Genomic DNA, 144,179 nt, shown 5'->3' on the forward strand with positions numbered 1-144,179 from the left:
AGGGGCTGTTTAATGGCAGCATAGATGTTTGGGCTTGGGCTGGAGTCCGGGTTTTAGGATTTGCTGAGGTGGGAAGGTCCCAGAGCTTGGGCTGCAGCCTAAGCCCAAATATCTACACTGTTATTAAACAGCCCCTTAGCCTGAGCCAGCTGGTATGGGGCAACCATGGCTGTCTTACTGCATTCTAGACATGCAGCAAGTAGATCAGAATTTTCTCAGGTTTATTCAAATTGTTTGAATTTGTTCAGCATATAGTTAGCAATCAATTCACAAAGTAAAGAGATAACAGTTTGCTGTGAATATTTATTTGGGGCTGTGTTGGCTGACTTGTTGAGCAGCGCTTTTAGGATCAAGAGGAAGTGTCTGAAAATGCTACTGAGGCTATGACTCTCTCAAGGACAGGTAACAGTTTAGGGACAGGTAACAGGTAAGTGGGAATACCTGGGGAATTTTAGGTCAATTTTTAAACTTCTTTTGTCTCTGGATCTCAGAGGCCTTGCTGGAGGTATTGTTCCTATACTAGTTAGACCTCTGTGAAATTTACTAGCTGGGTGAGGATTTTAAATATATTTTTTTCTCATCACTACTATAAAAAGTAATGCATGACTGTGTTTGGTCCTCCTTGCCAAAGTGCAGTCAGATCAATGGCTGGCTGATTTAACTGCTTCTGTTCCTCATTTAGTTTTGTCTGTTGGAACCCTTTTCCCTGCAGGGACAAGCCATGTCCAACTGTATATCAAATTTACTACTTCTAAGTACTTATGTGTGTAAATTTAAGGTTTGTTATTTACGAGCACTTGGGTGTGCAAGCTTAGAATTCATTTTCCATGTGCATCTGTGTAAAACAACTGCATTCATGTTAATGCAATATGATCAAATTACTTGGAATCTGCAAGTTCACGGCTAAGGGCCCAATGATGCAAGTGCTCCACAGGAGGCGCTCCCATAGATTTGCAGGACTGGACAATATTTTATCTGTATGTTTGTGGCTAATTCTTCAAGCCCTCCCAATTTGGAATTCCTACCAATTTGCAGGCTTGAGACAATATGGGCTCAAGTCAGTTTTTACACGTTCAGAATCTGAGCTGGATCTCTCCTCCTGGAGTTTGGAATTAAGGCCTGGTCTACACGGGGGGGGGGGGAGATCGATCTAAGATATGCAACTTCAGCTACGAGAATAGCATAGCTGAAGTTGACGTATCTTGGATTGACTTACTTTGCGTCCTCGTGGCGCGTGATCGACAGCCACCACTTCCCTGTTGACTCCGCTTCCGTCTCTTGCCCTGGTGGAGTTCGGGAATCGACGGGGAGCATGTTTGGGTATCGATGTATCACATCTAGACGAGACGCGTTACATCGATCCCCGATAGATCGATCGCTACTCGCCGATCTGGCGGGTAGTGTAGACATACCCAAAGATTTACCAACACACAAAAAACCGACTGGTGGTCAGATGCAAGTAACTGTACAGTAGAGAATCTAACATGTTTCTGTGGAAGCTAAAATGATTTGAAAACTCATATTTGATTTGCTCACCACTCTTCTCTTTGGAAAGAATATGCCTGAAAGCTCTTTTCTTTTAAAAGAAACAGAATTCTAAAAGGACTACATAGCATTCCTCATAATTACTTCTCTACTTCTGCATTTTAATGGCTAGCTCTAGCGATTCCCCTCATCAACAGTTACCTTTTATTAGTTAATACTGGGATTTCCTAACAAGCCTAATGGTGCTAGGAAACCAAATGCTGTAATATTTCAAGGGGAGATGAGCACTTACCTACCTTGGTGTCTTTTGAAAATTCCCCTTTTATATGTTATCACTGAAAGCTATTAACCCCTTATTCCTTTCGTGCACTTAATGCAGATTTTTTAAAAGAAATTTGTATTTGTTAGTATTGGAGAGTATGTGTGTGTTTACAGCTATTTAAGGTTAATTTAATTAAAAAGAACAACCACCACCACACCTTATGCTAGTCCTTGTAATACAACAAAGATCACTTTTGATAAACACTTATGCTGTTCTTCTCTCTGCCTCGTGTCTAGTCAGGAGATCCCAGTCTCATTGCAGTACACTGGCAATTTAAAATTGTGCTTTTGCGAAGTGCCTCGCTTTTCATTTGACAGTAGACTGGGTGAGGGTCTACTACAGAAACAACAAAGGGGTGACACCTCATCCAGGGACAACGTAGTGACTACTCTGAAAATTTCAGGTAATAATTTTCACAGTCACCGCATCATAATCCCAGATAATACAATTGAGCAGTGGGGTTTCTTTCCACCTTTGGGGGAGGGGTTGTCCCTGTGGACAAACAAACCCCCATCAGTCTAACACAGAAGAAGGAGCAGGTCGGATACAGCAGTTAGGTCGCCTAAAATTCTGCAGCATGGACTGGAACACATTATGCTGCCTCCCTTTAAGTTTTTTATTTGAAGACGTATCCGAGGAAATCGATTTCCGGTTCTGGGTGCTTTGTGCCCTGATCAGTTTCTCATGTTCTTGTATTTGTCTTTGTAAGTGATTTTGGATAGCGATCCCCAGTGACTCTGGGTCTAGTGAAGCACCATATACCTCCCATGTCATGCCTTGTTCATCCCACACAACATCTCGGATGTGCTTGGATTGCTGCCCCTGTACTTTTGCCTCCGTGGGCTTTTTCTTCTTTTCCCCAAGATGTGGCAGTAGTGGAGCAGAGGCAGGAACAGCTGTTGGCTCCTTCCTGATTTCACTGGCCTTGCTAATTTGATCTGGTGGAGCTGTTGGGGTCCTCAGCCTATGGGGGTCCTGGGTAGAATTCATATTCAACTCAGGTGTAAATCCAGCTTGCAGAGTCAGGCTGCTGGACTTCTTGGCCTGATTAGTTTCTTCCAACATTTTATCCCGCTCCATTTTAACTGTGCCTGGTGCATATACCTTCACAGAGCCAGCAGCAGCTCCAGTACTAGTGTTAACTCCTCCTTTAGAATCAAGCAGCATTAGCTTTTCTTCCTTCTTTGGCTTTCTCTCTGTTTTGACATTAGCCAGACTGATTTGCACTTCATCAACACTTTGGAACCGCGAAGGCTTTCTATGAGTGTTGCTACTGTCTGCGCTGCACAGGGTATCTGTCTGCTCAGTTCCATGGGGTACTCCACTGTGTCCAGGTGACTGGTTACTTTCTGAATCATTGACTTGGTGCGTAAAGTTGTTGCTGGCTTCTGGGATTGCTGCAAATGGAGACGGGTGGGGTTCACCATCTCCAGACTCCTGAGGTGCTGCAGGTTGATTACTGGTGTTAACCGTAATATGGTAAACAGGTTTTGCCCTCAGTAAGACTGCAGCATCTGATGGCAGCTGAGGAATGTCTGTGCTGTCTCTGGCGAAGCAGGCTACTTGTGTTTCTGCCCCATCAGCAGGTATTCCCTTGGTGTTCCCGGCTTCTTGTGGACACAGACAGGCAGGTGTTGTGCTACCTGACAGCACTGGACAGATGGTGTCAGGTGGGTCTCCTTGATGCTTTTGCAGTTTGGCAGGCCGTGCTTTCACTGTATCCATCACCACTGTCAGAGCACACATTTCTGGTACGATACCAAGACACAAGGCTGGCTCTTGGAGTGATGCAAAGTCATCAGCAAGTTCTGACTGGTTCTGCCCACCACCACTCTGATAAATGATATGCAATTGCTCATTTGCCTCTGAAGGAAGATTCCCCTTGAGGAATGCAGCAAGGATACTTGGGCTGGTGGAAGCGGATTTGGTCTCCATACTGGCCACTGCCTGAACCTCAGCATCACGCCATGTCCTGTTTACTGCCTCCTGAGTTAAAGATGTGCTCTCAGGCTGGACTGTCATTGTACTTGCTTCTCTGAACCTGGAGAGCTGTGACAGCACTGGTCCTGTTTTCTCTGTCTCTGCCTTGCACACGGGCAGTGTCCCCTCAAAGCTGGATGGTGGCGAAGCCTCATTGCTCTGTGCAAGTGCAGTCCTAAAAGTGGGACAGGATTTCACATCATCATTTGCAGCCCTTATCGCTGCTTCTGAATAAACCTGCGGCCTGATCCCCAGATCAGGAATAGCTTCAGAGTCCCTCACTGGAGTGGCTGTCAGAGAGAAGCCAGGGTCATTTATTTCCACTACTTTTTCGTTCTCCATGTCTATTCTTTGCAGGGTATTTGCTTGAGAAGAATGATGACAGGACTCGCTACCCTTGATAGTGTTGTCTGGGGAAGGATAATTTAACTCTTGAAGTTCTGCCGGATCATTCATCCTACAGACCTTCACTGCACAGTCATCAACTTGTGCCAGTGACTTTATCCTTGGTAGATCACTTTGTATAAGCTGGTTGGAATTGTGGGTAGCTGGCATCATATCTGTTGCATGCCCAGCTGCACAGATTCTTGCTATAATTGGTGTTTGCACTGTGGAGTCACTGCTGACCTTTTGCTCGGAGTCACTGGCCGATTCTGTACATGCAGGAGGCACTTCTTCAGCTTGGCTGAAGGACCCAGGCAAAAACATGTCTGGCTGGCTAGTATCATCCCCACAGAGACGCTCATCCCTTTGAATGTCGGAAACTACAGTACAGTTCAGGTCAAACAAGCAAACTCCAGCAGATTCAGCCTGGGTGTAAGAAATGCCATTACTGCTCCTCTCTAGGCTTGCTAGTTTGTGCTGGTGCTTAGTGGACTGCGGATCTCCCAGGCAATCTCTCTCTTCAGAAGTGGCAACCAACAAAAGTTTGGCAGACCTCAGAGGATCTGGCACTGTCCCCATGGAATTTCTCTGAGCTGTAGCTTGCAGTCAGCTTCTTCCAGCAATACTCTTGCGGAGCAGTATTTGTATCAAGGGGATTGTGGTCAGGAACAACTTTCCCTTAGAGCCAATCTGTTAAAGAAGGAAACACAGCATTAACAGCAATCAGATTCAAGCTGGGAAAATACCCAATTTAGATATTTTCAACATGTAAGGGAGATGTTCAAAGGCACAAAGGGCTGTTAGGCACCTGACTCGCACTGAGTCAATGGGAGTTGGGCCTTGGAAAATCTCCCTCCAAGTAATTTTTCACTTGCAGAATAAAAACTATTTGAATTTCAAATATTTTTCATATGATTATTTCCAAGGTAGGATCGTGAAGCAGAGGTAGTCATTAGCCACAAATGCATCGAAATCTGCCCTGCTTGTTGAATATGTTATGGAAAAGATGATCAATAAATTAGAAAAGAATAAGAATGTTGTGCACTCATTTAGTCATGTGATTGACCTGGCACCTACAGCTATTTAAAAAAAAGGGGGGGTGGGATGTGTGTTGATGCTTTGTGGAAAATATTCTGCAGTCAGAATTCGATAAATAACGTTAAGTAATGCAAAGCTAGAGATACAATAACCTGCAGAAAGGAAGTTTTGTCCCATGACTAGGGGGCTAGCCTGGGGACATGGGAAATCCAGGTTCAAATTCCTGTTATGCACCAGACTTCCTATGTGACCCTGAGCAAGTTAATAAATCACTCTCTGTGCCTTGGTTCCCCATCTGTAAAAATGGAGTTAATACTTCTCTAGCCTTACCGATGTGTGGAGGACCAATACACTAAAGATTGTGAGGTGCTTTATAGTGCAATAGAAGTATTGAAGATGGACAGGTATCTGTGGCAAGTTTCTAGAACCTTCAGACTAATATTTGTGAAGTAAAACCTGGCTGCTAAAATGAACTGCTGAATGAAATACTATGGACTAATGTTAAGAAAAACACCAGAACTGATTCTAGCTGTGCTACTGGAAGTACTATGTATACTTACGTTCATAAAGGAAAATGATTCTGCATTTATAATCTTCCAGAAGCATTCTCGACAAAATGTACTAAACTGATTTACGAACCACAGGTAGATCCTGTATACACATCTGTTTGCTCACTGCTGAAGCGTAGCCATTTGTCAGGGAAAACACAGTTAAACTCAGCACCACCAAAGAACAGGACATCAAGAAGAATACCCTTTCCAAATGAACCAGCAAGGGGGAATTTCAGACAGAGGGAGCAGAATTATCCAAATCTCAGGGTAATTCTCATTTTGAACTCGGAATACATTTTAAAATGTACTTTTAGAGTGGGATTCTCAAAAGAGCTCAGAGTTGGCCAAACTTTGCTCCCATTGAAGTCATTGGTAACGATCCTATTGACGACAATGGAAGCAGAGCTAGATCAACGGTGAGCACTTGGGAAAATCCCTGCCTTTTTCTTTTACATTGTAGGTTGTCTGTGTCTCCCAGAAGGCTTTCATTTCAAAGCCTCTCCCACTTCTCCACTGCCAGTGGAGTGCTAGGCTGGGACTCAGGAGACTGGGTTCTATATTTCCATCTCTGCCACTGGCCTGCTAGATGACCTTGGACAAGTCATATCACCACTCTGAGACTCAATTTTGCCATCTGTAAAGTGGGGATACTGATACTGATGCCAGCAATGTAAATGTGCACCAACAGACACTGCCCTTTTCAACAAAAGGTCTCATTCTCCCCTCATTTTACACCAGACTTGTGTTAGTGAAACTCTGCCACTGACCTCAGTAAAACTCCCCCTGACATGCAGTGCCTTGAGAGTGAGGGGAGAAGCAGGTCCCATGGGTTTAATGAAAACAAAATTGAAATGAATACAGCAAACCTAGTTTTGTGCATAAGAAAACATGGTGACTCATTATGAATTCATTAACTTGATGCCCTCCAGATATTCATAATGTATAGTTTGAACTCTGTATCTCTAATCTGGCGAGCCTTTGGGCTCTACCAGACCAACAGTGTCCTGGGCTAAGCCAACCCTAAAATATCATGGATATTGGTCCCATCGGCTATTAAACTTCTTAATAGGAATCTTGCTGCAGAAGCCCATACAAATTCACAAATCAAACTGCTCCAAGGACAACTTCTGATGAGCTGAGCAGGAAGTGGGAAGTTTATATAAAAAAAAGTCACAAAAACCTCCTTGTGTGAGGCCACAAGTCCTCATTTCTCAGCTGATATAAAGCCAGTAGCCATCACTGTGCATACAATGAAAGTTATCCCCGCTTTAGACAGCAGTAATCGTCCTTAGTGGCTGTGCACTAGGGAATGGGCAGGTTTGGCAACTCCTCATCCAATGTTCTGCTTCCCTCCTCCTTCCCCTTCCAAATATGAACAACATCAAGGGAGTCAGTGGCAGATAAAACAGACATCCACACAGTCCCTGAGCTCACGATGGTTGCAGGGGAGCTCCAAAACCTTTATAAAAATCTACATTTCAGGACAATAAGTTTCAGCATGAATGTCGGATGCAGATCCAGCTATGAACTGTGGGCAACATGGACATTCAAGGTTTACCTGCATGCAACATTTCCTGGCTGACCTCAGGAATAGATTTGTACGAGAATGAAAAACTACAGCCCATGACCTTTTACAGCTCTTCTCCAGCTGAGCAGGTGAAGAACTTGCCCTAACATTACACTGATGGGGGCTGAGAGAACTCCCTAGTCTTGCTAAAGGGGAGTCCCCCGGCGGTGTTCAATGCCTTGATTGCTACGGAGAGTATGTGAGTCTCGCTAGGAGAGTTAGAGACTCTGGAGAGCAGGATAGAGCCTAACCGCATATTCCAAGGCTGCAAAAAGAGGGTCACTGCTCTCTACGAATCATAATTAGCATCTCTGACTGCAGAACTCAGAGGTTACACGGAGGTTCCTCAGTCTATCAAGCAAGCAAATGTACTTGCCATCTCCTCTCGCAGACCCAGTGAAAATTAACAAAGAAAAGGCTGGATTTAAGCAGTCCTCCCTCATGATTTGATCATTAGCACACCAGACAGGCTGCATCCATTGGGCTTGATTCTCTTTTGACATCAGAGTAAATGAAGTCATAACAGAGTAAAGCTGGTGGAGTCAGAAGCAGGACCACTCCTTTCTGCTACTCAGAGATTTTGTTAGGTGACTTGCTGGTGGAAAGAAGGAGAGAGAGAGAGACAGGCAATGCCCAGATGCAAAATTTTTGGGGTATGGCATGTTATTGAAAATTAACCTGCCAAGATTCAGATCCCTAAACCTTCTCTCTAGAGCGAGACATGACTCCACAGCCATGGCTTCCAAAAGTTAGGATAAAAGTTATTTTTTTAAATTGATATAGTATCTAAAAACTGCAACCAGATATATTACATATACTCCATTTTTCTTCCTTATCAAGACTCGTGTTAGGACACTTGAGTGGAGCACAATCCCTGAAACAGGAATTCAGAGAAGAGAAGTGGATGATCAGGGATTCATAAGGAGCTTCCTGTCCCCTGTGTTGTGGAGAGAATAATCTGGTCCCTGGTGTGTTCATATGACTAAACTAAACTATTCACTTATTTTGCAGCATGTGAGAGTTTGGTCCATCCTCCCAAATGCTACTGGCAATTCACGTTTCTGCTGGTACTGATCATAAAATGGCCATAGAGACTGCCAGTGAGCTACTGAGGGATGGAACACACATATGCAGATACATATTTTTGGACACTGAAAAGTAAACTCTGTAGAATATTACATAAAATAAAATGTTAGCAGCTTGTATAAATATTTTCACTTGTTGGGTATAACTCACTTGTAGTTCTTCTGCACACTCTTCCACGTGAATTATGAACTCTTTCCTAACTTGTATAAATATTTCTCATCTCCTAACCCTTACGTATTTGCCTACCAGATGTTCACATACACACACTAGAGGAAACTTGGCAGAAGGCTCAGTTTGGTCCACCCCTGTTTTGAAGGGTATGTTGGATGCATCCCTATAATCCGTGAAAAAGCGTGAACTACTCAAAATCAAACACTTGTAGAGAAGAAAAACCTGAATGTTGCCGAGACAGCAGATTCTAATAAGCTTCTTCATGCTAAGGCAGGTCTATCAGGTTTTATGTAATAGGCTCTGTCTGGCACTCCCACAAGTGCCATTAGCTACAACTAATCAGGTAAGAGATCTTGGAGTCATCATGGATAGTTCTCTGGAGACGTCCATGCAGTGTGCAGCGGCAGTCAAAAAAGCAAACAGGATGTTAGGAATCATTAAAAAGGAGATAGAGAATAAGACGGAGAATATCTTATTGCCCTTACATAAATCCATGGCACGCCCACATCTTGAATACTGCCTACAGATGTGGTCTCATCTCAAAAAAAGATATACTGACATTAGAAAAAGTTCAGAAAAGGGCAACTAAAATGATTAGGCGTTTGGAACAGGGTCCCATATGAGGAGAGATTAAAGAGGCTAGGACTTTTCAGCTTGTAAAAGATGAGACTAAAGGAGGATATGATAGAGGTATATAAAATCATGAGTGATGTGGAGAAAGTGAATAAGGAAAAGTTATTTACTTGTTCCCATAATATAAGAACTAGGGGCCACCAAATGAAATTAATGGGCAGCAGGTTTAAAACAAACAAATAAAAGGAAAAAATCCTGTGGCACCGTATAGACTAACAGACGTTTTGGAGCATGGAGCTCATGCTCCAAAACGTCTGTTAGTCTATACGGTGCCACAGGATTCTTTGCTGCTTTTACAGATCCAAACTAACACAGCTACCCCTCTGATAAATAAAAGGAAGTTCTTCTTCACACAGCGCACAGTCAACCTGTGGAACTCCTTGCCTGAGGAGGTTGTGAAGGCTAGGACTATAACAGGGATTAAAAGAGAACTAGATAAATTCATGAAGGTTAAGTCCATTAATGGCTATTAGCCAGGATGGGTAAGGAATGGTGCCCTTAGCCTCTGTTTGTCAGAGGGTGGAGATGGACGGCAGCAGAGAGATCACTTGATCATTACCTGTTAGGTTCACTCCCTCTGGGACACCTGACATTGGCCACTGTTGGCAGACAGGATACTGGGCTGGATGGACCTTTGGACTGACCCAGTATGGCCGTTCTTATGTTTTTATGTTCAGCTGAGGACTTCCCTCCAAAAAGGTGAGATTCCTTCCTATCTTTGAAACCATCAAAGAAATTGCTTCTGAATGAAGCATACAAGCAAATTCCCAGGGATCTGCAAAGGTGAAGTGCAAATACACTAGCACCTATAAAAAACAGCATGGGAAAAATTGTTTTATTCTATTCATTCGAATGACCCCTCAAGTGATGATCACTAAAACTATACTCTACTGCCTATCCCAGGGATAGCCACTGCAGAGGGACAAGATCTTGACCTCAGTTACCTCCAGGACGCCTTGTTGACTTCAATGGGGTAAGAGAACTTAACACAGACATTTCACTTAACCTCAGAACATTAAATACATTTAATTAGGCTCAGGTTGTGGAGACTTGATTCATGTTTATGAGCACTTGGTCATGGGAATAGTTCCAGGGAAGTCAATGAGAATATTCCTGTGAGGAAGTGCCCCCCAAAATGAATGATGGCTCCACAATCTGGCCCTTTTCTAATAGGCCAGGTGGTCAAACAGTACCTTACTCCTCAAGTCGTTTTGCTGACATCTGTGGAACTGCTGAAGGAGTAGGTGAGGTGCAGAAGCAGAATCTGGCCCTCTGTGATCTGTCAAACTGGCTGCTCTCCATCTATTGTAACAAAGGCTACACAGGAACGCTGACACTCACCACAGCCTACCCAGAGTGATGATCACTTCGCTGCTCCAGCTGCTTATGGCAGGCAGTGGTATTATTTCTATAGACAGTACTGAGGAGACCTCTTGTACAACACTGTGTCTTTTCTGTTTCTAGGCACTCAAGAGCAGAAAGGAGGATCTTGAAGGGGAGCCACAATCATCTGCGAGAATGACCACAGATATCAATGAACTAATTTATAAAGAAAGACTAATTAAAACAATGGGGGAAAACTGACTCTGCTATCACCAAATGGGAACTGTTTTGCTATCTTATTTAGGCAAGGGTCAAATTCTCCACTCAGGGTACACCTATACTATGATAAATGACAAAGCTGCGGCTGGCCTAGATCAGTGGACTCAGGTTTGTGGCTTTATAGCTGCGGGGCTATAAAATTGCAGTGTAGACATTTGGGCTTGGGCTGGAGCCTGGGCTCCGAGACCCTGGCCCTTGTGCAGTCTCAGAGCTCAGGCTCCAACCTGAGCCTGAATGTCTACACTGCATTTTTTAGCCCTGTAGCTCAAGTCCTGGAAGCCCGTGTCAACTGACTTGGGCTCTGAGACTCAGGCCTGGTCTACGCTGTGGGGGAGGGGGAGGAAAATCGATCTATGTTATGCAACTTCAGCTACATGACATACTTAGATCTACTTACCATGGTGGCTTCACTGCAGTAAGTCGATGGCTGACGCTCTCCCGTCGACTGCCTGCACCTCTCGCCCCGTTGGAGTACCGGAGTCGACGGGAGAGCACACAGCAGTCCTATTTATTGCATCTAGACTAGATGCCATAAATCAACCCCTGCTGGATCGATCGCTGTCCGTCGATCCAGCAGGTAATGTGGACAAGCCCTCAGCACCGCGGGTTTTTTATTGCAGTGTTGACATACTCTCAGTTACTCTGGTGAAACCCCACTGAAGCCAATGGGCGTGCACAAGTGTAAACGAAAGCAGAATTTGAACCAAGCTATTTATATTGTCAGAGAATAACAAGCCAACAGGAACTATAGTATGACAGTTCAAAATCAGAAGCAAAGAGAAACTTTATGTAAAGGAGACCAAATGAACTGTGGCAGTTATCTCTGTTACTGCTTTGCAAGCACAGGTTGACCCTGGGATCCTTGAATAAACTATATGTAGACTGTCCGACTGGCACTGCAGTAAAAAAATTCACACTGACAAACAAAACCTATGGCAAGCAAACAGCTACTGGAGGAAATATGAAAATAAAACCCAACATTAGGAAGGAAAACTCACCAAGACAAATCAAAATCGCTATGAAATTGCTCAGGTGAAACGTGTTCAGTGTTTGACTGGGAGAAATCATCTGAAATGTAATTTTATTAGGAAGAGGTGTTAGTATCACCATAAAAGATGGAAAACAGTTCCCAGTAATAAACATGGATTTTCAACACCAACACCCTCCTCATTTCTTTCAAACGAAATCAATCCACCTGAAAATGTCATGTCATATCTTATCCCAGGGTGAAATTTTCTTGGACATCTTGAGACAAATAACAAAAAAAGTTTTGAAAGCCTGCCAGAGTCCATACATGGCCTGTATGGGCAGACAGAATCCCTGTGTGGTTTGCATGTCTTTTTTAAAAATCTAAGGGATTTCCCAGGCAAACAACTGTGTTAACTTCAAGTCAAGGTGGAAAGAATCTACCACTTCTTTCAGCATATCCCCCTTTTAAAACAATGTTAGAATTTCCTCTATTGTCAAAAAACAAAAATCCTGCAAATGTTAACAAAGCCTGAGAATTGCAAGCTAAGGCTTCACTTTACAAATAACCCCCAAACATGTGGAAGTATGCCAATGACTAGTTAACACTGTCAGCACTGCCAAACCCCAAGGTTCAAAAGTCATGAGCTAGGCCTCCAAAAAAATCATGAAATTGACTTAAAAGTAATAAGATTTAAAATAGTAAATAAAAAGAATTCAATTTTTTTATTTGTGGCCTGTTTTTTGAGTCTTTAGGGTTCACATTTTCAAGCCTTTCTTTGTAAACATGAAGGATAGAAACTTTTCAAATGAAAGCTGAGGTTCTGATCTCATCACATGACTCCAGGAGCTGGGGCTTTCAGAAAAAGCACAAACTATAACAAGACTCACAATGAAACTGCAAGGAGTTGACACAACATGTACTCTGCCCCAGTAGCAACATTAACCTTCCCTCTGGCCTTTTGATTTTGGAGAAGACACAAATGTTCTACAACTTGCTGTGGAGTACTGAAAATGAGAACCACAGAGCACCAGTTTTGATATTTAACTTCATACATACATGTCTCTGACACCAAGACTGTTTAATTTCCACTTCATTCTTTCCATGGGAGTGCTGTAATTTCATGGTCTTAGCATAGAAGCATTTGTTTTGTTTTTTTTCTCCAGGGGCTTCTATTAATAGGTTGTAGTTTATTTTCTCGTGGTATCTGAGGGACCTAGATCTGTCACTATGAATGAGAGACTGAGAGAAGTAGGGACAAATGACAGCTCACTACAAATGAGAAATTAAAATATCTTGAAAGGAATTATTTTAACTAGAGATCATCAAGACTTCTATCATCCTGCCTGGTTTGGGATACATAGTTGAAAGAAAGGAATTAAGGTGCTCAAAATGAGACACCATCCTATGCTACCATTATGGGAAGATGCTGGATGATATTATGGGATGCACTTGGCTTCCCTGTGTTTCATGTGCTTTGTAGGGAAAGTGGGTATAGCTTTCCAAAAAGATGGTGCTGTCACAGCCACATCTCTCACTTAGCAGGCTCCAGTACAAATGCAAAGCCAAACTGTAAGCAAGAATTATTTAAAGCTCCATTTCCTTTATGCACATGGGAACACAACTGTTATTAGTACTGATGTATAGACATTACTCCCTGTCCCCTGACTGCCCCCGGACTCCCACCTCTGACTGCCCCCCGCCGTCCCAGCCAACCCCTCCTCAATACCTGATGGCCTCCCCAGGACCCCTGCCCCATCCAACCACTCCTTCTCCCTGTCCCCTGACTGTCCTCCCGCCGCCTCATCCAACCTCCCCTCCTTCCTGACTGCCCCTCCCCGGACCCCTGTCCCCATTCAACTCCCCGTTCCCCGCCCTCTGACCATCCAGACCCCTATCCACCCCCTCACCTCCTGACCACCCCCCCCGAACTCCCCTGCCCTCTATCCAACCCTCCTGCTCCCTGCCCCTTACCGCGCTGCCTGGATCACTGGTGGCTGGTGGCCCGGAGCACCAGGACAGGCAGCCACGCTGCCCGGCTGGAGCCAGCGCACAACACAGAGCACCGGGTCAGGCTGCGGCTCTGTGCACTGCCTGGCAAGAGCTTGCAGCCCCACTGCCCAGAGCATTGCGCCAGCGGCACAGTGAGCTGAGGCTGTGGGGGAACAGCAGGGGAGGGGCCCGCGGGCTGTAGTTTGCCCACCTCTGGTTTAGAGCAAGCACTGTAAAAAATCTAGAAGAGGGTTAAATCGGAGATTTATCTAATTCTAATGGTTAGGCGATAAGAGTTATGATCTGAGAGGAGCATTACAGTCAGAGGAAACGTGAACGTCCTGACTTTTGTTGCTCTCTATTGACCAGATCCTCATCTGGTATAAACTGGGATAGCTCCATGGAGGTTAATGGAGCTCTGCCAAGATACACCAAGGATCCGGCCTAATAATTTTTAGTATACGAAAGACCCATCCTCATCAAATAAAACCCAACACCCTGCCCACAAACATCCAACAAAAACAAAACACCAAGCACCAGTCTAGCACTGTAAGTGCCTTTGACACAAAATTACAAAAAAAACCACCAACAGCCCCCTCACAAAACTCCTCTCTTGCTCCTCCTCCCCCAAAGTTTGAATAAAGAGCTGCACTTTGCAGCACCAAACAATTTGCTGGTGCCACTGTCATGATAGGATACTCAGACGTGCTAAAGGAGAGGAAAGGAATAAGTTATGAACCTGAGAGGAACAACTGGGGAAATTGCTACAGAAAAAATGTCAGCTTGTACTCATGCTTTCTTTGTAATGGTAGTAAGCATGTGAAAACATAGGTGAGAAACCAAGAGCAAAATGCTGGGAACAAAGCATGTGAGAACGCAATATTCCCATTTTGGCTCAAAGGGAGTGCTTACCAATCACTGAAGGCTACAGACATTTTTCCAGAGTAGCTTTAGCATTAGTGGCAGAAACATGTTTTTATGACAACTGAGTCCTCTCCCTGACTCCCACTGCCCAGGGAGACCGTAATTCTCTAAGGGGCTGAGCACTCTAGCCTCAAACCAGCAAAGCACTTATGCACATGCTTAACTTTAAGCATGGGAGTAGTCCCTTTGAAGTCTTCCCATTTCCTCAGGCTCTCTCCTGTACCCCACTATATCCCCGTGGCCAATTTCCACATGCCTGCTTTTCACATTCCTCTGCACTCACATCCCATTTCTCCTGCACAGTGTTCGCCACCTTCCTCTGGACCCCTCAACTACAGACGTTAATAATAAAGCTGCAGAAACTTGACAGATTTTAGCCAGAAGGCAATTTAAAATATTTTATATTAAAAATCTATTACACAAAACCAAACAAAAACACCATAAAAAAATTCAACACACACAAAAACTAACATTATGGGAAATTTCACATCAAGAAGAACAGGAATTTATGCTCCCCTTTAGGCCCATTTCAGAACATAACCTGAACTACAGAGCTACAGCCAGCAGCTCCCTAATAGACACAAATCATGAAATTGTGTCTCAGTGTACAAATACAATCTGAGAAAAAACTCACTTGATTCTGCCATCCTCAATACTAATGAAAGAATGGTTTAAGTGATCCCTAGCAAATCACACAATACGCTAGGGGCCTGATCCAAAGAGCAGTGAACAGAAAGACATTCTGTAACTGATTAACCCCAGTAGACCAGACACAATACAACTTTGTTTATTCAAATTCCAATTTTCCCACAGTTGTAGCAGTTCCTACAGACCATAAGCTGAGTGCTCGGAGTTTGTTTAGGTGTTAACTGCAGTACTATGGCCTCCCGCTGCAACATGCTTAGTGTTTCCTGTGTGGCATCAAGTGCCCTTGATTTGTACTGCTTTGGCTATGTCTGTTTAGAAATTGATATAGTCAAAGCTGTACAACTCCTAGTTGGGAAGCAGTAATATCTGTACAATCAGGTGCTTATGCACCTATAACTGCACTTATGTTAGAGGGTTGTACCTCTTTAACTAGATCGGTTCCTAAACTGATACAGTCATAGCAGTTCAAAAACTATGTGTAAGACCGTGGCCAGTGCCAGATGCTTCAGAAGGAATGAACAGAACAGGGAAACTGATTGAGTGATCCATCCACTGTCATCCAATCTCACCTTCTGGCAGTCAGAGATTTATGGACATCCAGAGCATGGGGTTGCATACCTGACCATCTTGGCTAATAGCCATTGATGGACCTATCCTTCGTGAACCTATCTAACTCTTTTCTGAACACTGTTATACTTTAGCCTTCACAACATCCCCAGGCAAGGAGTTCCACAGGTTGACTGTACATTGTCTGTAGAAGTGCTTCCTTATGTTGGTCTTAAATCTGTCTATTAATTTCATTGGGTGACCCCTGGTTCTTGTGTTATGTGAAGGAGTAAATACCACTTCCTTATTCCCTTTCTCCACATCATTCATAATTTCATAGATCTCTATCATATTCCCCATTAGTGGCCTCTTTTCTAACCTGAACAGTCCCAGTCTTTCAAATATCTCCTCCTACGGAAGCTGTTCCATACCCCTAATCATTTTTGTTGCTCTTCTGTACCTTTTCCAATTCTAATATACCTTTTTTGAGATGGAGTGACCAAAACTGGATGCAGTATTCAAGGTGTGGGTGTTCCATGGCTTTATATAGTGGCATTATGATATTTTCTGTCTTAGAATCATAGAATATCAGGGTTGGAAGTGACCTCAGAAGATCATCTAGGGTATGTCTACACTATGAAATTAGGTCAATTTTACAGAAGTCGATTTTTTAGAAATCAATTTTATACAGTCGATTGTGTGTGTCCCCACTAAAGTGTATTAAGTCGGCGGAATGCGTACACAGTACCGAGGCTAGCGTCGACTTTCAGAGCGTTGCACTGTGGGTAGCTATCCCACAGTTCTCACAGTCTCTGCCACCCATTGGAATTCTAGGTTGATCTCCCAATGCCTGATGGGGCAAAAACACTGTTGCGGGTGGTTTTGAGTACATGTCGTCAGGCCCCCCATCCCTCCCTCTGTGAAAGCAACAGCAAACAATCCTTTCTTGCCTTTTTTCTTGGGTTACCCATGCAGACGACATACCATGGCAAGCATGGAGCTTGCTCAGCTTACTGTCAACGTATGTCTCCTGGGTGCTGCTGGCAGACGCAGTACTGCACTGCTACACAGCAGCAGCTCCTTACCTTTGCGGCAGCAGACGGTGCATTACAACTACTAGCCGTCATCATTGTCTCCTGGGTGCTCCTGGCAGACCTCAGTGAGGTCGGTCAAAGGTGCCTGGACAGACATGGGTGCTCCTGGCTGACCTCTGTGAGGTCGGTCAGGGGCGCCTGAACATAAATGGGAGTTACTCCAGGTCATTCTCTTTAAGTTTCATCTCATGGAGATTCAGTGCTGCCTGGAATATCATGCAAGCTGGAGGTTTCTGCCTCAGGCTGCTCTTCCAGCCGGCAGCACTGCGCAGTCACACCTACCCCAGGCTACTCCTTGCTCCCACGACTCATGAAGGCTGGACACTAGTAAGTAGCAGTTCAACTATAGGCTGAGCAAGTGCAGAATGGTGGTAGAATGTGCATTTGGATGTTTAAAAGCACGCTGGTGCAGTTTACTGACTCAGTTAGACCTCAGCGAAACCAATATTCCCATTGTTATTACTGCCTGCTGTGTGCTCCACAATATCTGTGAGAGTAAGGGGGAGACGTTTATAGTGGGATGGGAGGTTGAGGCAAATTGCCTGGCCGTTGATTACACACAGCCAGACACCAGGGCGGTTAGAAGAGCACAGCAGGGCGTGCTGCGCATCAGAGAAGCTTTGAAAACCAGTTTCATGATTGGCCATGCTACGGTGTGAAAGTTCTCTTTGTTTCTCCTTGATGAAAACCTGCCCCCTTGGTTCACTCTACTTCCCTGTAAGCCAACGGCCCTCCCCTCCCCCTTTGATCACCGCTTGCAGAGGCAACAAAGTCATTTTTGTTTCAAATTCATGCATTCTTTATTAATTTGTCACACAAATAGGGGGATAACTGCCAAGGCAGCCTGGGAGCGGTGGGAAAGAAGGGAAGAACAAGGCCACACTGCACTTCAAAACTTATTGAATGACAGCTTTCTGTTGCTTGGGCAGTCTTCTGGGGTGGAATGGAGTTCTGATAGCACGGATTCCTCTCCCAATACAGCAGTCAGATCCAGTACCTCCCGTTCAGTCCATGCTGGAGCTCTTTTGCAATTCTGGGACTCCATGGTCACTTCTGCTGATGAGATCTGCACAGTCAACTCTGAGCTCGCTACACTGGCCAAACAGGAAATGAAATTCAAAAGTTTGGAGGCTTTTCCTGTCTACCTGGCCAGTGCATCTGAGTTGAGAGTGCTGTCCAGAGTGGTCACAATGGAGCACTCTGGGAGAGCTCCCGGAGACCAATGCCACTGAATTGCATCCACACTACCCCAAATTTGACCCAGCAAGGTCGATTTCAGCGCTAATCCTCTCATCGGGGAGGAGTACAGAAATCAATTTTAAGAGCCCTTTAAGTTGACAAAAATGGCTTTGTCGTGTGGACGGTTAAATCAATCTAATGCTGCTAAATTCAACCTAAACTCATAGTGTAGACCAAGGCCTAGTCCAGAGGTAGGCAACCTATGGCACACATGCCGAAGGCGGCACACGAGCTGATTTTCAGTGGCACTCACACTGTCTGGGTCCTGGCCATGGATCCGGGGGGCTCTGCATTTTAATTTAATTTTTAAATGACGCTTCTTAAACATTCAAAAAAATTATTTGCCTTACATACAACAATAGTTTAGTTATATATTATAGACTTAGAGAGAAGGACTGTCTAAAAACGTTAAAATGTATTACTGGCACACAAAACCTTAAATTAGAGTGAATAAATGAACACTCGGCACACCACTTCTGAAAGGCTGCCAACGCTTGGCCTAGTCCAACCCCTGCTCAAAGCAGGACTAATCCCCAGACAGATTTTTGCCCCAGATCCCTAAATAAGCTTCTCAAGGACTGAGCTCACAACCCTGGGTTTAGCAGGCCAATGCTCAAACCACTGAGCTATCCATCCCTTTCCTAATGGTTCCTAACATTGTTAGCGTTTTTGACTGCCACTACACATTGAGCGGATATTTTCTGAGAACTATCCACAATGACTCTAAGATCTCTTTCTTGAATGGCAACAGCTAATTTAGACCCAGGCGTTTTGTATGTATAGTTGGGATTATACTGTCCAATGTGCATTACTTTGCATTTATCAACACTGAATTTCATCTTCCATTTTGCTGCCCAGTCACTCAGTTATGTGAGATCCCTTTGGAACTTGTCACATTCAGCTTTGGACTTAACTATCTTGACTATCATCTGAAAACGTTTACCCCTTTCTGGAAAGGGGGTAAATAGGTGAGAATGAAGTCTTCTTAACTGATTTTAATTTAAAAGCTAGTGTAACTTCTGCCTTAAGACTGTATCTGCCAGCAAATTCCAATCTGTTCACTGTGTGCTATACCAGTTTTCTTTATATCAGTGGAATACAAAAAACAGTCCCTTGCAGCTCCAGCTCATATTCTCACAGTCCTCCTGAGAACTTGCTTGCTATTCAGCAGTTCTCTGAGATATACCTTTTGGGTGCAGGTAATCTGGGCCAAAGTTCACTTTCATGCAGCCAATATTATACTATAACAAATAAAATTCTCCATGGGTCAAAATCAGCTTCTCGTCACTTTGCAGCATTTTCAAATATTGCACGAGATTACAGATGACTGTACCAGTCTCACACTCAGTGCATCAGGCTACAAACTTGTGCTCCATCTTGCAAAAGGACTCATCTTTGCAGACCCTTATTCCCATGCAGTCTCCCCCATTGAAGCCAATGGGATTCCATGTGCTGGTGAAGGTCCATGTCAGCAGATCCCTTTGCAGGACTGGGGCCTAAGGCTGTGAAATGCTTGCAATGAAGTCTGAAAACTTTGAAATTAGAGGAGTTTGTATTTCATTTTAAGTTTACAAAAAGGGTTCCGATTTTGCAAAAGTTTAACGTTTTCCTTTGAAAATAGGGTCCATTTTCCACTCAAACTCCCTGCATTCCCTCATCTCTTTTTCACCCTCGTGTGCTCCCATGCTGGCAGGAGGTAGTGTCAGAAAATGCAATGCCTTTCTAATAAAGCTTTGCCTGTGGCCCGCCCACATGGGCAAGTTGTGACTTCTGCCTTTTAGTCAATCAGGTCTTGACTGGAAAGCCTCATTCCTGATGCTCTCGGTCCAAGGTTACAGTGCTTGTTAAAACAACACTTTTGCAAGGTCCGTAAAATTCCTTGCCAGAAAACAAGCTCATTACAGAACATTGCAAAAAGTTCAACAGTCATTTTCTTTCAAGGTGAAAGGAAAGGATAAGTGGTTTACAAGTCTATAAAAATAGCTAAATCAAACAATGACTAGACAAACAGCTGGTCAACTACAACAGTTACATAAGTTAAGGTTATACTTACATTCGTATCATTGCCAGCCTAGCAGGGACATGATTGGTTGGCAAAACCCTATTTGGTTTCTTTTTATTGCACACTTACATTTATCCTACTACTTATCTGCATGTTCTATTCAATTAAATCATTTCACATGAGGTTTCTCAAAGGCAGCATGGGATCACAATGTCTGTGGCTCATTTCTGGGGTAGATACTATTTGAAAGAGTGCGTGTGTGCGCACACAACAAGCCACCTATTATACAAGCTGTGACTGCACTGCCCCGTTTTTTCCCCCTCTATCTTTTAAAGATGAAAATGGTGATGACATCTAAAAGCATCACCCAACACCTTTTAAAAAAAAAATGCATGAAATTTAGTGCAGTTGAAAGGTGACAGTTGAAAGGTGACGACACTGAAAACTGAAGTCCTGTGGCTCCACAGAGCAGCTACAATAGCAGCAAGCAGCCATAAAAGCTTCCCCACCCTGCAATGACAATGTGCCTTAATCTGAATGCAGAGTGATCACCTTTGAGGTGAAATGACCATAGAATTCTTGTTCTCTCCCCTAAGGCTGTGCCAATTAGGATGGTGGCTTTTATGATGTGGACACATATCTACTGGGTTCTGGACTGAGACTAACAATACATTCATATAGACGTGAGAAGATAATTACTCTTGGTCACTACTGATCAGGGCTGGATTTGAACTGATGCCCTAAAAGTTAAAAGGTACCATCCATCTCTAAAACACTTTCAGTTCTTTAAATGTAAATTGCCTAAATTTATATTTTTTTCAGTGGCATTTATAAAAAAAATTTTTTTTAAAAAAATCAATAGTGAGTCACAAGTAAAACACCCAAGAAACCGCTGAGAGAGAAAAACAGAAATGATGGTAGCATCCTATTCAATCTGGACTATTTGCTACTGCACCTACTGAAAGCAGCCGCTACGTATTCCTGTGCAGGGCAACAGAACTCATGGAAACAGTGACAAACACAGAGTATAATTATAAAGGTACAGCTACTGTCACCAGACAGGAGCATTAACAGTATTATATTCCTAAATGTACCGCAAGCACCACACAATTCCTAACACCCCCAAAAACTTAAGGGACAGATAGAATGCAGCCTACCACACTGCATTACTGCGGCTGGCTGTTAAAGTGCTCGGCCTCCCTCAGCTGCATAGCGCCATACTGAGCTCTTCTAATAGCCCTTGTGTCTGGCCATTCAATCTCAGATAGCTGCTCCACCTCTGCCCTCCACCCCAGCAGCAACTTTTCCCCCTTTGCCTGCTATATCATGCAGGACACAGCAGGCAGCCATAACCATCCGGATGTTTTTCTCACAGAGATCCAATCTTGTGAGTAAACAATGCCAGCATCCCTTCAATCTACCAAAAGCACATTCAACTGTCGTTCTGCCCCTACTGAACTGGTAGCTGAAAGTTTCCTGGGTGCTGCCAAGGTGGCCAGTGTATGGGTTCAGGAGCCAGGGGAGCAATGGGTAGGCTGTCTCCCCCAGGATCACTACGGGCATTACAATATCACCAATGGTAATCTACCGGTTGGGAAAGAATGTCCCTGCTTGCAGCTTCCTGAACAGTCCTGTATTCTTAGGGTATGGCTACACTTGAAATTTCAGAGTGCTGCCGCAGCAGCGCTTTGAAGTGTGTGTGTGTGTGTGTGTGTGTGTGTGTGTGTGTGTGTGTGTGTGTGTGTGTGTGTGTGTGTGTGTGTGTGTGTGTGTGTGTGTGTGTGTGTGTGTGTGTGTGGTCGGAGCGCCAGCTGCATGTAAACCACATCCCTTACAGGTGTAGCTTGCAGCGCTGGGAGCGTTGGGCACTGATTACACTGAGGCTTTACAGCGCTGTATCTTGCAGCGCTCAGGGGGGTGTTTTTTCACACTCCTGAGCGCGGAAGTTGCAGCGCTGTAAAGCGCCAGTGTAGCCAAGCCCTTAGAGAGCAGCTTCATGCACCTTCCCTGACCAGCCACCACTGATGTCTGTGAAACATCCTCACTTTAATACCACCAACACTTGCCTAACCATAGAAAAATAGCCCTTTCTGTTGATGTACTCTGGGCTAGTACCAAAATAGGGATACACGAGCCAAATATTGCCCCGCCGCAATTTGTGAACCTCATTGCTGCAAAAGCATCCACTATGTCCTGCACGTTACTGAGAGTCTTGGTCCTGTGTAGCAGAAGACAATTAATGGCCCTGCACACTTGCATGACGACTGTCTCCACTGTGGATCTTCCAATTCCAAAATGTGTTGCCACTGACTGGTAGCAATTTATCATTGGAAGCTTCCACGGTGTGATCACCACTCACTTCTCCACTGTCACTGCATCTCTCATTCTGGTGTCCCCGCGTGGAAAGTCTGGGGAAAGCTCAGCACACAGATCCTGGAATGTGGCCTTTTGCATCCAAAAGTTCTGCAGCCGCTGGTCGTCATCCCAAACCTGCATTACGAGACTATATCCCCAGTCAATGCTTGTTTCTCAGGTCCAGAAGTGGAGCTCCACCATCTGCAGCTGCTCCATGACCTCCACCAACAACCTTGAATTGGTTTTAGCTATGTCCCCCAGCAATCTGTCCTCCATGAAATCGTCATGTTCCCTGCTGCTGTTCTTCCTGTGGCTCTGCAAATACCGGAGGATTGTGCATCCTGTTTTTGCAACACTCATAACAATAGCACAGAACTGTGTGGGCTCTATTCTTACATCAGAGATGGCGGACAGTGAGGAGGGCCCCATAGGCTTGTGGGATTTTTTTTTTAAAAGGTGTGGAAATTATGGGATAGGGAATGCATTACGAGATGGAGAAAGTTGCATGATGGGAACTTGACTCCTGACTCCCAGTCACCTCTGGGTGACTCGTTTCTTCCTCCTCATGCATTGCCCAAATTTCCCAAAAGACAGTGGATTGAACAATGGCGCACTGAACACTGGGATACCTACTCATGGTGCACCGTACTGTGCATCAACACAAGCACTCATGCTGAGTATGTACAAGGCCAGTGCAAGGAGCCAAATATGCATGCGCTGGAGTATCATAGTAACGGTGGCAGCTTTATGCGGACATAACTTGTGTCAAAGCGGTTCATTTTTTTATCTGAAGGAGTGCACATGCACTACAGTTTACAACCATTATCCTAATGCAGAAGAATTACCCCCAAATGGTGTGCAGAGGAGAAGGATGCAGTCTAGTCAGCCATTACAATAATGGAGATTCACAAAAGTGTGTGATTAACTCAAGAAAGCAGATCTGTGATCATGATGTCACCATATTTACCCTGGCCTGCTGGCTAGAAGAAACATCGCTAACGTTGAGAGGCTTGCAACCCAAACAGTTAAAAACACCTTTCTTCTTCTTGCCTGCCACCTAGGAAGTTGTTTCCTGTTTCTTCACATTTTCATTGTGCTTTGCTGCTATCTGTCAGTGACAATGGACACAGTACAAAGTACAATATAATCTCAGTAAATTGCCTACTCCTCAAACACTATGCCTGAAAACAAGAGAAAAAAATACAGTCAGCTAAAGCCACTTGCCATCTGATGTACTGTTGCTCTGCAGGAAACCAAATGGTTGCAGGTCAGAAGCCTTCAGTGCTGGGAGATAAAAATCAAAGCAATTTGTCGGCATCCTTACACCCCTGTAAACGCTCTTTAGAGGGCACAGAGTCCAAAGTGTGAATCTCACTAAACATCAGGACCAAACCTGCTTGCTTGAGTCACACCAGTTTACTATCCAACTGAAGGGGGAGTATTCACTTAAGGCAAGATCTGACCTGCTTATCTCAGCCTCTTTTCTCTTTCTCTTTATGTTGATAATATTTCCTTTATTTGCTCTGTTTAGAACATGTTGGGCTCAGTCCCATCAACATCTTCACATAAGATATTTTTCTCTATCTTATGCATTTCTGCCTATTTGAAAACTGACTGCACAGAGCATAAGAGCTAGGTACTCTTGAGTATTATTATTTTTTATTATTACATCTGAAATGGAGTCACTAAGATGTCAGAGGCAAATGAAAGGTTCTAACAAGATGAGACAGTGTAAAGTTCTTCCTGTCTGTGAGGCTCCTACTGTGCCGATGGAAATGATGTATGTCTGTTGCAATGATAAATGAATGCATAACAGTTACCAAGCTATACATTCACAAGAGCATCTTACATCCCAGAATGGCACCAAAGCACTTGGTTCTGAACCAAAGCCAATGAGAGTCTTTTCATTCATTTCAGTGGGCTTTGGGTCAGGGCCTAACAATATACAATGTGGCAGAGCCCTGTCTGAGCCTGAAGGCAATAGCAAATCTACCACTGATTCCCCGAAAGGGGACACTCTAGACAAATGCAGCCATGAAAATCCCTACCCTTACAGAACATGCCATTGCATCTTGAGTATCCACACAGAGCTGACAGGGTACTGGTTTCAAAAGGTCTCCCCTGAAAGACCTTACATTGACTTTGTCTGCATGTCAGCCCTCAGAAAATAAGACTGACTGGATGAAACAAACTAGTCAGATCCTTCTCTTAAAAAATAAAAGAAGTGAACTGAATACTGTATCGGTAAAAGATGCTGGATTGGCAGCCCTGGGGCAGCCCTTTAGTTATCCAGAGAACAATTACAACATAGACAGTGGCAATGAAACTTCCCCCACCCATATGCCTCAGTGCCTGACTGATGGGGCCATCCAAAATAGTTCTCTCTCCATACACATTCAATCCTTGGCCTCTCTGCTGACGAACACAGGTACTAATGATTGTGCCAGTCTGCGCTGTGAAAATATGTACACTAGCAACTGGGCCTACAATTCATTACATATACTCCATCCAAAAAGGCTTCAGATGGTAATGAACTTCAACCACCACCTGTAAAGGACTTGGACTCGTGACCTTGGTCTACAAGACTATATATCCCATTAACAACCTTCTGAACCACCCCCTCTCCTTCTGGTTACTTTCTTCTTCTAATTATCTGTTTATTTAAAATTAATGTGTTTATTTTTTAGACTAAATTTTCCCCTATTTTTTTATCCTCAGTGAAACGAGTATGATGATGGCTGACCAGGTCATGTTTATTCACAGTTTATTCACTTGCGTATTAGATCAAAGCGATTGCAAATGTGTAAGTGTTTTGGATGCTTACTCTTCATAAAATTAATAGAAGGTTACTTGTATTGTTTTAGCTTATTTATTCCTGTTACAATGTAATAGCAAACATTTACATGGTAAATACCCTTGCAATTAAAATTACCTATCAAAGAAATCTTGTGAAATGCTAATGAAGGACTTAAGGACGTTAACGGAAAATGCTCATTTCACACCAAGTGACCATAATGTATATGGTCACAGTTCAAAAGTCTAAGTGCCTTCCTCATGCATCATCATCAAAGGGAAAACCTATGTGGGTAGAGAGACTGTCACCTTGTCTTCTGTGAGAAGAAGATATAAATATGGATTCAAAGAAGAATCCTTTATCTCTGGACTGTTTGGAGTGTAACAGGGAAGAATGACTGAGAAGACAGAGATCCCCAGAGTTATTCTGGGTAGCCCTGAGAGACTTTTGGGAATCTGGCAGATTACTACATCTCTGCTACAATTTGATATTATAGACTGTAACTCACCCTGTACATATATTTTACCTGCTTTAACTTCTCAATAACTCATTTTTTTCAGCTATTAAATCTGTAATTAGTTTACTACGGAACTAGCTGCCAGCGCTGTCTTTTGTGCAAGGCTGGAGCACCAATTATAGAATCATAGATTATTAGGGTTGGAAGGGACCTCAGGAGATCATCTAGTCCAACCCCCTGCTCAAAGCAGGGCCAATCCCCAAATGGCCCCCTCAAGGATTGAACTCACAACCCTGGATTTAGCAGGCCAATACTCAAACCACTGGGCTATGATTCAGGGTAAGTGACTGATCTCCTGGGAGTGGGAGAAACCTGATGTGGTATGATTTGGGGTTTAAGTGACTTTTTATCATAAAGTTCAGTTTGTCTGGGTGACAAGATAGACTGGCGACTCTAAGGGGAATGCCTCAGCTTGGGATGTCTGCCTTGAGGTAAGCGCTTGCAGTTGTGAGCCACTCCAGACAGCATGACAGTGAGTGAAGGCAGTGAAATGCCTCTTGCTTTGTGCAACATGTGTCTTAAATCTACTTATCATCTAGGCTTGGATGATCATTACATTCTCTTTTATCACCTATCTGCTGATAAACTGGGAGGGATTGCAACTGCTTTGGAGGACAGGGTCAAAATTCAAAACAATCTGGACAAATTGGAGAAATGGTCAGAGGTAAACCGGATGAAGTTCAATAAAGACAAATGCAAAGTGCTCCACTTAGGAAGGAACAATCATTTCACATACAGAATGGGAAGAGACTGTCTAGGAAGGAGTATGGCAGAAAGAGATCTAGGGGTCATAGTAGACCACAAGCTAAATATGAGTCAACAGTGTGATACTGTTGCAAAAAAAGCAAACGTGATTCTGGGATGCATTAACAGGTGTGTTGTAAACAAGACATGAGAAGTCATTATTCCGCTCTACTCTGCGCTGGTTAGGCCTCAACTGGAGTATTGTGTCCAGTTCTGGGCACCGCATTTCAAGAAAGATGTGGAGAAATTGGAGAGGGTCCAGAGAAGAGCAACAAGAATGATTAAATGTCTTGAGAACATGACCTATGAAGGAAGGCTGAAAGAATTGGGTTTATTTAGTTTGGAAAAGAGAAGACTGAGAGGGGACATGATAGCAGTTTCAGGTAACTAAAAGGGTGTCATCAGGAGGAGGGAGAAAACTTGTTCACCTTAGCCTCCAATGATAGAACAAGAAGCAATTGGCTTAAACTGCAGGAAGGGAGATTTAGGTTGGACATTAGGAAAAAGTTCCTAACTGTCAGGGTAGTTAAACACTGGAATAAACTGCCTAGGGAGGTTGTGGAATCTCCATCTCTGGAGATATTTAAGAGTAGGTTAGATAAATGTCTGTCAGGGATGGTCTAGACAGAATTTGGTCCTGCCGTGAGGGCAGGGGACTGGACTCAATGACCTCTCGAGGTCTCTTCCAGTCCTAGAGTCCATGAATCTATGAATCTATAAATTCTCAGAATAGCTACAGTTAGATAAATTCTTGAGCACTGGCTACGACTTGGGAATTTACCTCTGCACAGACACAAAGTGAAACCAGAAGTACCTCAACCACAGAGAAAACATTAAAAAAAATAAGCATGCCAAAAAAGAAGTTACTTCACTAAAATCTCCCTCCCTCCCTTCTCCCTCCTCCCCTGGATTATTGCATCACATATCATTCTACTGCAATGGAAAAGGAGACCGAATAAGCCTGACACTACAATTGAAAGATCTCTCTCTTTTTTTCTGCCAATAAATAATGATGATTGATTATTGTACCAGCCATAGGCTGGATCCCCATCTGAAAAATACTTTCAGAAAAAGTATACAATTTTTACAGTGTAAAACGGTAGGTATAAATTCTCTCTCTCTCACTTCTGGAATTCATGGCAGATACATATTTTTAAATAGTGAATTAATGCTCATAGAGGTGAAATACTGGACTCCAGTAATTATCCACCAACAGGCACCAGCAACCTAAGATTTCCCAACACTGGCCAAACAGTAGGCCTCAATTCTAAACTGGTGCGACCACCCTTCAGGGAGCACCTAAAAGTATTTCCCCTGGTAAAATATTTTAAGGAATACAGTTAGCATCAGTGGGGATGCTGGGTTAGATGACATGCACTCCAGTCACCGATTTACTGCAGATGATTCCGTTACACTATTTGTCTACATTACCCTGGACTGCATTTCAAATTGGTGACCTACAGATGAAAAGTTGTACGCTGTCATCAGTCCACTGAGTCAGCCCCACAACCAGAGTCAGCCCCTCTCCAGATATAGTCTCAAACTACCATGAAATTCTTTAGTCCTCTGAGGGCCAAATGAGCCCCCAAACGTGCAAAAAGTGAGACTAATATGGCCTCAAAGTTATATTTAGTTTGTCAGCTAACATCCAGCAATTGCTTGTCAATCTAGACCACCCCCCCAACCCCGCTTTCAAGTAGTGTTAGCGATCCCCACTCCAATAGCTCTTCCATTTAGTCTGTAAATCTTAAGAGGGACCTGAGGTCATGCTGTATCTTGCTAGAGCACAGCTGCGAATAAGCAAGGCTGTGTGAAATTTCTTTTCCTTGTTTCCAAGTCTGCTGGAATAGAACCTGGCAGAGAGTGAAAACAGACAATCTACAGCTTAGAGCTCAATTACTGGCCTCAGATGAAAAGCTGCAGACACACGGACAAATGCTCACCTGAGGTAGTGAGAAAAATATATGGCACTCTACAGCCATTATGAACAGCCAGATACTGTGATTTATTTTCAGAGAGTAACCTCCTTGCAGACTATCACCAAATGCTTCACACATCCCTTGCCAGTTACAGAGAAAAGGAAGAGCTTAAAACGAGGTTTAGAGAGGAGAAAACTCAGGGGCCCGGATAGAGAGGGGCAGCACAGGTCAATGAATGATCCCGGACTCTCACTATGGAGGATTAGGAAAGGGTTGGCAACCCCATTTCTTTTAACTGATGCACTTTTTAAAATGGGCAACTTTTTATTACTATAGAAGTCCAATACACATATCACCAAAATTTTCCACCCAAGTCACTAAAAGAAGGCTTGTGTGTTTACATTCAGGCTCCTAAATCAAAGTGGTCTGATATTCCAAAATGCTAAACTCATAAATCCCACTGAAACAAGTGGGAGTTTCTGGGTGCTCAGCACTTTTGAAAATCAGGCCATGTTATTACTATTTGTATTAGAGTAGAGCCTACGGGCTTCAACCAAGATCAGGGTCCTCTTGTGCTGGGAACCGTACACACACACACACACACACACACACACACACACTTGCTGCTCACAGTCTAAACATGCAAAGAGTAGGCAGTATTATGAAGTCTACTCTACAGACAGGGAACAGAGACCCAGTGACTTGCCCAGTATCACATAGGAAGTCTGTAAAACAACTTGGAATTGAACTCAGATCTCCTGAGTTCCAGTCCAGTACCTTACTAAGACCAACCTTCCTCTCATTTATGCCACTTTCTTAGGTGCCTAAATGTGGACTTAGGAATCTGCATTTACGCACTCATTTTTTTAAAAGGTTTCCAATATATGAAGACCTAGAGGGGTTTCCTGCAGCTAGATTGCTGCAGTAAGGAATGACTTGGATCAGTGCTGGGCCAGTCAGACAGCTGCCTCTGCAATGCTACAGGGTGGGTTGAAGCTGAAGCTGAGAAAACGAATGGGTAGCTTACAGAGAAAGTTGACACAAAGGGGCTTGCTGACCTGCTACTGACGCTCTTAAGAATGGCAGTGCATGAAAGAAGCTACCCTCGTAACTAGATGCCATGGACCAGGAACCATTGCTGGCCTGGGGGAAGTGCTTGCTGCTACTGTAGCTTTATAACTGGTCCCAATGGGGAGGGAGGGGACAAGAGGTAAGCAGGCAGCCCTGAGAATGGCCCTATTTATGCTGCTGCACAATACTATCCCCTCTTGGCTGCTGGATATAGGGAGGCTGGGGATCAAGAATGACAGTATCACCAGAGAGATGACATCCAATGTTCACTAAACATCGGGTGTCATGACTCTGAGTTAGTGACCAGACACGTGTATTTTTGGTACAGATAACATTTAGTTTTTACAAGATATGGACAGCTCAATGTTTGGGTTTGGTTTCTAAATGGATTGTTTGTACATTCACAGGCAGCTGGCAGGAGCGGAGGGGACAGAAAGGAGACCAAGAATGGATGGAGGACATGAGCAGACACAGGGGTAAGTGGCTCAGAAAGTTATGGCTCAGTAAGCCCAGGCTGGAGACCTGGAAAAACTAGGAGAAACTTTATTATTATTATTTGTATTGCTGTAGCACCCAGCAGCCCTGGCCATCAATCAGACCCCTATTGTGCTAGGTGCTGTACAAACAGAACAAAAAGATGGTCCTGTCCCAAAGTGGTTAGTTGCCACTAAACTCAAGAGCCTGATTTGCACTATCCCCAGGGTTCTTATCTACCCATTAATCAATCAAGATAATTACTCTAACCTGACTCAAGCTGGTCCCACAGAATCACTCTGCTCCCTGGTTTTCTAAAAATTGCAGATGTCAGGCTTGGGTGGCTGTGGGAAAACTCCTACTGCGCATCGAGTTACTGGGAAAACAAAACATCTCTGTGAATACAGACAGGCTATGGAAGTGGCTAGAAAGAGTCAGCTGTTTAGCTAGCACAGCAGATGGACAGGAATATCCCATGGCACCATTTCAACCCTCTCACCCATTTCTCTTTCCCAGCAGAACATGTATCTGATTCTTTCCCCTGATAATTGTGGGGAATTTGCCCTCTAGGTTAAGGATAAGGTTGAGGCTTATAGAAATTCATTAGCCCTAATGTCTCCCGTGGGGCCTAACAGCCAAGCAAGGCATCTAGCTAAGTTCCATGGTTATCCGATATTCATCCTATTTCAAAGTCAGAGCAGGAAACTTGTCCTGAAATGTTTGTTCTCTCGATCCCTGGAACACTATAATTCTCCAGTACTGGGCCAATGAACTCTGCCCCATTTATCACACATGTATATTTTGTACAAATTGTGAATGAATTTGTGGTTGGTAAGCAGGCAGGAGGGCAGCGTGAAAACAAAGACAGCTGAAAGAGAAAGAGGGACCGAAGAAGAAAGTAAACTATCTCCTTTGGCACAAAAATGTGTTGGCCTTCTGGCCCTGGGATTGAGTGCTCTTCCAGCACTGATTCCTTATCTGCCATTTACTCCACTTTCCTTGCCAGGCTATTCCACAGCTTAACATATCTCAAGGCCAAGAGGCTATTCATGATGTTCAGTATAAATGGACAATTTTTTGTAGTTTCAGCCCATTATTTTTTTAATTATCCCACCTTGTACCCTCCAATCTTAGTTTTAACACCCTTCAAATACTTGCCACTGTCATACAGATAAGCTCTACATATTTTGCTCTTCAAATCTTTCTAGCATTCCTGAGTCCTTCTGAGCCCCATATCATTGTTGGTTTTTTCCTCCTCTGAACTCCCTCTAATCTATCAGTATCTGTCTGGTGATGTGCTACCAGAACTAAATGCAATAATCCAGACGTAGCTGTCCTCCAGCCATATGGAAAGGGATTCTCTGTTCTGCGACGTGAAAGACCACAAGGAAAAGGAAGGAGATGTAACAGGTAGAAGAGAAAAGCAGGAAGAAAGAAATGAAGGAAGAGGAATTCCATCTCTGCAAAGCCCGCTCTCTTGTCAATCACAGACAGGAAATACTTTCTATTCAGTAAGGACTGATTCAGTCATTGGCAACTGACAGGAGAAACTGATTAATTTGGCCTACAGCAGGAAAGTCAAATTGAAACAGGGAAGAATAAATAAATAATAATAAAAAAAATCACTGCTGATAAAGTATGTGAAGGACATGAAGATTGCCCAAAAGGTAAACAATAATGATGACAGGGCAGTCATACACACCTGCCTGGATCGCTTAAATAGACTGGGCTCATTCAAACAAAATGCATTTTAATGACAGCCAAATACACATGAATACACTTAGAACCAGAGAATACGGGCCATACCTACATAATCCTGGAAAGCAGTGACTGAAAAATATTTAGGGCTCAGAGCAGATAGCTCAACACAGGCTCCCAGTATGATGTTGCTGCAAAAAGAGCTAATGTGACGTATAAACTGGGGAGCAGTGAGGAGATTTCACCTGTGTACATGCCATTGGCGAGACTGATGCTGGAATACAATTATGGTGTCCAGATTTTTAAAAGGACATGGAAGAAACTGAACAGGGTGTACAAAAAAGTCTTGAAATTATTTGAGGGGGAAGGAGGAGGGAGTCTTGTAGTGAGACACTTAGAGCTCAACATGTTTAGTTTATCAAAGAGACGGTGACTTGACTGCAGCATATACATACCTTCACCAGGAGAAAATACCATGTACTAGAGGGTGCTTTAATCTAACGGAGAAAGGTGTAATAAGAACCAGAGGCTGGAAGCTGAAGAATATGAATTCAAATTAGAAATATGCAAACATTAATAGTGAGGGTGACTAACCACTGGAACAAACTATCAAGAGAAGTGATGCATTCAAATCAAGACCAGATGTTTTTCTGGAAGATGTACTTCAGTCGAACACAAATCATGGGGCTCAGTAGGGGGAAAACTGGTGAAATTCTATGGCCAGACTAGATGATCGAATGGTCCCTTCTGGCCTCAGAATCTGTGAAAAGGGGGAACGAGAGAGAGAGAGAGAGAACAGTAGCAAATTAATGGGACATTACAATGTTTTCCCATTTTTAAAAGTTTTCCAAAAGCAAACCAAAAGATCCCCACAAACCAGATATAGCCTCCATCAAACTGAGCTTATTCCCTCCCCCCCTTTTTTTTTTCCAGGTCCTCCTTGATAGACTTGCCAGAGCAGAGTGAGGCGGCGGGGGGGGGGGGGGGGGGGAGGGGAAGGACTTTTCACTGACTGGTTTTAGTCCAAGATGTGGCCAGGAGAAGCTCATTCAATAACTAATCAGAAAAAAAAATCCAGTGAGGTGTCAGGAAAACTGCTCCCTACAGCCAAATCAAGAGTGAGAAGAGGGCAAAACTCAACTTTCCTTCTCCAGGCTTTTTTCCTCTCTGGTGCTGTCTACGCTTCGTGAGATGATGTTGTGACAAACCACTGTTTGGAATACTTTGAGCCTGGAATGTCCATGCAACACACTGAATCCATACACAACTGCCAGGCTTTACAAACACTGGTCATATCATTTTGTTGCAAAACATGGGATGAAGTCTTTAGTGCAGGTTCCTCAAAACCAGTGCAGTCTACGATGTTTTCTCTGCACTGTGGACAGAAGACAAAAGCAACATAGCTACACTTATTCAACTGGTCCTCAACTCCATCCCATAATATACTGCTTTGCATTTGGAAGGTCTAAAAAATTTCATTCAATGATAATGGGATGGGTTCTTCAGGACACCCAGAACACACTGATACAACCAAATCTCTTAGATGTGAGCACCCCAAAATGGTTCTATCAAAATCAGCATTTGAGCATGAACTCATTAAAGCCCTGATCCTGCAAGCTGTCCTGGGTGAGCAGATCCCTATGCCCTTGTGGACCCCACTGAAGTCAATGAAGTCTACCCCTGTGGAGTGAGTTGCAGGATTAGGGCATAAATTGTTGTCAAGTGTGATGGGATGTCTACCCAACACAGGTGGCAGAGGGTGGGCCAGGACTGGGTAGAAACAAAGCCCAGCTGGAGGAGAGCAGGTTTATCTCCATGAAGAGCTGGGTGAGTCTGGTTGGAGAGGAGACTCAGAGGAGAGAAGGTTGGAAGTGACCATGCATGCACATGCTCTCTCGCTCTCACCCCCTGAAAAGAAGGCTGAGAGAAAGAAAGACTAGACAGACTTCTCCAGAGGCGAGGTGGAAGCCTGACTAAGATGGGGACACTGATGAGCTGGAGCCTGCCAAAAACTGAGTAAGGGAAGGAGCGTGCCAGCCCCTGGACTGGGACAGAGGTATGCTCTGCCGAGGACTCCCCGCTGAGCCCAGGCGGAAAGTTTGCTTTGTATACATTTTTTGGTGCACTCTGGAGCCCAGGGAGAGGCTGGACTCTGAAGTGGTCAGCCAGGGGGCCAGGAAACCCCTGTACCAGAATAGGTGAAAAGTGTTGCAACACCACATCCAGCCAGGAGAGGGCATTTGGGGGGCCCGCAACTTGTCTACACAAGGACAAATGATACAACAAGCACTATCCCTACTACTGTTTACACTCTTCAGTGTTCACCTCGAACTTGCTACTCCACTACGTGCAGATATATGGAGATATCTATTTTCCCTATAAATTCCAGGAACCCTTTTAGGATCATCTGGCTGTACAATAGAGGATAGGGATTTAAAATGACATCCTACACACTAGATATAGTGTAGAGTCCAGCCATCCCAACAAATCATCTCTACCTCATCTGCCCTCTCTTCATTCTGAATCAGCTACCTACATACAGCTGACTGCCAGGACAATGCAGGTTGACATCATGTGTCAGGATTGTAGGAACTGAACCTACAGTGCTTTGGATACATATGTTAATATTTCTGCCTCTAAACCTATGTTAACAGGGCAAATTTAACCATGAGCTAGTGCAGGGGTAGGCAACCTATGGCATGGGTGCCGAAGGCGGCACACAAACTGATTTTCAGTGGCACTCACACTGCCTCGGTCCTGGCCACCAGTTCGGGGGGGCTCTGCATTTTAATTTAATTTCAAATCAAGCTTCTTAAACATTTTAAAAACCTTATTTACTTTACATACAACAGTAGTTTAGTTATATATTATAGACTTATAGAAAGAGATCTTCTAAAAACGTTAAAATTTATACCTGGCACGCGGAACCATAAATTAGAGTGAATAAATGAAGACTCAGCACACCACTTCTGAAAGGTTGCTGACCCCTGAGCCAGTGCAACTCCATTGATTTCAGTCCGATTGCACCCTTTTATACCGGGTCAAATGTCACCCACTGAATTTATGCTAGGCAGTGTCTTGCTTGCTAGTTACTGTTCTCAGCATAACCTGCTTTAAAATAATTGGGGCTGCCTTGGTTGCCAGCTAATTGAACTCCTGTGGTCAAATAACTTGTCACTAGAGGCTAATCTGATTGTTAAACAAAGCTTAGACCACTCACGATGACTACAACTAAGTTTAAACACAGTTACAGGAAATGTAGGGTAAAATGTTAAGTAGGTGAGATTCACTACTCATTAGAAGGTGGCAGATTGTCTTAGTGGGGAGCACATGATAACTGGGTTATCCTGGCATGCGAGTCCAGGATGCAGTTAATTATTAAAGGTAACTGACTCTGATTGTTAAAAATATGATGAGAAATGCAATATAAAATAGTTGACTTGGCATTGCCTTGCTTGTTAGCTACTTAAAAATATTACCTCTGTCCCCCTTTCAGCATTTTTTCCTCCTGGGCAATTCTGATGTGTGGCTACAGTAGACATGGTTTGGACTCTTTCCTTTCGTCTGTCTATTTGGGTTGGCTCCCAACAGCAACTTCTGCTCCGATTCTCACAAGCCTGATGTTATGGATCTTGCAGATACCCACAAACACACTGTGTACAGGAATCCTGCTGAGGAAACCTTGTGTGCTAAATCAAGACATCCAGTATATTTGTCTTGTTTTGGGGGACAAAGTGGGAGTGTACTTAATGGCCATTTCTTTGGCAAGGCGGCCTTCCTGCCTTGCCCAGCTAGGAAGAGTATAGTTCTACAATGAACCAATTTATAATAAAAAATACATTTTCCAGAGGATATTCCCCAGAGCCCACTTGAGTCAGATACATACTACTTAGCAATTTCCCAGTATCATGCCAATGTGTATTTCTGATATTACCAGGCATGGCTCATTTTGGAAGTAAATTCCAAACAGACAATTTTACACAGGAATTTTCCAAGGGAAGGCTTCCCAGGCCTCTTTTTTTATGGCCTGGTTGTACAATTTGACATCTTGATCACTATGGATGGTGCAAAACTGGAGGGATTGTGCCTCACCTCCTCCTTGTCCCTTTTAAAGTGTTTTGCATCCATGGTGGGGATGGAGGGTGGGGGGAAGAGGAGGGAACTGTTCCTATCCTTTCCAGATCTGAGACTATTATTGTCAGATCTTCATGTCTGGGATGCTCAAGGAGGAGGGGGAGAAGACTGCTTGTGCCCTCCCCTTCTTGGGCATCTGCGCAAGGCCAGACGCAATCTGGCCCTTACTGCTTAATTCCTGTGTGGAAAAGGGCATGGACGGCTAAACCAATCTGATCAATCCCACCGAACCCCCTATTTATGAAACCTTGCCAATGATCACCCCCGATCCAACTTGTCCAACTCTCCTGCAGACTAAGGACCAGGTTTTGTTCTCAGGCCCGGCGGAGTAACCTCACTACCTAGAGAAGAATGAACCAGCATGGCTGAAACTAAAGGCTGAATTTAGTCCTAAAAACCTTCTGTGCACGGAACAGGTGCAATAGGACGAGTGCAAATGCCTTAAAACTCCTATGGGCCTCAATTCTGACCTGGAGCGTTCAGCTTCACAGGGTGGGACTCTCTCTGCCCATTCAATCCTTGGCTGAAATTGCTGATAACAAGAGTGCCAATTAGTGCCAGTTGTGGGAGGCAGCATATTCCCTGCTCTGCCACTGACTTCTTTGGTGACCTCAGGAAAGTCACAATCTCTCTGTGCCTTGATTTCACGATCTGTAAGAATGCTTTGAGATCTGTAGATTAGACGTGCTAATTCTTCATCAATTCCAAGGCCAGAAGGGACCATTGTGATCATCTAGTCTGACCTGTATAATAACAGAGCACAGAACTTCCCCAAAATAATTCCTAGAGCACGTTCTTTAGAAAATATCTGATCTTGATTTAAAAAATGGTCAGAGATGGAGAATCCACCACGACTGATAGTAAATTGTTTCAATGATTAATCACTCTCACCATTAAAAATTTACACCATATTTCCAGTCTCAATTTGTCCAGCTTCAGCTTCCAGCCATTTAATTATGTGTTACCTTTTTCTGCTAGACTGAAGAGCCCATTATTAAATATTTGGTCCCCAGATACTTACAGACTATAATCAAGTCACCCCTTACCTTGCTCTTTGTTCAGCAAAATAGGTTGAGCTCCTGAAGTCTATCACTATAAAGCAGGTTTTCTAATCCTTCAGTCACGGTCATGGCTCTTCTCTGAAGCTTCTCCTATTTATAAACATCCTTCTTGAACTGTGGGCATCAGAACTGGAAATGGTGTTCCAGCAGCACATGCAGTACACCAGCTCCAAATATAGAGGTAAAATAATCTCTCTGCTCATACTAGAGATTACCCTGTTTAAGCATTCCAGGATCGTATTAACATTTTTTAGACACAGTTTCACGCTGGGAGCTTGTGTGCAGCTGATTTTCTACTCCTTATCTCTCAGTATCTTTTTCAGTCACTGCTTCCCAGATTAGAGTGCCTCATCCTGTAAGTATGGCCTACGTTCTTTGTTCTTGGATATATACATTTACCTATATTAAAAAACACAGTGTTTGCTTTTGCCCAGTTTACTAAGCATCCCAAATCACTCTGTTATCAGTGATCTGGCATCTTCGTTATTTACCACTATCCCAATTTGTGTCTCATTTGCAAACTTTATCAGTGGTAATTTTACATCTAAGTCATTGATAAACTGAACTAGAGTAGGGCCAAGAATTGATCCCTGCAGGAACCCACAGGAAATAGACCTGCTCAAGGACGATTCTCTCAATTACATATACGAGACCAATTAGTTAGCCACTTTTTTTTAATCCATTTAATGAGTGCCATATTAATTTTATAATATTCTAAGTTTTTAATCAAAATGTTGCATGATATCAAATCAAATGCTTTACAGAAGTGTATGAATATTACATCAACACTATTAATCTTTATCAACCAAATTTATAATCTCAACAACAACAAAAGATATCATGCTAGTTTGACAGGATCTATTTTTCATAATCCCATGTTGATTTGCATTAATTACAATACCCTCCTGTAATTTTTTATTACTTGAGTCCCGGATCAGCAGCTCCATTATCTTGCCCAGAATCAATGTCAGGGTGACAGGCCTATAATTATCTGGGTCATCCTGTTTAACATCTTTAAAATCTGGCATAATTTTAGCTTTCTTCCAGCCTTCTGGAACAAGAGTTATTGAAAAAAAAAAACATTAACAGTCCAGGGAGCTCCTCAGCCAGCTCTTTTAAAACTCTTGGATGCAAGTTATCTGGACCTGCTTATTTGAAAATGTATAACTTTCATAGCTTCTGTTTAGAATCTTCCACAGACACTAATGGAACGGAAAGAGTGTTTTCACCATATGATACTGTTTTGATGTGTGTGGTGGGGGAGATGAAATAGTAATAGTCATTGAACACATCTGCATTTTCTGCATTATTATTGATAACTAATATTTTCATGTAGTAATGGTCCATTCCTGAAAATGGTCCAATACCACTATTATAACTTTTTTTTTTTAATCCTCAGGAACTAGATCAGGGGTTCTCAGACTTTTGTATTGGTGACTCCTTTCACAAACCAAACCTCTGAGGGTGACCCCCCTTATATATTAAAAACACCTTTTTATAGATTTAACACCATTATAAATGCTGGAGGTGAAGCAGGGTTTGGGGTGGAGGCTGACAGCTCACAACCCCCCACATAATAACTTTGTGAACCTCTGAGGGGTCCTGACCCTCAGTTTGAGAACCCCTCAACTAGATGGAAATCAGCAACTCATTTTACTGTGTAGTGAAAGTGACTGACCATGATTACTCAGGGGAGCTTTAAAAATGGTGGCAGTAGGGGGTTAAGCTTGGATGAAAATGTGGGTTTCTCATAATCCTGTGCTGAATTTAATCCTGTTCACTAATTATCAACCCTGCAGGATGGATTAGCATTTTGTTTTAACAATACTGAGATGCCTCAGCATTACAGAGTGTTATAAAACTAAACTACTGTTAGAAGATACTAGATTTCCAGGGTGGTATAATTCTGTCATCATGTTTCCATACAATTTTGCTCAGTGTATCCTTCTCCTGATAAATGTTTTATCACACTTGTTCTGCCTCCTCCAGTGCCACTCTGCATATACTTATGTTTTATCATTTTCCTAATGACTAATCTTTGAGGCTGAGCCAACCACGACATTTCTTATGAAACTGGTGCTTAAAAGTGACAAAATTGACAGTAATTAGTGTGGTCTTTGGGGAGAGTAAGGTTAAGATGTTAAATACTAAGGCCAGTTTCCTCCCACAAACTGTGTAGATTCAGAGCCAGATCCTCAATTTTGCCAGTACGGTTTCTAGCACAGCTGGGAAGGGAGAACTCATTTACACTAATCTTTAAGCCCTTGACATTCTGACAGCAGGATTGGATATGGTCCAATTTGTCCCCAGTACAATTTAGAGTAGCTCTTAAAGCTGCTCTAAAATTGTGGTCAGATACAATGCTCCCCCTCACACCCCACAAGGAGCCCTTCTGACAGCCAGGGATTACCAGGCTGCAGCAGCACCTCAACTACACCGTTGTTCCCTTCGCCACACGCCCTTACACTAGTGGAGTCGCCACATAGCCAGGTACATTGGATTTTCAGAAGATGTAGCCCTCTGGTTCTTATATTCACACTAAGGTAGGGGTGTGTGTGTGACTGAGTGAGAGAGAGAGAAAATTTCATTCATCTAGCTCCAACCCTCTATTGTCTGACTTAAAAAACTAACTTTAAATACAGGTCTCTGGAGTAGGATACTGTACACCTTTCTCTTGCAAGAGAATGGACTCATTGATTTTAAACAAGTCTTCCTTTATCTGCAACATCTATAATCATACCAAGCAATATTTTAGTATCCATTCCAACAGCTCTTATAATGGCGGTTTCTCTTTCATACCAGAACATTCCTTAATTTGTGCCAAATTGCTGCTAGGTTGTATTATAATATAACTTGGCAAAAACTGCCAATAAATACAGGAGTACCCAATAACATGTAAAGACTGAACAATTACTGTGTGAAGACTGTTTTCCTCTCATATTGACTTGAGTGAGGTTTCCTACAACCTAATGTAATTATATTAAAGCAGACACAAAAGTTATAGGGGTGCTATAACTTGGATTTGGAAGCTGAGGTTATTCTTAGGAACAGACAGTAAACAGAAGTTTTTGCCTTCTTAGGAAAATATTCAGGTTCCAGGTCCTCAGCTAGTATAAACCAGTGTAGCAGCATAAACCTGCCTTTGGAAACATACCATGGGCCAGATCTTGCAGCCCTAATGCAGAAAGGCTCTATTATTGGCTTATTTGGAAAAGCTACCACTTTTTGGACTAAGATCTCCCTGGTTTGAATCTGGCAGAGTAAGTGTAAAGAGGATGTAACACACAAGCCTTCTGAGTTGGGAGTGTTTTATAATCACTTTATGAAGGTGTAAATGACCACAGAAGATAAAAAGCACAGGGAAATCAGGCTCAGTGCATTTAGTTAAGGGTTTAATTGGTTAATTCTTGCTCCATTGTTCAAATGCCAAACCTAACATTTCCCTAACCCCACAAAACTACAGTTTGGCTCTATCCTGCTCGGACGTAAATTAGCTCCTTTTGGTTGGAACACCTCTCATCCCTTCCCGCAGGCGTTCGTAGATTGGATTGTGAAGTCAGATCAGTGTTCTAGGCAGTCTGGGTCTAAACAATACTTTCACAAAGCTTTTTTTCCTCCTCCAAGTGAAATTCCCCTCTCACTTAACTTGTTTTTACATGTTATCTTCAATGTAGCTATTCCTGAATTACACAGGTATCAGAGAACAGTCAGGCCCTTTGAGTATCCCCTTCACAGGAAATGCTATTATAATCATTCACTTGGTTTCTATGTCTCTGTTGGCTTCTAATAGACAACCAGTAACCTCAGGGAGCAGCTGATCACTGGGCTTTGTTGCTGTGTTCCCAAACCTACTAGATTAGACGGAATTTACTGCAACTAGCTGAAAATTTCCAACTGGAATCTTCGCTGGGGACTTGTCTTCTCACTTCTTGCAGCTCCTTGTACCTCATGGAGAAGACACACTGGATTGAGCTCTTACACCACAGAACTCCAGAATGGTGCCGGACTTTCAGCCAACACATCACCCATCCGCATTTAAGAGGGATTATTAATGCCACACTAGCCCTGGAGGAGTTAACGTAGGCAAGAGAGGCCAATTAGCTGTAGGCTGTACCCAGAGGAGAGCCAAGATGCAGTGAGGCTTAACTGGGGATGAAACTCACTGGGCAGAAAACAGGCAGGGTTTCTTTAAAGCCAAGGAGCTGGCAGCAGGGAGGGAGGACTGCAGTGAGGAAGCCTGCGGTCACAGTCCCTCATACAAGGGGGGAAGTAGGGAGCAGTCCAGGGAAGGAGCAGTAAGGGCCAGGGGAATTAAGACCTGAACTTTTGTTTTGAACGTGGTGTAGAGTGCAGACCCAGGTTCCCCTACAAGCCACTGCGGCAGTGGTGGCATTCCAGAGGCAACCTATTTGGGAACTGCTGAGGATAATACCTTGGAAGGGGGACAGGGGATGGGACTTCAATGTGACTTGGCCATAAGGCTAAGCCACGAAGAGGAATGTGCTGAAGCTCCAGGGGCACGAGAGAGGCCTTAGAGTAGTGGTCTCCAACCTTATTAAGCACAAGATCACTTTTTGAATTTAAGTGCAACCCAGGAACTACGCTGCCCTTTTTCTGAGGCCCCGGCGCTTCACTCACTTCATTCCGCCCCCCCATCACTCACTCTTCCCCCCGCCACTTACTGTCACTGGGCTGGGGCAAGGGGTTGTGGTAAGGGAGGGGGTGCGGGCTCTGAGCTGAGGCTGAGGGGTTAGAGCTCTGGGAGGGGACTCTGGGCTGGGGCAGGGGTTATGGGGTGCTGGCTCCAGGAGGGGGCTCAGGGCTGAGGTTGGGGTATGGGATGCTGGCTCTGGGAGCGGTCTCAGGGCTAGGGGTGCAGGCTCCCGCCAGGCAGCACTTACCTTGGATAGCAGCGCAGCAGGGCGAAGGCAGGTTCCCTGCCTGCCCCAGCCCCACACTGCTCCCAGAAGCTGCCGGCACGTCCCTGTGCCATGGCTCCTGGTGTGGGGGGGCAGCATATGCCTTTGCATGCTGCTTATCCCTGCAGGCACCGCCTCTGCAGCTCCCATTGGCCATAGTTCCCCATTCCCAGCCAATGGGAGCTGCGGAGGTGGTGTTTGCAGGCAGTCGCAGCACACGGAGACCCCCTAGTAACTCTCCCATTACAGGGATGTGCCGGCCACTCCTGAGAGCGATGCAGGCACAGGGCAGGCAGGGAGCCTGCCTTAGCCCCATTGCGGCACCAGACTTTTGGTGGATGGAGATTGTGATCAACTGGCAGAAGCTCCATGATTGACCAGTCGATCACCATCTACCGGTTGGTGACCACTGTGGTAGAGCAAGTGAGTGGGACAACAGGCTGAGCCACCCCAGGAAAGGGTGCCAGACTCTTTGGTGAACTAATTCCCAGATGGACCACTAGGAGGCACCAGAGAGAGTCAGAAGCAAGCAGCCTCTCCATTACACATTCCAAGAAAGGACTTAAAAATACAATTCCTTGCCAATACGATCAAACAAAACCTACAGGGTCTGATAGCCTGTGACCAACTCCTACTAAAATTCATTATATGTAATGTATTCCTGTAGCTTCTCCATTTTTTAACTGCTTCACTGCTCTTTCTGTTTCATCTTCTGAGGGTAATTCAGTGATGACATCCATTTTACCTTGCAAGGTGCCCTGTTCATTTCACGTGTCTAGAATACTTGCATCTGGAAGGGTTCAGTAATTTGCCATGATGATCCTTCCATACTTCCAGCACTTCTTGTCATTTGTTGTCAGTTCATTTGTTGCCTCTCTCACCACTTGCTTCGCTGGCCTTAGTGGGTTTCCATACAACTTAATCTTTCTGTATATCATTTTCAAACGGTTGGTCTTTAACTGAATTGTCATGTTTCCCATTAGTTCATGATCACTACCACACTCAGCATTTCTATAGACTCTAAAAGCTAGTGGGACAAGTGCTCTCAAAGCATTGAAAGAATGGGAGAAAGAAGAGGTAGCAGATGACTGGCTAATGGCTATAGTTGTACCAATCCTGAAGAAAGGAGAGTCACCTGATATGAATAATTATAAAACTATAAGTTTAACATCAGTGGGAACAATTATGATGAAAGTACTGCAATTTGTCAACACATTAAGGCCAGTTTTAGAGGAAGTAGTAGGCAAGAAACCGTGGCTTCAGACCAGGCTGAGTTGCACAGGGTGATCTAGAGTTAAGCTCTCTAGCTTGTGCTGATGACCTCATACAATTTACAGACGCATCTGAATTATGCCCCGTCTACACTGGCAAGTTTGTGTGCAGTAAAGCAGCTCTGAGTGCTGTAACTCCCGAGGGGTACACACTGCCAAGCCACTTAGCATGCAGAAACTGCGCAGATGCAGCGCTCTAAAAACAAAAACAAAAACAAAAATAACCCACCCCGACAAGAGGTGTAGAGCTTTCTGTGCCAGGGCTACAGCACTGCCGAAGGTTCCCCAGCAGAGCTGCTTTGTTTCTTGCTCCATTAACAGTAACTTTCCTGCGCCACTGCGCCACCATGGGAGGGTGGGAGGGACCACTGCTGCACACAGGCTAGCTGCATAGGGGCCAGGGCGGAAGCTGAAGGCTTGGAGAAGACCCTCCTTGATTCTCTGCTCATCCTCAGCAGCGAGATAGCTTCCATAATGATCCCCTCCTGTGGAAAGTGTGGGGACAGGAATGATTATCAGGCCCATTCTGCAGTGCTAACTCTCTCCAAGAGCCACATGCCCAGTGTACAGGATCCAGGAACAGTGATTTACCCTGCCCCTTTGGCTACTCAAACATTATGGAGTGTATAGCACACAGCTATAAGCACAGGAATATTGTCATCGGCTATGTCCAGCATCCCATACAGGCCTCGTCAGCAGGCTTTTACACAGACAAATGCACACTCCACAGTCATTCTGCACTTGCTCAGCCTGTGATTGAACTGCTCCTTGCTGCTGTCAAGTTGTCCCGTGTATGGCTTCAGGACCACCGCATTAAGGGTAGGCAGGGTCTCCCAGAATCACAATGGACATTTCGTCTTCCCTATGGTGATCTTCTGGTTCAGGAAGAAAGTCCATGATTGCAGCTTCTTGACCAGGCAAACGTTCTGAAAGATGCGTGCATCATGCACCTTTCCAGGCCAGCCTGCGTTAATATCTGTGAAACGCCCATGATGATCCACAAGCACCTACAGAACCATTGAGAAATACCCCTTGCGATTAATGAACTCGCTGGCTAGGTGGTCTGGTGCCAGAACTGGCATGTGCCTGCCATCTATCGCCCCTCCACAGTTAGGAAAGCCCATCTGTGCAAAGCCATCCACAATCTCAAGCACGTTGCCCAGAGTAATGATCTTTCAGAGCAGGATGCAATTAATGGCCCTGAACACTTCCATCAACATGACTCCAGTGGTCGACTTTCCCACTCTGACCTGGTTAGTGACTGATCAGCAGCAGTCTGGAGTAGCCAGCTTCCACAGTGCAATCGCTACGTGCTTCTCCAGTGACAGGGCAGCTCTCATTCTCATGTCCTTGCACCGCAGGACTGGGGTGAGCTCATCATACAGTCCCGTGAATGTGGCTTTTCTCATGTGAAAGTTCTGCAGCCACCGCTCATCATCCCAGACATGCATCATGAGGTGATTCCCACCACTCAGTGCTTGTTTCTCGATCCCAAAAGCGGCGTTCCACTGTGGTCAGCACCTCCGTGATGCCATAAGCAGTCTCGCGTCATAGCTAGTACGTGTGGCGAGATCAATGTCGCGCTTCTCTTGCCTTTGTAGTTTAAGCAATAATTCCACTGCCACTTGTGACATGTTCGTCAGCGCAAGCAGCATTCTGGTCAACAGCTTGGAATCCATTCTTGCAGCCAGAAAGAGGCAGGGCAGGATGCGCAGTACACAAACCATTGAAAGATGGCACCAAATGCGGACGGAAGCACGGGGATTACTGGGATACGAAGCAATGCATCATGGGGCATAGGTACAGGGCCCACGATGCCCTGCGACCCCTTCCGCTTTCCCACAAGTCTTAGTAGCAGAAGAGGAAGAGATGCTCTGTGAGATAGCTGCCAAGAGTGCACCGCTCCAAACAGCGCCACAAGTGTGTGCATGCTATTGTGCAGGCAGCTGTCAGTGTGAACACACAACAACGGTTTTCTTTCGGCGCTCTCTGAGCGGCGCTGTAACTGCTGGCACTGTAACTTTGCAAGTGTAGACGTGCCCTTAATGATGATACTCTTGGTTAGTCCACTTGGGCTTAAAATAAATGCCAAGAAGATGAAGTGTTTGCTTTTTGGAAAAGGGACTATAGATCAACTGTTGAAATGCAGCAGCTAAGTGGTACAACAAGGAAAATCTTAGGTACACCGAGCAAGCTTGATCAGTGCTGATGATTACATCGACGATGAGTTACAAGAAGATATGCTTTAGCTACAAGTGCTGCACAGAAGTCGATGAAATTATGGGCAGATACAAACATTAAATTTGGTACCCATGTGAAAACTTATCAAACCAGTGTACTAACAGTATTACTCTATGGTTTGGAACCAACCGAGTTAAATGAAACAGACATCAGAAGGCTGGAAGCAGTAGGAATGAATTCTTTGGAAGATGGCAGGTGTAAAGTGGAATGATTTTTAAGACAAAATACATTAGGAGAGTAGGATGTGAAATCAGGGTATGGGACTGGCTGCAAATGAAAAGATTATGGTGATGGGGACATAGCAGAAGACAAACAGATGATAGGATCCAAAAAAGGAACTCTAACCAGTCTGTCAGAACTAGAAACTATATGGTGGGAGGTCATCCGCAGGTATATAACCAGCTGGGTTTAACGGAGGAACAAGCCATGGATAGGAATAAAGGGTGATGCCATACTATTCTCTGTGCCTCTAAAGCTCCTTTGGGATGAGAAGAAGGTGAAGCAAGTAACATGGATCAAAAGCAAGATAATTCACAGGGTCAGATCCCCAGCCCTGCTAAATCCCCTTTGTGTTGCTCTAACAGAGCTGTCCTACCTGTGCAACAAAAGATTTCCTCCCTCTCTACCCTAATCTCAGTCCACCCCAGAGTTCTTTTTTGTATCCTCTGGCTGTTTAGGGTTAGTTATTTTTATGGGCCTCTAAGGGTATATCAGATTCTAGCAAGAAAACAAGGTCTCTACCCCATGGCATTTGAAGGGCCCACTCCTGCAAACACATTCATGTGAGCAGCCCTTACTTGTGCAAGTTCTCCCACTAAGTCTTACCCTGATGAGCATGAATTCATAGGACCAGGACTCAATCCTGATACATACGATACAAATCAAATAACTGGGGTGAATAATGGGTGGAGACAGAACTAGAGATCAGCTTCATGTGCAAGTAGTGGGTTTTAAGGGGGAATTGCAGGAAAACTTGTAGGCCAAGGCAAGAGGCCCAGTCATAGTTCCAAATGCCTGCCTCTTCCATTGACCATGGGTGCTCAGCACCTCTGAACCTCAGGCCACTGACTTAGGTGTCTAAATAGAAATTTAGTTGCCTAATTTTAGGCACACAAAGTTGAAGACTATGATTGTATTTTCTCTGCCTTGTTTTCCTTACAGGGGGTAGTTGTGAGAGTTCAGTTTGTAAAATTCTCTGAACTGTATTACAAATCCCATTGAGGTCAATGGGAATCTTTCCATTGACTTCAACGGATGCTAGATCAGGCCCTACAAATGTTTGCTATCAAAATTTGAGAGGAAGCTATTTTCTTTTACAATCCCCTTTATGGTTAGTCATCTTCTCTAGCTGTACCAGTTTACCGCATGCAGTCCCCAGGCAGCAGTTAGCCTTAGTGTTCCCTACTCAAACCAGCAGTCCTTTTGCACAAAGGAAAGCTTTTAGCAGCAAAACTGACTGCGTAACACCTTGCACAGGTTGTTTGTTTTATTTTTTTGGCTTCTCTTTGTTTGCTGTCACATTCACGTCACTGGAAATGATGAACCAAAAGATCTTCGTCACTAGAAGGCAATCTGGGATCCCGATCACGCTAACTAATATTTGTCTGTCATGTTCTCTTAAGAAACCCCCCCTCCACATACATATAAAACCAGCCAATTTTTTTCTGGATCACAATAACAGCTAATGTTATAGCATGACCTTGATGCCTCGCCAAGAAACGGCTGTGACATTTATTAAGGTGGGTCAGTTATAGCAGGATATAATTTAATTCATATCAATATCTAGCTCCCTCTCTCTATATATATTCAAGCGAAAGTTAATCACTTTCGCAGAGAATTAAATTCCAGGGAATTCCTACTCCCTTTAGCAGAGAGAAGACCTGCTCCCTTAGTGCTGAATGCTTTATAGGTGCTTTTTGCCTGTCATATGCTCAGAGTTTGTGGTTTTTTTCCTGACCGTAGAGATGGCGTACTGCTTATCTCAGCCTTCATTTCAAGCAGGTCACTATAAACTATATGCTTCTCTCTCTCCCCCTACATTTGAAAGAACAGCTACATAACTGTAGCTAACAATAATCCTGAAATATGTCTCTTCCAGCCTTTCCACTAGACAGACTGCTACTTCTTTAGAAATGCAAGCCTTCCCACGGTAGATTACATACACAGAGACTTCATTCTTCACTACCTATTTGGAGAACTCTAATAATAAACCCGCTCTGATTTATAGGATGACATTAAAAAAAAGAAAGGATCAATATGGTGTGTAATAGTGTTACTAGCCAATGATCTATGGGCATAGTTCATTAGAAATTTGTTCTCTGCAGCTACTGACTGCTCTGCAGGCTTCTGCTGCTTGGCCACACTCTCTGCCAAATCATGATGCATGAGTTCCACATCACTGACCTCGCAGACAATTTATAAAAATAAATTAAATATATTGGGGCAGATTGGCCTGAATTGATTTACTTTGAAAGATCACTGCTAGCAGGCAAGTAGCATTCAAAAAACAAAACCCAAACTCTAAAAGCCAGGCACTTAAAAGGTTCATGTCATCTGTTAACTAGCAGGTTAGAAGGGGGCTCTGCACCAGAACTGGATGGTGTGTTGTAGTGCAAGAGTTGGACTGAAATTCGAGATCTGGATCTATATTTCTGGCTCTCCAGTACCCTTCTTACATGAACTTGATTTTCTCTCTCTCCTGCCTTAGTTCTAATACTTCTGTACTTCCACCTTCTGTCTTGTCTACATAGGCCCCAATCCTGCCAGCAGTTGTGTCCATGTGCACCCCTGTGTCTAAGTACAGTCAGTTACATGACTGAAGCCATAGATTTGGGGAAATCTCACCAAAAAAACCCAACATCTTGTTGAACTCTGAGACCGGAACTGTACATACAGATAGCAACAAACAACTATCTATGTACAATTCCTAGCGCAGTGGGACCCTATCTTGATTGAAGCCTCTAGGTGTTATCATAGATCATCACAATTTGTAGTGTCTTCTTAGCTAGGAAGTTAGATCATAATATTACAAAGCTTTTGGGTTGAAGCAGATCTACTGAGAAAGCTGAGATGGAACCTTCCTTCCAGGATAGCACAATTGGCAGAGGGTATTGTGGGCTGGGTTTTGTCTCTCTCTTAAGCATCTCTCACCGGCACCACTAGGAGCAGGATAGTAGTTCAGATGGACCCACTTGTTTCATTCACCACAATTAACTTTGTGCTAATGGTCTCATTTACCTGGGGCTGAGGAAGCTATTCAATTAGATGTCCATAAAATACCATCCTATCAGGCTTTCCACAACTCAGACCTGAGCAATAGTTAAAAATATCCCACGTTTCTCTCAGCTCAGCATGTCAGCCAGGTCGAGCGGCAAAACACAGTGGAAAAGCTGCCAATCTTTTCTGATTAATTCCAACTGTTAAAACACTGCAAGAAACTGCTCTATCATTACCTACATAAACTTTCTGAATAAAGCAGTGATAAAATAGATACAAATCACATGACTATGTGGCACTTATTGCAGTAAACTTCAGTTGGTGAACATTAGTACCAGTAAGTAATGGTGTTACTATGCATAAAATCAGTTAACAATATTTGAATCTATAATGGGTTCTATTTTGTCAAATGCACCAAGTCTCCAATGCCACCCTTTCAGCCTGTGTTGATTAGCTCTGCTATACAAGATAATTAATCCCTTATAGGATAGGATCAGTGGAAGTGGAAAAAGAGAACCAAGTTTCAAGAGGGACTCAGACTGGTTAGGAATCAGATTCTCAAGAATTCAAGGGTGGGGCTGGCTGTTCTGAGAAACAAACAGCAGAGCATGTAAAACAGGAGTTTCTCAAACTTTTGTACTGGTGACCCCTTTCACACAGCAAGCTTGAGTGCGACCACCCCCCTTATAAATTAAATACACTTTTTTATATTTAACTCTATTTTAAAGGCTGGAGGCGAAGCAGGGTTTGAGGTGGAGGCTGAAGCTCACGACCCCCCATGTAATAACCTCATGACCTCCTCAGGGGTCCCGACCCCCAGTTTGAGAACCCCTGAAATGACCTATTTTATAAAGCTCTGTTTCTGACAGCTCTGCTTGCCTGCTGTACCACTTAGCACTAATTAAACAATTAGCTCTTTCAAAAACTGTGATGACATGAGGTGGTTAAAAGAAGACAGAGCAGGGGCCAGGGCTTCTGCGGTAAGTGTAGGCTCAGCATCGATGCTGGCAAACCTTTTACCAAACATGCTGAACAGACCAGTGCCTGGGGATGTGAAGAGAATGAGGAAAAAATACCAGGAAGAAGACACTGAAATAAACAGAAAGCCATGGCAGGATTCCAATCACCTGAATTTTTTAATGTCACTTAAGGGAACCCCATTTTGTTTGTTTTGTGTCTGACACTCAGGAATCTAGGCCTGAACCAAAGGGAAAAAGAACTCCTGAAAAAATCTGTTTCCCCCTGAAAGGAGTATGCTATAGAGCATGGCAACAAGCAAGGAGGGGTGGGATCTCTCACTGAGAGGGAACCTCTCCGCTGTCACTTTTGACTTATAGAAGATTTGAAACCTGGTCTCTGGCATAAAAGGCTAGTCCATTGACCAAACTGCACCACCTCCTCTTTAGACTCCCAATTCAACTCCAGTCTAAAATTATCCTTCGCTTCTACCAGAGCAGCCATATCATCCTCCCTTCCCCTCACCCCCTTTTTTTAAGCTTCTATCCTTCATCTTCAAGACAGTGCTGCCACTGCCAAAGTTTTCTTCCTACGTTCTTCCTCATGCCCCCCTCAATCCTCTCTCCGTAGAGCTCCTTAGGTTTCCTCCTATCGAAAAACAATTATTTTCATAGAATATTAGGGTTGGAAGGGACTCAAGAGGTCATCTAGTCCAACCCCCTGCTCAAAGTAGGACCAATCCCCAGACAGATTTTTGCCCCCAATGGCCCTCTCAAGGATTGAACTCACAACCCTGGGTTTAGCAGGCCAATGCTCAAACCACAGAGTTATCCCTCTCCTCTATACAGTCTTACACCCAACCATCTTGTGGCTTATAATCTTGATATCCACATGCCTTTATCCAGTAGGTACCCTCTGAACGCAGCCACTGCCACTTATAGCAGCACAGACAAATGGTATTTATGAAAATAAAACCACCACCCATGTGTGTTCTTTGCCAACTATTCCAACCAGCAACTTGGTAGGTTGCAAACTATGGTGTGCTCCTTAGACCTTCAACTGAGGCTATGTCTACACTATTGTGGTAAGTCAACCTACGCTACGCTAAGTTAATAACCATAGCTGGAGTCAATGTACCTTAGGTCGAGTTACCGCGGGGTCTAATCTGTGGGGAGTCAACAGGAGAAAATCTCCCATCAATTTATCTTACTCTTCTCGTTGGGGGTAGAGTACAGGAGTCAACTGGAGAGTGATCTGCAGTCAACTTGGTGGGTGTTTACTAGACCCGCTAAGTCAACCGCCAGTGGATCGATCTCACAACGTTGATCCCTATGTTTACCACATTACTGTGCTGTATTTACTCTTTTTTGGGGTGGGGAGGAGAGGAGGGAACGTGTGTGTCTGTTGCTGCCTAGCTGTATACTTCTGCTCCTAAAGGAGTTGTATGGTTGACTGGTCAGTTCATAACTCTGTGTTTGTAACTCTGAGGTTCTGCTATATCTCTGTAAATTCTCCACTACATTAATTTACCAAAAGCAAGGTCTAACAAATGCTGTCTCTTAGGTAAGCATGTAGTGTTGTATTTCATACTTTGAAGAGTTGCCATGTACATTGGCCAAACCGGACAGTCTCTACACAAAAGACTAAATGGACATAAATCTGACATCAGGAATTTTAACATTCAAAAACCAGTAGGCGAACATTTCAGTCTCCCTGGTCACTAAATAACAGACTTAAAAGTGGAAATTCTTCAACAAAAAAAACCTTTAAAAAACAGACTCCAGACTGCTGAATTGGAATTAATTTGCAAATTGGACACCATTAAATTAGGTTTGAATAAGGACTGGGAGCGGATGGGCCAGTACATAAAGTAAAACTATTTCCCCATGCTTATTCTCCCTCATCCCCAGTTCCTCACATCTTCTTGTCAATTGCTGGAAATGGGCCATTTTCATTACCACTACAATCTTTTTCTCTTCTGCTGATAATAGCTCACCTTAACTGATCACTCTCCTTATAGTGTGTATGGTAATACCCATTGTTTCATGTTCTCTGTGTATATGTATATCTTCCTAGTGTATTTTCCACTGCATGCATCCAGTGAAGTGGGCTGAAGCCCACGAAAGCTTATGCTCTAATAAACGTTAGTCTCTAAGGTGCCACAAGTACTCCTGTTCTTTTTGCGGATACAGACTAACATGGCTGCTACTCTGAAAAGACTCCAATGAAAAACTGCAGAACTGGAATTAATTTGTAAGCTGGACACGATCAAATTAGGCCTGAATAAAGACTGGGAGTGGATGGGTCACTACAAAAACTAAATCAATTTGTTAGTCTCTAAGGTGCCACAAGTACTCCTCGGTTGTTTTTACAAAAATTACTTTCCCCTTGCTAAATATTCACACCTTCTTGTGAACTGTTTGAAACTTGTTTATACTGGCCTCATTAACACTACAAAAGTGATTTCCACTGCTTCTTGTCAACTGTTCAGAATTGCTTACTTCCAACTTAATTGAATTGGCTCGCTAGCACTGACCCACACTTGGTAAAGCAACTCCCATCTTTTCATATGCTGTGTATTTATACACCCCTACTGCATGCTCCACTCCCTGCATCTGATGAAGTAGGTTTTAGCCCACGAAAGCTTATGCCCAAATAAATGTGTTAAGTCTCTGAAGTGCCACAAGGATTCCTCATTGTTTTTGAAGAGCTGAACTCTCATTATCTTGTCATCAAAATTGTCATGGTAAGAGAGACCACCTTGGGAAAGCAAAATCGAATAAGTGGAACTAAACATCCCATGATGCTACTATTAGTGTACAGTAAAGTGAACAGAGAAAGCAACTGGGGTACTACTATCTACAGTCCAGACAGACATCATGTTGGAAAAAAAGAGACCTGCAGCTGGATCCTTCTTAAAATAGTAGAATCTGTGTCTTTTTGAATGTGAACTACTCATTGTACTTGGGAAACTTGGTAATAGCAACATATCAGATTTCTTTTTTCCATCATTTACTTTTTATATCTGAGGATCATATTAGTCCAGGGTGGAAAACACTTATGAAAGTTGGTCTCTCCAAGAGGCTAGGCTATAGTACATAAGTAGGGAGACGATAACTGGTGAAATAATTCATGGGGAGCAATACCTGTTGTGCATTTTGGCATTTCCCTCTCCTTCACCTCAATTAAATAGTTATACCCAAGTAAGTGTGTCCATTCCTCAGCAGAGGACAGATCATAGCGTGAAACGGTACTACACTGCCTCTTAGCCACAGAGCGCTCTCTCTCTCTCTAACTAACAGATTGAATAGGGTCGTGAGTGTTGTTGATTACACTTTTTCCATGTTTACACAGCAGGGTACCGACATCTCTGCCCTTTCATATTTGCCACAAATGCGCAAACTCAAACATTTGGCCACCAACTCTAAACAAGTAAGTTGCTCAACTTTAATAAGTAACCGAATCTCTACGATTCAAATATCAAATCATTGCACGTCTTTGTTGCTATAGAACAGTTTCCAAGTTCAAAGTCCACGTGTACAACAGGATGGAAAACACACACATACACCTGGTTTTATTTTGTTAGAAACGAATGTAAAACATTTATTCAGAGACACTATCTAAAGCATTTTCTTTATGGGGGGAGGGGTAGATTAATTTTCTTTGACTCAGAAAGTACCAGGAATTATTGTATTTCAGTAAAACACCCTTTACTACCATTGTTCTGCACCTTGGCCTGTCATAAAGTCTCCTGTATGAAGGTGGGGTGTAATTCACGAAGCAACTGAGGTGACTCGGCTATGCTGTCCTGGGGTGTGGCACCACTGTGATCCACAAAACTCCCGCTCAGCTGCCGCCTCGCCCTGCAGGTGCCTAAACTCACTCGGTGCCTAACTTTCTGCGGGTGGCCTCTGAGCACGCCTACAGGAACAGATCCCATTCAAAATCTGGCTGGAGGAGGAGGAGGTAGTAATGTTGCCCACCTTATAGCTTTTAGCTCAGTGGTTACAGCATTTTCCCAGGATATGGGAGACTGAAATTCAATTCTCTCTGCCAGAGAGGGAAAAAGGATTTGAACAGGGGTCTCCCATCTCTCAGGACAGGGCTCAGATAGACTATAATGATGTGGAGCTCCCTTTCTCTCCTGCTGAAGCTGCTCCACTGTGGATCAACAGAGATTGGAATAGGGGGACTGGTTTAAGAGTCTCCCACCTCCCTAGTAGGGACCCTAACCACTGGGCTACAGAGTTATTGCCATTCTCTCCCTCTTTCAATGATTATTTAAGTACTCATCCATAGTGGAACAGTCACTGGGCCAGAGAGAGCATGTGGTCATAAAACAAAGAAATAAAATGAAACAAAGAACACAATGCAATGCGATAAAAGACTGTTTTCGATGATTTGCAAGTCACCAGTAAAAATTCACTCTAGGTTCCTATCTATTTTATCCCAACTAGTTTCACTCTCAGTCCATATCTGTAATTCTGAAAGTAGCAGCTTGCTTTTGCCTTTTGCACCAGTGAGGAAACCCACAAGTAGTATTTGGTCCTTTAATATTAATGATCTGTTGCCTCCTTAGCTTTGATTATTGTTATATAGGGTATTTTGTTGGTTAACTAGTAAAATAAATAACAAATAAAAACAATGACAATAGCAAGGTTTTTATGCCTCAGATTAGACCTACTTTACCATTCCCATAATGTACTAATATAATCCACCTGCTTCTAAGCTATCTCCAAAGGGAAGACTTGCATGATGAGTAAGTTCAGGTCTGGGCCTTTAATGTTTGCAAACGAAGCAATCTTTTGTAGTTCGAAAGAGAAAGAGAAGAGAAGATGGTTAGCCCAGTAATTATTTTTTACTCTTACAATTTAAAATAGTAATTGATATTCTTCAAATTGAGAAAAAAAATATTACTCCCAGATTGAACCTAGACATTATGGTGATGAGTGTTATGTAACAATCTAGACAGGACCCCTAGAGTGATTTTTTACTGTTGACTTACAAATAGCTGAAAACACAGGTTTGTAATGGAAATGCTTGCTGGTCCTGCCTACCTAGTGAAAACAGTAACTATATTGGGATAGCATAGCAATACAGGCTCAGATAGAAGGAATTTCTATAACCCCATGCCTGTGCTCTGAAGAAGGCAGGGAAAGCCTCATTTTCCACTGCCAAAGCAGCAGCATAGCCCTGCCCTGCAGAACTTTTCCAGACCATAAATCACTATGCAAGTACAGACTTTTTCCATTCAGATCCAGGCAACTGTTTCTCCACTCCCAAGCTTTCACCCATGGAGTCCCACAAGGCTAGTCCTCTCCCACCCATTATTCAACACCAGTGGCACAGCGACACATGGACAACATACAGCTCTGTATCTCTTCTACACCACCATCTCCCAGCTCTCTCTTGGCCTAGGTGGGAGGAGGAGCAGCTGGCTAAAGCTGAGCACAAGCAAGGCTGAGTGAGGGCAATAAAGCCAAAAGTGCTTCAAAAGGACTTATCAGTTCTGTAATGTCCCTCAGGCTGGAAGACATCTGCCCTCAGATTGTTAACAAAGTCCAAAGCATTTCAGTCCTGTTACATTGTTAAATGTCACTGGTTGCTCACAGAGCCAGTGTCAAAAAAAATACCCACTTCCCTCTGCAAGAAAGTTGAACCCCATCACATCAGACTCAGTGCTGTTCACATTGATTCATATGTGTTTGACCTCCTGGCGCGCAACTTAGAACACGTAAGAATGAGACCACACATCCCAAATAAAGCACCAATGGGTACAAAGCAGGAGCCCAACCACTTAGCAACACAGGTCATTGTGAATGCATCATCTGGGCTCCATCCTTGGCCCTGGCTTTCCATTGAACAGAGTTCTCTTAAAAGTCTCTGTCTTGGTATTGAAAGAACGCATGGGATTGCACTTAAATGCCTGAGAGAGCATTTCTCCCACCATGACCATGGCAGACATGATTCACTGGAAGGGTGAAAGTGTCGGCCAGTGATGCTGGAACAATTTTTATAGTGGGGGTCCTGAAGGTGGAAACCATGTATTTGGGTTATTACTCCTTCAAGTCGGCGGCAGCACCTCCCCACACCTATGCGGTCAGCCAACACAGGGATGCTGAAGAGTGAAAGAGAAAGAACTTTCACAGCAGCTGGACATGGATCACAGAACTCACTCCTGCAAGAGACAGACTAACGGCACCAACTAAAAGGAAAAATTCATTGCCTCCCCTCCCCAAGCAAAGTGTGCGCCTGCACCTTGCAGTAACAAGTTCTTCATGGGCGCAGGCGCACACACAAAACTACACAGCAATCTAGCCATTGCCTCTTACAAGATATAAAAATCACACATTTAATAAATTGTCAAAGAAACATTAGTGTAGTACTAACTTTATAATTCCACCAAGAATAGGTTTGACGTACCATTTCCTATTTTTAAATACTTGGGAGGCAGTCAGTCACTGTAGTAATGAGGGGCTGATAGACAGATATACTGAATATCTATGCTCACACCTATGCTGTTTAAGAGGTAACCCAAAGCAAGTGCCACAGTGGTCTCAGACATCACTACATACATATTGGACTTGTAGTATTTTTAAGAGAGACAGCAAAGCAAGTTCCTTTTTCTAAAGACCAGCAAAATAAGCAGGATTTTTTTAAACAGAGCTACATGTCCTTATGCTTGAATTGGTTCATTATAGCCATCTACGTTTATAGTTACACACATATAATTTAGCAATCATGCCCATACTCTATCCTTTTTTTTTAGTTAAGGAAAGTCTGTTCCTTGGTGCAATCTTTATTTGAGAAGTAAGAAAATTTTGACCTTTACTAATTTCTAGTTAGCTTTAAAGAGCATGAAACAATGGACTTTTATCTAGTCCTTCAATGGACTGCTTTATGCACCACCATTAAAAGAACCTGCCATCCTAAAGTAACATATCGGGTCGGGACAAGTATTTATTATAATGAATTGCCCAATTAATGACAATCTGAAAGTCTAAACTCTTTACATAATAATACAATACTTGAGTGCGAGGTAAATTGTTCATTCTTAGCTTGACCAACAGTATGGATTACCATTCACACTGGTTCAAGAGGCAAAGCTTTGAAATGTCAGACAGAAGCAGCACAAGAAGAGACACACAAGCAAAAAATATTATACTACACTGGCAGGGAATATGACTAAATTGCTTGTTAAGTGTTTTCCATCTCTGACTTCTATGATCCCATGATCCACAATAATACATGACAGGCCATAGGAAGGCCTGCATCTTCCACATGGAAAGGACAAGAATCTCAACCATTCAACAAAAAAGAAAAAGTAGTGGTAGCAGATGAAAGTTCTAAACCTTTTCTGCTCCTCTAGTTCTTTACCCCTCAAAAACAGAAAGCATGGAGAAGCACCATTCATGTTTCGCTGGACTAGCAACAAAGCACAATACTGCTCATAATCCAGCTTTCCCCAGGTTCACAGAGCCACTGTACAGATAGTCCATCCCAGAGGGGACAGGTAGTGCAATCTTCATTGTCCCCTTCTCTCCTTTCAGGTGACTGCTCCTGGCTACGTCAGCTTGGCAGTCAACACACACAAATTGAAACTATCCATCTCCTCCCACCTGGAACTTGAGATACTTCATCTCCCTGCCATCCCTCCTGAAATCCCACTGGAGGGAGGTTCCCCCAAGTCATTTTGGAGTGCTGTTAAGACACCAGGAAATGCTCTATCACCAACCCTGTGCCATATTTTGGGGAAGAGAAGCAGCTTCCTCCCGTCTTCATGGAGAAGTAGAGTGCTCTGGGATTTAGAGTTTGATATAATGTACACAAGTGAATAGAGGGAAGGCAGAAGCAAATGCAGCAATGTAGCAGCAGAATCAAACACAGACTGCTGGAGTAATGCTTCCTCAGTGACTCCCGTAGTCTTAAAACTCACCAGAGCTTCCCTGCTACCCACCAGAGCTCCTAAGCTCTGTAGGCTTCCCCTGGCCTTGACAGATCCTGCGGTACTCCTAGTTCCCAGCCAACCTACTCTGAAACATGTACCCTTACACCTCGTCTACCTCTACTCACACATGATCCATACCTTAATTTCTTCTCCTGCGCCAAGATGGCTTCCCTTCTAATGTTTTAAAGTCTGCTGGCATGAATGTAGACCTGAGTAGAACATGGACATAAGCACCATGGCTCTAATCCAGCCATCCATAACAAAACACTATCTTCAGTTATTCCAAACACTAGAGGGGCTTAATTTTAGTAGTTGGGATGACTGTGCTTCTCTTTACAGAGTTCACCAATGCTCCGCCCTATACGTTACAGACCCCCTGTTTAGACACTAACATACTGAAGGCAGTAATTCTCCATTCTTCATTAAAATCCAATGTGCCACTACTCATTCACGTGTCAATAAACATCTGTTATAGATACAAACTTCCTCAGAGCAGAATATGAAATTACAGCACTTGCAAGAAAAGAGTGAAGCTCGGTGTAATGCGGAAGCACCATACCAAGAATTGGAGACACGTATGAATGAAATCAATTACAAAATCAATGCTCTGTGGTACACATTATCCATATCCAACCCCCCCATTTCTTCTCCAGATGCAAGATGTCTGCAGTCATACAACCTTGAAGTCCATATGAAACAAATATTACAAGGAGAAGATGGGAGGATGATGTTGACAATGAAGTCACTGGCTAACTCTACCTGACTTCTGGAGAAAGAAACAGTGGTGCCCTGTTATTACTCAATTGCAGACCCCCAGTGAAAGAAGAGATGGGGAGAGAACAGATCACTTTACTATTGGCAAATGCAAAGCTGTACATCTCGATAGAATGAAAGCAGGTCACACTTACAGACTATGAGGCTATTCTGGAAAGCAGCAACTCTGAAAAGGACATGAGGTCATTGTAGATAACCGACTAAACAGGAACTCCCACTGTGTTGCTGTGGGGAAAAAAAGAGTTACCACAGTCCTTGGATGAACAAACAGGTGAATATTGAGCAGGATCGAGGAAGAGTTTTTAATCTGTAAGACCATTAGTGGAATACCGAATAGACTTTATAAAGGAGATTGGAAAAAGTGGAGAGGTTCCAAGAACAGCTACAGAACATGTGTGTTCTGGAAAACTTACCTTCCAGGGAAGACTAAGGGAGTTTGATCTGTTTAACTTAAAGAGATGGTTAAGAGGCAATTCAATTACTGTATATAAGCAAGTGCCAAGAGAGAAAATATCTGATACCAGATGGCTATTTAAGATGACAGACAAAGGCATTACAAGATCCAGTGGCTGGAAGCTGAAGTCAGAAATTTCAGACCGGAAAGAATAGGCAAATTTTTAAACAGTGAGGGTAATTAACTACTGGTGCAAATTCTCAAGGAATGTGGTAAGCTCTCTATCACTTGGAGTCTTTAAATCGAGATAGATACCTATCTAAGAAATATACTTTAGCTGAACACTAAGTTGTTGGGCTAGATGCAGGAATCCCCAGGAAATATTCTATGGCCTGTGTTATGCAGGAGATGAGACTAGATGATCATAATGATCCCTTTGGGTTTTAAGACCTGTGAAATCCATTGGCAGAGTTAGTTATCCCTTCCCGAGATAAGAAGAAAAATGTGGGAAAGGCAAAGAAGATGGAATTAAAAAATGCAGATTCACTTGTGAAGAACTGCGATTCCCCCACTGTAATAATCAATCTGCGATTTTGAGGTCAACTGGAGTTTTGCCACTGACTTCAGTGGGAGCAGGGGCAGGGTTTTGGAAGATTTATGAACAGTGAGGTATGGAATGGCAGTAATGCTCAAAGCCAGGAATCTCAACATTATTTACATGTGGACGACATCTCATTAGAGCGCTTATCCTCTGCACTCCCCCTCCCCCCATTGCTATATGGACAAACCTCATCTCCCTCTGGCAATTACTTTACTACAGTGTGGTAACGACATCACTGGTTTACAGGAAAAATAACATTAGGAAAGTATTTAATGTTATGTCAATTTCTTTTAATTCATTTTAGCAGCTGGAAACAAAGAGAACTAACATCATGTGACCAGCCAGCTCTCAGCAGACTTCCGCTGAATGTACAGGTTGGGAATCTCTGGTTTAGGAAATTCAAGGGGAAGGGTAGGGTAACATGTATTTTCTTTCCTGGAAAAAGTACATCCCAAGGACAGAGATTGGGAAGGGGATACAAAGTATTGCTCACTGGCTTTTTTCTAGTCTCTTTTAGGATGGTTGCTGTGAAGCCGCATTCTGTCATCCACCTCACTCTTATTTCACCCAACCCTTCCTTTAAAAACAAATATCGGTTCAAAAATCAAAGGTTTTGAAAGAAATGACACTGCAAAAAGAGATGGACTGTTTTGTTGCTCCTCACTTGAGTCTGGGCAAGTATTTGTACTGTGCAACAGTGCTGTTGCTAGGGTAATTACTCTCCACTGTTGAATAGCAAAGCAACGCTGCAGCAAAACTATTAACTCATTTTTACCCTTCAAATGCCTGTCTTTTACGGATGGAAACATAGCACCTTGTTTCCCTCCTCTCTTCCTTTAACATCTGACTATTCTGTTTATTTCATTTTGAAAACCAAAACCCCATAACATCTTCCCAGAGACAAACCACGGAAGTAAAAGCAAATACAAAATAATTCTGAAAGCAACAAACAACTGAGCAATTATCTTTTCAAGACTCGTATGGGCCTCTTTGCCTAGATCTACCATGGAGAGGTGACCATTACAAACATGAGAAGTTAAAAACAAACAAACAAACCATGCAGCATTTGTGACTGGAAAACAATAAATAGGTTGGCCCCACTGCTGCACTCCTTACTCAGGCAAAACTCCCATTGAAGCCATTGAGAAGACAATTCTGCCTCTCCAGTGAAGGGTTTGCCTAATTATTTTGTTATTGGTTTTATCACAGCATTGCATGGCAGCCCTAACTGAATTTGCTAGACAATGCACAGACATATAGTAAGACACACTCCCTGTAAAGACTTCGGGATTTGACCCTGAGCTGGGATCTGGGAAAACAATGCAATGTATTTTCTTTGTAAAATATGCAACAACAATTCCCTCCACCTTCTATAAATGGGGTGTAAATATGTTATGAATCTGGACCTGCATCCCATGGGTTCTGTTTATCTTCCAGCTGTAAACATTTCTTCCAGCTCCACCCCCGACCCAGATTCCTTGGAGGGGGAAATAACCCCAAAGGCATACCAGCTTTCAGCAAACAATGTTCAAGTGTTGTGGATGGCAATGGGCTCTTCCCCAGTGCTGCATTAGAACAGAGACGAGGACCCAGACTGCGGTCCCCCATCCAAGTGCACTTGTCACCCTCCTCCTTTCCACACTTCAGCCGCTTAAGAATTCACAGCGACAACCTTGGGCTGCAGACATCCAGGTCACAGACGCATCCCCCACGCCGGCCCCACCAAGCTCCCCTTCCCCAGACCGGTTTTGCTGCTTATTCCTCGCGCATGCAGCAAAACAATTTGTGTGTGGTGGTGGGGGGTGTTGTGTATTCACCCCATTTAACAGCCCCGATTTCTACTGCCAGCCAAGCCACCCCCTGCAGTGCCTCGTTGGTATTATGCCCATTCCCAGCCCTCTGCAATGGTAATGCCTTGGGGTTGATTTGCCCTGATCAAACTTGCTGGCAGAGTTCGCCTCCAGGTGCAAGGTGGTTTCTTTCCCTCCGCGGCAAAGAAAGCCATGTTGCATTGAGGCGACGGGTGGAGCAGGAGGAGTAATGACCCCATGATTGTGTGACTGACACCCATCCCACCCCAAACACCGGCCACGAACAATCGAAATACACCAGCTGACGGGCTGCCGCGACAGCAAGCCACCGGCCCTGGGCTCCCTCCCTTACCTTCAGTGCCGCCGCCGCCGCGCAGCCGAAGGCAGAGATGACCTTGCAGAGACATTCATCCTCTGTGCAGCAAAGGAAGCGCTGCCTCCGGGGGCGGCCGCAGCGATCCCCAGGGCAAGAGGCGAGCCGCGCCGCGCCGCGAGCCCCGCCAGTGACCGCGCCGGCCGGCGGAGCGGGGCAGCGCCCCTGCGCGGGGCCGGGCTGCAGGTGCTGGGCGGGGGCTCCACGGCCAGCTGCGCCAGGGACCGGGGCGCTCGCACCGCGACTGGCCGCCCGGGATGGTCAGGCTCGCCCACAGCCGCACCCCAGGGCAGAGCTGGCCTTTTAAATTCAACAGGGGGCGGGGGGAGGCTCTTCCCCCTGCTGCACGTGCACCCCCCCCGCCCACTGTTTGGGGAAGAAAACTGAGCCCCCCCCACGCCATCTCCCCCTGCTGCCTCTCCCGCCAGCGCCCCGAGGGGGGCGGCGCAAGCCCCTCTGCCCCCAACCCCCGGGGGGCATGAGCCCCTCTGCCCCCACCTCTGCCATCTGCCCCCGAGGATGGGGGAGAACCTCTGCCATCTGCCCCCAGGAGAGGAGGGAACTGAGCCCCTCTGCCATCGCCCCCGGGGGGGGCAGCATGAACCCCTCTGCTCCCATCTCTGCCATTGCTCCCAGGAGAGTAGGGGACCGAGCCCCTCTGTCCACTAGCCAGCAAGCCCCTTTGCCCTACGTTTTGCTCTGTCTTGCTTCCCCCTATTGCTTCCCCTGTCCTTTGGGCAGGCAGGTAATGCCAGGGACGTGTTTGGAGGTGCTGCCTAGTTTCTCCCACTCAGCCAGCTTGCCCACAGCACGTGCCAGCCCTACTTCTCCCCAGGGCTCCACCGGCCATTATGGCCTCTCCCAACCATGGAAAAGGAGGCTTCAGGGTGTCCTGGTGGTAGTGGGGAAGGGATTAGTGACAAGAAATGTCAGACAGCTGCATAGAGCAGCAGGTGGGCTGGGTCTGCTGAGAGTGCTCAGGCAGGGCTGCTTTGCATCATCTATTATGTCTGAGCACTATTTGTTCTCTCTAGCCCCTACAGTGAAACACTCTGTATTATAAACACAGGTGGACACAGGCCACCATTTTTATATGGGAAGAGGGAGACCTATGCATATGAAATCCATTAAAACCATAACCATTTTCCAGAGCTACTTGAGCATATTAGGATAGTGAGTCTGCAAACAGCTATTTATTTAGCTATCTAACTAGAAACTTCCTAGCACAGCTACACCACTTACTTCTAGAATTGCGGCAAATGTGTATGTGAAGAAAGGTACAATTTCTGCTGTGACTTCTTCATACACAAATCTGGTCTCTGCTTTGAAAATTCTGTCCAACGTGCCAGTTGTGAACCAGAAAAAACAGGTAAGCTTTCGGTAGTAGTGGCAAGCCTACCTGTAGACTTTCTATGTTTAAAATTGTCTAAAAATTGTAGATAGAATTTCACACTAATAGGAAGAAGGAAATACTCTCTCTGTTTATTTACTGCAAACTGGAGACAATGATCCTGCACTGCCAGAGAACAAAATGAATCATGGGTTCTCTAAAGGGTCCGTGATCATCCTCCCTTTCTTTATGGCTAAATGAGAGTAGGGTCCCAAAAGCTATATGGTTAAAGGCAGGAAGGATTCTGTTATAACATGGGGTTTACAGTATGGAAACATTTGAACAACACTGGAGCAGATGATCTGGCCAGTCTTTTCTATCTCTAATTGACGGGAACAATAAATCACATTTCCCTGATCCATATTAATGCAAGTGTTTGCATTGAACACACACAACAAAAGCTTCCACCACAGTTCTGCAGAAAACCCCTGAGGGCCTGGTATTGATTCTCCCCGTCTCATGAGTTGAGTAGTCATGTATGAGTCAGAAAAAATGGAACATTTATTACACCCCCTCCAATTGCATATTCTATTTATATCCCACCCATGGCCATAAACATCAGCACATATTTATGTAGTAGGATTTATTCCAAACTTTGGCTTCCTGGGTTTATATAACAGTGTGAAATCCAAGATATATTTTTGATGATTACTATCAAGTCTTTACACTTGTGCCAAAAGCCAACAGCCATTATTTTAACTATCCAATCTTCCAACTACTAAACTTCATTCCCTGGAGGCAGGGGCAAGTGTACAACAATAACCGAGGGGAAACTTTTAAAGAGCAAGGAGTAAAATTTTCTAATGTAATTTAGGAGCCTGTCTCTCACGGAAAGCCAATGAAACACAGGCTCCTAAGTCACATAGGCCCAGATTTTTACGGTGTTTAGGGGTTGCTGTGCTGAGCACAGCAATACCTAATAGATTTAGAAGCCTAAATCTTATTTTCAAAAGGAATTTAGGCATTTAGGAGCCAATGGGTATTTCAGTTTCAGTGCCTAAATCACTTTTGAAAATATGATTTCAGTGCTGCAATGCTGAGTGCAGCAATGCCTAAATAGCTTTAAAAATGTGGGTCTTAGGCACATGTAAAAATTTCACCCTGGTTTTCATACCATTAGACACAGATAAATATGGCCAGATTTGCAGGTGCTGACCACTCAGCCTCTCTTATTTGCTCCTTATTTGCATAACCCCTCCCTATTTTTCTGCTAAATGCCCAGTCTTATTTATACAGAACAAATTGCTTAAAATGTATCCTGCTGCTACTGACTGTACTTCAGTAAAGCTTCCCCTTCTTGTCAAAGAAGAAAGGTTGGATGATGCAATTTCCCTTTGTCAGCAATTGCATTTGTTAAAGAAGGGCCAGCCTTCAGCACTTGTAAACCTTGCAATTACAAGTGGTCTCCCAATTCTCAGTTGCACAGCAGTAGTGGTAGACCTCAAAGTTGGTGCAGCTTTCATAATTTTTTTGATGTTGCAAGATTCCCTGTTTGGATTTTTAACAGAGGCCCATATACCCTTGGACCAACATTTTTGTTAATAACACATGGAATGCCCTTGGCATTAAATTCACTTTTACTCTTGACTCAGCTACTCTCTACAGCAGTGGTTCTCAACCAGGGGTACGTGTTCTGCGGGTATGTGGAGGTCTTCCCAGAGGTACATTAACTCATTTAGATATTTGCCTAGTTTTATAACACGCTACATAAAAAGTGCTAACGAAGTCAGTACAAACAACTTTTATACAAACAATGACTTGTTTGTTCTGCTTTATATACACTATACACTGAAATACAAGTACAATATTTATATTCCAATTGATTTATTTTATAATTATGTGGTAAAAATGAGAAAGTAAGCAATTTTTCAGTAATAGTTTGCAGAGACACTTTTGTATTTTTATTTGAATTTGTAAGCAAGTAGTTTAAATGGGTTTAAAATTGGGGGTACACAAGTCATCAGTCTCCTGAAAGGGGTAGAGTAGTCTAGAAAGGTTGAGAACCACTGCTCTACTGGGCTTTCAGCTGCTACGTTGTGATTGTGATCCCCAGTCTTCTACTGCAGACTCTCCATCACCCCTTTGCCATCATTCAAAACTAGTTGGAAAACCGTTCCCAGAGAGTAGTTACCAGTGGTGCACAGTCAAGCTGGAAGGGCGTAACGAGGGGTCCCACAGGGATCGATTGTGAGTCAGGTTCTGTTCAATACCTTCATCAATGATTTAGATAATGGCATAGAGAGTACACTTATAAAGTTTGCAGTGATACCAAGCTGGGAGGGGTTGCAAGTGCCTTGGAGGATAGGATTAAAATTCGAAATGGTTTGCCAACTAGACACCATTAAATTAGGCTTGCATAAAGACTGGGAGTGGATGGGTCATTACACAAAGTAAAACTGTTTTCCCATGCTAATTTTTCCCCCTACTGTTACTCACACCTTCTTGTCAATGGTTGGAAATGGGCCATCCTGATTATCACTACAAAAGTTTTTTTTCTTCTACTGATAATAGCTCACCTTAATTAATTACCCTTGTTACAGTTGGTATGGCAACACCCATTTTTTCATGTTCTCTGTGTATATATATTTTCCTGTATCTTCCACCGCAGGCATCTGATGAAGTGGGTTTTAGCCCACGAAAGCTTATGCTCAAATAAATTTGTTAATCTCTAAGGTGCCACAAGTACTCCTGTTCTTTTTGCTGATATAGACTAACATGGGTTACCACTCTGAAACCTTCCAGTCCTATGATTCCTTTGTGCTGACTGGGCTTTTCTCTCCCACCCATCTTGAACTCAAATTTAAAATCTTCGTTAAAATTCCCTCCTACAGCTATGTTCAGTGCACAGCAGGAAATCACATACCATGTTAAGATGGAAGGGCAGCCCTTATCTCAACTCCGGCATTTTTTGGAAACAGAAATTTCTCATCTCTGTGTATTTATAGCTGACTCTTAACTCATTTTTGGAATCCAACCTTAAGTCTGATTGGAAAAGAAATGTATACAAAAGTACGTGGTAGGGATCTTAATCCAAACCTCAACATACAAGGACATGTGTGGACATGTGCCTTCCTAATTATGGGTTTGAGCCCCAAAGCCCACTAAAGACAATGGAAAGGCTCACACTGACTTCAGTGGGCTTGGATCAGGTCCTACTGGACTGCATTTTACCCTTCTTTGAAATAGGTTAAGGATAATTTTGAAAAGAAAAAACTAGTATACAGAGATAGTCTACATGTACCATACATACAATGCAGGAAGACTTCTTTAGGAAGTCTTGAGCTATCTATCCTCGGGGTCATTGAAGTGCAATATTCTTGAAGTGCTTTTTCTCACTACATCCATCCTAATACGTCAGAGAAAAGGGAGATTGAGGGATACTGTATAATGCAAATTATCATGGGGCACTCAAAAGGGGTATGTGGGGGACATTCCTTGTTCCCTCACTCGGCAAAGACATACACATGCTCAAGTGCCTGTCACGGTCCAGCCCATGTGTTTTCATAAGTTGAAATAGCCCCTTAAACTTTAAGCACATGCTTAAGAGCTGTCCCATATCGGAATGGACTTAAGGGCATGTTTACAAGCTTGCTCTGCATTGGGATCTTCAGACGGAAAGTTTTTGTGGTCAGGGACTGTCTTCTAATATGTATTCGCACAGTACCCAGTGCAATAGGGACCTAATAGTAGAATCAGAAAAGTTTAAGGCCAGAAGGACCCACTAAATCATCTTGGCTGACTTCCTGCATAGCAAAAGTCAACACCACCCACTAAACCCAAATTGAAAAAAGACCAAAGGATTATGAGAGCCCATAGAAGACGAGGGTATTACACGCCACAGGCAGAGAATAAGAGGGACCAAGGTGCACCAGTGCTCCAGGCCTCTGCAATGACAGGGAAATGATTAAGTGATATATACACAGATAATCCTGGCAAATGACCTGCACCCACATGCTGCAGAAGAAGGCTAAACCTACCTAAGATCAGTGCCAATCTGACCTGGGGGGAAATTCTTTCCTGATCCCACATATGGCAACCAGTTAGACCCTGTGCATCTGAGTAAGAAATCCTGATTGGTCTTCTGCAAACTACTATAATACATGTAATAATGCATTGTTACGACAGAGTGTCTATAGTGTTTTGAAGGCTAATATAGGATATTGAACAAGGAAGGTATCACAGTTCAGGGATCCTGCATCTGTGATTCCCCTAGTCCACCTAGGGCACCCACTTTTAGGCTTCTGGTTCCTGAGTCATCACCTGTTTTGGCTGTGTTTCCCGACTGCACAGTTCCAGGCCTACACTGTGAGTTCCCCAGCAAGTCAGACTGCCTAAACAGACCTGCTTTGCTTCCTCCTCTGAGACGATAAACAGTGTAATTGCCACAGTTAGAAGTTACCCCATAGCCATTGCTGATGAGAGGGGAGGAAAGGGTAGATAACTGTACCTGTAATGTCCGTGTAAATTAAGTGAAATGGGAGGGAGTTGTGGCCTCGGTGAACATGATGTATTGGAGCTCCAGATTTCTCTCAACAGGCCTGTGCACAGCCATTTTTAAGCAAGAACATTTATTCTTAAGGTGAAAGCATTATAGAGAAAACTTATTCAAAACAATAAAATATTACATCCATGCTAATAAACTTACCAGAGATCAACCCAACTCCAGGAAGGGCTCTGGCAGGTGGGTCAAACCTTAAACCTCACTAAGAGGTTTTTCTGTGCTTACAAATTCATAACACTTTTGGCTCAGAACAGGAACCCCCATGAATCTGAAAGTCACTACTTTATCCAATTTGGGCCTTTGATCTTAGGAGCCTGGGAACAGGTAATCAGCTGACAATGGGTTTCTCTCCTCCTCCCAAATATTTCCTAGGAAACCCACTCAACTAAAAGTTCATTCTTGTTTGGTACATTGTTTAAGAGAGTCCTTTGAAGCTTATAGCAATTTCCAGGGTTACATTAGTCATGTCTCCCCGCTAGAGATGTTACATACTGTCCCACAATAACACGAGTATTTTCACTTTTAATACAATGAACTCCTAAGATACTTACACTTAATTCAATAAGGTTGTCTAGGATATTGCAGGAAATTGCCATATCTGTCATAAAGGGGTAGCAGTAATATGAGGTATAAAGTGTATCGCCAAGCTCTGAACGAAATGAAAGGGATTTATGGTAATTGAAAAATAGGATATAGTATAATTGAGAATTTTTCTAATTTAAAAGTGGTTTAACAGTCTGGGTAATGAAACTATACCGGTTTACACCAGCTGAAGATCTGGTCCATTGTTTGTAACAGTGTTTATATAATAGTTCTTTGTGCAGTTTTTCCTAAGATACCTAACAATGAATACGGTCTTATAATTATATCCAAGTATGTTTTATACAGCACCTCGTGTGTTCAAGAAAATGAATACAAATATTTTGAAAAGTAAATGAAAGTAGCCCAAAGGCACACACTGTATGCCTGATCCTGCATTCCTTAATCAGGCAAAATTCCCCTTGAAGATTGTGCTGAAAAGCACCATATACACAATGTTGGCAATTGTAAAGTTTAATGATCGTATGTAGGTTCTGAGATCTCCTTCCTAAAAACAATGCACACATGAATAAAGAAATGTATTCCCTTTAGAGTGGGAAGATGGTAGTGTTCTCTGATATGAAACAGCTGTATTGTGCGATGCGATAACCGTACCATTAGAACCAAGTGCATCAAGAAAGAAAACAATACGTGGAGTGGTGTGGTATGTGTACCTTCTCTGATCATGCACTCTCCACATAACCCAGAGCGTGCAGTAAATATTCATTCCACGTGTTGCACAGCACCTCACGCTCCTTTCCCCTCTCCCATACTTAATGGTCTGTACCAGACATCTCACAAATGGATGCACAGTTCAGCCACAATAACAGCACTCTTATATCATTAGACTGTGGGAGAGATAATGCAGCTTATGGCTGGGGAGTGTGGGTACTGACGACAACATTTTCTTCACCATTTTCTGAATTCCTCCCCTTAAACCTTCTGGGCTATAAAAAAGAGAAAGAGAAATCACATGAAAGGAGAACCTAATGTGAGCACAGTCTTCAATTATTCAACTCCACTGTGTTATATTAACTCACTGCAAATCCTTATATCAGTGACTGCAGCAGCTTGGAAATACTTGAAGAAACAAAGTGCTAAAGCACCAAGGAGTTCTCAGGGAACCTCAGCATAAGTTTCCTGACAACTTCTGATGCTGGTTGGGCTGCAGTTTCTCTGGTATGATGGGAACCTTCTGGTCATTCTGTCATGACACTTATGTTGCCACTGTAGCTAGTTGTGGAGTGTATTTACATATGATTAATTCTACAGTCTGCTGTTTCCTTTACACACATATTTTTCATATTAAATATTGTTAAACATGAAATGCCAGGCCATACAAAACAATCCCCTGTTGCATGAATGGCTTAAAACAATCATGTGATGAGTCAGTAATTTATAATGTTTACTTGTGATTGTGTTAACAAAATTGAGTTCCATTATGTAGTGATTTATTACGCACCCATCACATAGTATGTTGGTACATATATAGCAGTACCAAGGTCAAATAATAGGGCCTCAATACCTACCTGCTTATGCAACCACCTTGCTGCATGAACCCAGAAAGAGTTGGAATATACAAGTGTATTTCCACAGATCACAACTGTAAATCTTTCCTGATGTTCTCATTAAAGCTGAACAACAATTTTTTCCAGAGCTATAAGTTCACCTTCCCTTTAAAATGTTAGTTTTAAATCAAAAACCTGTCATACTTTAAAAATTCACGGCCATAATGGGGAGATTTCCAGATATTTCTGATGGAGTCACTCAGTGTGTATGTAACACTGCATACATTGACTTCCTGCTTTGTCAAAGACTAAAATTTTATTTTCATCCCTCGAGTCAATCGAGTGCAACATTTATTTGAACAGAAGTCAATATTGGCATATTATCACTGAAACCCTTTTAGACCAATTGCCCAGCTAGACAGTAACAACCACATCTCTCTTTAGAATGCCTTGCGATTGAATTAATTATTGCCACTACTGCACAGGAATCAACTGGTATTGAATGGAATCTGATGACATATTGCTGCCATCAATATAAAAATCTCTGATTGATTGATGCATGCCTCTTGTACACTTCCATTCTGCTTATCTGCTGAATGGAAATGAAAATGAGATGCCATCAGTGTATTGATAACCTGGTTTTTAATTTTACTTTTAAAGTTTTAATAGAAAAAAATCAGAGGATGATAAAGAACCATAATTATAGAGAACATTTCACTTTTAGGCCAACACTGTATACACCTTCCTGATGTGTCACCTTGTACTATACCCTTGAAATATAAAAACATAGTGTCAGTGCCTAATTTTACCCTCAGTCTTTACACTGGTTTTACAGCAGTGTAACTCAGGATATGTCTACACTGCAATAATTGGAGTTGTGGTTGCGGCTCGTATAGACATAGCTGCTGCAACTATGTGCCCTCAATTTAAATAATGGAATTATAATATTTTCAGTAATATTTTCTCTCTTTATACATCCTAAAAATTTTTTAAGAGCTGTTATGGTGAATCAGGCAGACGCTTTCATTGAGTGGTCCACAGTGATAATTAGGACATTTTGCAGGGTGCTTAGTTAATTTAGAACCCAGCAATCTGTATGAGTACTTCAAATTATTCCTTCCGATGTGCATTACTTTGCATTAGTCAACAATTTATTTTATCTACTATGCATCTAACTTTGTTAGGCACCCTCTGGTGTTCTTTGCAGTTCATGCTACTTTGACCAAAACTTTATCATTTTGTGTCATCTGCAAACACCACTCTGTATATCCCCTTTTCTAGAATGTTAACGCATATGATAACACTGATGAAACAGATACTGATTACATTAAACGTCAACACATATCTGCTATTTTATCTGTATTTTGTTTCAATTAAATAAAAGTATATATTTTCTAACTGTCTAGTTTTTAACTTTACAGTGGGCCAGGTACTATTTTTTGGGCAGCTACCAAAATTCTACTTTCTTTAGAGTTTTATACCACGTCAATCGCTGCAGTTTGAGTATCTGACAAAATCGGATGACCTGTAGGTATGCTAAATCCTTTAAGTAAGCATGGCAAGTTAATATAACATAGTACAAGAAGAATGGTCATGTCTTAGGCTAGATTCTGGCTGTGCATTGAGTGGGGAGGGAGTAAAGAGCCTGAACACCTTTGCATGGCTTACCCAAGGCAGGCCTGGATTGCATCCTTTCTTTCTGGGGGAGTGCAGAGCTGTTTCCAAAGTGTGTTGGGGTTTGTGCAATCTCTCACACACTAGGGAGCTGTGGGAAGTATTTTGCCCTACTGAGATGGTACATCTGTGGTGCATCTCTGCACCATCCCAAATGCAGGGCTGTGCCAAACACAATCAATTTAGCCCTGCATTCAAAGATGACACAATTATCATGTATTCTGCCTGCTTTTCTTTAGAGTGCTGTTTTTGTGGAATGCAGGACATCCCTGCAGAGTAGGCTCACTGAGCTTGTGGTAGGCTTGCTAGATAACTCACAGCTGCACAGCCCCTAATCACTTTCTGTGGGCCCAATCCAACTCCCATTCACATCAATAGGAGTCTTTCTGCTGACTTCACTGGAAGCTGGATCAAGCCAGACATCAAAGCAAACAAATTCTATTTCCATTTTAGTAGTGAAGATGCCAGGTGAACAGAACTCTGTGTGCAGAGCAGGACACTTTGGGGAATATTGGAAGCCAGAGTCCCTTGCAATAATGTTAGTACAGTTTGATCTCATCTCTGAGGTAAAAAGTCACTAGACCAGGGGTCAGCAACCTTTGAGAAGTGATGTGGCAAGTCTTCATTAATTTAAGGTTTTGCATGCCAGTAATACATTTTACATTTACAGGGGCTAGCGGACGGAACCCCAGACCAGCAGTGTGGATGGCAGACAGAACCCCAGACCAGCAGCATGGGTGGCAGACAGAACCCCAGAGTGGCAGCGGGTTGAGCTGCTCAGCCCGCTGTTGGTCTTGGGTTCCGTCCGCTGGCCACTGCCAGCTGGGGTCCCAGCCACTGACTCCGCTCAGCCTGCAGCCAGCCCGGGGTTCCGTCCATCCAGGCAGGCAGCGGGCTGAGCAGGGCCAGCGGCTGGGATCCTGGCTGGCAGCAGAGTGCCACTAAAAATCAGCTCACATACGGCCTTTGGCACATGTGCCACAGGTTGCGGACCCCTGCGCTAAACCCTAGTTGACCACACAAAGGAAGATTTGGGATTAGGTTCAGTTACTGTCACCAATCTTTTATTCTCTTATATACGGATAACAGTTTGAATGCATCTCAGCACAGGAAAGATAACTCATTTCCTCAGGCACCTTTAATGGAAGTTTACTGTCACAGGCTTTAAGTGAGTCAATAGTCAATTAACGCAGCATCTCTTCCTTTGGCCCAGTGCTAAGTGGCTGTTTGTTTGAACCTTTGTGGTGTTTTTTGTTCTTTTTAACTAGGGTGACCAGATGTCCCGATTTTACAGGGACAGTCCCGATTTTTGGGTCTTTTTCTTATATATGCTCCTATTACCCTGCACCCCCTGTCCTGATTTTTCACACTTCTTGTCTGGTCACCCTATTTTTAACACTCTCCTTGAGAATCTAGAATCAAAGAGGAGCCTCTTACTGGAATAAGCTAACACTCTGCAAGTCACCTACAGCTGCTAAATTTTAGGATGCTGCAGCAAGTGAAGCTTTGGGACCTGCAGTCCGAAGAAGAAAAGGAACTCAGACAAATGGTAAAATGAAGAGCAAACACACATGCGTGATTAAGTCAGCTCCCCACCACAAGCTAAGTCACACTCCTCTAATACTCTTCACACATACAGAATGTCTTTGCAGGAGATAAGATGCTGTAGGATAACACTTTGCTGGTCTGGTGCGAAGGTATTATTATTATTTCCAAGGGGCTAATCAGGATGGATTTGAATGTTACTGTAGTTAGGGCCACGCAAAGTGAAAGAAAAATAAACCACAAACTTGGAGGTTGAAATAAATGGAGCAAAGAGGAGCCATCCTCATTGCACTCTCAAAGTGAAGTCAAAACTAGCTTCTCACAGCAGGATTAATTTACAGTTTATGCCAAACACAGGAACACACTCTTAAGAGGACCCTCTTCTTATAATGCCTTCTAAATGTGTAATTTACCTGACCTGAGCTCAGCTACCTTCTCCCTCCCTACCTCCTATCAGAGTGGGGGAATTTCTCAGTTTCTTCAGGGACAGAACAATCTATATTTTTTACTCTGCTGGGGAAGAGAATGTTACGCCTTTTCCAGCTAGGCACTAGATGGAACCCAGTCACCCAATCATAATAGATACCGTGAGCATACAGGAAATAAAAGCCTTGTAAGTATTACAAAATACCCATCTTTTGTACAAAATATCCACCTTTGCCCCAGAAGTGAAAAGTTCCCCAAGCTCTCTAGCTGTCACAACTTCCCTCCCATCCTAAGAGATGAAGCTGAAAAATCTGGGGGTGGCCTTGCTTCCCTTTTCGTCATCAGACAATGTCCACTTCATGAAACTAGAGACAACATGAAACTGGCCATCGGCGGGCGGGCTGGCCCCCCTCTGGCCTTGTGGCCATCTGAAATGTTCTCTGTAATTATGGTTCTTTATCCCCTGAGAACAGTGGCTGCAATTCTGGCTAGCATTTATCTGGCCCATTCAAAAGGCTGGGAAGTCGGTCTCCTGCAACTCTCGGCATGCAGCTATTTAAGCAACATATTGAATAATGAAGCCATCATCATCATCATCATCTGTAGAGTGAGAGTTCCTCAGGGCAAGAACCTTGCCCTTTCTACCTTCTCTACAAAATGTAAACACAGTGTCAACACTTAACGCATAAATAAGCAAACAAAAATGTTAATGACTGAGTTCCAGACTACTCAGTATCAGAAGTGTTCTGTTTAGATGGATAGCATTGGTAACTGAGGTCAGGACTGCTCTTACTCCTGTTGAGGTGAATGGGAGTTTGCCATTCATGTGAATGGGGGTAGGTCCAGGCCCCCAGAATCTTTATGGTTTGCCCACGTATAGATAGATATCAACCCACACTCAGATCGTTCCATCACAAAAAAACAACAAAAAAAACCCCATTAAAATCCTCTGGTTTTATTTGGGGAGCAGCGCGCACCACTCAAAAACCACCCCGCATATGATCCAGTCTATATTTGTTGGGAAATTTGCAAAGCTTTTGAGCAAAAGTTGAAGTTTGAGTTGAGCTGAAGTTCTAGTAGTGACACAGCACTAAGAAAATAAAGTTTGTTGAGCCTGATTCTTGTTTACACTAAGGCCCCTTTACACTCTGGCATGTAAGGCACATTGTAGCTGTCTAAAGGGACCTTAGGCCTGGTCTGCACATAGTTTTTGTACTAGAATAACTATTTTGGTGAAGGGTGTAACTTTTTACCATAGTTGTACTGGTACATCCCTAGTGTAGACAGTCATAGTGGTATAAAAGGATCTTATACTGGTATAGCTTATTCCACTTCCTGTATGGGAAGAGCCTTTATGCTAGTATAACTGCATCCACGCTAGGTGGGTTGTGCCACTTTAACCACACCAACATAGCTAAAGCCATAGAAACGATGCAAATGAGAATCAGCCCCTTCATTTAAACTTTGAAATATATTTCTGCCTGGTCAGTCATGTTTTCTTTGCCCCACCTTGTTTCCTCCCCCATGTTTGATTCCCTCTGTTTGCTTTTTATTGTGTCATTGTAAGTGCATGCAAGGTTTTAAAAACAAAATTCTTCTCACAGTAGTACTGAGTGTGTTTTAGCTGTTGTACAGCACTCAATGTGTCTTCTCTGGGACACTCCAAAAATAAAGGGCCAGATCTTAAGCTGGTGTAAATTGGCATTGTTCCATTTATCAACTCAGCTTCCTCTGCTGATTTATGCCAACTGAGGTTCTGACTCAATTTTTTGACAACAGTATTTTCCACATCTTGCTGTGCATGCATAACAGGAAGCAAACTGTGAGAAATCTGAAGTCCTAAGAGCTAGCACGGTCCAAGTAAGATGAAGGAAACAGTCATCTTCCTCTCAGTCTGGCTTTTTTTCTTTTTTTTTTTTTTTTTGAGGATGGCTTTATGAAGCATCTCTTCCACCACATTAAAGGAAGATACAGGATACACTTCTAGCCACTGGTGCCTCTTTAACTTCTTCTGCCCACAGCACTGCACACAACCACTAGCTAAATAATTCAGTAAGATATTGGCAAGATTCAATTAGTTTTCTGCAAAATGGATATTACTGTGGTATGCATGTATATACGTAGTTACTTTAATACGTAGCAGGAAAATTGTTCCTAGCTCTGCCAAAGGTCGTGGGTGCTATTTATGCCTCTCACAGAGCATATGCTTTGCAGCTGGAAGAATTCACTGGGTATTAAGGATGAACTTACTCTTCTAAAATAGGAATGGGGGAAAAACAAGGCAGCAACCAAAACCTCAATTGCATTAAAAAATAATCTCCTCAAAGGCTTTTTATTAAAATCTGTAAACAAAACTGGGCTCAATTGTGACCTGACCCTAGTTTTACACTGGTGCACTGCAGTGGAGCTACTCCTGATTTACACAGTCAGGGCCAAATTCTGCTCTTGGTTTCCTCTATTTAAATCAGTGGTAACTCCATGGATGAACACCAGTCTAATGGAGAGAGAACCAAGCCCTCTCTGCTCTCTTACCAATATTGACTCAAAAAAGCCAGGTTGATGAAAGCGTTATTCTGTCTCCCAGTCATCTGTATTGCATTATTGCACAGATTAAGCTTGCTGCCCATAGGTGATCCTTCCAGTTCAGGGCTGAGAGACTGTGTATGCTTTACCTCATCTGCAGATAGATGTGTAAGATATCCGTGCATGGGCTCCAAACACACTACAGTGCTGAGAAATGGAGGACTTCATTCTCCAGGTCTTTCCATTAGGCACCTTTCACCTTCACTAAATTCACATTACATTTTTTTTTTTAAAGACACTCATCACAGCCAGATGATCATTTATGGCCTGGTCTAGTCCCATTTATGTCATTTGGAAATCTAGCTTTTTACTTCAGTAGGGGCAGGCCCAGGGCCAGCGGCAGGTCCTTAGTATCAAATATGTAGCCACTTATTTCCAAGTACTTGAGATTCCCTGGACCTGATTATTCAAAGCACTGACAACTCCAAATGGAATCAGTGGCTACAGCAGATGTTCGGCACCTCTGAAAATCAGGGCCTAGAGAGGGGTCTCAGGCTGGGACTATCCCATAGGCATAATTAACCCTTGCAAGATTGGGTCTCTATTTGGCCTTCTTTGAAATAGCCTAAATCTTTACATTTAGATAAAGATGTATACCCTGAATGTACCTTCCAGACAGTGCTAATCCACAGAGCACTGAGAATGGAACCAGAGCCCCAGTGAGAATCTCTCTCTCTCCCTCATTTTATTTCTCTCTACCTCTCCCATGTTCCAATCACTTGAAACTAAATGGAAATCCCTGTCCTGTTCATTTCCATAAGGGTTTTGTGAGTGTTACCTTTGATGGTGAACACCCCAGCTGATCTGAGGCTTTCCCAGTACTTGCAGGGTCATGTTACCTGTGACACGTGTGCATATGTGTTACTGCTAGCACCCTTTTAATTCTCCATGCTGGTGAGTTTCCTAAGAGTGCATGTAGTGATGCCAAGGGAGGAACAATGCAGCGCTGGGGCTCAAGTTGCAGGCTTCACTCAGAGAAGTCGCTTGAGGGCCTCACTGTGTTATTCAGCCAATGTGCTGGGCAGAAGGGAATTCTGAATCACATCACCTCATGGGGATCTGCACAGGCCATACCTCCATTAAGGAAGGTGCTACCTAATTCTCTTATGTGGCCAGGCTGCTCTGTGGGTCAGTGTTGAAGGAGGTGTATGACCATGAATTTGCTTCCTCCTTGCCCCTCTGGCGAGATGCGTGGCCCTCAGGGAACTCTGAGGGAACTGTCCCTGGGATCCATTGTGTGCAGTGGCCACAATTGTGAAGAACCTGTCCATGGGCTGTAAAGCCTGGCTGAAAAGCTCCTTACATGGTTCTTTCTCCTTGCACTGGTGTAAGAGCTTGCCACAGTCTAGCCTTGTGTGAGTAAAGGTTATCGAAGAGACTAAAATGACCAGACTGAATCCCAAGTTGGAAAGAGAGAGTATAGGCCCTGCTCCTGTTCCCATCGAGTCCAATGGGAGAAGATTTGGATCCATGATAAAAACCAACTACTAGGAAAGTCTCACGATAGTGCTAGAGCACAAGTTAGTTCCCCATAACAATTCTGTAGCTTCCTCATGACAGCTACAATTTACACTAAAGCAATCTCTCTACAACACCCATGTACTGATAAACAAATACTTCCTTTACCAAAAAAAGAGAAAGAAGCAGCAGTTTTTCCTGGAAAATACTGAATTTCCAAACATAGTCCTACTAAATATCCATATCTGTAACTGACTCAGCTTAGACGAAAAAAACAACATCTTTCTGTAGAAGGGTGGGATGGGTAATGGTTATGTGGACAATTCTATAAAAGCTCCTGTTCACTGGATATGCTGAAGTTTGCTAGAATAGCTTTAACTGATTCTACCCAGACATTAATTCATGTTAAGACTGTGAAGGGAGTTGGGATAAACGTGTTAATTTGAAGTTTCCCATACGGAAAAGTGATACAGTGTATTTGTCGTGTAATCAGCACATTGCTTTTCCATACGGGTCAGCAATGGGAATCTTTCTAGCACAGCGTGTGGTGTTTGCCAACTTGTTTTAATCTCGTTTCCCTAGGAGGCAGAAGTATGATTTCTTTCCATAGCGAGTGACCTTGAACCTGCCCCAACCATTACCTTCCAGGACTCAGATTCATATATGGGAGGGGGGCGGAGAGAGAAAGGAGAAAAAAAAAAAAGGAAAACACAGAGTGTGTGCTCACCTAGGCTGTGTGGTCCTGGGATGAATACAACCGGCTTAATCACAAACAGAAAGGTGCAGAGAAGGAAAGGCAGCTTCTTGACAGGCTTCCCCTTTCTGTGTCTCGTCTGGCCTATGCAAAAAAAGGGGAAGTGGCTAGGACCCAGCATCCTTCCCTGTCTATGTGAACTAATGTCTCTATGACAAAAGACTAGTTAATTCTGAACACAGAGCAGAATCACTCCCAATGTGCACTAATGTATAGGAGACTAGAATCTGGCCCTAAAAGCCCCTGAAGCCAGGTTCCAATACCTTTACTTCTGGGAAATTGTACCTTACACTAGGAGTGGATGTCCTTGAAGTCTTTGTCGTATCTTGTGGGTGTAAGGTATTACTAACTGTGAGAAAAGGTATCACAGTCTGGCCCTAAGAAAAGGTATGAACTGCTTCCATTCATCTCACTGGGATGTGACCTAAACAGCTTAATGATGAAAATTAAAACATCCGTTTTGTTAACAATCCATTCCTTATGGGGCTGGATTATTCCTCACCATGTAGTAATTTCCAGTACTTTGGCCACTTGGAAGTAGCTGAAGTTTTGGGGCATCCATTACTTCCCTTGGGAGACTATTCTGCAGATGCCACTGATACGGAAGTGTCCTGGTATTGCTAGCCTAAATGTTCCCTTTATCACTCCTAGTTATACCCTAGAGTTTGAAGTGAAACAGAACTGGGCCAAGATGGCAGAAATGTAGGCTCCAAATAACTTTTTGACCAAAACTTTAGGCACAGAGTGAATTTAGGGATCTATGGGTTTGGATGGCAGTGGAGGGGGAGTTGTGTGGATAAGAGTGGCAACTCAATCTGGGCTTTATGTACAAAGGGCCTTTTGTTGATGTGGCCTGTTACCACTTCCCAGGCCCTGCAGAGTTCTCTCCTGCTCTCATATACACAGATGTCTCTCAGAGCTTTCTCCCTAGAAGCCTGGATCCTTGTCTGGGGGTCCATGTCTCTCTCCTGACCCTTTGCTAGAGCTCCATGCTTGGGAGAGGGTCCCAGCTCCTACTCTCCCCAACCATCTTCCTTCTGCTGTCTGAAGCCCCTTCTGTATGAGTTGCCTGATCTGGCACCAGCTCTGTCTAATACCCCTGCAACTTAGCTGCACTAATTACTCTCTGGCTATAATTAACCCTTTCACTGCCAGCATGAGGGTACATACCCCATCACAGCCTGATTCACCACTGTCAAGTCAATAGCATCATACTGGCATAAAACTGGGGTAATGAAGTGGTTTATTAAGCCCAATAAATATAATGATGCAAATTATTCTCTTGTATAACACCACTGCAGTCAGTGGAATGACTCTAGGATCAGGGGTAAATGGGGCCCAATGTATAACAGCTGTTTAATGTACAAAAATATGAATTGGCTTTAGCAAATATGTGATAACCTGTGTAATAAAAATCTGCTGCAATGTTTATTAACTGTGTTATTCAGAAACTGTAAGTGAAGCCTGGAGCCACATGAATGGATTTGAGAGAGCACGGTTTGCTTTTCAACTGCAAGGCTGTAACACTGCCCAGAAATTTGATTTATGAAGCCAACTTTCCATGACTGCTCTGGTCCCTGTTCTGAATTTAGCAACATGGAATAGGGCCCTGATTGGCTGCCTCTGAGGCATCCCAGTGATTGTTGCTCTAGTGTAGGACTCTTTCTTCAAGGGTGTGAATGCATGTTGTGTTGCATACAAATAGAATGGGATAAGGCAAAAGCCTTTTTTAACAGCTGCCTGGTTTTATGGTGATCAGTGATAACACTGTCTGCTGGCATCCCTCAAATCTCTCCTTAAAACACGCTCATTTCAATTAGCCTGTCAGCTGCTGTCTCCTTTGCCTCCATCTACACTCTCCCTAGAACCTTATTCTTGGTAATATATCCCTCCAAAGAAGATTGCAAGCTCGGCATCCGGGACCACGGGTCTGAGCTTGGCCTTCCGATTTAAATGCTAACAAAAAGAGGCGATTATATAAGATGGTGTAAGATATGTATCTATCTATATCTATACCTATATATCAATATGTGGATGTAAGTAGGACTAACAGAATCTTAGTTGCTGTAACATTTCATACAAAATAACTGGAAGAGAGGCATGTAACGCAAAAGTCACCTAACAGGAAGACTGTAAGTGTACGTCCAGACTACCTGCAGTCTCGGCGGGTAGCAATCGATTTTTCGGGGATCGATATATGGATCCCCAAACGCGCTCCCATCGACTCTGGAACTCCACTGGAGCGAGCGGCGGTAGCGGAGTCGACAGGGAGAGTCGCGAACGTCGATCCCGCGCCGTGAGGACCTGAGGTAAATCAATCTAAGATATTTTGACTTCAGCTATGCTAGTCACGTACCTGAAGTTGTGCGTCTTAGATTGATACCCCCCCAGTGTAGACCAGCCCTGAGACTTGCCCCTTAAGTTTGGCTTTCTTTTCACGGGTTCCCCCTGAGTTTGAAGAATCAGTTGCAGTACTTTCATTTACATCTTCTGCTAACCACTTGGGGGCATATTCTGTTCTCAGTCACACAAGTGTAAAGCAGAAGTAACTGCACTCACTCCAATGAAGTCAATGGAAAATTTAACCCATGTTGAGGGTGGGTGGAACCCGGCCGAGTGCCTTCCATTTCTGGTGCAATGTGGGAAAACTTGCCTGTCCCGAGGCCCGAGAAAGTCAGTGCATAGGATTGGGGAATACTTTTGGTAGACTCCTAAAGCATGAGCTGAGCTGTGTCTACACTGCAAAGCAATAGGGCCTGAACCCTCCACACCTGTGGGTCCAGGAACCCTGGATCTGAGCCCTGAGTTAGCACTATTTGTGTGTTGATAGAAGGGATGAGTGTTAGGTTTGAGAAAGAACGTGCAGGCTTACACTGCAGCAGAGATAACCTCAGAGGCCTGTTGAATTTTGTGATTGCAATGCACTATACACATTTAACTAATTTATGTCTCAGCAACAGCTGAATGGAATTGCATGGAAAGTTTAGAAGGCACATCTATAGCCTGAGTGTTTCCCCTGCAAGATATTCAAGGCCTGCTGCAAACAGGGCCGCCCAGAGGATTCAGGGGGCCTGGGACAAAGCAATTTCAGGGGCCCCTTCCATTAAAAAAAAGTTGCAATACTATAGAATACTATATTCTTGTGAGGGTACCTGTGGGGCCCTGGGCCTGGGGCAAATCACCCCACTTGCCACCCCCCCCCCCACTCCCCCAGGCAGCCCTGGCTGCAAACAATGGAACTATGAGAGCTTCTTGAAGGTCACAAGAGTCATTTAGAATGATCAAAAGGAGCTTGCCAGTTTCAGTGTTATGACAGTGGTTCTCAACCAGGGGTACACCTACCCTTGGGGGTATGCAGAGGTCTTCCAGAGGGTAGAACAGCTCATTTAGATATTTGCCTCGTTTTACAACAGCCTACATAAAAAAGCACTTGTGAAGTCAGTAAAACTCAAATTTCATATAGATAAAGTCTTTAGACACTACACTGAAATGTAAGTACAATATTTATATTCCAACTGATTTTTATAATGATATGGTAAAAATGAATCAGCAATTTTTCAGTAATAGTGTGCTGTGACACTTATGTATTTGTAATGTCTGATTTTGAAAGAAATTAAGTGAATGAAACTTGGGGGTACGCAAGACAAATCAGACTCCTGAAAGGGGGACAGTGGTCTGGAAAGGTTGAGAGCCACTGTTATAAGGGACTCCTCGGATGCAATATGTTGCCTAGCTTTTATTTAGCATTAGGTTCCTCCATGACCTTTTCTAATCCAAAAGGACCAAATCAGTCACTTGAGAGTTTTGAAAAGAATAAGGTGGAGAGAAGAGGTTTTCACTGAAGTGACCTAGTTAAGCCATGATGTTATGGAGGGGTATGAAAAAGAAAAATGTCTTTTCTGCTGCATCGTGCAAAGGTCTGTGCAAGTTCTGTCAGAGTTGCCTTGGACAACAAGGGAAAATTTCTGATGCTCTGCCACCCCCATGGTGCTTCCTGTCTGATGTAAGCATGGCAATTATCAGAATACAGGCACAGAGAGGTTATGACAGCTGCTTCTTGTGTGTCAGTTTTATCAGTCTGTTGCAAGACAACAATTAGCCTTGCCCAGCTCTCAGAATGGAAGCAGGGGAGGGGTCTGATGCAGGAAAATAGAAAGAATCAAAGCAACAGTGTTTAATTATTATTTGTATTACAGTAGCATTCAGGGGCTCTAACTGACATCATGGCCCCATTGTGCTAGGTGCTGCACATACACATAGTAAGAGACAGAAAACCCCTGCCCTGAAAAACTTCAAAGCTAAATATACAAGAGGGACAAAGGGCGGGGGGGGGAGAATTGATTTTTGGTCCAACTAACCAGCAAATGTGAATTCATAGTCTAATCAGAGCCCTGCTAGTGAAGAATAGCTACTGCAGAAAGACCATGTAGTTCAGACTAGCCACATCAAAACCACACACAAAGTGGAAAAAGGCCCAAGGATTGTTATTTAAAACTAGGGATCAGACTTCTGACCCATTCCCTTTCAAAGCTCTTTAGAAGGGATGTTATATGCTTGTTCCATGTACACACCGTAGATAGCGTTATTCCCCTTTTAGCTAGTGTATTGGAGCAGGATTGTCAGGCATGTGTGCTTGTGGCAATATGGTAGAGGACTTCACAGAGCTATGGAGAGTCCCTGGAGGTATGTCTACACTGCAGCTGGAGCACTATCTATGCTTGAGCAAGCATGCTAAAAACAGTGTGGATGTTGTGGCAGGGGCAGCAGTTCAGGCTAACTGCCTAATTCCAAGCCTGTCAGACCCTCTGAGTCTAGCCTGCTGCAATTATGACACTGCTAATTTTTAGTGTACACATATAACCTCCAACTAGACAGTGATCTGTGGTTTCAAAATGTGATTGCTGCCCCAACACACCACATTTGACAGAAACAGTTGGTCTCTTGGCTGCTATAGTACAAGACAACTGCCTATGTAGGAGGCTAGTCCCATTCCCACTCACATGTTGACTGGACTTGGGAATAGAGGCGGTAAAATTCCACCCTGCTGGTCTCACTTTCCTGTCTTTAAGATGAGACGTGAAATGGAGGTCCTGACTTCCACAGGTCTTTATAGGTCCCTGTTATAACCTTAGTCCCAGATTTGGACCTTAGCATCCAAAATATGGGGGTTAGCATGAAAACCTCCAAGCTTAGTTACCTGCTTGGACCTGGTACCTGCTGCCACCACCCAAAAAATTAGAGTGTTTTGGGGCACTCTGGTCCCCCTGAAAAACCTTCCCTGGGGACCCCAAGACCCAAATCCCTTGAGTCTCACAACAAAGGGAAATAATCCTTTTTCCCTTCCCCCCTCCAGGTGCTCCTGGAGAGATACACAGACACAAGCTCTGTGAAACTACACAGAGAGACTCTCCCTCTCTGTTCCCAATCCTGGAAACAAAAAGTACTTTCCTATTCCCCCAGAGGGAATGCAAAATCAGGCTAGCAATCCAACACAGAGATCTCCCCGATTCCTTCCTCCCACCAATTCCCTGGTGAGTACAGACTCAATTTCCCTGAAGTAAAGAAAAACTTCAACAGGTCTTAAAAGAAAGCTTTATATAAAAAGAAAGAAAAATACATACAAATGTTCTCTCTGTATTAAGATGATACAACACAGGGTCAATTGCTTAAAAGAATATTGAATAACCAGCCTTATTCAAAAAGAATACAAATCAAAGCACTCCAGCACTTATATTCATGCAAATACCAAAGAAAAGAAAACCATAGAACTTACTATCTGATCTCTTTGTCCTTACACTTAGAAACAGAAGACTAGAAGGTAGAAAGTACTTCTCCAAAGCTCAGAGAAAGCAGGCAGGCAGACAAAAGACCTCAGACACACAATTCCCTCCACCCAAAGTTGAAAAAATCTGGTTTCCTGATTGGTCCTCTGGTCAGGTGCTTCAGGTGAAAGAGACATTAACCCTTAGCTATCTGTTTATGACACGCCCCCCAAATTGCAGACAGTGGGGAAGCTCACTGGCGGCGATTTCCTTCTAGAACTTGAAAATAAACAGATTAATACAACACATACACCTTTACATATACTCCTAAGTATATAACTAACAGACTTCTACATTTTAAGAACACTTTTTAACTACTGAATTCTGGGAAACTCTCACGGGAGAGTGCATCAGCTACTTTGTTAGAAGCTCCTGTGATGTGTTGAATCTCAAAATCAAAATCTTGGAGAGCTAAACTCCAACGAAGAAGTTTCTTGTTGTTCCCCTTGGCAGTATAAAGCCACTTTAGTGCAGCATGGTCAGTTTGTAGTTGGAACCGCCGTCCCCAAACATATGGGCGTAGCTTTTCCAGGGCGTACACAATGGCATAGCATTCCTTTTCACTGACTGACCAGTGACTTTCCCTCTCAGACAGTTTCTTGCTGAGAAACACGACAGGATGGAAGTTGTGATCTGTTGCTTCCTGCATGAGCACTGCTCCTATACCACGCTTAGATGCATCCGTGGTTACTAGGAATGGCTTGTCAAAGTCCGGGGCCCTGAGCACAGGGTCAGACATGAGCGTTGCCTTAAGTTGGGTAAAGGCCTTTTGACACTCATCAGTCCACTTAACTGCATTTGGCTGGGTCTTTTTGGTCAGGTCGGTCAGTGGGGCAGCGATTTGGCTGTAGTGTGGTACAAATCGCCTGTAGTATCCGGCCAAGCCTAAGAAGGATTGGACCTGCTTCTTGGACCGTGGGACAGGCCACTTTTGGATAGCATCCACCTTGGCCTGTAGGGGGTTTATGGTTCCTCGACCCACCTGGTGCCCCAGGTAAGTCACTCTGTTTTGGCCTATTTGACACTTTTTGGCCTTAACAGTTAGTCCTGCCTGCCTGATGCGCTCAAAGACCTTTTCCAGGTGTAGTAGGTGTTCGGGCCAGGAGTCTGAAAAAATGGCCACATCATCGAGGTAGGCAACTGCAAATTCTCCCAGTCCAGCTAGTAGACCATCTACCAGCCTCTGGAAGGTGGCGGGTGCATTTCGAAGGCCGAAAGGAAGGACATTGAATTCATACACCCCCGCATGGGTGACGAATGCTGACCTCTCCTTGGCAGGTTCATCTAGCGGTACTTGCCAGTACCCCTTGGTTAAGTCTATTGTAGAGATGAACTGGGCACGTCCCAACTTTTCCAATAGCTCATCGGTACGTGGCATTGGATAGTTGTCCGGACGAGTTACAGCATTTAGCTTACGGTAGTCCACGCAAAAGCGTATTTCCCCATCTGGTTTGGGTACCAGAACCACTGGAGATGCCCATGCACTGGTAGATGGGCGGATTATACCCATCTGTAGCATGTTCTGGATCTCCCGTTCTATAGCAGCTTGGGCATGAGGAGACACTCGGTAGGGTGGGGTTCTGATTGGGTGAGCATTACCTGTATCAATGGAGTGGTATGCCCGTTCAGTCCGTCCTGGGGTGGCTGAGAACAATGGGGCGAAGCTAGTGCACAGCTCCTTGATTTGTTGCCGCTGCAGACGTTCTAGGGTGGTTGAGAGGTTCACCTCTTCCACGCCACCGTCTTTTTTCCCGTCGTAGTAGACACCGTCAGGCCACTCAGCATCATCTCCCTGGACTGTAAACTGACAAACCTGTAAGTCTCTGGAATAGAAAGGCTTGAGAGAATTAACATGGTACACTTTAGGCTTTAGGGAGGAATTGGGAAATGCTATGAGGTAGTTTACAGCTCCCAGGCGCTCTTGGACCGTGAATGGCCCTTCCCATGATGCTTCCATCTTATGGGCCTGTTGCGCCTTCAAGACCATAACCTGGTCTCCTACCTTGAAGGAACGTTCTCTGACATGTGTGTCATACCAGGCCTTTTGCTCTTCCTGAGCATTCTTTAGGTTCTCTCTAGCAAGGGCTAAAGAGTGTCGGAGGGTGCTTTGTAGGTTGCTTACAAAGTCCAGAATGTTAGTTCCTGGAGAAGGCGTAAACCCCTCCCATTGCTGCTTCACCAACTGGAATGGCCCCTTAACCTCGTGACCATACACAAGTTCAAATGGTGAAAACCCTAAACTGGGATGTGGTACAGCCCTGTAGGCAAACAGCAACTGCTGCAACACTAGGTCCCAATTATTGGAGAATTCGTTGATGAATTTTCGTATCATGGCCCCCAAAGTTCCATTGAACCTTTCCACCAGGCCATTGGTTTGATGGTGGTACGGGGTGGCAACCAAGTGATTCACCCCATGAGTTTCCCACAGTTTTTCCATGGTCCCTGCCAGGAAATTAGACCCTGAATCTGTAAGGATGTCAGAGGGCCAACCTACCCTGGCAAAGATGTCTGTTAGGGCCAGGCACACAGTGTTAGCCCTGGCGTTGCCTAGAGCGACTGCTTCTGGCCATCGGGTAGCAAAGTCCACTAAAGTCAGTACGTACTGCTTTCCTCTGGGCGTCTTTTTTGGGAAAGGGCCCAGAATATCCACAGCTACTCGCTGAAATGGGACCTCAATTATGGGGAGTGGCTGGAGAGGGGCCTTGACCTGGTCTTGAGGCTTACCCACTCTTTGGCATACCTCACAAGACCGGACATACTTGGCAACGTCCTTGCCCATCCCCTCCCAGTGGAAGGACTTCCCCAACCGGTCCTTGGTTCTGTTCACCCCAGCATGGCCACTGGGATGATCATGGGCTAAGCTTAAGAGCTTCTCCCGGTACTTAGTTGGAACCACCAACTGTTTTTGCGGCTGCCATTCTTCCCGGTGTCCACCAGAAAGAATTTCCTTGTATAAAAGTCCTTTGTCTATAACAAACCGGGATCGATTAGAAGAGCTGAGAGGCGGCGGGGTGCTCCGTGCCGCCGCCCAAGCTTTCTGAAGGCTGTCATCCGCTTCCTGCTCAGTCTGGAACTGTTCCCTTGAGGCTGGGGTCACCAGTTCTTCCTCAGACTGTGGACTTGGGCTTGGTCCCTCTGGAAGCGATGTAGGTGATGGGGTTGTTTCCGTTGCTGGTGAACCGCTCTCCGCTGGTGCACCTGAGGGTATTTCAGGCTCTGGCTGAGCCTTTTGGGTATGGCTGTCTTTTGCTTCTGCTAGTTGTGGCTCGCTGGCGCCCTCTGGCGTTGAGTTTGAAGATGTGGTTGCACTTGCTGGTGCTGGTTGCTGTTCCAGTTCCGGGCCTGGGACTGGAGATGCTGTGGCTGTTTCAGTGGTAGGCATGGAATCCGGGTCCACTACCTCTGTCTGGGTCTCTGGTAACACAGACGGGGCGTCTGTGGACGGCTCAGGAACAGGAATGGGTCTGGAAGCTTGCCTGGTTTGGCTACGTGTAACCATTCCCACTCTCTTGGCCCGCCTCACCTGGTTGGCCAAGTCTTCCCCCAGTAGCATGGGGATAGGATAATTGTCATAGACTGCAAAAGTCCACATTCCTGACCAGCCTTTGTACTGGACAGGCAGTTGAGCTGTAGGCAAGTCTACAGCTTGTGACATGAAGGGGTAAATTGTAACTTTGGCCTTTGGGTTGATGAATTTGGGGTCAACGAAGGATTGGTGGATAGCTGACACTTGTGCCCCCGTGTCTCTCCACGCAGTAACCTTCTTTCCGCCCACTCTCAAATTTTCCCTTCGCTCCAAGGGTATTTGAGAGGCATCCGGGCCTGGGGATCTTTGGTGTGATGGTGGTGTAATGAATTGCACTCGCATGGTGTTCTTGGGACAGTTGGCCTTGATATGTCCCAGTTCATTACACTTAAAGCATCTTCCATCTGATGGGTCACTGGGCCGAGGTGAGTTACTGGAGACTGGTGAGGTGGAAGGGTAGGGTGTCTGTGGCTTAACTTGGGTGGTATGTGGGGTCTTTGGCTGTCCTCGGTTGTAGGGTTTATGGTCTGTGTGCCCTCTGGGATATTCGTTCCCCTTGACAGTAGCTTTCTTGCTTTCTGCCAGTTCCATCCATTTGGCTCCAATTTCCCCCGCCTCAGCGATATCTTTGGGATTTCCATCTTGTATGTACCGTGTGATGTCTTCAGGAACACCATCCAAGAACTGCTCCATTTGTATGAGGAGGTTCAGTTCTTCCAAGGTTTGAATGTTGTTTCCTGTTATCCAGGCCTCATAGTTTTTTGCAATGTAGTAGGCGTGCTTGGGAAATGACACCTCGGGTTTCCACTTTTGGGTTCTGAAGCGCCGACGGGCATGATCTGGGGTTATCCCCATTCGGTATCTGGCCTTGGTTTGAAAAAGTTTATAGTCATTCATTTGCAGCTTAGGCATTTCAGCTGCCACCTCTGCTAAAGGTCCACTGAGCTGTGACCTCAATTCTACCATGTACTGGTCTTCGGGGATGTTGTACCCAAGACAGGCTCTTTCAAAATTTTCCAAGAAGGCCTCGGTGTCATCACCTGCCTTGTAGGTGGGAAATTTCCTGTGCTGTGGAGCAATATTTGGCGCCGGGTTGTTAGGGTTGGCTGGCACATGCAGCCCAGCTTTTGCCAACTCCAGTTCATGTTTTCTCTGTTTTTCCTTCTCTTCATTCTCTTTTTGTTGTTTTTCCATTTCTTTTTGGTGCTTTTCCATTTCGCGGCGGTGGGCCAACTCTTCTTCTTCTTGTTTCCTTCAGTGGGCGAACTCTTCTTCTTCTAGTTTTCTTTTGTGTGCTGCCTGTTTGATTTGTTCTTCTCTTTCTTTCATCTCCATCTCTTTTTGTTTTATTTCCAGTTGTCGCCTGTGTTCAGCTTCTTTGATTTGTTCTTCAGCCTCAATTTTTGCCTTAGAAGTCATGGTTCCTGTTTTCTTGGGTTGGGGTGCCCTCCGGTGTTTATCTTCTGAACTGCAGGCTCTGTTCCCTCCTGGAGTCTGCCTAGCAACAGTGCTTTTTTCCCTTTCTCTCTCTAGCTAATGTTCAATGAAGGGAAACCAGAAAAACCACTTTATTTGCATGCATATAAGTGCTGGTACTTGCCTCCTAATGGGAGGGCTATTGCATGACAAAAGACCCTCAACAGTCTCTTAATGGCTTCTCGCTTAACATGCAAGCCACAAACTGCCAGAGAGAGCAGAAAAAAAAATTCTCTCTGGTTCCCTTTTAAAACCAACTGTTTCTCTCTCTGCTAAAAAGCCCTTAGCAGAGAAAAGAAAAATATAATATTCCTACTGGCTTCTGGATTCTGTCTATATCCCACCCACTGCCACCATGTTATAACCTTAGTCCCAGATTTGGACCTTAGCGTCCAAAATATGGGGGTTAGCATGAAAACCTCCAAGCTTAGTTACCTGCTTGGACCTGGTACCTGCTGCCACCACCCAAAAAATTAGAGTGTTTTGGGGCACTCTGGTCCCCCTGAAAAACCTTCCCTGGGGACCCCAAGACCCAAATCCCTTGAGTCTCACAACAAAGGGAAATAATCCTTTTTCCCTTCCCCCCTCCAGGTGCTCCTGGAGAGATACACAGACACAAGCTCTGTGAAACTACACAGAGAGACTCTCCCTCTCTGTTCCCAATCCTGGAAACAAAAAGTACTTTCCTATTCCCCCAGAGGGAATGCAAAATCAGGCTAGCAATCCAACACAGAGATCTCCCCGATTCCTTCCTCCCACCAATTCCCTGGTGAGTACAGACTCAATTTCCCTGAAGTAAAGAAAAACTTCAACAGGTCTTAAAAGAAAGCTTTATATAAAAGAAAGAAAAATACATACAAATGTTCTCTCTGTATTAAGATGATACAACACAGGGTCAATTGCTTAAAAGAATATTGAATAACCAGCCTTATTCAAAAAGAATACAAATCAAAGCACTCCAGCACTTATATTCATGCAAATACCAAAGAAAAGAAAACCATAGAACTTACTATCTGATCTCTTTGTCCTTACACTTAGAAACAGAAGACTAGAAGGTAGAAAGTACTTCTCCAAAGCTCAGAGAAAGCAGGCAGGCAGACAAAAGACCTCAGACACACAATTCCCTCCACCCAAAGTTGAAAAAATCTGGTTTCCTGATTGGTCCTCTGGTCAGGTGCTTCAGGTGAAAGAGACATTAACCCTTAGCTATCTGTTTATGACAGTCCCCTGCCCTTTTTACAAGAGCAAAGAGTCAAAGTGAGACTTCAGTTGGGATTTTTTTTAAAACTAGGAAGCTATACAACTTGGGTGAAATCCTGGCTGTACATGGCTCTTCCCCCCACCATCCATGCTCTTGCATGACTGCTATTGTTAGAAGTCCATTGTCTCTTTCAAACTCCCATCAGCTGTATTTTGGCTATGAACTCTGCTAGGCCTGCCAAGACATGCAATGCCTTGGTTCACATTTATTTCTGACCAGAATGCCTGATCTTGGTACCACTTGCCTTTCATTTATTTCCTCTTCCTGTGCAGTGACAGGCACACATTGTATTTGATTGGAGAGCTGCAGGTAAGGTTAATGCTGAGATGGTCAAAACTGCCCAAGGGATTTGGATTCCCAGGATCCATTAAAATTAATGGGAACTGAGTGTCAAGATCTCCTAAGAGTTTTGAAAATCCCTATGCTACTGCCTGCACCTAGTCAGTCAGTTAAACTTTTCACTTCTACACTTTCCCACAAGCAGCCTTAAGAGCAATTTGAAATGGCACTGTGGCCTGAGAATATTTACACAGTTCAAACTTAATCACTGTGACATTCAGAATTTGTTGCAAGGAATGTAGTGCAATTTTTTTAAAAAAAGGTTGATTTCTTACTCCCTAAATCTTAACACAATTTTTGAATTTAAAAACTCCCCCGCCCCCATCTGACTTTGAGCAAAACCATCTTCACTCACAATATGGACATCTTTTGGGTCCAAAAATGTATTACTGGTTCAAATTGGTACTATTTCAGTCAAAATTTTGAGTTCTGGTGGAAAGAGGAACAAGAGACTACAAAACTGTTTTGCTAGAAATATTTCCTACTTTTGACTGGCTGCAGCATTGGTTAAAATTTCAATTAAATATTTGTGGGGTTTTTTTGTGCTATTTTGACCATGTAACATTTACTGCAGCAAAATATTTGTGATGACTTTGATCTTGTGAAGGCTAAGAGCCTGTGAACGCTTACATGGGTGCTTATTTTTAAACCATGTGATTAGTTCTATGTGAGTTTAAACCAATTCCTAATTGATCTGAGGGATCTGAAATAAAGTAGATTCAAACCAGCGGTGTGCGCACAGCTGTTTGCACTTCTAGCTAAATCAGTTTAAAATCACACTGTTTCACAAGTGTAAACAAACCCATACTTAAGCCCATGCAAATCTGTACTCTCCTCCTAAGAGTAAGTAGGAAAACTACTAGCATAGAGCATTCTAATCAGCCATGTCCTTCCTTGGCTAGGATCAGATGACTTGGATTCTCCTCTTCCTAGCAGTGTAAAGCTACTGAAAATGAGTCGGGAACTAGGCTCAGTGTTCAGACTGAGTTCAGATGTAACACACACATGGAAGCTGTCTGCTGTTTTGTGCAGGGGGATTAAAGAAGGGGATTGAATTATTCCAGCTGAACAGTTTCACTTTTGTTTCCAGCTTTTGGTTCTTGTGCACTAGGAAAATGATCCTGGTTTGCTGCAGGTGAATGTGGTAGTGAGATGTTTCTTTGCAATTAAAGAAGAAAATCAAAATCTTTCTGGTCATCTTACAGGTTTTGTAAGACTTTTAACAGAACAAATCTAGTTGGCAGTATCCCTTTAGCAGACTTAAGTGCAGGGAAATAGATTGCTGCTGGCATGCACCTGCTGTAAGCCTGGTACACTGACAAGCAATCCATCAACTAGTAAAGCCTTGATTCCAAAGATCAGTCCAAAGCAGTGAATGCTGAAGATTTAAAAGTTGCACATTTTCTGTAGGGAAGGTGATCCAGCCTTGAGATAAATCAGCTTTCAAAAATTAAAGCAGAACTGCCAGCTTCCATCCTACCTATAGACAGAATGAAGGATGCAAAGACACAGGCATTTTAGTTTCATAACAGCCTCATCAGATATAAAGGCTTGAAGTTTGGCTTTACATCCGCTCCCGCATACTTTTTTGGTTTTACATCAACTTCTAATAAAAACAGAAGGCGAGAAAACCTGTCAGTTTATAAGATTCACAAACAAGAGGGGCTTAGTTTGGTCCCATTTTTCTTAAGATTAATTGTATGTTTAGTTATAGTAGGCAGAGTGCCAAGAAGCAAAACAGCTTCTACTGTGATCTTGGCTTGGATCCAGCAGTTGTATCTAAAGCCACATTGTTCTTATTGCTCCTGGGAGTATGAGTCCCTCACAACTTAGCTCTGAGTCTCTGATCAGCTGTAAGAGACAGGGATTAATCGAGGAGCCTTCATAACCAGTGTATCCCGAAGTGCATTACAAAGGCAATGCATTAGGCAGGTTTAATGCAGTGGCTGCACAGACAAACATGGCAGGTATCATGGGCGTGGCAGTAACTCTCACCATATACAGCCTTGAACATTAGTGCCTGTTTTAGAGAGAGAGGCAATGTTAGGCAGAAAAGTGGGATTATCCCTTGAGCTTTTGGGGAAGTGCCATAGCACTGTAAACTTCTACTGGACATGCAGGAGAGACTGCAGTGTAGTCGCTCATCATAAGTATGGCACTTCTGTCATGCAGCCTTCCCTTCCTTAGGGCTGCAATGCTCTGTCAGCATCTTGTAGGAACCCCAGTCTCTGGTGATGAGAAGTCAAGACTTAGTTATTTTCACAATGTGGATGCTCACCCTCCCTCTCCAGTACGTACCATTAGTGTCAATTGTTCTGCTCAGGAAGATGCTCGGGTTAATAACCATGTATATATGGGAGTAGCTCCCCATAAAAAACTCCCCACCTGCTACATTATGCTCCTTCAAAACTCTCCTTTAAAAATCCCCTTTGCCAGGATACCTGTGTCATAAACAGATAGTTAAGGGTTAATGTCTCTTACCTGTAAAGGGTTAACAAACAGTGACCTGCAACACCTGACCAGAGGACCAATCAGGAAACAAGATACTTTCAAATCTCTGTGGAGGGAAGCCTTTGTTTGTGTTTTTTGGGTTTTGCTTTGTTCTCTCTGGGCTCTGAGGGTGACCACATGTACCTACAGGCTCTCTACTCTTCTATTCCAGTTTTGTAAGTATAAAGGTAGAAAGGCGGTATAGTCTTTTTATTTGTTTCCTTTATTTGCAAATGTGTATTTGGCTGGAAGTATTTTAAACTGTATTTCTATTGGAGGAGGCTGTTTCTCCAATTTCTTAAGCTGACAGACCCTGTAACTTTTTACCATCTAAATTGCAGAGATAGACCTTTTACTTTTTTCTTTCTTTTTTTAAACCTTCCCTGGGAACTCCCAAGACCCAGACCACCTGGATCTTAACACAAGGAAAGTAAACCCCTTTCCTCAACGTTGCCTTTCTCAGCCTTCCCCTCCCTGGGTTACCCTGGAAGATTATTGTGATTCAAACCTCTTGAATCACAACACAGAGAAATTAGGTCTCCTGGAGAGAGAGACAGATTCACGCTCCGTGAATCTAAAACAAAGGGATTCCACCCTTCCCCTCCCTTCTCCTTCCCTGTTAAGTACAGACTCAATTCCCTTGAGCCTCGACAAGGGGAAAAAATCAGACAGGTAGCCTACAAAAGAGAACAAGCAACCAACCTGTCCCACACAACAATGGTAAGACAGCTAGTGTGCCAGGGCTGTCAGTTATTCAACTGATCATAGCAATATCACTGTTGCCTTTTGGTTCCCTCATCCATTGGTTGTAACCACCTATTGTCTCCTCTTATACATCTATTGTAAGCTTTTTGACCAGGACCACCTTTTCGTTATGGCCATACAGTGCCTAGGACAATAGGTCTCTGATGTCTGCTGAGGGCCTTGTAGGTGCTACCACAATACAAATAACCAGTTCTCTACTGTCATAAAAAGAGATTAATAGCATAAATGAGCCCCTTACTTGGCTTGATCTTGAGAGAGGAGCTGGGAGAAGGGCAGGGTCATAAGCCATTCCAAGAGAAGAGCTTGTGAAGTGTGGAACTGTACATGTTTGAAAGACAGACTCAGGTAGCTATAGTTCCCCCCAGGATAAGATATGGGATATGCCAGTATTCTAATGAGTCGTGAAGGACAGAGTCATTGCTTTTAGAGAAAGATGAGTGGTAGAGAGGATTTTCTCTGCAGCTGGGTTAGTCACTTCATACAGTGTCCTTGTATTACCAGCCTGATATAACCCACATATTACCGTAGGTTCCAGTTTAGGTCTCACAGCTGGATTGGTAACAGTGAAGTTCATTGAATAATTTAAGAGGTAAAAGAAATGGAGGTTGTAATGGAGGAGGTTGTAATGGACTGTAGGAGCTTTCATCACTATGTCACTTGTTAAAAGTACAACCAAGATCAATAAGTCATTGATGGCTGTTTAATTGCCTTTATTAAATGCATTAGTGGTTTCAGTCTCCTCGGAAGCCAAGACACATCTACATCACAAAAATCATTGTAATGGGTTGTTGGGGCCCAAATCCTACAAGCCCTTCATATACAGGGCTCACTGATATCAGGAGTCAGGCCATTGTCAGCTGTCTTAGCCGAGGAGCCTAGGGTAAACTAGGCAAGGAGACTGTGGGACCTTATCTGTACAGATGGTCCCTCCTGATGAAGTGTGGGGAACTTAGAGTTTGTCTACACTAGCACTTTGGGGGCAAAACTATTGTCATTCAGGGGTGTTACAAACCTACACACCCCGAACAACAAAAGCTTTCCCGATGAAAAGCACCGGTGTGAGCAGCACTTTGCCAGCAGGAGCGCTCTCCTGTCGACAAAGCCGCTGCTGCTCATGGGGGCTGGAAGTTTTTTGTTGGCGAGCGAGCTCTCTCCTGCTGACAAACAGCAGCTACACGGCACAGCTGTTAGAAGCACAGCTGTAGTGGTGCAGCTGTGTCGCTAAAAGCCTTGTAGTGTAGCCATAGCCTCAGTCAGAGCAATGGTAAGCAAGCTTGTGCTGCTCCCACCCAGGCCAAGATGACTCTATGGAGAAGTAGTTGTTCATTTCAAGGCACTTTTCACAATCACTGAAAACTCATATGGGAAGGGAAACCGAGTCCAAAGGGAGCAGTGTGGTAGTGCCTCCCTCTTTTCAGACTGATTTGATGCCTCAACTGGTGTCAACAATGCTGCCCTAAACTAGGGTGACCAGACAGCAAGTGTGAAAAATCAGGACTGGGGGTGGAGGGTAATAGGCACCTATAGAAGAAATTGCCCCAAATATCAGGACTGTCCCTATAAAATAGAGACGTCTGGTCACTCTACCCTGAACTGCACTGTTCTTTGCTCTCCATGAAGAGATAACGAGGAGAGAGGATGACCCATCAGTGCTGCTCATTTGAGTTTTACCTGTAGAAAAACCACCACCAGAAGTGCTCTGTCACTAGCTAGCAGATTATTCCACCAGGATAAAATTCAACCCTGTGCAGAGGGTCAGCATGAGGTTTACACAGCATCTAAGCCTGGAAGAGAGGGCTTAGGTGGGAGGTATGTTACGCACTGGCCCTCTGGGGGTCCTTTTCCACACAGAAGGTGAATTTCACCTCAGATGTGCACAGGCCACAACCTTCTGCTCATTCATGCTTATTTATGTGCCTGAGTGCTTTTTCGGATTGAAGTCAGAGCACTCAACATGTGGCAGGATCCTGCCATACAGAACTGGCCTGGGTCCGTCCTTAATATTTGACAGGGCACTAGCCCTTCAAAGAATTGGAATAGTTTCTCAGTTACTTGTTGTTCAGTTGTTCTCCACCACTCTGTCTCAAGGGTATGCCTTCCAATTTGTTTACTCAACTATAAGGGTGAGCTGGGGGGCAGGGGGTGGAGAAGATCAAGCAGGGGTGGCTCCTGCACTGTTAGGAAGTTTCTGCCGCCCCAGTCTGGGAACTGGAAGGCCTGGGATGATGTCCCTGCTCCACCACAATCTCTGTTACCTTCAGCAAGTCACAGGCTCTATGCTGTACAATGAGGACAACAGCAATGCCCTACCACACTGGGGTTTTGTGAGGATAATTGCATTAAAGATTGCAAGGTGCCCACATACTATAGTAACGAAGGCAATATAAGTACCTAAGTTAGATGCACATTACATGGTTATGGCCTCAAAAGTCAAGATGATGTTGTGGAAGGCTGCTTTTTAAATATTAATATTGTGCATATGTAAAATGTATTACGTCCTAAATCACATACTAGTTCTCACATATAAATAAGACTTTTTTGCAACATTAGATACCAAGATGCTAAGTGTTTTTTTTCCCCATTCTGATCTACTTACATTATTTCATGGTCAGAATGGTCCAGCATAATTATTTACTTTTATTAAAAGTTCTCTTCTTAACATCTTCATTTTAATAATTTAATCAGCCACTACATATTGTATAATTTCTTCAGATCCGGCAGTACAACCTTCTTTAGGGGAACATAGCTCTGTAGCTAGTTGCTTCGTGGACTAAGTTAAGGTATGTCTGCACCACAATTAAAAACCCACAGTTGGCTTGTGTCAGATGATTGAGGGTCAGGGCTGTAAAACTGCCGTGTAGATATTTGGGCTCAGGGACCCTCTGTGTCCCACAACCCAAGCCACATAGCCAGAGTCAGCTGACATGGGCCAGCCCCATCTATTGCAGTGTAGACATACCCTTAGCTGACAACTGGAGAACTGAGATGTTTGTTCCTGTTTCTTACTACTACAACATTAAGCAGCTGTGACTGGGTTTATTTTTTCCAAAGTAACTGAGTTTAGGAGAAAATACAGTTAAGAGAGATTGTTTAAAGACTCAGAGGAAGAAATACTAATAAGACAAGAATTACAAATTAAGCTTTGGACAAACATTCACTTATTCCCTTTTTCTTTTAGAAAGTCTTAAAGCGGCTTCCTTTTTCCTCTCTCGCTCTTTTTGTTTTTTTAAAAGGAAACTATAACCGAGTTATTGCTAAGAAAGTGTGTTTGATAGAATTTGCCCTTTTTTCTGCCCAGGGATGGCCTTTGATTTTTACAAAGGTGTTATTCTACATTGCACAGCACCCACTTTATTCAAATACATTTTGGCTTCCAGTTCACTGGCGTTTTGGTTCATGTGCATTTCTAAATATTTCATCTTGTCATTACCTCCATCAACTGTTAACGTTATTGTTATAGTATTGTACACATACTACAAAGAGCCAGAGGTATTCAGTGTAATATCAGTTTGAATTATGGAGGCCACATTGGAGACTTTGTCTTGGGGGGGGAAAAAAGCCTGTTCATCTAAAGTGCCATTGAATCCATAAGTGTCTGCATAAAGGTTGCACAGCAAATAGAAAATGGATGCAAATTTCTCTAAATGCTAGTTTAGTTGGAGACAATGACATATTTGCATTCATGCCAAAAATATGTATTACCTCAGGCAAGAATCTTGTTTTATTGTGGTATTAGTTGGCAGTGATATTATGAGGATGTTTCCTTCTAGGAGTCTCTGTGGGCTGAATCATACAGATCCTCTTAATTCATTCTTCACCTTTATAGGTAAGGGTAGTAGAATGGCCCTGTGACTAAGACATTGGGCTAGGCCTCAGGAGAACTTGGTTAAAGTTCTAGGTTCTACTAAACGCCACCTGTGTGACTGTGGGAAAGTTGCAGGATGTGTGCCACATCATCTGTAAAAGGGGGTTAATACTTGCTTTCTCCCATCGTCTGTTGTTATTGTACACTTCGAGGCAGGGACTGTATTATGGGTTTGTATAGCACAGTGGGACCCTGATTTTGGTGTGTCATCTACACACTGTGGTAATGCAAGCCATGACCACCACCACGCTCTGGGATGCAACGTATCCCAAAAAGTGTGGGGAGAGGAGGGAGACCAGGGTCCTGTCCCCTTCTAACTAGCTATCAGAGCTGGCTAGTTATGCAGAGAGGAGCATGTTGCACTGGCCTAAGTGACAGTGCAGTGAGCATTCTCATGGGAGCTCCATGAGAGATTGTGCTCACCCTCTGAGCATTGCAGTTCCACATTGCTCTCACTGCATAACTGAACCCATAGCTATTTGAGGTTCTGAGGGAGAAATACATGGAAAGGAGTTGGAGTGACACACAGCTGGTACAAGTCCTTTATGTGTGTATTAACTTGCAAAGGTCTCATTGTAAGTTAATTGAAGGTGGAACCCATATGGCACTACCATGTTGTTTCAGCATTGTCAATAAATTTGTCCAATACCGTCTCAGATCACAATCTGCATTATTTGGTTTTGGGGGCAAGTTAGATCAGAGTGGACATGCAGAACTATTTTCAGTTAAAGCAAGGCAGAGAGGAAGCAATGTGAAGTTTTTCAGGGAACAAGGACTAATGACATTCACTGGCATATTGTTGCCAAATACAAGTGCTGTGATGATAGTCAGAAACACCACAACACTAGGAACAAAGAAAATCTGTTTTCATTGCATTGCTTCTTGCTTGATCCAATTTTGCTGCTGGTATGAAATTTCCATTCCTTTTCTTAGAAAAGGAGGTCAGACCAAGCCATAAAAATAAAACCCTCACAACAATGTTGGTTCTGCTTTCATGCAGAGAATAAGGAAATGAAAGTTCAAGGGTGTGCCAAAGGAAGCTAAAATATCATCTGAATAGGTGACCCACCTAAGGCAGCATTTATTAGTGATCTTGCAAATGATTAGGCAAGTTTGTTGTGTTATTGAAATGTATTCTCATAATCAAATTTTAGTTGGTGTTACTTGTCTCTTCCCCTCTGACTGTGAGCTGCTAGTTTCTTATGAGCCATCTGGTGATTATGAGACAGGACTTTCTGTTGCTAGCCATGAACAGTTTCTGCATTACTCTGCTCATAGTCTGTACAACTGATGCAGGCTTGGAAGAGTTTGCAGAGTGCCGGGAGACCAGCTGGTAGGGACAGACGAAAGCTAATGGAAGGTCCACGAGTGCAGAGTAGATGAAGAACTGGAATAGAGGACCGAGAGTAGTATGTTTCCCTTGTAGTAAGAGTATAGGGAAAGGTCTAAGATTCACATTTAACATGATTCAGGTAACACAAGGTCTATAGTAAACCATGTTTTATGAGAACAAAGAATGTAGTTTTAATATGTTTATTACAGGAGTGCCTAGGCACCAACCAAGAGGGGGCCTATTGTGTTAGGCATCGTTACATACAGTAGCAGGCAGTCCCTGCCCCAACATACTTACATTCTAAAGTTACATCTACACTTGTGGCAGCATGTGGAGTACAGACACTGCATGCTCAGCTAACAGGGATAAATAGCGTAGACAGAGATGAACTGCTTAGATGAGAATAGATGTTCCTGACACGGCTCTCTACATGCCCAAGCAGTGCCTCCCCAGTCTACTCCGCTATATTTAGAAGTGTGATGCCCCACTGCATCCCTGCTCCCAGAGCCTTTCCCCACTGCCAGAGGCCTTTCTCAGTGGCATGGAGCTACAGGTGTACAAGGCCTAAATAGAGAAGACAGATAGGGCTGAGGAAAGGAGTAGGACATGCAAACAGACTGAGCTCCTGACCAAGGCCTGATCATTACCTTATCCCAGGGAGAGAGCTCACCCCACAGGACTCCTGCCCCCATGCAGAAGGAATGCTGGGGAAGTCATCTGCCTCTGAGGCACAAGTACCCTCCCTCAACCGTATACAGGGAGGGCTGCAGGCCATGGTTCATACTCCCACTATATGAGAATGGTACCAAAATGTGATATATACATAAGCAAGCCAAATGTAAGTCACCTATTCCTACAGATTAGCTGGTGATTACACATTTTAAGTCCAAAATTCATTCCCATAAAATCCCAGTCCTAGTTCAAACAACTTTCTACAGTGCATGCACTCCTTGGGGCTCTGCATACATCAGTGGTGCTCTGCAAAACAAGCAGTAGAGATATTTCTACAAAGAGAAAAAACAATGTCCTAGTCTGACATGCCACTTAGCCCAGTGGGATGTAGAGATCAAGCTTAACATGTTTGAAGTAGCTAGCCTGCCATATCAGGCAATGCTGCCTCAGTATTTTATCTGCATAGATCACTGAAACAGTTAACATGGTTTATCTTATGTAAGCGAAGACACTTGAAAAAGCACCCTCTAGCCAGAGATGTTTGTCCTATAAACAGAACCATGTAAATCCTTTATCACTAGTCTTGTAAAAGAGCAAAAGTTGCCTGGGTGCAGGGTGTCATTAGGAATGCAAAGTTCATTCCAGCATCACAAAGCTTTCAGAACTCTGGATGATTTATTGTCTCGAGTTGAAATCATGTGCAATTACTCAACTTCAGCTGAGTTACGCATTGGGGTGAAATCCTAGCCCCCACTGAAGTCAAGGGGAGTTTTGCTGTAACTGCAATAGAGCCAGAATGTCACCCATGGTGGTGTGTATTTGTTGGAAGTAGATGCTCAATATTGAACTCCTGGGATGAGAACCACAGTGATGGTTTGCATAATCCCTGTGATGCAAAAATACAGATTTGCGCTGGTGATGGGCCAGCTCTAAATCCCAGATTCAAGCAGTCTCCATCCTTGGGGGAAGTTTGGCTCTTGATCCAGGCATTTTTGCTCATGCTCAGTTTGCTTTTTGTGCAAAAAAGTACCACATCGTATACAAGCGCATATGCTCTCTCAAGTCTAAAAGCTTGTGCTGACTTTGGGAGAGCAGGGAAAAAAAAAAAAAACAACTGAGAAACAAAAAACTTCAGACAGGTATTTAAAGAGAATCTCAGTTCTGTCATCAGTCTCAGTCAAGAAAATTATGCTTTTATGTGCAGTTTTGGGTCAAAGTTTTCCCACTCTATCTTCCTGTGTATTTAAAAGCACACAGTTTGACAGGCAGCTGAGTGCCTATAAATGACTATTTGTTATTTATGGTGACTAAGTATCCATGTTTTCAACTGTATTACGTCTGTAGTGATGCAAGGCTTCTATTTTAAAAGATAATATTTATTTATCACACCAGAAGCAGCTAATGTCTGGAAAGGTTATATCCATAGAGCAAACAAAGCTCTCCCAAACAAAGTATACCTTAAATGGTCTGTTTCCATTCAGTTTTGGATTTTTAATCCCATTTCCCCATTTTGTTATGAACAGTAATGGGGAAAAACTAATACAGGATCCATAGGAAAAGAGTCCAAAACACTGTGTACAAGAACTACTACTCTCTAGTCACTTGTACTTGGTTGCTACCAACACTATTGACAAGGAACAAGTAGTTGTCGTCAATAGTGAAAAGACTGAGTTTCTTTCCTGTGCCAGGGATAAACCCTGCAGTACATTTACCCTCCACCACTTTTACCCCTTGATAAAGAGGAGTTCTGAATGTCTTGTTTAGGTCAACTGTTATGTAATGGATATGCCAGTTCCCCCACCTGTACTGGCTGCTTAGAGGTAGTGGGTTGACATCTTAGAACCCCTTAAAGTAGTGTTCCCAGGCAGGTCTGCCATATTGGGATGCAGCCACCACAGATGGGAGCACACTCCACCCCCAACTCCTTTACAGTTATGGTCCTGAAGATCAAGGGGAGGCAGAGCTGGAAAAGCCAGGGAATGTGTAGGAAGTGGGGTAGCATCAGGCCTGGAAGGAGTGGCACTTGCTTAACTGCACTATATCATGCTGTTTGGAAATAATCTGCATGGAATAAAGAGTCATTACACAGCAATGAGATCTGTTCAAGCCTGTTAGGTCCTACTGTTGGAAGGGGATAGTGGGTAGAAGTAGTTTACTCCCCTGTTGGTATCCTGGGGATTGGGATGCAAAGTCAGATTTAACTTGCCAGACCTGTGGAGAATAGATCTGGGGTATGGCTCCTTGAAGAAGGTTTCCCCTCATCCCCAACAACATAGAAAGGAGATGCAGATCATAGTTACCTCAGAAAACAGCCTAATCTGAATCCTCTCCTCTTAAAGGCCAGAGAGGACCTGTATGCTCATTTACTCTCACTTCCTTCATAACATGGGCAATAGAACATTACCCAATAATTCCCATCTCAAGCCTATAACTTGGGGATGGAGCTACAGTGTCCTTTATAAAGGGTCTTGATTTAAGGACTCCGATTAACTACCACATCCCTTCAAAGATTGCTCCCTCGCTCTTTAATTCTTGACCTCATTTCCAGTTTGAAAGTGCCAGCCATTCTATCTTGCTATGTCTTTATCTGCTAAATTAAATAACCCTTTGGTATCAGATATTTCCCTCCTGGCTTTAAGTACTCAGCCTGTAACCAAGGCATCTCTTAAATAGATTTTCTGTGAGACAAAGTAACAGTTATGCTTTCCAGACCTCAACTCATTCTTGTGGCACTGCTCTAAACCCTCTCCATTCACATCCTTTTAAAGATTAGACACCACACATGGGTGCAGTATTCCAGCAGTGGCCTCAGTGTTGTACAGAAATATCCTCACCTTCCTAGTTCTACTGGGCTCTTTATGGCCTTGCCTGGGTCAATGGGAAAGCAGTAAAACAGTATCCTAGAGAGGATTTGTCCAAGGTGATTGTTTCTGGACCAAAACCCAGTGCAACTCAATTTTTGCATATTTCCCATATCAACCAAGTGTCACTTGTCAGTTTGCATGGAGTCTCACTTTGAATTTCTCATATGACTCTGAAACTCAGAGAGGTGCAAGATAAGACCCAACACCAAAGATCTGCTAAACCTTTTGCAAAGCAAAACCACAAGGTTTCAAACCTCTCTCCTGATATGGCCTTAAGTGATTCCTTTTTACAGTCAGTCCCCTCTGTTTTAACTACAGTCCAACAGCCAGCCCTGTAAACATTTTTATAAACAGTGAAAGCAGTGCAAAGTGAAGAACCAGGCAGATCAGAACAGACTATTGATTTTGTGATAAAGGCTCCACGGAGACCAGCTGTTAGTTACCTTTCTAGAGGACAATCTTGTTTAGCCTGGAGCCAGTTCCCCCCTATCTCCCCAGGTACATCAGAGCCCTGCTGCTGGCATTAGTATAGGATTCAGCCCTAATTCTGCTCCCATTTTGGATGGTGGGAGACCTCCAATTAGCTTCAATGGGAACAGAGGGAGGCCAATGCTGTGAGCTTTTGAAAAACCTCAACTGAGGTTTCTCTCTACTACTCATGTTAACTACATTGTGGCTCAATCCTGCCAGGCGCTGAGCATGCCTCAACTCCCTCACTTCAGGAGCTGGACACTCAGTACTGTACAGAAGTGCTCAGCACCTTACAGAACTGAGGTATAAGGTCTAGACCCTGCTTTCTGGCTGAGCTGTGCAAGACAAGCACACATGTGGCTTGGAAATCATCTCTCTGCTCACCTGATCCTGGGGCTGGCTGGGGACCAGCCCAGTTCATGGCATAGCTGCTGTAACTTCTGCTGGATCCCCCGTGCTTCCTACATTAAAGCAATTCTAGTTATTTGCGATGACAAGTACAGAGTTTGGCAGAAGTCTGATTTTTATTAAAGCTGACAGTGTCTTTAATAACCAGCTAGAATGTGGTTCTCAAAACCCCACCCCCAACCCCAAACTGTACACACAAAACAGGCAGTTGTGTGCAAAGCAAAGAGTTTCACAGGGTTCCCAGAACTGCCAGGAACATTGCAAAGAAAGTAGGGCTACATATGCAAGTAGAATGACTGACACTATCAAGCCTTGACTGACTGACACTTGTGTTTCTCTGGAAGAGACTGATCATCATTGCTGAGCCCAGTGCTGCTTCACTCATGGTAGTGAGGACAGAAGTGCTGGTGTAGAGATCTGCTGGCTTTTCAACCAGTTGAGGAGACTTTCAAGTACACAAAGGACCAGGGCCAGATTAACTTTTTGTGGGCACCGTGGGAATGATTGTAAAAGGGGCTGGGGGCAAAAGCACAGTGGGGCATTGTCATAAACAGATAGCTAAGGGTTAATGTCTCTTACACCTGGAAAGAAGTAATCTGAAACACCTGAACAGAGGACCAATCAGGAAACAAGACTTTTTCAAATCTGGGTGGAGGGTTTTTTGTGTGTGAGTCCTTTGTTCTTGGGTCTTCTGCCTGCACTCTCTCGGCTATGAGAAGTGATTTCTGTTTCCTGCTTTCTAATCTTCTGTTTCCAAGTTGTAAGTACAATATAGTAAGGCAGTAAGGTTTCTATTGTTTTTCTTTTTGTATTTACATGGATATAGTTGCTGGAGTGCTTTGAATTGTATTCTTTTTGAATAAGGCTGTTTATTCAATATTCTTTTAAGCAATTGACCCTGTATTTGTCACCTTGATACAGAGAGACCATTTTTATGTATTTTTCTTTCTTTTTATATAAAGCTTTCTTTTAAGACCTGTTGGAGTTTTTCTTTAGTGGGGAACTCCAGGGAATTGAGTCTGCAGCTCACCAGGGAATTGGTGGGAAGAAGTAGTCAGGGGGAAATCTGTGTGTGTTAGATTTACTAGCCTGACTTCGCATTCCCTCTGGATGAAGAGGGAAGTACTGGTGTTTCCAGGACTGGAAATAAAGAGGGTGGAATCCCTCTGTTTAGATCCACGGAGCTTGCTTCTGTGTGTCTCTCCAGGAACACCTGGAGGGGGGAAGGGAAAAGGTTTATTTCCCTTTGTTGTAAGACTCAAGGTATTTGGGTCTTGGGGTCCCGAGGGAAGGTTTGGGGGGACCAGAGTGCCCCAAAACACTCTAATTTTTTGGGTGGTGGCAGCTTTACCAGGTCCAAGCTGGTAACTAAGCTTGGAGATTTTCATGCTAACCCCCATATTTTGGATGCTAAGGTCCAAATCTGGGACTAGGTTATGATAGGCATGAGCTAGGGTTGGTCCCTGGAGCAACAAAGGGGCCAGGGGTAAACTGCAAGCACAGCAGGGCTGGGGAGGGGGTAAACAGGATCCCCTCCTGCCCCTGCCCACATAGAGTGGGTACCTACCTGGTTCTAGCCCATTCTCTTAGTCTCTCTCTGCACAGAGCTGCCCCTCCTCCCACAGCAGCAGGACAGGTTCTCTTCCAGCTCTCTGGGGTGGGTGTTCGGAGTGGGAGGAGCAGAGGCTAATGTGGTTATTTCTATAACCGGACATTTAGTTTCCAGTCAGCACTGCTGACCTGACACTCGGGTCCTGTTTTCTACTGGAGTTTCCAGTCTAAAACTGGATACCTGGAAACAGCACTGCCGGAAAAGCCTGGGGAGTATGGCGGCAAGCAATCATTTTTAAGCTGGGAGGGAGGGGGAAGCAAGTAGTGGGTGGGCTAGGGAGTGGAGAGGAACTAGCGGGCAGGGCCATGTCTGCTGTACTGCCCAGGTAGGTTGGAGACTGGGGATCAGCTGACACAGTATCCCCAGCCCAGCTGATGTGACAGCCAGTGGTGGATTTAGAGATAGTAGGGGGCCCCCCAGCCCTGTGCTCAGCTTCATTTTTAGGGCCCCTCCTTGGGACCCAGCCGTGAAAAAGAACATTCTTTTTTCTTTATCCTACTCCTATAAGTAATGCAAGTAAATGAAAAGTGAAGTACCTTGATTGTTTTTGAGTCTAACATTTTTCCACAGACCACTTGAAAATCATGGAGGGTCTTGAGGGACCACTTAAAGATCTTTCCAAATATTGTTTGTACCATTAGCTAACTATTGTAAAGCCCTTCAGATAAGAACACTTTATATATTAAAAAAAGTTGGGGTGCAGGGTCTGGCCAGGAGCTAGGGTGAGGGAGGGGGCTCAGGGTTGGGGCAGGAGGTTGGGGTGTGGAGCGCTTACCTGGGGCAGCTCCTGTTTGGTGCGAGGGGTTCAGATGGGAATGGGGGGTGCAGGAGCTCCCATTTGGTGCTCAGGGTGGGGATGTGAGGGTGCAGGAGTCAGGGCAGGGGTCTGGGTGTATGTGAGGGAGGTGCAGGGGGCTAGGATGCAGGAGTCATTTTGGGCAGGGGGCATGCCCTGATTCCAGCTCTTCCCCCTCCTCCTCCCTGGAGCAATGAAAGCATGATGAGGCTCTGCTCTTCCCCCTCCCTCCTGCTCGCAAACAGCTGATCGGCAGCAGGGAATGGGGGAGGGGAGGGAAGGGAATGTAGTACCCTTGGGGAAGAGGCAGGGGAGTGGGGAGCTTGGTTGCTGGTAGATCCAGCCCTGCTGCAGCAGGAGCCAGCAGCATCAAGCTTCTGCCCCCACAGGAGAGAGCAGGGTGTGTGTGTGGAGAAGAGCAGGCTGGGCTATGGGCCCAGGGCCATGGTAAATCTGGTACCACAAAGGACAGTTAGGCATTTCAGAGTCTACTGAAAGTGAGTGAGAGCTGGGTGCCTAACTGGCTTGGAAATTTTCTCCTTGCCGCAGCTAGACTTTGCTCTGATGCCATAGCAGTTAGGACACCATCAGCTTCTGGATGCCTTGTATCCACCAGCTCTGCAATCAATGTAGGGGAAGAGGCGATTGCAAATACAGTCTGAGACCTGCTAGGGGCTGCCAGGGTGGTGACAAAAATAAAGTTCTCTGGTGTAGACAAGGTCTTATAGACCCCCAGAGTATTCAGCCCCTCCCCCCTCCAGTTAATCTAGATGTGCTGCACTAGTTTAAATAGGCTTGAGAGCTAAGGAACATCCCCCCCAACCAGAAAGCCAGTCCCCCCCTCCTCCCCTCCCATAGACTAGACACAATCAATAGTCACCTCGGTTCAGAGTCTCCAGTATAACAAGCTTTGACTCAGATTAAGTCAACACCAGTCACAAATTAATGATCCCCCCCTTCTCATTCCAAATTCATAGTGCCTTGAAAAACATTAAATCTTAAAATACTGTTGTGTTCAATACACATTTGGTACAGTGCTGTAAGTAGAGAAATGGCCTAAGTAGAGAAAATTTGGCCAGTTCTATTTATAGAAACAGCCAAGCAGATTTCAGTGGAGAGTTTGGGGGTGTAAGGAGTGCTGAGATCTGGGCCTACAACTTGCTGTGCATGTCACAATTTGCATATTCATTATCTTTGATGTACAATCTATGGTAAAAGGAAATGCTGAATATTTTAGAAGTCTCTCATACTGTATGTCAGTTTAGTTGCAGTTTATAATAGTTTTGTCTATTTCATAGAATTGCCGAAATCCAGACCCAACCTAGTTGCGGCAGTCAGCTAAAAACACTTAGGTCTTGGCTACACTGGCGCTTTATAGCGCTGCAACTTTCTCGCTCAGGGGTGTGAAAAAAACACCTCCCTGAGTGCTGCAAGATACAGCGCTGTAAAGCGCCAGTGTAAACAGTCTCCCAGCGCTGGGATCGCGGCTACAAGCTAATCCTCCTGGGGAGGTGGAGTACCTGCAGCGCTGGGAGAGCTCTCTCCCAGCGCTGGCCCCGCAACCATACCTGCACTTCAAAAAGCGCTGCTGCAGGAGCGCTCCCGCTGCAGCGCTGTACAACTGCAAGTGTAGCCATACCCTTAGCTGTTAAATCAGGAATGTATTCCAGCACCATCTCAGCTGAGATAAAAATATAGCGACTGAGATCTTGAAAAATGTTGAGATACAAAAAAGTCCTAGAATTCCAGACTAAGAGTCAGGTTCTCTGGTGGCATAAATTAATGTAGCTCCATTGAATTCAGTGGGTGATACTAATTTTCACCTGCTTAAGATCTGCTCCCAAAAACGTAGCGAGGAGGAAAAACTTGGAGGGAGATTGCCCAAGCCACAACAACTAAATTTGGGCCCTGACCTGAGCCTATTACAGGTCATGTTACTCAAAGGTAAAACTACTAATTAGTTTTTTTCCTGGGGCTATCAAGTTCAGGAATGATTTAGAATACAGCTGGGTAGTGCGTGGCTAGCTCTCTCATCGCTACCAGCAGAGGAAAGTAGTGCCACCTAGTGGCTTTACAAAATGTTTTCCCCGATGAAGATCCAAGGCTGAGAGAGATGCTGGTCAGCATTAGAGACAGCAGGGGATTTGAGAGAAGAAGTGCTCAGGATGTGGCAAGGAGTTAATTATAATTCAAACTTGAGTGGGGGCAGGGGAGAAGAGAAAAACAAAATCAGCAAACCCTGGAATAAGAATGAACAAATACTGCTGAGATGTATTGTCTTCCTCCATCCCAACTATGGCACAGCTTACTTCTTAACTAATGGCCCATACTTACAGCCTGATACAAAGCCTGCTGAAAAATGGAATATCCTTCCCTTCCTCACTGACTTCAATGGGTTTTGGATCATGGGCTTTGCAAAGGACCAAAACATGCTGACATAATAAAACCACTTAGTAAAGAGTGTTGGGGCAAGGGCTGAAATTAAAATCCAATTATTTGGAAAGAAGATAATTCAGGGGGAATTAGCAAGGGCTAGGACTTCATCCACAGCTGATATTCTACTGAGGGTTTTCCCCTCCTAAAAGCTGTCAGGACAATTTAAGCCTTATCAGCCTCTGAGGCGTTTTGCAAACGTTTCCCCCCTCTTCTTAATGCATGTTGATGTTCCTGGCACCAGTACCGCTGAGAGAGCCCCACTGTGCAGAGACTGATGCTTCTGATTTAAGCACGAGGTTGATTATATCTTCTCTAAGCAGAATCAGGTGACCCTCTGCTTAAGGCACTTGTGGGAGCCAACTTGTCCACCCTATAGCTCTGATCCAACAGAACTGTTAGGCCTTCTCAATACACAAATTGGCACCAGTTTACCAGATGTGGTTTTAAAAAATAAGTTTAAAAAGGAAAATGTTCTAATTACAACTGTCAACCACTGTAGTTTATATCGTACACATCCTGATGTGTGGCAGCCAACTCCATTTTATCAAGGGGAAGATGTAGCACTTCAGTGAGAACAGACTGTTGCTAAAAGAGATCAGTTCACACACAAAGGGCCTGATCCTCTCACCTTGCACCTGCCATAGTCACACATGTGCAACAGAAATGTAAAGAACCACCCAGAAAGAATGACATTGCTTTGCACTTGCGGAAGTGACTACATAGGCTGCGTGGCAGTGTGGAGTCATGCCCAGCCTTCTTGGTGATTGGTAATTAGACTGACACACTAATAGTAGCTCTGGTGTGGCCATTAGTTAGACTGACACAGAGATGACAGACTCACCATTCTCCTGCACTGAGTTAGTTTGTGCCACAGCTGATCCGATACTATAGATATTGGATAATAAGGGAGAGCCAATTGGCTCACATCCATTTAGTTTAAGGTAGTAAAGAATCAACTTAAATTGGCTTACAGCTGTCTTGTATTGATTTAACTTAACTGCATGTCCACAGAAACTGTTTGCAAGAATGTTCAGGGGAAGGTGAAAGTATAGTGAACAGGTGCAGATAAGCATTCACAGGGTTGTCAGACTTACTTGTGCACATAAAACAATACCATGTGACCAATTAAAGTTAATAGCATATTAAGACCATCAGATATTTGAAGCCATTTTTGCAGTGAATGTCAGTTTGGTTGTAATTGATAGCCAACACAATTTTTCCATAATTATACATTTATTATTTGGCATGTGGGACAACTTGTTGAAAGCCAATCTCAGCGCCTACTGGGGCTGTCAGCTAAACACTGAGCTGTTAAATCAGGAGCAGTCCATATGCTGAGCCATGTTCATAAGCCTTTACCAAATAATTTCAGAAAAATTGTTAAACCTCCAAAGTCTGCTTGCAGTTAAAGGAAGAAATGCTCAGTTCAGTCAAGAACTCTGAATATTTTGCCCAGCTCTAGGTAGGATCATCTATTGTAACCACTCACACAAGCACCTATATTATAGATTGAGTGCTCCCTTCTAACTGAAGAATTGCTGCTAGAGCTCCCAGATGGCTGTAGATGTGATCAAGCTGGTGTTCTTTCAAAGTGCCAGCAGCATTTCACCATGTGAAGAAGGTGATAACACCAGATATGTGAGACTGATTCCTCATTGTCTTGCATTTTATGTAGTCTTTTTCAGCAATGCTGAGTATAGATTGGCACTAAATCAGCATGCTTTGCTTTGCACTCACTTCACACTCCTGCAAAAGAATTTGAATTAAGAACCTGATTTTTTTCATTGGTTTAAGATCCAAGGGTTTGGATGTGTATTCACCAGGACAAGTGGTGAGGGGATATTCTCAAACCTTCCCAGGGAAAGGGTGGGGGGTAGGGGCTTGGAAAGGCTTATTCTCAAGCCTGCCCAGGAAAGTGGGGTTAGGGACTTGGGAGATATTTGGGGAAAGGCAGAGTTCCAAGCTGTTCTCCCTAAATATCTGATAACTCTCACTAGTGAGAGTGTAACTAACTGTTTCCCTAAGCTTGGCGGGGGTGGGGGGGTGTCTTTCATGCAGGTCCCCACATCTGTACCCTAAAGTTCAGAATGGGGAGGGAACCTTGACAGCTTGTTATACAAGAAGCTGCCCTGATTGACAAAGTGCACCAGGTTCAGCCCCATTACAGTGAGTGAAGGGGTTAATGACAGAAGCAGCAAGGAAGAGAATTTGAGAACTGTGCATAAAATAAAAGCAAACAATAGGAGGTGAGAAAAGAAAGCAATACCTTTTATATAATAGTGACAGCATTTGCAGATCTCCAAAATGCTCTACAAACATGAATAAATTTAGTTTTACAGCAATGGTGTAAGCTAAGCATTATCCCCATTTGACAGAAACAGAGGCACGAGGGGATTAGGTAACTTGCCCAAGTTCACATGAAAAACCTTTGTCAGTGAGATTTGACCCTAGGCCTCCTGACTCAGCCCTGTGCCTTCTTCTCAGAATTACCTTCTCTCCCTCCACACTTAGTTCAGAGTTGATTCACTTCTGATTAGGCAGCAAAATCACAGTACCCCTCCCCCCCAACCCTAGAAGTGTCTTTATAAAATAAACTTGCTGTATCTTATTTTCAATCATTATTTCAAAGTTAGATTCTCTATGGTTGTTTGTCCTTCCTCTCTTCCTGTGTAATATTGATAGGCTGATCAACAGGGAAGTGGCATCCAGCAAGAGGTCTGTCTTCTCCTGCAGGAGGTGATCGTTACCAAGTAACAATCAACAAGGGAGGTTTGTTATCTGAGTCATCACCTTGCACAGTTTGTAATTGAGATACAATAAAAGAGTGCAAAGGAAGCAATTCTAATGGATTATTTCTTGACTTCATTTGGTGCTTTAAAATTAGCCTGTGTTCAGAAAGCCCCATTGAGCTTCTGTTTTCTAAGAGGTCAAAAGTCTAGACACTTCTAGCTGGACTTGAACTGGAGTGAGACAGTTTGTTCTGACAGAATAGTAAGTGACCTAAAACTTCATCTGTCACTTGCAATAGTGTCATGGTATAATTCCCCACTCTGAACCTTAGCGTCCAAAAGATGGGGTACCAGCACGAATTCCTCTAAGCTCAATTACCAGCTTAGTACTTGTAGCGCTGCCACCAACCAGGAATTCCAGTGCCTGGTACACTCTGGTCCCCACAAAACCCAGACCCTCTGGATCTTAACACAAGGAAAGTAAACCCTTTCCCTCACCGTTGCCTCTCCCAGGCTTCCCCTCCCTGGGTTACCCTGGAAGAGCACTGTGATTCAAAATCCTTGAATCTTAAAACAGAGAGGAAAATTCACCTTCCCCCCTTCTTCTCAATCTCCCTCCCAGAGTCTCCCTGAGAGAGAAAGTAATCCTGACACAGAGAGAAAATAACCTCTCTCTCCCCCTTCCCTCCTTTCTCCCCACCAAATTCCCTGGTGGATCCAGACCCAGTCCCCTGGGGTCTCACCAGAATAAAAAAAAAATCAGGTTCTTAAACAAGAAAAGCTTTTAATTAAAGAAAGAAAAAACAGTAAAAATTCTTTGTAAATTTAAAATGGAATAGGTACAGGGTCTTTCAGCTATAGACACTGGGAATACCCTCCCAGCCTAAGTATTCAAGTACAAATTAAAATCCTTTCACCAAAATACACATTTTAACTCCTCCCAGCCAAATACACATTTGCAAATAAAGAAAACAAACATAAGCCTAACTCACCTTATCACCTAGTACTTACTGTTTTGAATCTATAAGAACCTGTATCAGAGAGATTGGAGAGAAACCTGGTTGCACGTCTGGTCACTCTCAGAACCCAGAGAGAACAACAACCAAACACTAACAGCACATACAAACTTCCCTCCCTCAAGATTTGAAAGTATCCTCTCCTCTGATTGGTCCTCTGGTCAGGTGACAGCCAGGCTCACTGATCTTGTTAACCCTTTACAGGCAGAAGAGATATGAAGTACTTTTGTTCTATTAACTCTTACTTATCTGTTTATGACAAATAGACTTTACTGGAGGTTTAAAAAAAATTTAACCCCTCCCTGTTATTACATGCTTGCTCAGCTCTGAAATTCCTGACTCTGGCCAAGGCAAGTGCCAAAACACAGAGTTTGGACAAACTTCCTTTCCAACTGATTTTTGGTAAGTATCTTCCAGGAGTGGAGTCCACAGAGTTAAATACAGTAACTCCTCACTCAATATTCTTGTTATGTTCCTGAAAAATGCAACTTTAAGCAAAACGTTAAACAAATCCAATTTTTCCCCCCTATAAGAAGGAATGTAAATGAGGGGTTAGGTTCCAGGGAAGTTTTTCACCAGGTAAGACTAAGTTTTAAAACAAACAAACAATTTAATACTGGTAGACAGTGATGAGGATTGTGAACTCGTTTGAGGCAGAGGAGTCAGAGGGTAGGATATTTCCCTTACTGCTAAATGATGAACTAGCAGATGGCTGAGCCCTCAAGGGTTAACTCTCACTCTGCAAGGCAGCAGGAATGGAGGAAGATATGCATATTTTCCTTGAGCATACTGCTTTGTTAATTAGATCAACTTGCTGAGACTGCAGCTGCTGCAAGCTCCCTCCTTCCTGAGGCATGCTCTATGGAAGATGGGATAAGTGGGGTGCAGGAGCAGGGAAGAGTTGGACACCCTGACACTAGCCCCACTCTGGCACAACAAGCAAGCATCTCAGGGAGCAGCTCCAAGGCAGAGGGCAGGAGCAGCACATGGTAGTGGGGGTGGGGTGGGGGAGAAGAGGGCCACAGCTGAACTGCAGGCAGCTGCTGCACAGGGAACTTAGGGGGCTGCCAGTCCACACTGGCTCCAAGCCCCCTCCACCAGCTAGCTGCAATGAGCTGCTCTTCCTGCAAACAGTAGACAAAGCAGACAGCTGCCAAATGACATTAGAAGAAATCATTACACAATGTTAATGAGCATGTTCCCTAATTGATCAGCAACATAACAAGGAAACAACAACATTAACCCGGACAACTTTAAGGGAAGAGTTACTGTACCTAAGGGTGTGTTTTAAAAGCCAGCTCTAGATCCCACAAGAAAAATCCAGCATGCTGCTTTGCATGGAGATGGAATTCACCTCTCACCCTCCCATGGTACAGGAGGGTAGCAACCACAACAGTAATATTGGTACCACAGTCCATAGACAATGCAAGCACCCGAGGTCCTTTCCCACCCCGCCTCTGAGGGAGGGTGTAAATGGCTTCACTAGAGGTATGCAGATTTATACCAGCTGATCAGGCCTGATGTTATAGTGATTATCTACATTTCTCTAGATTAACTGCAGGGCCGTCCTTAGGATTTATGGGGCCCTAAGCAGTATTATTAAACTGGTGCCCCTATGCCGGATGGCATCCCAAGCTCACAGCCTGGTGGGGGAGGGGGAGGAGGGACTTGACAGCAAAGGATAATGAGATGCCCAGCCGGCCTCATGGTGGCAGAGAGTCACAGTTCCTCACAGAGACTTCCATGCACTCTCCCTCATGCAGAATGGACATGAAGAAAGTACCTAATTAAAAGCACTAAAATTTGGGAATAAAAAATGTCAGTCACAGGTTTTTTGATATGCCCTGAAGTTTGTCAGAGATTTATTTGCAAAAACTTCATAGTAAGGGTGAGTCAGCTGTCCTGCTGAATACAACATTACATATAATGGAATACATGATGCAGTTCTTCTCTGTTTTACATTTTCTTCATCAGTATTTCTAAGCTGAATTTATATTTTAAATGTACTCAAATCTTAAGCCAGCATTCCAGATTACTACATATTTAACTCACTGAAACAAAGACATTCTTTTAAATTAATCAGAGAGGTTTAGTGTGTTCATAACAATGTTCATTGCTTTTAGAAAAAGGGAACAGTAATTTACTTTGTGTGATCTCCATAACAAGAGACATGGTTATGAAATTTCACCAACTTTAAAAAAATATGTTTCCAAAGATTTTAGGTATAACAAGGATTTTGTCTTACTAAGGTACTGATTTTGCTGGAGGGTTCTTTTAAAACTAGTTTGTCGGATAGTCAGAAGTAAAGAAAGGGAACTCTTTGCCCGCTATCTGGAAGGGAAGGACTGTTGTCCCTTTAAGGGCTCTCTTCAGTGGGGAGTGGTGGTGAAGGGATGGACAGAAAGGACAGGAAGACTTGGAAGCACTTTTTTTTTTTTAACTATAGTAATTAAAATGTGTATTTTAGATAAAGGAGGTCTTTTGAAGGATTTATTTAAAAATCTATGTCTGAAGATCCACACATTTAAGGCTAAAGATGATTGTGCATCTAAAACTCTATGCAAGCATTTTTTAGAAATGTGATTTTATAATCTTCACCAGCTCACTAATGAAATATTTTTAAAGCAAATTTTAAACTAAGGTCCTGTAGACTGACATGTTCTGTGTAAATATTACATTAATGCACAACTGTTTTTGTCAGTAAAGTCAGAAACTGACAGTATAAAAATTTATTTGGGCATAAGCTTTCGTGGACATCTGATGAAATGGGTTCTAGTCCACAAAAGCTTATGCCCAAATAATTTGTTAGTCTTTGAGGTGACACAAGGACTCGTCCTTGTTTTTGCTGATACAGACTAACAGGACTACCACTCTGAAACCTGTCAGGCCATGTCTACATCTAAAATTTTGCAGCGCTGGTTGTTACAGCTGTATTAGTACAGCTGTATAGGGCCAGCGCTGCAGAGTGGCCACACTTACAGCAACCAGCGCTGCAAGTGGTGTTAGATGTGGCCACACTGCAGCGCTGTTGGGCGGCTTCAAGGGGTTTCGGGGAACGCGAGAGCAAACCGGGAAAGGAGACCAGCTTCGCCGCGGTTTGCTCTCGCGTTCCGCGAACCACCCTGCAAACCGCAGGGAAGGAGACCTGCTTGCTCGGGTTCGGGGAACGCGAGAGCAAACCGGGAAAGGAGACCAGCTTCGCCGCGGTTTGCTCTCGCGTTCCGCGAACCACCGTGCAAACCGCAGGGAAGGAGACCTGCTTGGTCGGGGTTCGGGGAACGCGAGAGCAAACCGCGGCGAAGCTGGTCTCCTTCCCCGGTTTGCTCTCGCGTTCCCCGAACCGCCGAGCAAGCAGGTCTCCTTCCCTGCGGTTTGCAGGGTGGTTCGCGGAACGCGAGAGCAAACCGCGGCGAAGCTGGTCTCCTTCCCCGGTTTGCTCTCGCGTTCCCGGAACCACCCTGCAAACCGCAGGGAAGGAGACCTGCTTGCTCGGGGTTCGGGGAACGCGAGAGCAAGCCGGGGAAGGAGACCAGCTTGATTACCAGAGGCTTCCTCAGGTATTCTGGGATACCTGCTTATTCCACGGAGGTCAAGAAAAGCGCTGGTAAGTGTCTATACTTGATTACCAGCGCTGGATCCTCTACACCCGAGACAAAACGGGAGTACGGCCAGCGCTGCAAACAGGGAGTTGCAGCGCTGGTGGTGCCCTGCAGATGTGTACACCTCCTAAGTTGCAGCGCTGTAACTCCCTCACCAGCGCTGCAACTTTCTGATGTAGACAAGCCCTCAGTATATACCTTGGGGTTGGCAAATGCCTGTTAAATGGCTTTATTACCCCTTGAATGTCTCTTTAACAGTTTCAATGTTGTGCTAATAGGTCTGGCAGGCTGGAGGTTTTTTCACTTTTAACTACTAGATTCCCTCCCAAGGAAGACTCACCAGGCTAGAGCAGCCATCTGTGGGAGCCTGCAGGAAGGGTCAGAACAGGGATAGGAAAACAAGCGGTGGACACTAAGACCCAGTGGTGCCCCAAATTTTCAGGGGCCCTACGCAGCTGCCTATGTTGCCTATGCCTAAGGACGGCCCTGATTAACTGTTTGCCATTGATTTCTTATCAAGACTGCTCCCATAGGGCATAGGTGAGGTGAAGTTTCCCCAATATCCATCTGTTTTTTCCTTCTGATTCAGGAAAGCAAGTAGCTGGGAAAAGAGCCTTTTGTTGGCATTCATGGAAGGAGAACACAGCTGCATGATACATTACTGGTCTTAGAAGTTTTCATTGTGGATTGAGTAATAAGGCAGAGACCATGACACAAAACACTTTCCTCCTCCCATCCTCCGGATTCCTTTTAGCTCAGTTGCAAAGTTGTTTCATTTTATGGACAAGCTGGGCACCATGCTCTGAGACCACTGCCATCCACTAGATAGGGGCCCTTCACTCTGCATCCCTCTCTTCAGATCTGTGAGAAGCCTCATTTGCAAAGCTACCTCAGCAGCTGGATTTAAAGGAACCCAACCTGAGCTCAGCCAAGAGTCCTTGGGGAAGGGATTCCACGTGCAAAATAATGCAGACAGGAGAGTTATTTCTTCCATGCCACTGTTGGGTCTAAACTTTTGGTGAACTTTGGGGAGCCAAAACACACCCAGACTGGCTGTCTCTGCATAATCCTTCCTGAACCCTTTTGAACAAAGCACTGACCTGCAAACTACTCATGACACCCCCTTTTCTCAAATAGCCATTAGCCTTTATCTCTATGCATTTACTTGTTAACTTGCTTTTCCTGTAAAATCTTGATTGATTATGCATGACCATTATCTTTTGTTAATCACTTTGTTTACTTCTGTGTATAAATATTGATGCTCACCCCTAATAAAGGGGCCACACTTAATCTAAAGCTTTTAGAGCTAAGGATAGTGTGAGCCCGTTGATCAACGCATTGGTGTCTGGTCTCTGACAGAATTGTGTGCCCCATACCAACTCCGCACGAACTCGGGTGCTGGAGAGGTGAGTGAGGACTTGCTTTATTTACCTAACACCACCTCACCTCCAGTGAGGTGGAACTTTCAGTGTCATTGATTAGCAGCCATGATGGAGTGATTGCTTGCTGCTAGTAGATACCAAGCTACCTTTCCCATTTCCAGATGCAATCGTAACTGAACAGGACCAATGAATTAGGGGGTTCCTGTAGTGTAGGGAAATATACTCACCCCAAAAGATTGATAGCACAAGAGGGTGTCATCCTGATGGGCCCAGAATTAAGGCTGCATGGTGTGTGTGTGAAAGAAAGAAGCACTTGAACTGAGCAGTTTGATTTTCAAACATCAGAATTGGAGGTTGTGGGGTCTAGTAGCCAGGGCAGTGAACTGAGGGTCAGGAAACCTAGGTGCTATGCCTCCTAATCAGCTGCTGTGACACCTCAGGCAAGTCATTTCATTTCTTTTGAGGCATGTTCCTTGCTACTTGCCTATTTAGATCATAAGCTTTGAAGCAGGGACTCCCACATTGTGGGAGTGTCAGGCACCCAGCAAAATGAGACATTTAAGTGCTACCATGAAATCGTAGCAACTCCCTTTAATAGGCGAGTTAGATACATATAGCAATTGTGTACAGAATATTCTCTACTTCTCCCATAGTTGAGAACAGAAATGATTCTAGGAAGTGAACAACGCAAAGAGAGGTGCTGCTTAAGAACCAAATCTCTTCACATTAGGCACACAAGCCCAGGCTTGCAAAAAAACCACTGTAGAGCACATCTTGGAGCTCCTGAACTGAAGGTTAAGGACTATCATTTTATTGACTTAAATGCTGTTGATTCCAAGGCCAGAAGGAACCATTGTGCTCTAGGCTGATGTCTTGTACTACACAGGCCATAAAGCTTCCTACAAAAATCCCTAAAGGATCTTTTGTGGGGGGAACCCCAACACAACCTAATCTTGATTTTAAAATTGCCAGTGATAGAATCTACCATGACCCTGGAAATTCTCCCAGTAGATAGTTACCCACCTGTGGCAGTGTGATGACTCACTGGCATGGTGCCTCCTGCTGGCTGTCCAGGGAATTAGCTCTTTTCCAGCTCTGGACCACCCTCTGCTGGCTGATGTCTTGTCTGCTACTAGCCCCATGTCTATCCTGGACCCTGATGCCTTTTGCCCAGGGGTTCTGCTCACTACAGTACCCCCTCACTCTGGGTCTCCCCTCCCAGGGGAACCCCCAACCCCCACCTTGCCTCACTAACTACTGCCAGTCATTGTCTAGCTCCCACTCACTGGGGCAGACCGCAGTCTAATGGCCACTCATCAGCAAGGGGTTTAGGACCTGCTGCCTTTGCCTGTCTCTGGGCTGCCTCTCTGCAACTCCAGTACCTTTTTGGCAAGGCCACAGTCAGAAGTTTTAATTAGGCTAGAGCTCCTCAGCTCCCTCTGCCTTTCCTCAGCACTGCTTCACCTCAAGTACCCTTCTCAGCAGCCAGGTTCTTCTGTCAGACAATGAGAGACACTACCTTTAAGTACCTGGCTCACAACCCTTTTATTGGGCCAGCTGTGGCTTGATTGGGGCATGGCCTCAGCTGTGGTTCCTTCCCCAATCAGCCTTTCCCCAGCCTTCTCCCAGGGCTGTTTTAAGCCCTTCAGGGCAGGAGCAGGAGCAGGAGCATCACCATCACCGTCACTGTCACCCCACTATACTACCTTGTTAAAAAATGTACTTTATTTTCAGTTTGAATTTCTCTAGCTTCAGCTTCCAGTCACTGGATTGTTTTACACTTCTCTGCTAGACAGAAAACCTGTTATTAAGGTAAATAGACTCAAGAACCTCAGTCTGTCACTCGAAGGCAGGTTTTCTAATCCTTTAACCGTTCTTGTAGTTCTTCTCTGAACCCCCTCCAATTTGTTAATATCCTTCTTGAATTGTTGGTACCAGAACTGGACACAGCATTCCTGAAGCAGTCACACCAGTGCCAAATATGGAAGCAAAATAACTTGTGCTCCTACTGAGGATTCCCCTATTTATGCATCCCAGGATCACATTAGCTCTTTTGGCTACAGTGTAGCATTCAGAGCTCACATTCAGCTAACAATCCACCAAAAGCATTCCAAGTCTGTAGCAATGTCTCTGCTACAAGAAGGGGGATTCTATCCCGGGTAAGCATGGTCTACAATCGTCATTCCTACATTTGCTTGCACCATTTCACCAAGCAATCCAGCTCACCTTCTGTCAGGGGCCTGTCCTCTTCATTATTTACCACTCCAATCTGCGGGTCATCTGCAAAACTTTCAGTGATTTGTGTGTTGTTCCACATAATTGATAAACATGGTAAGTGGCATAGGGCCAAGAACCAGTTCCTGTGGGTCCCACTAGAAACACCTGTTCAATGATGATTCCCTGTTTGCAGTTAGATTTAATTACCAACCTTTAATCCATTTAATGTTTCCTTCATTTTAGATTTTTTTTCCAAAAAAATCTCATGTTGTACCAAGTACAGAAGTTTAACTATTACATCAACACCTTTACCTTTATAACAAAAGATATCAAGTTAAACAGGATTTATTTTTGTATAAACCCCATGTTGGCTGGCATTAATTATATTAACCTCCTTTAAATTCTTTAGTAAAAGAATCCCCTATCAGCCATTCCATTATCTTGTTTGCGCTGACAAGCCTATAATTACTAGGTTGTCCCATTTTCCTTTTTTTAAAAATTGAAACATTAGCTTTCTTCCAGTCTTCTGGAAATTCCCTGGTGCTCCAAGACTCATTAAAAACCCCACAGTATTAATTGTTCAGCAAGCTCCCTGTTGTCAGAGGTGTGTTGTCAGATGCTACCGGTGTGGTGCTCTGCTCTCTCTGTTGGTATCACTTGGCTGTGTGCGTGAGCTCACCCTGTGTGCTGCCTCAGCTCTGCAGATAGCTGATACAGCAGACCCGACGAGAACCCCCAATGACCACAGACTCTAGTAAGGTGCAAAGTCACGTCTGCTAGGTTTATTGCGATCTTGGACACAATGGCAGTTCCCTGTAGGTTTCTTAGCCTAATTCAGGGCATACTACGAGAAAGTGCCTCTTGGCAATGGACCCGGCTCAGTCAGTGGCGGGACTTTTCACTGCCCCCTCGGCCGGACAAAGACATCGCCCCAGGGATACATTTTTATACACAGGTACAAACAAGTTACACATCACTCCTGACGTATTGAGGTGCAGCCCCTCTACGTAGTAAGGTACAACCCCTCTACGTAGTAAAGTGCCGCCTCTCACCTTGTACATGTTGGTTCGATCAAAACAACTCTATCCATCATATTACCCTTTTGCCCCTGTCATTGGGATGGGTCGGCCTGTTCCTTGTTATCTGTGTGGAATGTGCAAGTATGTGAATGTTCTGATCTCTAGTGTTCAGTACCTTTTAGGTACGTATCTTCTTGCAGCATCAACCCTTTCCTTGCCAGCTTCTGTGAGCAGGGCCTGCCTCTGGCTCACAGCTTCACTTTGCTTTATGTTAGCAAAGTCTTGGCCATTATTTTAGTTCAGGCCTCAGGCCTCATACTGGGCCTTTATCAGGGCCTTCATCAGGGCCTTCACTTACTACACTCCCCACCTAGCTCTTTTAAAACTCTTGAATGCAAATTATCTGGCCCTGCTGGTTTAAAAATGCCTTTCTAATGGCTGCTGTTTAACATCCACCTGAGATGCTAGCACAATGGAAAAAGTTTATCATGAGGTCACCATACCATTTGTCCCCCCTCCCCAAATACTATACAGAAATATTTATTGAAAGCATCTATTTTTTCAGCATTATTGATAATGCTACTGTGATGGGTTGGACCCCTCTTCTGTGATGCCACCTGATGTATTGGGATTTCACTGAGCCTCTCCTGCTCCACCAGCCTGGGATGCATGCACACACGACTGAAGTTGGCTCTGTGTGTGAGGACTCCGTCAGCACTCACATGCACACCCCTTATGGGAGAAACTCCAAATAATACTGTCGTACACTGTATAGAAAAATGTGCGCAGTGCAAGCTCATAAAAACTGCCCTCTTCCTCAATGTGAAGAGAGATGTGCATGACTTCTTGCCCCCCCTGCACAGTTAGAAATTACATAAACTGGGTTTACTAATAAACAAAATAAGTTTAGCTACAAAAGGTAGATTTTAGGTGGTTCAAGGGACAGCAAACAGAACAAAGCAGATTTTAGTAAATAAACAAAACACACAATGGATAGGTAGGATACAAATTAGCAGATTCTCACCCTGAGTGATAAATAGGCTGGCAGATTCTTAAGGCACAAGTTGCCTTAGCTTTCCCAGGTTTTCCAAACACAAGCTGAAGATCTTAGCCTGGGCTCATTACTTCTCCCAGTTCAGTCTTTGTTCCTCAGGTGTGTTGTAGGGAGAGAGCCCCTCATGTTGTCATTTCCCCTCTTATATTCTCCCCTCCCCCCCGCAACTGCCACTTGCTGAGAAGCTTTTTGCTGTGACCTGGGTCAAACAGTTCCCATTTTATAGCGTTATCTCAGAGTTTTCTTGGGGTGATCCCTATGTTTGTGTGCATTCCTTCAATAAGCCACTAACCTTGTTTGGCCTCATCCAACGTAGCACACTTGAAATACAGAGACATGGTCAATATTCCCAGCTTTATATAGAAAAATGATACATGCGTATAAACACATTCAGTAAATTATAATCTTTCCAATATCTCACAAGATCCATCTTAGTTATACCATATTCATATCTCACCATATTTCTATGAAGAATAGGGGTTGTAACGTCACAGCTAACATTCCCATCTAGTAACTGAACAATGACATTTACTCCCTCCCCCTCATTCCAAGGACAAGCCTCATTAAGTCTCAACTTTGCAAGATCCATGAAAACTTCATTCTGTTGAGTCAGCCTGCAAACTTCTACAATATCTGCTTTCACCAAGGCATAAATTTCAGAATCAGAGGGTCTATTGTCTGTGCTCTAGCTGTGCTGCTACAGTCAGCCCTGAAAAAAGTTGCAGTCGTTTAGTTTATTCTGCTGGGAAAAGCAGCAGCAGGCATCACGCCATTGTTTATTTACAGGAGTGTCTTGATAATGAAAGTTCTAATGGTATTGTCATACCAAACACTGATTGTTTTGACTCACTATGCTAAAGCAAAAAACCAAACAAAAAGCCCAGTAAAAGCCGTGTAAAAGGAGCCCCTCCTTTCTCTAGCATGCTGTCTAAGAATAAATCTTTGGGCCAGGAACCAAGTCTGTCTCTACTTTGTACAGTGCTTGGCACAATAGGATTCCCACATATTACTGTAACACAAACAGCAATTATGAGCAGAAATAAGACCAAATAGAAGGAAACACTTTCTTAAGAATGAGGGAGGAAAATCTGGCTAAATATTAGTTCTGCAAAATAAAATAAATCTCTGAAGAGAAAGTTCTTGGGTTGCCCTGGAATAAATAGAAAGTTTACCTGCACGGATATGTCTGTCAAGTACATTGTCCTTTGCCATGATCATGTTGATAACCAAGCTAATGATATACTACTAGCCCAACAAAAAAACACCCCACACAACTTACTGGCCAAAGACAAGCATGCAAGTTAAATTTTGCAAGTATAACATTAGCAGGACTTCCAGAGAGACAGGATGGAATTATGGTTAGACATGGACTGGAACTCAGGAGATCTTCTACTGGCTTCCTGTGTGAGCCAGGGCAAGCCACTTCTCTCTGTATCTCAGTTCCCTGCTGTAAAATGGATTAATAAATTCCCTACCCCTCAGGAGTGAGGCAAGAGAGAGATGCTCAGCTGTTATGGTGATAGGGGCACTGTGGATAGTTAAATAGAAATCAGATGGAACTCTTTCAGATTGCATTCAGAATCTGCAAGTCTAAGATCTTGAAGAAATGCTTATTAATAGTAATGCAATTTTTCCAAGTGAGGAATTCTCATAACTGTTAGTTACCCAAGGAATTCCTTGCTTTAGCTGAGGCTCTGAGCCTGATGTAAGATTTGTCTGAAGATACCGTGTTAAGTGCCCTTCTGTTCAGCTTGGCCCACCGTGAGGATTCTTGCTGTTGGATTCTAGTCTGACTATACTACTTGTTCTTCCTTCTCTCCCCACCACTAGTTTTAGAGGACTGTTTAGTAAAGCAATGTTTTTAGAACTATTAAAAAAAAAGTTTCCAATTTAAAGCAAACCTTTATTAGTACTCTTGCTAGCCCTGCCTTAGCACAGAAACAAATTAATGCCTAGCTCATAAACTGTTGCCCCCCTGGGCTTGACATAAACAGGGCTGCATTTCTCATCTCTTCCAGTTATGCACATGCCCCTTGACTTGTACATCACATTGGCTGTGTGGCTCAAGGAGTGAGTTACACTCAGTATTTGGAGTTGGCCAGATGCACTGTACACTGAAGTGACTGGACTGGACTTTAAATTCTCTACCATTTGACGTTTGCTGAGCAAGACGTGCTGTTGTATTATTCAGAGCCTCATCTGGCAAGGTGCCCAGCATCCTCCACTGCCACTGATTTACCATAGATTTACCATAGCTGGCCCAGCTCTTCGCTCATGACAACCTCAGCATGTAGGAAATAGAGTCACTTTCTGAACCAGACAGTTCATATTAACCCATTTCTTAGCAAGCCCCATTGGGGTCTATACACCTCATCGCATCTATTTTACAAAGCAAGTAATATTTTGGCTGCTTTTGGCTATCCTGATAAGCATGAACTAACTGCCACTGTTAAAGTGTCATCTTGCTCGCAACTACCCTCCAGCAAATCTGGGATACTACAGTTCTGTATCATTTTAAGTAGAGGTGGCAGGGAGGGATTGTGGTATCTCAGATACTACTGTATCTAGTACTGTAAACAAATGTTAACTCTTTAGTGTTGCCATCATCTTTTAACTGGTTGTTAGACACTGTCATAACTATAAAGGGAAGGGTAACAACCGTCCTATGTACAATACTATCAAATCCCTCCTGGCCAGAGGCACCAAAAATCATTTTATTTGTAAACGGTTAAGAAGCTCAAGTAACCTGGCTGATACCTGACCCAAAGGACCAATACAGGGACAGGATACTTTCAAATCCGGGGGGGGAGGGGGAGAGGAGGAGAAGGTTTTTGTTTGTGCTTTGTTTTGGGGTTGTTCGCTCTTGGGACTAAGAGGGACCAGACATCAATCCATGTTCTCCAAATCTTTCTGCACAAGTCTCTCATATTTCAAACTTGTAAGTAACATCCAGACAAGGCGTGTAAGTTTTATCTTTGTTTCCTCAACTTGTAAATGTTCCTTTGCTAGAGGGAGGTTTATCACTGTTTTGCTGCAACTTTGAAACTAAGGCTAGAGGAGATTCCTCTGGGTTCTTTGAATCTGATTACCCTGTGAAGTTATTTTCATACTGATTTTACAGAAATAAACTTCACCTTTTCTTTTAATAAAATCCTTCTTTTAAGAACCTGATTGACTTTTAATTGTTTTATGATCCAAGAGTTTTGGATCCATGTTCACCAGGACTAATTGGTGAGTGTATACTCTCAAGCCTACTCAGGAAAAGGGAGGTAAGGACTTGAGGGTGGGGGGGAGGAATTAGTTTCAAATCTGCCCAGGAAAGGGAGGGGGGGGTTAGGGACTTGGAACTCTGCCCTCCCCCAAATATTTCCCAAGTGGCTACCTAAGATTTGGAACACGCTTGGTGGTGGTAGCTTACTGTTAACCTAAGCTTATTTATCCGCTTAGAGGGTCTTTCATGCAGGTCCCCACATCTGTACCCTAAAGTTCAGAGTGGGAAAGGAACCCTGACAGATAGTAACACACCTTGTTTAATTGTGAGAAGGTGGATGAGGTAATATCTTATTAGACCAACTTCGGTTGGTGAGAGACAAACTTTCACGCTTACATGGAGCTCTTCTTCAGACCTGGGAAAGGAACTCCCAGCCTCACACCACTGCTGTCCTGTGTCTTCACTTTGTCTTTTCTCTCAGATTTTTTTTTTTTGCATTATGAAAGCACCTAAAAGCCCCAATAGATGAGGAGATCCTCATTCTGTGAGACACTTGTACCAACACCTTAGAGAGATTGTCCTAAAGAGTTGATCTTCTAAATAGACAAGGCAAACAAAGGGTGGAAGGGGGAAAAACACAAGCACAGAAAATTGACTTAACCAACATCATACAACAGGTCAGCCACAGAGCCAAGAATAGCAATCAAGTCTCCCAAGTCCCAGTATCTACCCACTGAACTACACTGCCTCTGCATGTATGGTACCGTTTCTCTAGAGAAACTTGAGCAATCAGATCATGCAAGTTCTAGATGTTGTTGTCTTCTAACTAGGAAAAGTCAGCTGAAAATCTAAGCTAGCTTCTGCTTCATGTCCTGATCCATCTAACAGAGGACTCTAGGTTTTGCCTTTACTTTTAACCTTTCAGAGACTCATGCATGGTGATCACAAGATCCTTTATGCTTCAGTTCTGGGCCCACCTTATCAGGTAATACCCAAATATTCCTTGCTACAGAGGTTTGGTATTTCAGTCACATACTATGGATCATTCAGACTTTGTCCTGGCACAGCTTAACCTAGGGTGACCAGATGTCCGATTTTATAGGGACAGTCCCAATATTTGGGACTTTTTCTTATACAGGCACCTATTACCCATCCACCTCGATTTTTCACATTTGCTATCTGGTCACCCTAGTTTAATCACATTTCTACACTCACTTGCCCCTTCAGACTACTGAATACTAACTAGAACTGGAAGAAATTATGGTCAAAACTATTTCAGCGGAGAAAAAAAAAAGCAGATTCAGGTTGACCAAAATCTTTTGTGAATTTGTGTCAATTTCAGTTACTTGTTTGGGCTAACCTCCCTTAAAAATCCAAAAGGATTGATTCAAGACAGCTTCTTCAGAAATCTCCTTTGATTTAAAAAAATTCTCAAAATCTAAACAATGTTTTGAGTCAAATGACATTTCATTTGAAAAGTTTGACAGAAATATAATTATCTGCTAAAAATTCAGAATAGTTTTTCTTTTGAGTTGACACAAAACAACCTTTGTATTTTCCAGAACTGACAGCAACCTCCCAAATCCATTATTCTCACAGCTCAAATGCTAGCAGAGTTATATGCACAGCTGAAGAGACTAGGGACCTAATCCTTCTCTAGTGATCTTTTGGAAAAGACAGAGTACTGGATGTGGTTTTCTAATAATTTCTCTAGGTATAACCCATCCTTCTATTTCATAGATTAGAAGATGGTGTTCTTGAGTGACTTGCTACATTTACTATGGGCTGCATAGAAAGAAATCTTGGTTAGGAGAAAGATGTGTTTGTAGCACACTCAACACTGGTATCCTGAACACATTGCCTTGGATTCTTCAAAGGACAGTATTTTGACCCTTCCTAGGCACAGGTCAAGACAGAGACACAGGTTTCAACTCAGTGCGATGTGTGAAATCCATGGTGTTATTCTGATTTTAATCAAGTTACATCCATCTAAATTCAAAGTAACTCAAATGCTGAATTAGGCCCACGATCCCAGAACAAGACTTCGAAGAGGGTGTGTGTCTTTCCCACAAATATACGTATCTAAATAGGTCACTGGAGATTAGAGCTTGATATGTGGGCACAGCCCAGCATAGGGGGAAGAGCTGAGCCTCACTGCACCAAGGTGAGCACTGAGAGGCACTCTGCACTCATTCTGGCATGTGGCCTACTCCCCCTTACTCACTTGGAAGTCAGGAGCAAGGTACTACTCAGCATGCATAAGGGGGTCAGCATGCATAAGGGGGTCAAATCTGGCACATAATAGATTTCATTTCATGATTAAACCATTTTTGGCTACAGGCCTGGAATACATTGACCACTAACATTTATATGAAATAAAGTCTTCATTTCCACAAATGACAGCAGGAAGAAAGGGGTGCAAACATGACATGAAACGCCATTGGTTTTAGATGCTGCAAGATGTCCACAGATGCCCCAGTAATCACCCAACTCTAGTAATTATCATCATTATTGCCGTTGTCAAGATGAGAAGATCGAGACACAGAAGTTAAGTAACTTCATGATTTCATAAGGTTCTTTTGAGGCCAGAAGACTCACACAGCCTGACCTCCTGCATAACACATGGCATGGGATTTCACCATGTGATGCCTGCATCTAGTTCAACAGCTTGTGGTTGAACTAGACCATAGTATTCATAAAGACATCTTGTCTTGGTTTAGGGCTTCCAAGTGATGGTGATTTTATCAAATCCCTTACGATCTTTTCCAGTGGTTAATTCTCCTCATTGCTTAACATTTGCATCTTACGTGGTAATAGTCTACATTAGCCTTTTAAAAAAAACAAAAACAAAAAAAAACCCTATCAAATTATTTTTACCACAGTAGCACCTATAGATCCCAAGTGAGATCAGGTCCTGCTCCTCACAGTCACTCCCTAGTGGTCATAAGAGAGCATGACAGGCACTTTTCTGTCCTTGGTACTCCCTACTGATAGCTGCTCTAGCCCTACAGTAGTCTGTCCCCTTCTGTGACTCCATCCTCCAGCTGGCCCACAAGTTGTGTCCACTCTTTTCAGGATACATGAAGAGTCCCACAAAAGACTAGTGCTACTGCCCAGCAAGATGCTTCAGGTTTCACCCTGCTCAAGTCCCACAGTCAGGACTTTCTGGGATATGTAGTCTTCCCAGTCCTGAGTCTCTGATATCAAGGATGGACTTTTTGCTTCCAGCCTCATCAGGGGATAGGTTGGAGAACCCCACCGGATTCCAGCCCAGGGCCCAAAGATAGATCACTGAGTCCTGCACCCTCGAGTGCCATGCAGCTGCCTGCCTTGGTCTTTTCCTACAACCCTTCCCACACAAGAAGGGAATGCAAAGACACAACCACAATAAATCCAAGAAGAAATCTCTAACCTTGTGAGCAGCCAGAGTCCTTTTTCCTCAGCAGGTAAACCACGAATAATCACTAACTCCGGGAGCTAGGCCTCCCACAGACCTGTAGAGCACAGACCTACTCACCTATGCTGGTTATCTCTAAGAGTGCGTCTACACTACAGGATTATTCCGATTTTACATAAACCTGCTTTGTAAAACAGATTGTATAAAGTCGAGTGCACGCGGCCACACAAAGCACAATAATTTGGTGGTGTGCGTCTATGTACCAAGGCTAACATCGATTTCTGGAGCGTTGCACTGTGGGTAGCTATCCCGTAGCTATCCCATAGTTCCCGCAGTCTTCCCCGCCCATTGGAATTCTGGGTTAAGATCCCAATGCATGATGGTGCAAAAACAGTGTTGCGGGTGATGCTGGGTAAATGTCGTCACTCAGTCCTTCCTCCGTGAAAGCAACGGCAGACAATCATTTCGCGCCTTTTTTCCCTGGATTGCCCTGGGAGACGCCATAGCATGGCAACCATGAAGCCCGTTTTGCCTTTTATCACTGTCACCATATGTGTACTGGATGCTGCTGACAGAGGCGGTACTGCAGTGCTACACAGCAGCATTCATTTGCCTTTGCAAGGTAGCAGAGATGGTTACCATCCCTATTGTACCGTCTACCATGCCATTGTAAATTGGCAATGAGATGACAGTTATCAGTTGTTCTGTACTGTCTGCTGTTATCATGGGTGCTCCTGGCTGGCCTTTGCTGAGGTCAGTGCAAAGACAAAAATGGGAATGACTCCCCGGGTCATTCCCTCTTTTATGTTTTATCTAAAAATAGAGTCAGTCCTGCCTAGAATATGGGGCAAGTGTACTAGAGAACCAGTGTACTAAAGAACCAGAGAGCATAGCCGCTCCATGTCAGATCCCGCAGAAATGATGAGCTGCATGCCATTCTAGGGGGTTCCCCTGCAACAACTCCATCCGTTGCTTTCCTCCTTCCCCAACCCTTCTGGGCTACCATGGCAGTGTCCCACCATTTGTGTGATGAAGTAATAAAGAATGCAGGAATAAGAAACACTGACTTTTTAGTAAGATTAAATGAGGGGGAGGCCGCTTCCAGCTGCTATGATAGTCCAGGCAGGACATTAAACGGTGGCGGGGGAGAGGAGCCCAGCCTCCCGCTGCTATGATAGTCCAGGCAGTACAGAATCTTTTCTTTAGACATGAAAGGGGGGGCTGATGGAGCTCAGCCCCCAGTTGCTATGATGAAGACAGTTACCAGCCGTTCTGTACCATCTGCCGGGAATGACTGGGAGTCATTCCTATTTTTATCCAGGTGCCCCCGGCTGACCTCACTGAGGCCAGTCAGGAGCACTCACAGGATGATGAGGAGGACTGCTATCAGTCATTTTGTACTGTACTGTCCGCCACCGGGGAGTGGAGGGGAGAGGATGCTGCTGTTCAGTGCCGCAGAACCACGTCAACCAGCAGCATGCAGTAGACATACGGTGACATAGAAAAAAGTCAAGAAATGATTTTTTTCCCTTTTCTTTCACGGGGGAGAGTGGGGGTAAATTGACGAGATATACCCTGAACCACCCCGGACAATGTGTTTGACCCTACAGGCACTGGGAGCTCAGCCAAGAATGCTAATGCTTTTCAGAGACTGCGGGGACTGTGGGATAGCTGGAGTCCTCAGTACCCCCTTCCTCCCTCCCTCCATGAGCGTCCATTTGATTCTTTGGCTTTCCATTACGCTTGTCACACAGCACTGTGCTGTGGCCTCTGTCTATCATAGCCTGGAGATTTTTTCAAATGCTTTGGCATTTCATCTTCTGTAACGGAGCTGTGATAGAACAGATTTGTCTCTCCATACAGCGATCAGATCCAGTATCTCCCGTATGGTCCATGCTGGAGCTCTCTTTGGATTTGGGACTGCATCGCCACCCATGCTGATCAGAGCTCCACGCTGGGCAAACAGGAAATTAAATTAAAAAGTTTGTGGGAATTTTCCTGTCTACCTGGCCAGTGCATCCGAGTTCAGATTGCTTTCCAGAGTGGTCACAATGGTGCACTGTGGGATACCGCCCGGAGGCCAATACCATCGATTTGCGGCCACACTAACTCTAATCCGACATGGTAATACTTATTTCAGCGCTACTCCTCTCGTCGAGGAGGAGTACAGAAACGGGTTTAAAGAGCCCTTTATATCAACATAAAGGGCCTCGTTGTGTGGACGGGTGCAAGGTTAAATCAGTTTAACGCTGGTAAATTCGGTTTAAATGCATAGTGTAGACCAGGCCTCAGTGAACTACTCCATTCCCCTTTTATGCTCCTCCTCCAGCCTGTGTATGCATTGCAGGTGTGGCAGGGCAGAGGTGTCTGGGTCTAAAGTCGCTCCTTAACCTCTTTCTCTTCAGTGGGGGTTTGCACAGTCCAACACAGGGGCCCATTGAGTGAGGCACTGTGCAGGCACAGTTTGAGAACCCCTGCTCTAGGCCAACCCCTCTAATTTTAAACTCACCAAAGCACAGGCAGCACAATACTACATGTCTGCTAACAGCTGCTTCTTATTATAGAATACCCTCATATGTTCTGATCAGAGTCGTATGGGACACCCTATCAACATGAAGTACCTTTGTTACCTCCTTAGGATATAAAGGGTGAAAATTGATTTCTGTGGGGCCAGGATTTTACCCAAAGACTTGGTAATGACTGGGATTTGTAAGAATTGATCAAATGTTATATTGGTTCATTATCCACCTTCACAGCTTATTGCAGCTCATACTAATGTAAAATGTGAAAATCTCCACGTGAATTCATAGGTTAAAGGCATATAATTATATAACTGGCAACATGGATAATTTTCATAAGTTGTTGGCAGCTAGTGTCTGAAGTGAATGGCTCATTTAGTGATACTTTTCTCTTATTACTGTAGGTGTCACTATAAAATTGAAGATCTGTAAGTACCAGATGCTGTTACAGATATTTTGCTGGGGGAAGGTACACACTGGGATTTAATGTGAACTGACTATAAAAAAAAAATCCCTTTGAGAATTGTTTGTTCTGATTATACAATGCAGAAATTATGCTCTATTATAATTCTAACCCTGCTGCTCTGTTTGTATTTGGAGGTTGTAAATCTATTAAAGAAGAACAATTGTTGCGATGGCAGCTTTTATCCCCTAAGCTGCATTTTTGTTTGTGATACAAATTCATAACATCTTTGAGCCTGAAATTCAAAGTATCAGTTATCACTATTTTAAGGGCAGGCAAAATACACCAGAGCTGTAACACAATTTGGTAACATAGTGACACAATTTGCTTCTATCTTCAGATGGATAAATTGGAATCATGGTTTCCACAGGAGTCAGTCATTCTGGGCAGAAGGATGTATTCATTATAGTACGTGGGCTAGGGCTACAAAGTTATTAGGGCAATATACTACAGTCCGGCTTCTGACTGGGAAGAGTGGGAGGTTTACACAAAAATTTAGAATATGGCCTGTATATCAGTTAGAAAAGTTACTATTATATTAGAGAAGAAGGCTAGTTGGGTGTTTAAATTGCTGGCTGAGGAGTTTGAAGGCCTGGGTTCATGCTCCGCCACAAATTCCCTCAATAACCATGGGCATGTCAGCTTATCTTTATGCCTCAATTCTTCATCTATAAAATGGGGATAATAGCACTGCCCCACCACACTGGGGAGGATAATTATATTAAAGATTGTGAGGTGTCAAGATAGTATAGTAATAGGGGCCACATAAATATCAAAGACAGATATTCAGAAAAATGAGACAGGACGCTTGTAGGGCCACCCCTTTCTCTGCCCTGTGTATTTTGGCCAATTGCACATGCAGTGATCAGATCTGAGGACAAATTTTACACCATCTGAGAGTCTGGCCTCTAATGTTGTAGAGCTACTTTAAAATAGCTTGCTTTTGGGGTTTGATCTTGGAAAGGACAATATTGAATTGATCATGTAAATTCAGGTGAATCTAACCCAGTGGTTCCCAAACTTTAACAACCTGTGAACCCCTTTCACTAAAATGTCAAGTCTCATGAACCCCCCTCCTAGAAATGAATATTTCCAGGGATTTTCTCCTTTACCTGAGTATAAATTATAAAAGCAGTGATCTTGGAAATATAAATTTTATTTTTTGACATGTTTATTACACACTATTATTAATTATTTATCATTTCAGTAGTTTTATTACATTATGAAAATGGCAACACTCTTCCAAGATCTCACTTTCATAGCTTGTATCACTTTGAATAAGCCTGTTATAAGACAAGGCTCCTATGTTTCATCAAGGAGTATCAGATGTGAAACAGCAGGAAGGTATTTTAGAAGCCAACTCAAAGAGTTCTTCCCACACAAGCATTCAGGTCTTGAGCAGTCCAGGCAAATAATGCACAGTACAACAAAGCTTAAACTTGTTCGTCATAATAATTTGAAAAACAACACTAGCTACCTATTTAATTTTAAAAACAGCAAAAAATATCCACCTCCCTTTCCATTTCTTGTAAGGGGCTTGAAGTTTAAATCTCCTAAGTAAAAGGAACAGGAGTACTTGTGGCACCATGAAAGCTTATGCTCAAATAAATTTGTTAGTCTCTAAGGTGCCACAAGTACTCCTGTTCTTTTTGCGGATACAGCCTAACACGGTTGCTACTCTGAAACCTCCTCAGTGTGGTAGATATGCTTGCTTTGATCTGCTTAGCTCTTGGAAGTCCAGTGGCTCCAGGCTGCTGGCCCTGTGCTGCCTGGGGTCCCTAGGGACAGCTCTGTCCACCATTAGGGAACTTTTTTCCCAAGAATCCCCTGTTACATTTTGTGAACCCCCAGGGGTTCATGTACCCCAGTTTGGGAACCACTGGTCTAATCCTATAGTAACGCTGGAGATTTCAGTGAGCCAGCCAGACATCTCACTGTCACCCTTGTAAATGAATATCATGAACCTGACTCACCACTATGGTACTCTAGCTTTACCCTGGAGTAGCTCCATTCATTTTAATAGAGTTACACAGGTATAAAACAGGAGTATTGCCATGGTGCATTAGGTCCCATGTCTTCCTTCCAGAGAGACTCGACCTTCCTTTTGCCCTAATCAGAAACTCCTGCATTTTCTTCAGATCTTCTCACTTCATTTCCTGCTTCTACCCAGTGTTCCAGATGTTGATATACACCATGAGGACTGCTACCTGTCAATCACAATGGAAGCCAGGCATGTTACTAAATCAAACCATCTAGTATTTACTGCTCGCTCACAGCTTCTAGTAGTGTTGACAGGCTCAGGTCCTGCTGAAATATTGCACAGAAATCAGAAATGAAGGAAAGTGAGTTGGCCTTCCTAACCGAATTCTCGATGAATAACTGTGTCCAACACATCACTTCCTCTTTCCCAAAAAGGGAGCTTAAATCTCTTCTACCCATTATCACCTAGTCACGTCTTGCTATCTGGTCCTGGAGTGCCCTATGTCACTCTTCTCCTTCCTTAGTGTTAATGCCACTCAAATACTCGTAGACAATTACCATAACTACGCCCTGCCCCCTTTTCATCACTTATGCACGTTGTAAATGTTTAGCTCCTTTTATCTTTCCTCACAAGTCAGTCCATCCAGGCCTTTAATCATTTTTGTTGCCTTTTTCTGAATATCAATTTTCTACGTCTTTTGGTGTTGAAGTACTCATATCGTAATCTATGATCTCTCTCACTGAGTTATGTAGAGCATAGAGGTCCATGTTTGTCATGGTAGGCCTCTGTGTTTGAAGGCCAAATTCACATTTGATGTTTGTCCAGATGCGTTGCAAGCATATTGTATCTAATTTGCTGGCTGTCAACCCTATGTTTTTAGTAGCATTCCTGTTTCTCATATGCCTGTCCCTGAAAGTTGAGGGCACTTGGTGCCATGCAGGATCGAATTCCAGATCTGTAGCTGATGTAAACTGACATAACTTCTTCAAAGTCAGTTATTGCAAGCATGGATTTATACAAGCTGAGGGTCTGCTTCCATGTGTTTCCATTCATCTGTGTAATATCTGCAGTTTGTATTATTGCCCACCACTCTTTCTTGACATGCATTTGCTTTCATTTTTCTTAGCTGCACCTCCATTTTATTTTTTTTATCCGTATTTCAGAGCTTTCTTGGTGTCTGATCTCATGCAATGAAATTTAATGGGATGTAGGCACCTGACCAACTTAGGCACTTTTGAAAATCCCACTAGCTGCCTATCTGCAGCCTGAGGAGCCTGGATACCTTTGTAAATCTAGCCCTGGACTCCTTTGAAGACTCCCATCTCTGCTGTTAACAAAGGTATTAAATAAAACCAGGTCTTGAATTTTATTCTGTTTCATTAAATATGTCTTTTAAAAACACAGTAATCTTTCCAAGGTTTGAGCCTGGGTACACAAATGACTGCATTCCTTAAAACAATCTCATCTATTTAAATCCTAGCTCTAATTTACTAGACTGATAATAACCAGGGCTGGCAGCAGGCACTCCACAAAAGCAGGATTAAGAGCACCTGCTGTCTGGAAGGCATTAAACTCCCATCAATCCATTTGTTCTTTTTCTTCTTACACTACACTATTCCTTGGCAGTATCCTGGGTAACAAACACTAAAGGAAGGATTAAGACAGTAGGGGTCAAATTCTGCCCTCAGGTATGTGTCTGCAGCTCTTATTGATCTCAATAGGGGTTCTGTGCATGTCTCTCAGCCAAAATTTGGCCCTAGCTAGAGCAGATGGGTTAAACTTCTCCAGGCAGCATATTCCCTGCATGCTGTGTGATTTGGCATGTTCCAGCTAGTGGCTTCTGACAGGAAATGCAGAGAAACCTTTGCTTTTGGGGGTATAGCTCCATTGTACCCTCTCCCTCTGCTATTATTGATCATTGTTAAGGCTGTGCCTGTCTGCATGAAAATTTGGTGCTAGTAGCTTGCCATGGGTGCAGTTCCCAGCTCCCAATTCTCTCCAATGCATATGAGGATTCCCTACCTCCTGTCTCTCCAAAACTAAATACTGTCATGCTAGGGATGCTTCTGACCCCCAGTGTCCTCCTACATACTGCCACAGGGCAGAGGGGCACCCTTGCTGAACTGTCCTTTCTCACAGCAGAAGACTTTTCTTTGTATGTGTCCTCTAGTGGGCTACAAACCCAGCACTAGCGGGAAGCCCTTTATCCAGGTATCCACAGCCCTCCCTGGCAGCCTGCCCTTCCACTATCGCAGAAAGGGTCAGGAAAGCACTGGGGAGCAGAGAGCTAGCAGCCCTGTGTTCTGCTGGAGACCTGCACTGCTCCCACAGCAGGGGCTCAGGCTAAAATTTCCCAAACTTAAGCACCTAAAAAAGGGGTCTGAATTTTAGAGATGCTAAGTGCCCAGAGCTCTCCCTATGGAGTACCTATGCATGGATTTAGGTGACTTACTATAGGCACTCAACCATGAAAATGTTGGTCTCTGTGCACACCCATGGAATTCTGTGCTAGGGGCAGGAAGCGCTGCAAGCATGCACTGCTGCACAGAGAGTTACTCCCCATTATTCAATTTCAATGCTTCACTGCATCCAGGTCTAGGAAGGAAAATCTAAACACTGTAGTTAGGAAATCATTCTGCAGCTAATGTAGCTCTAACAGCAAAGGATGGGCAGCAGCAAAGTTTCATGCACCTATGGGTTTCTTGGATAACTATTGCTCGCTTGGCCATTTCAAATTATATGTGATCACTGATAAGCTATTAGTTTTTTACTGATTGCATATCAGACCCACATATAACAATTATCTTGACTGACAGCTGAGCCTTAAAACTGAGCAGAAAAAAAATTCAAGCTAAATTCCTGGTCCTCCCCTCCCCCTGTTTACATTATAAATTATTGGGCACTGCAGCTTGCCCAGCCTTGCCAGTTAAGAAAAAAAAGAGACTGGGGCTCCCAGTTCATCCCCATGATACAGCATATGGGTCCAGTTACTACTGATTTCAAAGTGCACTGTGTGGGGGTGCTGTCAGCAGCACCCTGGTCACTGACATTGCTGCAGCCTGGAGAAGGCTGCAGGCCCAGCTGAGGGCAATTATATACTTTCTGTTGGGTGACGGGGATGGGGGTTGTGAGCACCAGTGTGACAATCACTCCACTAACAAGGTCATTGGGGAGAATATAAAGGGAGAAAACAAGAAGCAAGGGGGCAGCTCAGAGAGTGAAGAGTAATGGTAGGAAAGTGGATCCTAGCTAGTATTTCCATGTAAGAGAGGAATACATACACACTTTAGTGAAAGGTAAACCACCTGCTGTCTGTTTGTGACTGTAAAACTACCAGAACTAGCCGGGCAGTGAGGTTCACTGGGTAGCACCTGAGGTTCCCTGTGATAGGCACTCTTGTATTTGAAGACAGAAATAATCCATGGAAAGTGTTGAGAGTTGGACTCAGGAAGCCATTTGCAATTCACAACAACAACTTCCTTGAACCTACTAAATCATGCTACCTACTCTTAGATGTCAGTAATCGTGACCTTGTTAACTGCCTAGCTATGCACACACATAGAGATACAAAGTTCTAATAACAGAAAGTGAACCCAACTATGCTGCAAGACAGTCCATATGTTGTTAGTGTTTCCTTCTTTGCTAAACATTCCTGGTGCAGGGGGAAGGGAGAGAAATAAAACAATAACCTGTGTTAATGACCAGTTTAGGAGTTCAAATACTAAACTGGCAAGAGTAGATCAGCTGTACTTTTCCAGTATTCAAATGGATTGCTAACAACATCTATAAATGCTTGATCCAGAGGGCTGCAGCTAGCACAGCTGCAAAAACTAATTGCTCAACATGCTTCTGAGTTGGCTCAAAGGAGCTCCTGTAATATTTTTCTCAAATGGCTGAGGTTAATTTTGAGCTCAGGAGTTACAGCACTGTTCCCGTGAGGCACTTTTAATATTTACTTAATCATACAACTGTAGCTCTGCATTTGAGGTGCAGTTGATTACATAAGAGTTTGGCTCAATACATTTTAAATAAGGGCCTTCTTTCAACATAGCCAGAACTGTCATTCCAAAAAGGTGGCCTTTTCAGATGACACGTAGCAAGATCCTAGCCACAATATCACCTCTATTGGTGCAATATCTTTTATTCTGGTACAGACTGCAGCTAACATTTGATTAAATATATGTTTTACTATTCATTAAGAAAATCATGTTTTGAGAATGACCACACCACAGGCATAAAATTGAATGTACCTGAGCTTTGGGCTGTTACAGAGTTGGATCCAAATTTTGTGGCTTGAGATCCTCTCTAATAAAAAAAATGATTCAAGAATGTTTTCATGAGGGAACTTCTCAAGTTCACTCCACTGTTATTCGGAGGCTCATATTATTTCCTGTTCATAAACCTCCATCTGACTGCAATGGCTTGTCAAACTGTTCACAAATCCAAAAAGCACCAATTATCTATACAGACATTCATATCAGAAGTGCACTATTCATTATTTGTTACTCTGCTATTTAAAAACTTTCAGACTGCCAATCAAGGAGCAGAAATTATGCCAAACAACTTCAATGACTAACAACAAATCATGACTAGCAAACAGTCAAAGTGGACTGATTACAAATAACGCAAACAGAAATTTGTTCACATAAACTATTGAACAAATACTTTGAAGACTGCTGTCTATAATCTGTAGTATTTATAAGGAGCTACTGGTGCCACCTTGTATTGTCTAGTGAATTATCTATTGTTTTCAAGCTTCCTATGTGTTTCCCTACAGTTCTAATCCAATTTATATAGTCTTGTTTCAGTAGTTTAAATTAGGCATCTTCAGGAGCCAAACAGCTTTCAGTCAATATTTTGGGCTATGCTTCTTCCAAATGGTTTTCATAGCTTGATTCACTTATAGCCAGTGTAAATCAGAGGTGATTCCCCACCCCTGGAATTATTAGTTTACACCTCTGAAAAACCAAAGTGAGATGACTATCAACGCTCAATGACTTCAGTGGGTTCACTCCAAAATACCCCTGGTGTTAATGAGGATAGAATCTGACCTCTGTCCTTCGTTAACAAATTCCACTGAATGTAGACTTTCTTTGTGGTTATTTTGATAGATTCAAAGATTTTAAGGCCAGAAGGGACCATTGGGATAATCTAGTCTGTTTTAACATTCCATGTCCTTGGTCCACACTTTATTATGAGACTGTTCTCTGTAGGCTCTCTAGTGTTTTTAGAAGGTAGCCTCCTGGTAGCTTTCCATTTATAGTTTTGGATGTCGTTCTGTTTTGATCTATGATGGGTGCTCCTCACTGGGTTCCCTTTCAAACTTTAAGAGTTGCCTCATGCTCTGCAGAGTCCTTCTACATTTTACCTCCTACCTGATTGTCACATGCTGCTCCAGCTGATCGATTGATGGAACTCATGAAAATGTTATTTCCCTCATTCTGATTCCACCAGTCAGTCCTATCCCAACCTACAATATTGCTGCTGCTGATAAAAATATTTTGAGAAACGCGGGACAACAAAATAAAAACCGTAAGCTCTCAAAACTTTGGAAATCTTGGAAAGCTTTTTGACAAACTGAGTAACTCATACTTGAGATATTTGTACAGTGACTGAGATCCTTATAAGCCATGCTAACACCTGTCTAGCAAGAACCATGTTTAAGCGTGGTTCACTAAAATGACCAGCAGAGGTTCCTGCCTAATGTAAACGGGGTGAACACACCTGCAGCTCCATACATACCATTCTGCAATGTGCGGAGTAATTCTGTGCACTACAGGCCTAAATCAAATGTAGCTTAGCATTGTCATAGCATTAGCATCTAAAATATGAACTCTTACTGTGTTAAACAATAAAGGGGCAGCAAATCCTTACCCAAGGAAACTTTTGCCATTTACTTTAGTGGGGCCGGGATTTCACCCTGACTCTATAGCATAGTTCTAATTTAATGCTAACTGTGAAAAATATTATAAGAAACATATTAGGCCACAGATAATTCAGTAATTTCTATTAGAAGGATACACAGCGGCTCCTTTGTTTGTTACCCTGATGAGCTGGTGTGTGTGTGTGTGTGAAATGGGAGGGATTTGGAAGAAAGATCCTAGCAAATATACAGGAAAACAGGACAATGTGCAGGGACTTTGGTGCCAGAGTCTATTACATAGACAATAAAATAATGTTTCTGAGGAAGACAAAAGTTCTCACTGTCTGATATTCAGCATGATTCCATTATCACAGCTATGGAAATGGAACAATATTTTTGATTTTTTTACGTAACCCAAAGGAAATCTGTCACATAAGGTACAATGCTGCCTCCACCCTGATCTGGATCGGACTTCAGGATGGCAGACAAATCCTGATAAAACAATGCCAGCTGAAGAATGAGGTCCCCTTCCAACCATTTCATCAAAGTTCCCATGCGGAGGTTCCTCCTATCACCCCACTGGGGAGGCAGAGTTTGCCTGCTACGGAAAAGCCTCCCACAAACATGACACATCTCAGATATATTGTTTTTGAGTACTGAGCCTGTGTACTAGCAGCATGATAGATAGATGTTTTTTTATCAGCTTTTGGTGGTGTGCTGTATACACCGGTGAATTTAAATAATCCATAATTATATTGTCAACATTCTGTAGATACCTGATAAACTTGTTAAATGGCAACAGTTTTTAGAAGTATAGTCTCTTTTCCCAGCAGTTTGCCCTTACTAACAATAGGTGTTACAGAACACTGTCGGTTCAAGACAGAATAACATAATCGGCTATTGCATAGCTAAAGCTGAAGTTTCTTTGGCATTGGGAGGTGTGGCGCTATTCTGAACTCTTCCGTATGGTGTCCGTTTACGTGATGATGGCACAGAACCTAGGATGGTGTTAGCAGACTGCAAAGTTAATGTTCTGTAAACTAATGTAGAAATACCTCTTTCCCGATATTAACACTGTTCGATCAGGGAGCAATGCTAGAGGCTGATGGCCAGATCCTCAGCTGGAGCAAATTAACATAGCTTCCTTGAAATGGATGGATTAATTGGAGCTATGCCTAGTTAAACCACAATGAAGAGCTGCCCCTGAATTTATTGAAGAAGAAGGAGAATAAAATAAATCTGGGCTTCTCAGGGACTGAACGATTTTCCTGCACTTTGGTGGCTTTTCTCTCATGAAACATTCATTGTGAAGCAAGAAAACAGTTGATACATGTGAAGGATTTGGTTTCTCCCGTTCCTTTTACCATCACATCTAAGCTCTCAACGAATCTTGTCTCTTTTATCAGTCTAACCGTCATCAAATCTGCCCCTTCCTTTCTGTTCCTGCTGCTAAAGTTCTGCTTCGCACCTTTGCTTTAACTCATCTGAACTATCATAGCCTCCAATTCGGCAGAAAAGAATAAGGAGCAGCTGGAGCCACAGTTCCCCTTACCACACACAGCAGTTAGCTGAGCTACCTGGCTATGTGGGGAGTATGTTGCACTACATAAAGAATGCCACAATTTACTTCCTCCTAATTATCCATGGAGCCCCCTGGGAGGCATTGCATTTTTTAGGAGCTGCATGAAAATAGCATCATCTAGTTAAGAGCTCTTGAAGGCAGAGATACTGTCTTTTGCAAACTTACCGTGTTATATATATGAAATAACAACAGGAAGTTGTGGGTAATTGAGTTTTTGTAAAGTAGGACTGGTGGTGATGGATAGGAATGTATTTGACATGGATGTTGAGCTGCAGCTCCTCGAGTACCAGAAGCAACAGACAATAATGTAATACAAGATGTAAGTACAAAGCCTGCAACAATTACAACAACATGCAATGACTAGTCAGGTATCTAGAGCAATGCACCATTTCCCACATTCAAGACGCTTTTTGTTAACATCTCAGTTATCTTGCTGCATCCCAGCTGATGCATCTAGTTACAAGCGCTGTTTTAGGAACAAGCAGGTGTAGAAAGCTAAAAGATCAAAAGAGTGATGGAAAAAGACATCAGGACAGTAATTAATGACTGAAAGAGAGACAATAGGCTCGGAGAGAACAAAACAATCTACTTCTCTGTTTATTTGTGGGTCTTTTGATCTAGATTTTGGTAGCTGTGGAATAAATATAAAACAACTTATTGTTCACATAAGACAGAGACTGAGCCTTACTGATGGAATAGAGGCTGCTGACAGAGTATGATACCATGCTAAATGGGTAAACTCTTCCAGGTAACTTTTGTTTCCATTAATACTCATTGAAAGTTCCTGCTCTATCACTAATGAAACTCTTCTACCATGTTAATGAAAACTAAGTAACATGAATTGAAAATGCAGAGATGAATTAAACATGTATTGCTGAGTTCTAAATTACCTGACTAGGGAAAAAAGTATCCACTGAATTCATAATTAATGTGCTATACTTTATGTTCCATTTCCTCTGGCATTGACTTAGACTGCATCTTCAGACCTCCTCTTGCTTTCTTTCTCCTTTTCTCTTTCTCTCTGTATGCAGAATGGACCATATTTATCCCCAGTGTAAATTCCAATGGAATTACATCAGTCCTAAATGTGACCCCATATTTACTGTCTTGAACATTTATTTCAGTGGAAAATTTAAACGCATATTCTGTCCCCCACTACTGTGCCATTTAATGATGTGAGCTTTTTTTCTGGCATTCACTTTATCTTTCGTTTACACTTTATAAAACAAAAACAAATTTTTTTTGTCCCTCACTTTTCCTTGACAACAGCTAGAAAACCATAGTTTATTTTGTAAACACTTTCTGCTGAGGGCAGCATCTAGGTTTGATTAGCCAGCTTGGGAGTTCAAGATAAGGCTTCAGAAAGCTCCAAATCTGGTCTCCTTGTCTATGGATGAGGAGAATCCATTGCACAACTGTGAGGGACTAGGAAAGGGCTGATGGGGATTAGCGGTGGAGTGAGGATGGGCAGAGCTGAAGAATTATTATTATTTGTTTTACAATAGTGTCTAGAGGCCCCAGCTGAGATCAGGGGCCCGTTGTAGTAGGTGCTGTATGTACACACACTATGAGATAGTCTCTACCCTGAAGAGTTTACAATCTTCCTGGGGCTTGTCTACATGGCTAGTTAGTGAGCGGCATGTCAGGCTGTGAATGTGCAGCACCAGGTGCTAACTGACTGCATGGACCCTGCTACTGTGCACTTTGACGTACTCTAGTTTGACTGAATTAAGTGGCATTCCCTACATGACATGGAAAGCCTATAGGAGAGCTGGGAACTGAATGCAGATCTCCTCAAGCCCAATCCAGGGTCTTAACCACAAGACTGTGCTTCCTCCTTTCTAGGATGAGCAGACAGACAGAATCCTCTGTCTCCATTGTCTCTGAGCTCCAAAAATGCCAGGCCTCCTTGCTCTCCCCAACCCGCTGTTAAGATCCCTTTGTGGGGTGCGATGTGAAGGTGTCATAAACAGATAGCTAACGGTTAATGTTCTTTTACCTGGAAAGAAGTAACCTGAAACACCTGACCAGAGGGCCACTCAGGAAACAAGACTTTTTCAAATCTGTGTGGAGGGAAGTTTGTGTCTGAGTTCTTTGTTTTTGTCTTCTGCCTGTACTCTCTCTCGGCTCTGAGAGGATTTCTGTCTCCTGCTTTTCTAATCTTCTGTTTCCAAGTTGTAAGTACAAAGATAGGTTTGGTTTTTTTGTATTTACATGTGTGTAGTTGCTGGAGTGCTTTGAATTGTGTTCTTTTGAATAAGGCTGTTTATTCAATATTCTTTTAAGCAATTGACCCTGTATTTGTCTTTATGTATTTTTCTTTCTTTTTAAGACCTGCTGGAGTTTTTCTTTAGTGGGGAACTCCAGGGAATTGAGTCTGTACTCACCAGGGAATTGGTGGGAGGAAGACGTCAGGGGGAAATCTGTGTGTGTTAGATTTACTAGCCTGACTTTGCATTCCCTCTGGGTGAAGAGGGAAGTACTGGTGTTTCCAGGACTGGAAATACGGAGGGTGGCGTCCCTCTGTTTAGATTCACGGAGCTTGCTTCTGTGTATCTCTCCAGGAACCCAGGGAGGGAACACCTGGAAGGGAGAAGGGGGGGGAAATGGTTTATTCCCCTTTGTTATAAGACTCAAGGAATTTGGGTCTTGGGGTCCCCAGGGAAGGTTTTTGGGGGGACCAGAGTGCCCCAAAACACTCTAATTTTTTGGGTGGTGGCAGCTTTACCAGGTTCAAGCTGGTAACTAAGCTTGGAGGTTTTCATGCTAACCCCCATATTTTGGACGCTAAGGTCCAAATCTGGGAATAGGTTATGACAGAAGGGGATAGTGCTGCAGACGTATCTGATCCCCAACTGCAGGGCTGGCTGGAAGAATGAATAGTTTCCAAAAGGCAGTGCAATGCCGAGACCACTCTAAAAATAGGGAATTCAACTGCCAATTAAGAGAGACATGGTTATGAAGGCACCCTACGTAGTCCAGCCTGAGAAGCCTATACATTTCATGGAAGTGACATTGAGGATATGAAGTCATTTAAAGCACAGACCTTTGTATTTAATTACACTTATTCCTCTAACTGCCATTCCATTGCCAAACACTGCAGCTCAGTGAAATACAGTTCATTGTCTTGTAATGCAGAAGAGAAGATAAATACTTCAGTTCTGCTTGAAAGTAGCAGGCTTGCTAATCAACGAGTAGGAAAAGGTATATTTATTTAAACGAAATTAGATAAAATGAGCAGGTTGGTAACATGGGAGGCAGGAGAAACCTAATTAATTCACACTGTTATTACAGTCAGCAGATTTTTATGTATTTTTCCTTTGTTAGGCTAAGGTTTTTGGTAGCCCATTTAATTTTTTCTTCCTTCAGTAATTAAAAATACTATCCACAGATTATGCTTTCCTGTTAATCACACGCAGAAAGTCTTTTCTCTTTCCCCTTCTTTCAGAAATGGTGAGTGTGATGACCAAGAAGGGCCTGGTTTGCCCTAAAATTGTGTTGCATGGTGCAGATGTATTTCGTTCTTCAGTAGCCACAACATATCATGCTAAAAAAATGCACCTGACTGTTTTAAAAGACTTAATTTGGATTCTTTTGCCCTTTCCCATTGGTTTATCATCACTTGCAACTATCAACTTGTTGAACTAAGGGAGATGGAAGAAATTCAACAATATACAATAGCCAAGTTCCACTCAGTGTAGGTAACAAAAATCAAATATTAAACTAAATTTCTGCTCTTTTTAATGTTTTGAAATGGCCTCCTTGATATTCTTGACCAGGATGTTGGAAGAACTAAAGTGGGTGCCTAACAAAATAAATAAATAAATTCATCGGTTGATTTGCATATGGCTCCCTACCTAAATGATTGCTCTTTTATATTATTACACGTCTTTTATCCCTGAGAGTACAGCAACAGTTTATGCGGCTCACTGTGCAGTTCCAGAAATCTCTGCAGAGTCTGTCATATGATCTTTTCTTTCCTTAGCCCCACGTTCATATTTATGTGAGAGAAAAGGAGAGCAAATGGAATGCCTGTGAAAGGGTAAGAGGGAAAATATGGGAATAGTGAGGATGACATTCTTACCCTGTC

At 43.6% G+C, this 144,179-nt stretch overlaps 1 protein-coding gene across 2 annotated transcripts; it reads right to left on the reverse strand.

Moving 5' to 3' along the window:
- Positions 1 to 1,246: 1,246 nt before the first annotated feature.
- GPRIN3 (GPRIN family member 3) lies at positions 1,247 to 61,595 on the reverse strand. Of its 2 annotated transcripts, XM_050944031.1 has the most exons (3): positions 61,483 to 61,595; positions 11,818 to 11,887; positions 1,247 to 4,861 (listed from the first exon to the last, which is right to left on the reverse strand). In XM_050944031.1, the coding sequence occupies exon 3, from the start codon at positions 4,748 to 4,750 to the stop codon at positions 2,321 to 2,323; it is 2,430 nt and encodes an 809-aa protein (XP_050799988.1). In that variant the 5' UTR covers positions 4,751 to 4,861; positions 11,818 to 11,887; positions 61,483 to 61,595; the 3' UTR covers positions 1,247 to 2,320. The 2 variants fall into 2 exon arrangements, with proteins under 2 accessions (XP_050799988.1, XP_050799989.1); XM_050944032.1 differs by lacking the exon at positions 11,818 to 11,887.
- Positions 61,596 to 144,179: the final 82,584 nt, after the last annotated feature.

This window comes from Gopherus flavomarginatus, chromosome 3 (genome assembly GCF_025201925.1).
Source record: "Gopherus flavomarginatus isolate rGopFla2 chromosome 3, rGopFla2.mat.asm, whole genome shotgun sequence".
NCBI classification, from domain to species: domain Eukaryota; kingdom Metazoa; phylum Chordata; order Testudines; family Testudinidae; genus Gopherus; species Gopherus flavomarginatus.

Excerpts from the sequence above, each read along its gene's own strand:
- GPRIN3 (XM_050944032.1), bottom strand. The coding sequence starts at position 4,750 with ATGGGGACAGTGCCAGATCCTCTGAGGTCTGCCAAACTTTTGTTGGTT.